Source organism: Aulonocara stuartgranti, assembly GCF_965226115.1.
Source record: "Aulonocara stuartgranti genome assembly, chromosome: 15".
Taxonomy (NCBI): Eukaryota; Metazoa; Chordata; class Actinopteri; order Cichliformes; family Cichlidae; genus Aulonocara; species Aulonocara stuartgranti.
The window spans coordinates 25,104,738-25,248,916 of record NC_138951.1 but is presented as its reverse complement, the minus strand read 5'-3'; the positions used below and the strand labels follow the sequence as shown (position 1 = coordinate 25,248,916).

The 144,179-nt window shown below is 41.6% G+C and overlaps 2 protein-coding genes and 1 long non-coding RNA gene across 7 annotated transcripts; all 3 read right to left on the bottom strand.

Moving 5' to 3' along the window:
• Nucleotides 1–27,781: 27,781 nt before the first annotated feature.
• LOC309689497 lies at nt 27,782–35,972 on the bottom strand. The gene is made up of 2 exons (XR_014271410.1): nt 35,243–35,972; nt 27,782–30,134 (listed from the first exon to the last, which is right to left on the bottom strand). It is a non-coding gene; the product is annotated as an uncharacterized lncRNA (long non-coding RNA).
• A 6,981-nt stretch (nt 35,973–42,953) lies between these two features.
• Nucleotides 42,954–131,617, bottom strand: mei4 (meiosis-specific, MEI4 homolog). Of its 5 annotated transcripts, XR_014271408.1 has the most exons (6): nt 131,073–131,553; nt 129,813–130,058; nt 128,070–128,587; nt 106,170–106,301; nt 45,772–50,139; nt 43,469–45,651 (listed from the first exon to the last, which is right to left on the bottom strand). XR_014271408.1 is itself a non-coding variant. In XM_082505966.1 (5 exons), exons 1-5 carry the CDS (start codon nt 131,098–131,100, stop codon nt 43,461–43,463), a joined length of 1,017 nt encoding a protein of 338 aa, XP_082362092.1. In that variant the 5' UTR covers nt 131,101–131,613; the 3' UTR covers nt 42,954–43,460. The 5 variants fall into 5 exon arrangements, 4 of the variants coding, with proteins under 4 accessions (XP_082362092.1, XP_082362093.1, XP_082362090.1 ...); XM_082505966.1 differs by lacking the exon at nt 45,772–50,139 and having other exon boundaries at nt 42,954–43,553; nt 131,073–131,613; XM_082505967.1 differs by having other exon boundaries at nt 43,469–50,139.
• On the bottom strand, nt 122,497–125,471 carry LOC309689489 (E3 SUMO-protein ligase ZBED1-like). Its single transcript, XM_082505956.1, has 3 exons — nt 124,348–125,471; nt 123,544–124,163; nt 122,497–123,456 (listed from the first exon to the last, which is right to left on the bottom strand). The coding sequence occupies exons 1-3, from the start codon at nt 125,183–125,185 to the stop codon at nt 123,061–123,063; spliced, it is 1,854 nt and encodes a 617-aa protein (XP_082362082.1). The 5' UTR covers nt 125,186–125,471; the 3' UTR covers nt 122,497–123,060.
• Nucleotides 131,618–144,179: the final 12,562 nt, after the last annotated feature.

Below are 144,179 nucleotides of genomic sequence, written 5' to 3'. Positions count from 1 at the left end.
ACGCCAGGGGCTGCGACACGTTTATACAGCCGTATATCGCACATGACTATGAAAGGCGTAAGAGGAAGTAGTTCCTTCCAAATTACACGATCCGAATGATATAGTTTCTTTCCACTGCGTTCATTTTAATGGAAAAACTACAAATTTACCCCAGAGTACTAAAATATCGATATTATAATATGAGAATCGATTCTAGAACATAAATTGCTGGTATCGGAAGAATCGATATTTCAGTATCGATCCGCACACCACTAATGACCACAACAAGAAGCATGGTCAACAGGGGAACAAACGCCGACTCTGCGGTGCAAGTCTCGGATGACAGTACACCTAAAGCTGGGCAGACACTGTGCGATTTTTTCAGTCACGTTATTCAGCTCCTGCTCAAACTGCACGATTGACTCACAGGGGTTAGACGTTCATAGGTCACGATGCAGGGTCTCACACTATACCTCCCGATGCTCTGATGCGACCTGAGTGCTCACACTGTGCCTCCATAAAATGAAGGTTATAACAGAAAATCTGTCGCTCGCTCTCTCTCACTCACACAGACACACCACTACCATCAACTTTGCTAAATTGCTAATGAAAAACATTGATCAGGCAGCTGTGATTGAGCAGCAGTGTAAATCCAACTATTTTCACGGTTGTTGTGGTCGTGATAATTTTGTGATGCCACATTGAAAAGGCTCGGATGAGCTTTCCAAAGTTCTACAAGTTGTGCCTCCATCGCTTGTGTCCAGATCACACGCTGCACAGCCGTGCTGCGCCGTCTTTTTCACCGACGTTTACGTGTTTGCGCATGAGCAGTGTGAACGGCTGTGGTGACACCCTCACGAGCGATTGATGATCGGGAGCTGGTCGTGAGGTGTTAATCACTTCTCGTTACCCCACGTATACTACACGACGCACAATGAAGGCCAAAATCGGTCCGATCACTCAAAAATCGGCTCAAAATGGGCCAAAAATCGCACAGTGTGAGCCCAGCATTAGAGCAGCAATGTTTGTTCCCCTCAGAGAAAGGGAAGAATGGGAAAAGGAAAACACCTGGCTGGAAAACGTTAATATGGGCATGTGCAGTGAATATCAGCGCTATGTGGCCAGAAGTGTGATAATATAATTTATTTTGTGTAATAAACAACTGCAAGGATAGATGATTACAACAAATTGATGACTAATACATAAAAGTAATACATAGATGAATAATGATGATGAGTTATGATGCGTAATCATGGGAACAAGCGGGTTTACAAACAGGAGCAGCTGATTAGCATTAGAAAAGCTGAAATAATACCTCAACTGAAGCCAATTGTACTAAATGCACTAAATGTGCACTGTTACAAGAATATTTTTCTTTCTATTGTTTTCTATTATTTTAAGTTAAGCAGGACAGAGTTCTTTTAAAGAAAGATTTACTTATATTCTCAAAAGTTAAGCATGACAGGCTTCTGTTTAAGAAAGAGACCTGTTTTACTGTGTTAATGTTGTCATTTTGAGCTAAAAATAAATGGCTAAATGATCATTTGTTTCACATGTGTTCATATCACAAAGAATAGAATATGCATCTACTTAAATCAACTTCAAGTCAAATGGTTAAAAAAATAATTTCACACACAAAAAAAGAGCTAGAAAATTCACCACACTGGGAAGGGTGAAGACAACTGGGTCGCCCGGCCCTGGCCACGAGGTGTCCCTTATTTATTTTTCAGGGAGTTGGCAACCCTAGCTGTGAGCATCCCTGACATGTGCAAAATGGCTTCACTGCAGGTGGAATAATAATACCTGCGACCTCTTTCAGTAACATCTTTGAACTCAAGGTTGAACTTAAGTGGCGTGCAATTTACACGAGTCATCCATAAACATTAAAAACTAAACACAGATATTATTTCCTTTCATTTATGGTTTGTAGTTTTAGATGCACAAAAATACCTTAAAATAAATGAACTGTAACCACTTTAATGTCAAGGCAAATCTTTGAAGTTGTTTCTGAGGAAGAAAAGTTGTGAAAGTCATGGCAAAAGCGAGAAGAGCGATATTATCAGCGCGCATAAAGACTCTAGACATTTTGCGTAGTTAGTGTGCAGTATAATCGAAACATGAGGCAACTCCTGAGGGTCGCAGGTGCTGGCGAAGAGCCACCAAAGCCACGAGGAGTGATACACCTGTGTGTCAGGCCTGTAATGTGCCCCTCTGTCTCGTTGTGGTCAGGAACTAGAATGGGACGAATAATCTGTGTTGCATCTTATTGTGACACCTGATGCTTCTGCAAATAGTTGTAGAAGAAACGCCAGAGGCACTGCCTGCATGTTAATGTAAATACTTATATATAACGTTGCTGTTTGCTGAATTTGGACATAAGTTTGCACCTCAAGTTATAAAAAATGATCTGGTCTGAAACCAGATCATGAGAAAGCCAAATGTTGATGAGGCAATGTGGCGTTACCCCTCCTGAACCTCTGCAGAGCCCCTCATGTGCTCAAACATAGATATCAGATATCCTAAAGCTGACTCCTCAGACTAAATATCTTGACTGTCGATTCAAAAGTACTGATGAAAATGTTTCTTCAGTATTCAAACTGAAAAAAACCTGATAAATACAGACTGAAGATACACTCGGGGCTAATTAGCTCCCTGGTAACCCCTCGCTAGCTCAGCAATGATTTCCAAGCATATTGTACGGTGTGCTGTAAGGCTCAGAGAGCCGTGCAGCCGGCTGACTGCTGGGTTCAAGGTGTAATTAGGATGCAAACAAACAGAAACACCCATGGAGCCGCTGACTGTCACATACAAACACAATCTGTGCAAGCAAATCTGGAATTCAATTAAAACTAAAGTTTACTTCACCGAATGTCCTAGGAAAATGTTTCCACTACTCTCTCCTGACAGCTCGAACATCTTTATTAAACTTATTTTACTGTTTTCAACGATGACTCACACACAAAGCTTTTCCAGAATCCAAAAGACTGAGAGGACATCATAAAGCAGGAAATATAAACGCACGTTCATGTAAGTCAGGAAAGAAATCTCCTCTCCTGTGTGTACTCAAGCTGTCCAAGCAATTAAAACCATCATAGAAAAGCAACAGCAATCAACAATGACTGTGTACAGGGAAGAGGTGCTCCACCAGAGAGTTCCCCCTCAACACCAGGAAGAAAATAGTGGATTTCAGGAAGGAAAGAGCCGACCTGAGCCTGGTGACTATAAACGGAGAGATGACTTTGTCAACTTTTCCTGCAGTTTAGTTCTGCCGCAATTACCCCAACACAGCACGAGTGGTGGAGCACCACAAACTGATGTACTGGAGCATTTACCTCGTTTTCACAGAGTGAACTTTTTAAATAACTGATGAGTTCAGATGTAGTCAAGCCTCCTCTCACCAGAGGAAGGACCGTGCCAGGCTAACACATCCACACCTACCTGAGCAAACACAAAAACAGAAAAACATACAAACTGCAGAAAGGTCCCAGCCAATCAGGTGGTCCAAACCAGGTGACGGTGCTAATCATTGCACAAGCGTGCCCCCATGATGGGGCCGTCGTGCTCACTGTTCTTGTACGACAAACATGACGTCACAGCTACTCACGTGTGGCGCGCTTTGGTGTCGTTTCAGCCGGCCGTGCACGTCCTGAGTTTTGTAACCACACTTTAATGGCGGGTAGACGTGTTTTTCGCTGTGTGATGACATCACTGTCATTATATGAATCAACCAATCCAGCGGGCATAATGAACCCTGAGTCACAAGTCTTTGCTAGCAATGATCAGCTTAAAGGTCTGGTGCAGAGGTCAGCCCTCATGAATCATGAAGATGAAAAGTGTTGAACTGAACTGTTCAACTGCTGCGTGTTTACAGGAAGTTGTCCTTCCTGTTTGATAGCAGCAGTTTAAGAGACAATAAATGTTGAGGAGAAAGTGTGAGCATGGATGCGGGACACGGTCCGGACTCCTCGGGCCATGAGACTTAACCAGCCGGCCCAAGTTTGCAGCTCTGATTACTGCTGTTCACATCCACTTTGCATTTACAGACTCATGGTTGCATAATGAACATGCTTCATACATATTAATGGAAACATTACGATGCAGTGCCACAAGCACACAGCCCCGCTCGTCTACTGCACACAGACCGCCGCAGTCAGCGATCAATAATTAACGCTGGCATTTTTGCTGTTTTCTAACATAACCTGTCAGTTATTTAGTCATATAAAGTGACCAAGGTGATCCAACTCACTGACCATGATCCATGATCCACTGCCACAGAAAGTATGCAGTGCAGTGTGGTAATGCTGGGGTGTCGCTCAGAGCCACAGTATGACAATGTTTAGCTATAAGCAGTCAACCCTGCTAAGGAGCCGGCTCTGGGACCAATCCCCATCATCAGCTGTGCACACGAGACCCACACAGCAGAAAGAAACTCAACACAACGTTCAACATCAGGGGCAGCTCCCAGAGCCAGCTGCTCACAGTCGGCTCATCAGCAACAGGCAGCCTAAGACTTAAGTTTGCCTACATTTCTTTATTTAATGTATTCCTTCGTGACTCTGCACTGCAGAAATGTCAACGTTACCTCCAGGTCTCACTCAGAGAGGTCTGGTTTTCTCTTGGTTTTGGTGGTATTGCTGGATCCAGACACACGAGCACAGATGAGAACCATACAAATGACAAACCTTTAATCACACTGTCAGAGTCGACCGGCTGGCGTTGGAGAGATGGACAGAACGGCCACTTCCTTCCATTTGCTTTTGAATCTGGTGGGAATTCAGAGGTATGTGAGTGTGTAACGTAGCATCTGATGTGTGGGTGGGGTTTATCATAAAAGTTCCATCCATCCATCCATTCGCTACCGCTTTTCCTTTTCAGGGTCGCGGGGGGCGCTGGAGCCAATCCCAGCTGTCGTAGGGCGAGAGGCGGGGTATACCCTGGACAGGTCGCCAGTCTGTCACAGGGCTAACACACAAGGACAGACAACCATTCATACTCACATTCACTCGCACATTCACACCTAGTGACAATTTGGATTTTCCAATTAACCTATCCCCACAAACTGCATGTCTTTGGACGGTGGGAGGAAGCCGGAGTACCCGGAGGGAACCCATAAAAGTTTATAAAACAAATTAGGAAGAGTTGATGCTTGAGGAAAAATCTGAGATGAGCTCTATCAGTAGCTCTGATTTTGTCTGACAAGAAGTCAGAGAGGTAAAGATGTTGTACGGAGATGAATCTGAGAAAAAGCTTTCATTCAGTAAGCTGTTCAGTATTTTAAGGTTTACATTCATGACAGTCCGGATGATTGAGCATGATTTCGGTTAAGTTAAAGCATAAGTCTGATTTTCATTGATGAGAACAATGCCTGCATCTCCTCTCAACCAACCAAGGAGCCAAAACGCAAAATGTTTTATTCACTGTTACCTCGATCAATGGGCGAATATGGACAAACATACAAAATAAATTCTTTCTCATAAATACTGCAATGTCTCTCGAGCTAACAACCTTGATTTGGGGTTTAAAGCAAACCCAGTGTAGCACAGATAAATGCAGCAGACAGTGAGCTGCACTTTTTCCCTGTGCAAACTGATTTTGAAGTTAAAACCAACTTTCCCCGGCGAATGGCTCCCAGGAAATCACAGGGCAAAGGTTGAGAAGAAGTTTAAGGTAGAAAGAGAGCCTCGGCTCCTTCAGTCACACTGTACCTCTCAGCCACAGAGAACCTTTACCCTAATGATTCTCTCCACTTTTCAAAAGCCTAACATGAACTCCAGGAGTCACTTTTTACTTTCGCAGCTGTGTTCCACTCTGCTGCGGGCCAGGGGATGACCTGCGGAGGAGGCCGGAGATTTAGCCCAGATTTCAGAGTTCAGCTCATCTGAAGAGCCGGCACTGCCCTGCTGACCGACTGCAGACGCTGCCTCCTCAGCCAGAATACTAACAGGCCTCATCTGTGAGTGAAGAGGCTGGAAGTGGAATCTGATGACAACACGTCGGCACAGCGGTGAATTAAACTGAAAAGACTCCCGAGTCTTCAGCGGTGCCGTTAGCCTGATCCAATATCAGTATGCAAAGCAGAATAATTAGATTTCTGTCTGCCGGCAGCATGACTAAAATTAAAATATAGATTCAGACCCAATCACCAGGAATTATTCTAATTATACTTCATAATAAAATTTACTGGAAACAGTCAGTTTTAAACACTGAAACAACCCCAATTTAATTAGATTAAATCGGAGAGCAACACAAATGTTTTTTTAATGAAGGTGAATTTTAAAGCTTTAAAATAATTATATTTTCAATTATGATCAAAGACAGGAATAAATTCTGCAACAAACTCGAATTAAGTCAGTACAACAAGCAGCAGATGATTAGATGGATGAATGATGGATGGTTGGATGGATGAATGATGGATGGATGATAGATGGTTGGATGGATGGATGAATGATGGATGGTTGGATGATGCATGGTTGGATGATGGATGGATGATGGATGGATGGATGGATGGATGGATGGATGGATGGATGGTTGGATGATGGATGGTTGGATGGATGGATGGATTTATCGATTAACCCTTGAACTCTGCGGCAGTAACAGAGGCCTGACTGTAAGGCCAGCAGGAACCAGCAGTAAGTAACATGTACTCTCACAGTGACTCAGTCCCCTTGTTAAAATGTCCAGATTTACAACAGAAAGCCAAACTCTCCTTCATAACACCTGGACAGGAGTTGCTTTTTCATATATCTCACTTATTGTGTTGAATTAACACTTAAAGTCTGCATTATCTGGTTGGTTTTACCCTTCTATTTATTGTATTTCTTTTAGCTGCTCCCTTCAGGGGTCCAATCGTCTGCCTGAATCTCACTCTGTTTTTAGCATTTTCTTTTGTCACTCCAACCCCCTGCATGTCCTCCTTCACTACATCTGAAGGAAACTGTTTCCAGGGCCTACTCCGTGGATCGGCTTCCTCCGAGGCGTGGACGTCTATCAGCAGAGAATGTACCTTCACCTATCAGCAGAGAATGTCCCTTAGTCTGTAACACAGTCAAATATATTCTCAAGTAATATTCAAGCATGCCATTCAGCGTGTTAGTACGAGCAGCTCGGGAGCAGCTTGGGAGAACAAGAAAACAGAGACTGCTTTAGATTGTCTTCCCAAAGTGACTCAACTTTATTCACAAGTACAACAGTTTATATAGAGGGTAAAATTCATGAGACAGCAGATTTATCAGTTTAAACCAGTACAGACCAAGATAAGGGAGCGTCTTCCTGCCCTTGGGTGAAAAAGCATCCTTTGTGTAGTGTATCAGTTCAGCTACAATTGTGATTATCTCAGCGACATATTTTCAAGGCACAAAACGAAGAGTTCTTTCATTAGTGAAATCTGAAACAAACCATTTGGCCTTCAACAGGCGTCTAAAAGATTAAGAAACTAATGTAGCTGAGGGAGTGATCTCTGTGGTATTTCAACCTTGTACCAGCCTGTGATTCTCACACATCAATTCTTGGGTCAAAGAGAAAAATAACTAAAACAAAGGGGCCTTATTGAATGACAGAGTTTTCCTGCATAATGTCACTATAAAACAATATCCAGTAAATGCTACCATGGTACTAAAATACCTAACAGTTCCACTCTTTTTTTATTATTATTTTTTTAAAAAAAATAATAACTCAAATAGAAAGGAAAAATCACAAATGTAATAACATAATATAAAAAGCAAATCATAAAATGTAATAGTTCACAACCTAATGTTCAATATACACATCAGGAACATCATTGGTAACATCTGGCACATCCTCAGGATCAATTTGTGCTAATTGCAAATACATTGAAGTAGCTGTACTAGTAGCTATATGGGTTATCATTGAAAATGTGGCTTGCAGAAATGTGAACAGGGTTGCACTTTACAATACGAAATAGTAAATAAAAATCCTAAGGTTAATGCAGTAGATATGATTAATAACCTAAATATATAAAAAAGACAGTTCTTTAGTCGTCTCCTGGCCTGGTCCCAGGTTCGAGAGACACCGTATAAGCGTCGTGTGATGACAATGGGCATTTCATTTTCTCCATTATCAGGATGAAACGAGTCTATCTTTATCAGGTTAGACATTGTGTGGTACTCTAGGCTTTCTGTTCCTGCTGGATGTTCGAGTACCTTGTTGTTGTTCAGGCGGGGGATCAAAGGGCTTTCTGAGTCTTGGCTCTTTCAGGTGTTGTGTGTTAATCAGTGATTGTGTGTGTGTGTAGGTGTATTGGATCCGGGCGTTGGCTCGCCTGAGTCGTCATCTATAGGTGTATTGAATCCGGGCGCTGGCTCGCCGGAGACGTCATCTACTTGATCCGACGCCTTAGGTGGTTTGGTGGGGCTGGTCTTAACCCTGCTGGCATGAATCCACTGAGGTTGTCCGTCTGTTAGGATGCTGGTTCTCGTCACTGCAAGTACAGTCTGGGGGCTGGAACACGCGGCCTCCCCGAGTGCCCTTGGTTTTAGCAACTTTACCAATACCGCATCTCCTGGTTTCCACGGATGGGTTGGATCTATGGAAGGGAGAGGCTGAGAGAGACAAACTTTCTGATAGTTATTATTCAGTGTTTCTACCAGGTTATGAACATAGTCAGACAATGCAGTGTCTATGTCCCCTTCCAATAGCGGTGCCCCTCTGGAGGCTGACCATGGTGTTGGAAACGGTCTTCCCATGATTATTTCAAATGGAGATAATTTGGTTGCTGCGGATGGAGTCATTCTAATCTCGCAGAGGATTTGAGGAAGTAGTTTGATCCAGGTCATTCCTGTTTCTATCATTGCTTTAGTCAGGCGATTTTTTATGGTCCTATTCATTCTTTCTACAACTCCTGAACTCTGAGGATGGTATGGCACATGATATTTCCAGTCTATTGCTAGAGTTTTAGCACACTTTTGAATTACTTCTGATGTGAATGAAGGTCCTCTATCACTGTTAATTTGGTGAGGTATTCCAAATCTGGGTATTATTTCATTGCACAACTTTTGACAGACTACTTCTGCAGTTTCTTTTGATGTTGGGTAAGCTTCTACCCATTTACTAAATTGGTCCACTATTACCAGTAAGTACTTGATGCTTCCTTGTGCTGGCATGTGTGTAAAATCAATTTGTAATGTATGAAATGGGAAATCTGGTTGTGGTAAATGCTGATGTTTTGCTTTTGGTTTTCCTACATTAGTTCGTGCACATGTTAGACAGGTTGCTAATATGCGTTTTACTGCGTGTGATGTTTTCTCGATTACAAATCTTGATTTTATTGCTCCTATTACCCCTCTTTGTCCGACATGACTCACACCGTGAAAATGGCGGACAAGGATTGGCAGTAGTGAAGATGGGAGGGCAATCAAACCCTCAAGGTTTTTGTATAAGCCGTCTCTGTTATCTAAGGTACAATCATTACTTTCCCAGTAAGTGTAATCTAAGGCAGAGGCCTGCTCTTGTATGAATTTTAGGTCAACATTTGTTTCTAAATAGTCTGGGAGCGTGACAAGTGGCAGCTGTAAAGGCAAAGATAATACTTCCCTTCTGGGTGGTTGCTGTGAGGCAGCAGCTGCTTTCGCGGTTACGTCTGCAAGAGCATTTCCCACTGCTTCGTCTGTGTCAGCCGTGCTGTGCCCCTTCGTTTTAACAACTGCAATTGCCGATGGCAGCTGTATAGCCTGCAAAAGTCTTTGAACAAGGTCAGAATTAGCGATCGATTTTCCATCAGCAGATCTAAATCCTCTTTGTCTCCACAATGTGCCAAAGTCATGCACCACACCGAATGCATAACGGCTATCAGTGTAAATTGTTACCCGCTTATCCACATGTAACTCACAGGCGCGTATTAAAGCCATGAGTTCTGCTTTTTGTGCTGAGTGAAATGGTAATGAGTGAGCCTCTAGTATGATGTCAGGCAATGTCACCACCGAATAGCCACAAAGAAATAAGTTGTCATTTGGTTTTGAACAGGACCCGTCCACATAAACAATGACTGAGTCTGGGATTGGTGTCTGCTCTAAGTCTGGGCGTGGTGCTGTGGATTCCTGTATACGTGTCATACAATCATGATCGTCAGGGTCGTCTGAACCATCCTGTCGGTCAGAGGAACACAGCATACGAATGAGTAAGTGTGCTGGCGAATTGGGTGTGCTGCTTGCTTTTATAGTGAGATTTGCTGTTGAAGTCAGTGTAGCTTCATAACCTGAGCGACGTTGTGCGGTCATGTGTTGTGTAGTTATGTTTGCTAGAATGGTCGTGACCTGGTGATTGGTGTGTAGAATAGTGTCATGTGAGAGTGTGAGCTTCTCGCAGTCCCCTATCATGATAGAGCAAGCTGCTACTGCTCTCAGGCAGGCCGGCATCCCCTGAACTACTGCTGGCAGCACCTTTGAGTAGAAGGCTACTGGACGGTAGCCACAGCCATGCTCTTGGGCCAATACACCTGCACAGGTTGTGCCGTTCTCTGTGACGTACAGGTGGAACGGTAAGTGGTAGTCAGGCAGACCCAAACAAGGGGCGGAGGTCAGCGCTCCCTGTAATGCATTGAAAGAGGCAGTCATTTCTGTGGACCACAGTATTCGAGGAGGCTTGTCTTTTTTGCAGCATTCACGCAGAATGTGGTCATGAAAAGAACAGTCTGGTATCCACTGTCTGCAATAGTTCACCATGCCTAGGAAGGACAGCATTTCCTTCTGTGTAGTGGGCTTAGGGACAGAGGTCACAGCTTTGACCCTGTCTGTAGTCATAGAACGTTGTCCGTGAGACAGTGTAAATCCCAAATATTGAACAGAAGTCTGACAGTACTGCATTTTCTTTGCTGATGCTTTGTGGCCAGTCTGTTGGAGGTGCTGGAGTAGCATGTGTGTGGCAGTTTGACATAGTTTTTCACTTTCAGCACAGAGGAGGAGATCATCTACATACTGGATCAGAGTACAGCCCTCTGGAGGAGTGAAGCCGTCCAGGGTAGCACGTACCACCATTGAGAAAGCCGCAGGGCTGTCTACCATGCCTTGGGGTAAGCGAGTCCATGTGTACTGCTTATCTCTATGTGTAAAAGCAAATATCGGCTGTGTGTCTTCATGCACAGGTACTGAGAAAAAGGCGGAACACAAATCCACCACAGTAAAATGTGCAGCTGTTGCTGGAATACCTGTCAGTATGCTGGGAACATCTGGGACAAGAGGAGGTAGAGGCATAATGACTGCATTAACTTGCCTTAAGTCTTGTGTGAAACGCCATACGCCAGGTTTGTTAGGCTTTGGCACAGGATTGACAGGAGTGTTATATGGAGATACTGTGGGCTTTATTACTCCAGCTGTCAATAAATCTCCTATGATGATGTCTAAGGCTGCGGCTTTTTCAGCGGAAATGGGATATTGCTTGACATATACCGGCTTGTTGTTTTTCAGCTGAGCATGATAAGGTGTACAGTCAATAAATCCTACATCATTCTCACCTCTTGACCATAATGTCATGTTTTGATATTCAGCTGGCAATGTGACAGCAGAGATAGTACAGTGTATGGGGTAGGTTAGATCTGTGTGTAGACATGGTGCAGTAATGTCATAGCCTATGTCTGAGTTATGTGACAAAACCACTGTTCGGCCTTCACTGGTGTGAGCAGTTATCATGTTGTTGAACAGTGTGAGAGAAACAAATATGTGGCTTCCAGGCAGGGGGCTACCTGGTAACGGTGTTTGCACATGTTTTTGACACAGAGTGTGACGTGGGATACCAGTCAGATGGATATTGAGTTCATTCTCCGCTGAGGCGTCCAGCTGACACAGAGGCTGTTCCTTCTCCATGGTGTCGGTGCATAGGGCAGAGAAAACATAGCTGTTATCAGTATCTGCAAACATTTCACCCTTTGTGTTAAATGAAATACACAAGTTCATTTTTGCCATTAAATCTCTGCCTAATAGATTCACAGGCGAGTTTGGAATAATTATGAATGGATGATATGTAATTTCATCTGGTTTTGGGCCCCAGCGTGTTTTTAGAGAATGAGTTTTGGGGCATTGCACTAGAGTTCCGTTTATTCCCATGGTGTTGATGCACACAGAGGAAACAGGCCCACTATAGAATTTTCCAGACAGTGAACTTTTAGTGGCTCCACTGTCAACTAAAAAGGAATAAGTCTTTTCACCTATCTCTATATCTAACATGGGCAAGCTTTCTGTGTTACGGGACAATTGCAAATGCAGCATCGTGTGTAGTGCTTCACACTGTCCCTCATCATCACCTGGGCCTCCCTATGGTTGGTTCAGTCTTTCGTTATCATATGGGTGGGGATTAAAATGTGGATTATAAGGTTGCTGCCTAAGTGCAAAGGGGCCATTATTTTGATGTGATTCCTGTCTGCGTTGCCAGTTACCTTGTCTGTAAGAGCTCTGCTGACGCCTAGTGGCAGGAGCTGGTCCTGTGTTTTGTGGTTGAGACCTACGTGCTGCTGATTTGCATTCCCTCCTCCAGTGTCCTATTTTTCCACAGTAAAAACATACGTCTCCACTCCTATCTCTCCTTCTGAAATCTCCCTGCTGCGCTTGTTGAGGGGACGGGGCCCCTGCATACATCATTTTTTCACTTTCCTCTGAGCCTTCAACATCAAAATTCAACATAATCTTAACACTTTTAGCCTTCGTGCTGTTGGGGAAAAGATCTGCACCAGCTTTTGTTTTGACAAGTGTGATAAAGTTCTTTATTTTCATGTCATAGAGATTATCAGTGGCAGTCAGCTTCAATAGTTGTGAACATTCTGGATGAATATTGTTTAAGAATGTTGTTATGAAAATCTGATCATTTCCTCCTTCAGGCATGCATGCCTCATTAGTCCAGCAGTGTGTGAAACGTTTCATAAAAACTAGAATGGATTCATCTGGCTTTTGCTTACACATGGTTACTGCATTTAAATCAATTTTATCTCTAGACATTGTGAGCAGAAATTTCTTTAGATTTTGAAAAAAGGCTGTGATTTTGTCATCGTTTATCCACAAAAACGAGGTGGTGTTGGCTGCTTGGTCATTTTTAGGGTCTAGTTCCTCTACTTCTTCAATAAGCTGAGATTCAGTCACACCTGGAATTCGTTGACATAATATATATCTATAATCAGGCCCACCCAAGTGGTGGTCCGCTATTTGTGATTTTATATTTTATTTTTTTCAGTTTTACAGTTAATTTTGATTTTTTATCGGACCCGTCTAAGGTCTTTGAATTATTCTGACCCATGGTCAGTGATTTCCAGAGGGGTTTAGACGCTTTGAAGGATTTAAGTTAGTTTTTATTTTTGCTGTGGCACACCTGAGGTTACTTGATTTTTTTGCTAGCAATTTTATCTTTTTAGTGAGCAACTTCTCACTTTTTAACGAGCAACTTCTCGTTTTATGACCCCAGGCAACTTCCTGTGTCCTTTCTGCTGGTGAGCAACTTCTTAGTGTATGACAGCAGGCAACTTCCTGTGTCCTTTCTGCTTTTATTTACAAAACAACAGGCAACTTCCTGTGTTTCTATGTGGGCCACTAAAGAAGGCTCCTCAGTGTATCCCACTTGTTACTATGTGGGCCACTGAAGAAGGCCTCGTCAGCGTATCCCGTTTCTATGTGGATCACTGAGAAAGGCATAACACAGTCTTATAAAATAAAAGACGAGTGCCTACCTTCGTCAGGATCCCACTTCTGACACCAAAATTGAAGGAAACTGTTTCCAGGGCCTACTCCGTGGATCGGCTTCCTCCGAGGCGTGGACGTCTATCAGCAGAGAATGTACCTTCACCTATCAGCAGAGAATGTCCCTTAGTCTGTAACACAGTCAAATATATTCTCAAGTAATATTCAAGCATGCCATTCAGCGTGTTAGTACGAGCAGCTCGGGAGCAGCTTGGGAGAACAAGAAAACAGAGACTGCTTTAGATTGTCTTCCCAAAGTGACTCAACTTTATTCACAAGTACAACAGTTTATATAGAGGGTAAAATTCATGAGACAGCAGATTTATCAGTTTAAACCAGTACAGACCAAGATAAGGCAGCGTCTTCCTGCCCTTGGGTGAAGAAGCATCCTTTGTGTAGTGTATCAGTTCAGCTACAATTGTGATTATCTCAGCGACATATTTTCAAGGCACAAAACGAAGAGTTCTTTCATTAGTGAAATCTGAAACAAACCATTTGGCCTTCAACAGGCGTCTAAAAGATTAAGAAACTAATGTAGCTGAGGGAGTGATCTCTGTGGTATTTCAACCTTGTACCAGCCTGTGATTCTCACACATCAATTCTTGGGTCAAAGAGAAAAATAACTAAAACAAAGGGGCCTTATTGAATGACAGAGTTTTCCTGCATAATGTCACTATAAAACAATATCCAGTAAATGCTACCATGGTACTAAAATACCTAACAACATCCATGAATCTTCTCTAAAATCTTCTTCTCTTCATCCTGCCTGGCAGCTCCATCTTCATTACACTTCATCCAGCACCCCCACTCTCCCTCCTCTGCACACATCCACACCATCTCAGCCTCACCTCTCTAACCTTTTCTCCAGACTCTTGGTCCTGAGCTGTCCGTCTGATGGACTCATGTCCAATCCTGCTCACAAAGATCTCACCATCTTGAGCTCGACCTCCCGTCTTTGTGTCAGTGCCACAATTTTCAAACAAAACATAAGACCAGGTCTCATTACCATCTTATAAACCTTCCCTTTCACTCTTGCTGCTATTCACCTGTCACACATCATCCCTGATACTCATCTCCACCCACTCCAGCCTGGATGATTCATCCAAGTGCACCTTGCTTGCTAGGCAGAACTAGCGTTAGCTCAAAACTCTGCAACGTCTAGCCTCTCATCCAAGTATGGTGGCTTCAAAGCAGCAGTCCAGAAACCAAAGGATGGTGAGGTAACTTAAACCCCTGATATCTCACTCTGCAGTCACATTTAATCCTCCTGAGCTAACTCATGGAAATGACAAGAAGACAACAGGGGACAGGAAGTGGACAAGCCCCAAACTCATAGTTTTGGACTACCAAATGGAAACATCCGGGGTATGTAGGAGACCCCAGAGAGCTGTCCACTGTAGAAGACCATAGAAGACGGCGTAAGACGCCCAGACGTTCTCCTAAATTACACCAAAACCATTTTTCGATTGATTAACAGGCTTTTTAATGAGCTGCAAACCTAAATAAAGCCACCAAACAAGCTTTGAAACTAATTAGAAATAAGGCGGAATAATTACAAGCAACCTTTAAGAAAACCCCTTGCCCCCGTTCCTTTGAGACTAACCTCCCGTCTGCTTTACTGGCTGCTGACAGCAGGGTGAGTCCTCCAGCAGAAGGTGGCAACTCTGTGCAGTCGTGACAATCCTGCGCTCATTAGGATCAGCTCTGAAGCGATGCTCTGACTGACTGCAATTTCCTGACTGCTGGCTGTATCACAGTCTCCTCTCGCAGGAGCTCACTGGGTATTTGTGTCAATCATTCCCAGCTGAAATCATTCCTGCCCGGCTGCTGACAGGCTGTCCAGACTGCTAGGCCGTAACGGACTCAATAAGGGTCTGCAGCACACGGCAGTCCAGATGGATGTGCCACAGGTAAACAAGATGCTGTCAGACACACCAATAAAACAAAAGCAGAATTACTGGCATTAGGGACATGCAGCCTGAACTTTAGAGAAAGTGCCCACCTGGCCTCCTCAAAATCAGCAATAATTTTAGTATATCTAATGAGGACATGCACTTTTCTACCTTCATATGATGAAAATTGAGTTACAGGCCTTCAAAATAAATTTAGGCAGGTTGGAATTTGCTGCCAACTACCATACAAGCCATTTCAATCATGGACATCAGAAATTTGAGTATACATCTATCCCAGCTTCATCTGACCTGCTGACCTGTTGCACAATGAACCTGCACACACCTGTAACTGCTGTCTTTACTCAAACTCTATTCTCCTCCTAAATGTGAGGCCATGCAGGCTGCCGTCTATCCTAAGTAATAAACCAGACAACCCAACTTCCTTTTACAGGAAATACATATTTACAGCAAGAAACAACCTTTCACCCCTCAGCCATCACAAGTGAAGTCCTAACCAACCATCCCAGCCGCATATCTTGGCAGAAAAAATGAACTGAAGACGTGTTGGCCTTACCCTTTTAAAGATTTTCCAGCCCCCTCAACTGGTGCTAATATTTTGTCTGTTCTAATCACTTCAGTGTTATTTCTTTGTTTTGGATGATAGTAGCCTTACAGTAGCTTTGCATGACTAACAGTTCAAAATAATCCTTCTTTATCCACTACAGCACCTTAGTCCATCATCTCATTCAATGAGCTAAGACATTTTAGCACCTCTCCCTTTAAATCCAACTTTCTTCTGATTTGCTACGTCTTGTAAGCAAAGTGTTTAAATGGAAGATGGGAGGGGCTTCTGCAGCTGAGATAACCGTATTAAGGGGTATCCTCTCTCTATGATATCATATAGATCCAGGAGTAAGAAAAAACAGCCTCAAAGTGAGTGTTTGGAGCAGTTCGAATAGTTTTTAGTTTGAAGGGATTAAACTGACCTCATTTTAAATTTTAATTACTATAAATATAAATAGCTAAAAGTCATTATAGGTCCACTTAAAGTCATCATGTCGGCCTGTGGAGTCATAGAAACTGAAAACCCACTTTTGTCCTCCTGTAGCTGCAGCAGGTAAAATTGAAAAACACAAATCTGTCTAATTCAGACCCAAATCTCCTGAGTTACAATTCCCCCCTCCCTGTTTCCAGACGGGGTAAATCTCATTTTGGATAATTTGTTCCAATTACCAGCGAGTCAATGAACATGATTAAAAAAAAACATGATGTAGCTTCGGGGAGCCTTTCATCCAAATCTCTAATTGAAAACTGAGATTTTCCAAAGGGAAATACTACAGTGGCCTTGTTGGCTCTGACACACACACACACACACACACACACACACACACACACACACACAGCACAGCCTGAACCAAAAACAAATTATTTTCGTTGTTTGTTTTCAGTGATTCAGTTCGATCATTTGAGAATCTGCGTGTTGAACTTGAATTTGGATCCAATCCAATCCAAGGATTTTATCCCACAGAAGCAGAAAACGGATCCTATCCTATAAGTTCTGCTGATAATATCCTGTATTATGAAACATGCATGAAATAAAGGCTGTTACTCAGAGGTGGGGGGGGGGGAGGGGGTCTGTGAAGCTGCATTCATTTTCTAATATATGCTGATGGAGACTTCTCATACCCAGGAGTATTTTTAAATGTAGGCCCACATTTGTGTTTCCGATGGCAATTGAAGCACCGCTGGGCTGATCTCCTTCCTCCCTTTCAGACCCTCACATGGCTCGCTAATGGCTACAGATGGTCCTTCACCACACTGAAACCTACTTCAGAGGATCCTGGAGGGGGAAAGGTCCTCCACCTCCAAAGAACCCTCAGCGGCATTCACGCTTTGTGACTGTGTTGCTTTCCATTTGTGTCTCTCTTTTCTGCCACAAACACACAAACACCCACACACACCTGTGGTGGAGATGCATGCAGGTCCATACAGAATCAAACTGATTCACAGAGCGGTCGGACTGTGTCTGAGGGCAGGGTTTACTCGAGTTCCCACAGCAGATGTTGATATTTCTCCGGCCAAAACCACAGATGGCTCATCCGTCACACTACATTGCCATAGACGAGGCATATTCAATATTAACAGGTTTGTTAGAGTTTATTCACCATTCTAGCAGTGAATAAACATTTTATGCTTTCATCAGTGGTTGTCAACTTACTTGAAAGTAGTAATTAGTTACTAATTACTGATTACTTCTCCAAGAAAGAACTCCAGTTAGTTTACTGATTACTTATTTTCAAAAGTAATTAGTTACTTTATGACTTAGTTACTTTAAAAAAAAGATACACAACCTGAATATGTAATAAAGCAATAAACCTTTCAGCCCAATTCTACTTTTTTCTCTTTTTAAAACTTGTTTTATTAGTTTTATTCTTTTAACTTTATGAACATTGCCTCAAGCAAAAATGCAATTATATGCAACAGTCTTTGGCTTTAAGAAATGTGTTTAACATTTAAACCAATTTTCTGCATATTCCAGCATATACAATAAAATAATGTTTTGTGTTTACACTCACTCTTTCAATTACATTCAAATAAAACACAGAAAAAATAAATAAAATCAAAGATTCAGCGGCACTAAGTCCTGTCGCTCTTACCGGTAAATCTATTATCACCTGTTTCACAGGAGTGGAGCAGGCAGAGGTTTGCCTGGTGCCACAGTGGTCATCTCAGTTTGGGGACCTGGGAGATTCTCTGTGAATTTCACATTCCCGTGGCAGCGTGCTCGGTGCTCGCTCAGATTTGAAGTTGAATTTTTTGCTGTAAAAAGAAGTTATCCTCCCACACAGATATGGAAAAACGGACGCTGCACGGACGCTGCATGGTCGTACGTCATTGTCATGAGACACTCTCACAAACAAAATCACGGTTTAGTAACGCAGCGTGCTTATGGGAAAGTATCGGTAATCTAATTATTTTTTTGTAATAGTAATCCCTTACTTGTTACTTTAAAAAGTAATCGGATTACAGTAACGCATTACTGCCCATCTCTTGCTTTCATGTTAAAATCAGTGAAGATTCAACTGATGTCAGGAGGCTGGATTTGACCTGTTTGTCTTTCATTTTATCACTTTTCGACACACTTTTCCTTCCATTTCACGCTCAGCAGCTTTCGTTCTGAAGTTTTTTATTAAACCTGCTGCTGTGGGTATTTATCATTTTAGTTATCAATAACATTATGAATCCCATGACTGATCTGACTCCTCACCTGCAGATGCCATGTTTGAGAAACTTGGTCAAACATCAAACTGAACTGTTCCCATCGTGGCCCAAGCAGTCATCTCATTTCTCCACATTTTTATTCACTTTCCACCGGGATTAAATCTCAGCATTCCTGTCAAAAAAGGAAAAAGCTTCTTTCCCATCCTGATAAAGGAACATCTGCACATTTGCACTTCTGCTCCGTGCACTCCACTCGCCGGCTTTCATCCCTCGCTGTCCGGAGGAGGCTCCGGCCTGGCAGCTTCTTTTCCCCCAGGAGGCACACACACAGATGACTTTTCCATCCCTCATTATTCCTGTTAGTCACATTAAACAGCCCTGCTGTAATGAGCTGAACTGCATGCATGGAGACCACCACCCAGCAGTCGAGACAGCAAACAGTGTAATTCTGACAGAGGTGTGGACTCGAGTCACATGACTTGGACTCGAGTCAGACTCGAGTCATTAATTTTATGACTTTAGACTTGACTTGAAAAAATGTTCTAAGACTTGTGACTTGACTTGGACTTTTACACCAATGACTTGGGACTTGAATTGGACTTGAACCGGTTTACTTGAAAAGACTTGATATTTTACCCCAAATATAAAATTTAACATGCATATTATATAGAGATTGAAAATGTGACGTCATTCACGGGTAGAACCGCAAAGGATTCTGGGAACTCGTGGCAAGTGGTACTAGCGCACGCAGGCTTTCAATTGAAATCAGTTATACAGCGATAAAAAGAAACACAAAAATGTCAAGAAGCCGTTGTATTATTAACTGCTATAGCCGGTCGCATGACAGCCACGGGAAGCCGACGGGTAAAGAGATCGGTTGTTATCGGATTACGTCGTTGAAGAGAAATTGTTCAAGCCATGTTTCCGAAGTAACAAAGACGCGACGGATGGCCTGGATCGCAGCCATTCAAAGACCAAATATAACGTCCCAGAACCCTCCAGCTCACAGGTTAGTCTGCTCCAAGCATTTACACAAAGGTCAGTGTTTTTTAGTAGTTAATACGTCATTTTCATAACATAATTAGTGATATAGGTTACAAGCAAGTCTGGCGCTGAACAGAAATTGTCGCGCTATGCTCCTTTATTTATTGTGCATAAATAGTGAATTGTCCTGACACAATATTGCGTTTCGCTTCTGTTATTATGGTACATTGACAAAAACATATACTTTTATTCACAGGATAAAACAGGTTTTATGTATCACTAATTGCCCAGTACGATTACAGCATACAGTATTATTGTCACTGCTACATTTCTGTGATGCTACCAGAAATTATTTCCACTACTAATTAATTACCGTTGAGCTCAAAGGTCCTATTAATAAACGGTTAAGGAATGTGTATTTATGACGACAATTTGTGAGACTGGTAAACTTATGATACGTACGATGGTCTTTCGTTCTACACGGTGCATTTCAAGGTCCTGCACCCATCCGTCGGTAAACTGTACCTGGGCTTGTTGCAGTGACCTGAAGTTACTAAACTTCATGAGTGTGTGCACTCACTCCAAGATCCGTATAATTATAAATATGCATATAAATATGCTAAGATGAGATAGCTGACTTCATCTAACTAGCAAATGTTGTCCAGGCTACGTTGGTGATACAGTTTTTTTAATGTGTATGATATTTTTGTCATGCGATTTTAAAGCTGGTCCTACAACCGCATCCAAGAATAACATGCAGCTTATCTCAGAACTGTGGGTGAAAATTATTCTTGGAGCTAGGTTTAATTGAGCTGCATTTTAAAGAGGTGCAATTTCACAATTTGTGTATATTTTCTAAGTTCACTATTTTGTCATGTGTTGAGAAAAACACAGATTTTAAAATTACATGGTCTAATATTTACATTTAGCATAACTGCAACATTATTTTTTCGTTTTTTTTTTTTAAAGACTCGAAAGGACTTGAAATTCAAAGTTTCAGACTTGTGACTTGACTCGGACTTTTACACCAGTGACTTGAGACTCGACTCTGACTTGCCTGACATTACTTGAGACTTGACTTGAGACTTGAGGATAAGGACTTGAGACTTAATTGAGACTTGCAAAACAATGACTTGGTCCCACCTCTGAATTCTGATGCCGCACAGAATCCCTCTGCAGATCCCAGGCTGTGCAGCTTCGATGTGGCATTGTTCATCTGTTCGTGCCCTCGAAGAAAAGCTGCCAATAATAATTCATTCAGTCCTCTTGGCTAAGGAGACACTTCATCATCACAACTGTGGGAAAGATTGATTTAAAAACTGTGATTTTATTCGATTAAAGCTTGTGTGTCAGTCTGCATTTTGTACAATATTCTTTAACTAAATAAAGAAAATAATGGTTTCAGTTTCTGAAAGGTGAGAATTTGATGCGTTTCCTTCTGTTATATGATCGTGTAAAGACCATTAATGATGAAGGTTAATAGATACTGGAGATGTGATCGGAAAACAGACTGCTGATCGTATATATGTTAGCAATTCTACAGAGGAAAAATAGGAATAGCAGCACGTAAAACCAGAGATTTGGTCTCAGTGGGAGAAAATGTGGATGAGGGATGTTTGCAAAACAAGTACTGCAGCATTTTATGGCAAAGCATCACCAGACGAAACCAAACCAGAGACAAACGAGCGCTAAATGTCAAAGCTATCTGAGCCTTTAAAGAGGTCTCAGCTTCTGCCCATCCAGTCTGTGGCTCTCAAACTAAAACTGGAAGTAAAACACATTACAGTACTACCGTTTACTACAGTATATGGCAATATATTGTGTTACTTGATTACATAAATATGAAATGAATGGACAGAAAAGCAAGAAAAATCAATGCAAATGAAGTAAACTGACATGTTAATGGAAGTGAAATAATGCAAACTAGTTTAAATTGTTTCATAATGCAGTTTTATTCAAATGTACTCACACATTCACTGACCGCATCATGTGAATAATGTAAGCAGAATAGTTCTTAATATTTATGCCCAGAGAATAATAAATGTTGAAGCTCAGACACTTAATTTTAAAAACAATCTGAATCTGCCTGCAAACTCAGATTTTCAATTACTGAAGAGAATAAAAAATACTTGATATTTGTCTAAGTAACTGAGGGTGCTCTCAAAAATTAAAAGAGGTAACAGGTGATGATGAGAGCCCCACAGAAAGCTACTCGCTATCTTTGGTTAGAGCAGACATGAGCTTGGGTCTGCATCGATGTTACAACCAAAACTGTCGGTAAAAGTTATTAACTTGCATTTCATGAGTGTGTGGTATGTGTGGCTTCAGCCCGACAATCTGCTGCTCCGAAAATCCCTCAGTGCTCCGTAATAACGCCCACGTTGCCATGGTTTTTGTAAGAGATGCTGGATTTATAGAGGGAAGGAAATCTATGAATTATTTTACCCTGTTTGAGGCAAAACTTTAACCCACCCACTGACAATCAGAGGGCTAAATCAAAGGCTGGTCGGAATAATGTGACGGGTATAAGTGGGGTTAAAGTGCAGACTGTTAAAGGCCCTTTTTTAGACCTTTATGGAAGCAATTTACGACCTAGTTAACAGTCATATAGGAAAAGGGTGTAAAAAAACATGAAGAAAAACAGTATAACATTGCACTAGGGTCACTTTGGGGTTCGTTTTTTTAAATTGAAGGTGGCTGGAAAAAGTTCACAAAAAAATACCAAAGCAGCAACATTACATTACAGTTCACTGTAACGGAGCACAGCTAATTGTGCATATGTACAGTGATATGCATGCATGCACAGTGTGCATTGGGTATTGTTAGTGTTGTACAGTCATGTCATAAGAAGTCAAAGATGGCTCGTTTTACTGAAAATGAGATTGTGATTTGTTGTCGGCTTTAATGGTGTGACTGGAAGAGTGCTTGCTGGCCTTCTATTAATGTTTCTAATGAGTTATTCAGTTCTTAACCTTGAAAAGTGAAGTGATGTAACTCAGAAAAACACTATTTTTACGAGTGTGAAATGTTTGGTGAGTCAGTGTAAGGCTGCTTGCTTATGGCAAAAACCATAATCTCCAGTACATTGGTCAGTAAATGTACTCTCTTATTTTAGTCACATTTGTTGATCTCTTTCCCCATAAACTTTAAATATATTTAAGTAAAAACAATAAGTAAATAATCATGCACCACCCTGGTGAAGCATTTCATGCTGAGGCCAAAAACATTCAATTCAGTTCTATTCAATTCTATTTATACAGCTCCAAATCAGAACAGCAGTCGCTTCAAGGTGCTTTATATTGTAAGGTAGACCATAGACCAGGGGTCGGCAACCTGCGGCTCTTTAGTCCTTATAGTGCGGCTCTGCGTGGTTTGGGAAAATAAATTAGAAGTATTTAGCTGAAGTGTATTTTATTTATGTTAGTTCTTTTTTAACTTGTAGTTCTAAATTGGAAGATTATTGTGATATTGAAATATAAAAATAAAATTATATTTATTTATTTATCGAAACTTTCAGCCCCAGGTAGGCCAATTATGGATCTTCGGATCCACATTATGTCAGCAGCTGTTCTCCACCGTGAACTATGTTAAAAACAAACACGGCTCATGCCTCACAGATGACAGCTTACAGTCCTGCGTAAAGATGAAAGTGACTTCGTACAGCCCCGATTTGCAGACGCTGTGCGCAGACGTTCAGGAGCAGAAGTCCCATTGTACCATAGCAAGCCTGACGATGTTTGCATGAACACGCTTTTCAGCATCTCTTTATTGACCACTTTTCACACACAGTTGCTGTACACATACAGCCGGCTGTAGTTTTGCAGCTCACAGCCCAACATATATACCAACAACAGCATAGATAGCACATACGTTAAGGTGGCGAGGCGTGATTGCGGGTGCCGCTCAGGTGCATCCGCGCTGCAGACCACGCCCCGCCACACACATTAACCAAGTAAAATACATATTTAGGCAGAATTTTGCCAATATCTATTTTTCATCTTTAGCAGCATAGTGCTTTTTTTCCAATAATTTTTTAAAAGTCAGGTCAAAGCTCCAAAAGCCCAAAGGCGATATAAGGGTGGCGGCTCACAACAGTTTTTGTTTGCTACATGGATCATTTTAGTTCAGCTGGGCGTCTTTCCTTTTGTTATATTTCTTTACGTTCAAAATGTGTTAATTACATAAATAAAATGTTATTTTATCTGTAGCACTTCATGGATTTCATAAGCAACACACCTTAGTTGTTCACACAAAGCATAAAGGTAAAAAACAATATATACAGTGTTATCTTCATTTTAGATGTCAAAAAGGATTTGCGTCTCCCAGTGTTTTCATTTGCGTGGAAACCGGGTCCAAATGGCTCGTTGGGTGTTAAAGGTTGCTGAGCCCTGCCATAGACTAAACATGAAAATTTTCCTACTACAGGAACCCCTGAGATTGTCTGTGACAGAAAACAGTCACATTATTAGTTAGAAACCTGCATTAAAAATGCTCCAAAAGACACAGACTCAACAAACACAGTCCAGAGGTCCAGCTCAGAGTCTCCAATTAGCTGAGGTGAAGCCTGGCAGAGAGGTGGAGGAGGATGGAGGTTGGCGCTTTGGGTAACCCTGTATTCAGTATTAATGTACACTGATGGGATCAAACAATAATAATGCTGATTAACTCCAGGAGTGGAACATGGGGAGGTCTGGGATATATTAGTGGTAGCTGGAGTCAGTACGGTGGATGTGCCGGGGGTAAACCGATAATAGCATGATGGAGGACGGGGTCGAAGCATCTCCATAATCAAAACGTGTTGGCACTTGTTCTCAGGCAGCTGCTGGCCGCTATCAGCAGGTTCTTAAGTGCCACTTTCTTAACAAACAAGAAAACCGGAGTCAAGGAACAACTCTGTGCTTTGAGGGGAAGTCTGGAGGCGGTGGGCGAGATCCTGACTTTGACTGATGGGTAAATCAATGGAGCCAGACATAGAGACCTGTCAAGACTTCAAAATATCAAAACTGCAATTAGTGCATTTTTTTTCTCCTCCTGATGAGACTCAATGTGATTTGTGATAAGGCTGGCTCAATGGTGGGGATATTTCACAATAAAAGTTTACCATCTTTGTTTGAATTCTCTGAGCCTGATAATTTAAAAAAAAAGGACATTTTGCACTCCAAATGTACTTTCCCTCATGTTACATCTAAGAAAAACAGTGGAAATTGTGTACGCTTCCAAAACACGAAAATTATACAGTTATTACCACATCAAATACGGTGTAAAGGGCTATCCACATGCTAAAAGAAAGAAAAACACAGTAAATCACTTAGTTGTAAATCTTCATGTCATTAGCATTTACTTCTACAGTAGCAGCTAGCTAGAGAAAACCTAACTGGCATGGTTGCTGTTGTTATACGAGCATCTCCAAACCTGCAGCTGTGTTCTCGGTCTACAGGCGTCAGTGTTGATCAAAGTGGTCCAAGCAAGGAATACTGCTGAACCAGCGACAGGACGGTCAAGGCTCACTGATGTACATGGGGAGGGAAGGCTGGTCCATGTGGTCTGATTCAACAGACGAGCTGCTGTCGCTCAAACTGCTGAAAAAGTTCATGCTAGTTGTCCAAACACACAAAGCACCACAGTTTGGGGCGATCGTGGTTCAAGAGTTGGGAGTTCGTCTTGTAATCGGAAGGTTGCCGGTTCGAGCCCCGGCTCGGACAGTCTCGGTCATTGTGTCCTTGGGCAAGACACTTCACCTGCCGCCTACTGGTGTTGGCCAGAGGGGCCGATGGTGCAATATGGCAGCCTCGCTTCTGTCAGTCTTCCCCCAGGGCAGCTGTGGCTACAACTGTAGCTTGCCTTCACCAGTGTATGAATGTGAGAGTGAATGAATAGTGGTATTGTAAAGCGCTTTGAGGGGTCCCGAAAAGCGCTATATAAAATGCAATCTATTATTATTAGTAGTAGTAGTAGTTTGTTGTATATGGGGCTGCAGACCTGGAGACCAGTCAGCGAGCTCATGCTGATGCCATCCACCACCGAAAGTGCCAACAATGGACACCTGAGCCTCCGAACTGGACCACAAAGCAATGGGAGAAGGTGTGCTGGTCTAATCAATCACATGAATCATTGGGTGATTACCTGGGGAATACCTGGCACCAAGATGCATGGAAGAGGTGGAGATGTTGGCGGAGACGATGCGATGCTCTGGGCAATGTTCTGCCAGGAAATCTCGGGTCCTGCCATCTATAGGGATGCAACTTTGACACTTATCACCTACCTAAACATTGTTGCAGGCCATGTACGCCCTTTAGCGGAAATGGTACTCCCTGATGGCTGTGGCCTCTTTCAGTAGGGTAATGCGCCTGCCACAAAGCAGAAATGGTTGAGGAATGGTTTGAGGAGTACAACAACCAGTTTTAAGTGTTGGCTTGACCTCTAAATTCCCCAAATCTGAATCCAGTGGAGCCTCTGTGGGATGTTCTGGACAAACCTTACAACTTGAATGACTTGTTGACGTGTCAGATACCACAGCACACCTTCAGGGGTCTAGTGCAGTCAATGCCTCAATGGGTTCAGGGCTGTTTTGACAGCAAAAGTGGGGCTGACATAATAATCATCACAATGTTATGCCTGATCTGCGTATATTTACTATGAAAATTGCCATAATATGTCAGCCAAAGCCAGCTGGGGTAGGCTCCAGCCACTAAACAGATCAGAAAATGGATGGACTACAATAATGATTAGTGGTTTGAAGGAAACCTTCCCCACTGACAGAGTCTGACAGATGATTCACTTATCATGTTTTTATTCACAGGGAATGAAAACAAAGCTGAGATGATTTGTATGGTTCAGACAAACATTGGCAGGCAGTGTTTGTGTGCTAATGGGCCTTCACTCCAGGAGGTGTTGACCAATTCTCAGAGAAGCGCTGTTACACAAACGTCTCAATTAGCTGGCAGCTTGTTCGCCAACAAATGTCAAAGAATGATGGATTCTGTGGTGAGCCTGAAAACGCCCAAAGACCTGCAGTGAGAGGACAGATTCATCATAATGGAAGACCTGATCTGAAACACGATCACAGTGGAAAAAGGAAGTGTATCTGTGGCTATGAGGTTTTGGTTGTCTGAGAGCTCAGATGCCACAGGTGTTCATACTGCCTCTTAAAGGTGGAAAGCACTACCGGCTGCCGAAGGGTCCAAACTAATAGAGCAGAACTTGCTCCAGCAGACGGCAAATCAGCTTCAGATATATCTCATGTTTATCATTGAACAGGTCTATAGAATAGCTCTAAAGGCAGGCATCCTCTGCACACGGCCATTAACAGCCAGAAGAGTCTGTTCAGTGACAGGTTGCTTCTCCCCAAGACAAGAACTAACAGACTTAAAAACTCCTTTGTCCCACACGCCATCAAACTGTTTAACTCCTCCCTGGAGGGGAGAGGGAGGGGAAACAGGAGGACAAAGGAGGGGGGAACAACTAAGCTGTAGTGCCTCTTCACCCCACTGTGCAATACCTTTTGTGCAATACTTTTGTAAATAGTCAACAGTGCAATAGACCTCAATACTCGAAATGTGCAATTCATTCACTTGTATTTTTATTTTTTATTCCTATTTATTCTATTTATCCCCTTCGTATATTTTATTTATATTGTCTCTGTATTTATATATGTGTGTGTGTGTGTGTGTGTGTGTGTGTGTGTGTGTGTGTGTGTATATATATATATATATATATATATAATATTCTGTAACTCTGGAACTTCTGTCGGTGCTGTGCTTTTTGGAAATCGAATTTCCCAGAGGAACCCACCCGAGGGATTAATAAAGTTCTATCTGAAGGAAACGGTTTCCAAGGCCTAATCCGTGGATCGACTTCCTTCGAGGCGTGGACGTCTATCAGCAGAGAATGTACCTTCACCTATCAGCAGAGAATGTCCCTTAGTCTGTAACACAGTCAAATATATTCTCAAGCAATATTCAAGCATGCCATTCAGCGTGTTAGTACGAGCTCGGGAGCAGCTTGGGAGAACAAGAAAACAGAGACTGCTTTAGATTGTCTTCCCAAATTGACTCAACTTTATTCACAAGTACAACAGTTTATATAGAGGGTAAAATTCATGAGACAGCAGATTATCAGTTTAAACCAGTACAGACCAAGATAAGGGAGCGTCTTCCTGCCCTTGGGTGAAGAAGCATCCTTTGTGTAGTTTATTAGTTCAGCTACAATTGTGATTATCTCAGCGACATATTTTCAAGGCACAAAACAAAGAGTTCTTTCATTAGTGAAATCTGAAACAAACCATTTGGCCTTCAACAGGCGTCTAAAAGATTAAGAAACTAATGTAGCTGAGGGAGTGATCTCTGTGGTATTTCAACCTTGTACCAGCCTGTGATTCTCACACATCAATTCTTGGGTCAAAGAGAAAAATAACTAAAACAAAGGGGCCTTATTGAATGACAGAGTTTTCCTGCATAATGTCACTATAAAACAATATCCAGTAAATGCTACCATGGTACTAAAATACCTAACAGTTCCCCTCTTTTATTATTTTTAAAAATAATAACTCAAATAGAAAGGAAAAATCACAAATGTAATAACATAATATAAAAAGCAAATCATAAAATGTAATAGTTCACAACCTAATGTTCAATATACACATCAGGAACATCATTGGTAACATCTGGCACATCCTCAGGATCAATTTGTGCTAATTGCAAATACATTGAAGTAGCTGTACTAGTAGCTATATGGGTTATCATTGAAAATGTGGCTTGCAGAAATGTGAACAGGGTTGCACTTTACAATACGAAATAGTAAATAAAAATCCTAAGGTTAATGCAGTAGATATGATTAATAACCTAAATATATAAAAAAGACAGTTCTTTAGTCGTCTTCTGGCCTGGTCCCAGGTTCGAGAGACACCGTATAAGCGTCGTGTGATGACAATGGGCATTTCATTTTCTCCATTATCAGGATGAAACGAGTCTATCTTTATCAGGTTAGACATTGTGTGGTACTCTAGGATTTCTGTTCCTGCTGGATGTTCGAGTACCTTGTTGTTGTTCTTTCAGGCGTTGTGTGTTAATCAGTGATTGTGTGTGTGTAGGTGGATTGGATCCGGGCGTTGGCTCGCCTGAGTCGTCATCTACTTGATCCGACGCCTTAGGTGGTTTGGTGGGGCTGGTCTTAACCCTGCTGGCATGAATCCACTGAGGTTGTCCATCTGTTAGGATGCTGGTTCTCGTCACTGCAAGTACAGTCTGGGGGCTGGAACACGCGGCCTCCCCGAGTGCCCTTGGTTTTAGCGACTTTACCAACACCGCATCTCCTGGTTTCCACGGATGGGTTGGATCTATGGAAGGGAGAGGCTGAGAGAGACAAACTTTCTGATAGTTATTATTCAGTGTTTCTACCAGGTTATGAACATAGTCAGACAATGCAGTGTCTATGTCCCCTTCCAATAGCGGTGCCCCTCTGGAGGCTGACCATGGTGTTGGAAACGGTCTTCCCATGATTATTTCAAATGGAGATAATTTGGTTGCTGCGGATGGAGTCATTCTAATCTCGCAGAGGATTTGAGGAAGTAGTTTGATCCAGGTCATTCCTGTTTCTATCATTGCTTTAGTCAGGCGATTTTTTATGGTCCTATTCATTTTTTCTACAACTCCTGAACTCTGAGGATGGTATGGCACATGATATTTCCAGTCTATTGCTAGAGTTTTAGCACACTTTTGAATTACTTCTGATGTGAATGAAGGTCCTCTATCACTGTTAATTTGGTGAGGTATTCCAAATCTGGGTATTATTTCATTGCACAACTTTTGACAGACTACTTCTGCAGTTTCTTTTGATGTTGGGTAAGCTTCTACCCATTTACTAAATTGGTCCACTATTACCAGTAAGTACTTGATGCTTCCTTGTGCTGGCATGTGTGTAAAATCAATTTGTAATGTATGAAATGGGAAATCTGGTTGTGGTAAATGCTGATGTTTTGCTTTTGAGCTACCTACATTAGTTCGTGCACATGTTAGACAGGTTGCTAATATGCGTTTTACTGCGTGTGATGTTTTCTCGATTACAAATCTTGATTTTATTGCTCCTATTACCCCTCTTTGTCCGACATGACTCACACCGTGAAAATGGCGGACAAGGATTGGCAGTAGTGAAGATGGGAGGGCAATCAAACCCTCAAGGTTTTTGTATAAGCCGTCTCTGTTATCTAAGGTACAATCATTACTTTCCCAGTAAGTGTAATCTAAGGCAGAGGCCTGCTCTTGTATGAATTTTAGGTCAACATTTGCTTCTAAATAGTCTGGGAGTGTGACAAGTGGCAGCTGTAAAGGCAAAGATAATACTTCCTTTCTGGGTGGTTGCTGTGAGGCAGCAGCTGCTTTCGCGGTTACGTCTGCAAGAGCATTTCCCACTGCTTCGTCTGTGTCAGCCGTGCTGTGCCCCTTCGTTTTAACAACTGCAATTGCCGATGGTAGCTGTATAGCCTGCAAAAGTCTTAGAACAAGGTCAGAATTAGCGATCGATTTTCCATCAGCAGATCTAAATCCTCTTTGTCTCCACAATGTGCCAAAGTCATGCACCACACCGAATGCATAACGGCTATCAGTGTAAATTGTTACCCGCTTATCCACATGGAGCTCACAGGCGCGTATTAAAGCCATGAGCTCTGCTTTTTGTGCTGAGTGAAATGGTAATGAGTGAGCCTCTAGTATGATGTCAGGCAATGTCACCACCGAATAGCCACAAAGAAATAAGTTGTCATTTGGTTTTGAACAGGACCCGTCCACATAAACAATGACTGAGTCTGGGATTGGTGTCTGCTCTAAGTCTGGGCGTGGTGCTGTGGATTCCTGTATACGTGTCATACAATCATGATCGTCAGGGTCGTCTGAACCATCCTGTCGGTCAGAGGAACACAGCATACGAATGAGTAAGTGTGCTGGCGAACTGGGTGTGCTGCTTGCTTTTATAGTGAGATTTGCTGTTGAAGTCAGTGTAGCTTCATAACCTGAGCGACGTTGTGCGGTCATGTGTTGTGTAGTTATGTTTGCTAGAATGGTCGTGACCTGGTGATTGGTGTGTAGAATAGTGTCATGTGAGAGTGTGAGCTTCTCGCAGTCCCTTATCATGATAGAGCAAGCTGCTACTGCTCTCAGGCAGGCCGGCATCCCCTGAACTACCCTTTGAGTAGAAGGCTACTGGACGGTAGCCACAGCTATGCTCTTGGGCCAATACACCTGCACAGGTTGTGCCGTTCTCTGTGACGTACAGGTGGAACGGTAAGTGGTAGTCAGGCAGACCCAAACAAGGGGCGGAGGTCAGCGCTCCCTGTAATGCATTGAAAGAGGCAGTCATTTCTGTGGACCACAGTATTCGAGGAGGCTTGTCTTTTTTGCAGCATTCACGCAGAATGTGGTCATGAAAAGAACAGTCTGGTATCCACTGTCTGCAATAGTTCACCATGCCTAGGAAAGACAGCATTTCCTTCTGTGTAGTGGGCTTAGGGACAGAGGTCACAGCTTTGACCCTGTCTGTAGTCATGGAACGTTGTCCGTGAGACAGTGTAAATCCCAAATATTGAACAGAAGTCTGACAGTACTGCATTTTCTTTGCTGATGCTTTGTGGCCAGTCTGTTGGAGGTGCTGGAGTAGCATGTGTGTGGCAGTTTGACATAGTTTTTCACTTTCAGCACAGAGGAGGAGATCATATACATACTGGATCAGAGTACAGCCCTCTGGAGGAATGAAGCCGTCCAGGGTAGCACGTACCACCATTGAGAAAGCCGCAGGGCTGTCTACCATGCCTTGGGGTAAGCGAGTCCATGTGTACTGCTTATCTCTATGTGTAAAAGCAAATATCGGCTGTGTGTCCTCATGCACAGGTACTGAGAAAAAGGCGGAGCACAAATCCACCACAGTAAAATGTGTAGCTGTTGCTGGAATACCTGTCAGTATGCTGGGAACATCTGGGACAAGAGGAGGTAGAGGCATAATGACTGCATTAATTTGCCTTAAGTCTTGTGTGAAACGCCATACGCCAGGTTTGTTAGGCTTTGGCACAGGATTGACAGGAGTGTTATATGGAGATACTGTGGGCTTTATTACTCCAACTGTCAATAAATCTCCTATGATGATGTCTAAGGCTGCGGCTTTTTCAGTGGAAATGGGATATTGCTTGACATATACCGGCTTGTTGTTTTTCAGCTGAGCATGATAAGGTGTACAGTCAATAAATCCTACATCATTCTCACCTCTTGACCATAATGTCATGTTTTGATATTCAGCTGGCAATGTGACAGCAGAGATAGTACAGTGTATGGGGTAGGTTAGATCTGTGTGTCGACATGGTGCAGTAATGTCATAGCCTATGTCTGAGTTATGTGACAAAACCACTGTTTGGCCTTCACTGGTGTGAGCAGTTATCATGTTGTTGAACAGTGTGAGAGAAACAAATATGTGGCTTCCAGGCATGGGGCTACCTGGTAACGGTGTTTGCACATGTTTTTGACACAGAGTGTGACGTGGGGTACCAGTCAGATGGATATTGAGTTCATTCTCCGCTGAGGCGTCCAGCTGACACAGAGGCTGTTCCTTCTCCATGGTGTCGGTGCATAGGGCAGAGAAAACATAGCTGTTATCAGTATCTGCAAACATTTCACCCTTTGTGTTAAATGAAATACACAAGTTCATTTTTGCCATTAAATCTCTGCCTAATAGATTCACAGGCGAGTTTGGAATAATTATGAATGGATGATATGTAATTTCGTCTGGTTTTGGGCCCCAGCGTGTTTTTAGAGAATGAGTTTTGGGGCATTGCACTAGAGTTCCGTTTATTCCCATGGTGTTGATGCACACAGAGGAAACAGGCCCACTATAGAATTTTCCAGACAGTGAACTTTTAGTGGCTCCACTGTCAACTAAAAAGGAATAAGTCTTTTCACCTATCTCTATATCTAACATGGGCAAGCTTTCTGTGTTACGGGACAATTGCAAATGCAGCATCGTGTGTAGTGCTTCACACTGTCCCTCATCATCACCTGGGCCTCCCTATGGTTGGTCCAGTCTTTCGTTATCATATGGATGGGGATTAAAATGTGGATTATAAGGTTGCTCCCTAAGTGCAAAGGGGCCGTTTCTTTGATGTGATTCCTGTCTGCGTTGCCAGTTACCTTGTCTGTAAGAGCTCTGCTGACGCCTAGTGGCAGGAGCTGGTCCTGTGTTTTGTGGTTGAGACCTATGTGCTGCTGATTTGCATTCCCTCCTCCAGTGTCCTATTTTTCCACAGTAAAAACATACTTTTCCACTCCTATCTCTCCTTCTGAAATCTCCCTGCTGCGCTTGTTGAGGGGGCGGGGCCCCTGCATACATCATTTTTTCACTTTCCTCTGAGCCTTCAACATCAAAATTCAACATCATCTTAACAGTTTTAGCCTTCGTGCTGTTGGGGAAAAGATCTGCACCAGCTTTTGTTTTGACAAGTGTGATAAAGTTCTTTATTTTCATGTCATAGAGATTATCAGTGGCAGTCAGCTTCAATAGTTGTGAACATTCTGGATGAATATTGTTTAAGAATGTTGTTATGAAAATCTGATCATTTCCTCCTTCAGGCATGCATGCCTCATTAGTCCAGCAGTGTGTGAAACGTTTCATAAAAACTAGAATGGATTCATCTGGCTTTTGCTTACACATGGTTACTGCATTTAAATCAATTTTATCTCTAGACATTGTGAGCAGAAATTTCTTTAGATTTTGAAAAAAGGCTGTGATTTTGTCATCGTTTATCCACAAAAACGAGGTGGTGTTGGCTGCTTGGTCATTTTTAGGGTCTAGTTCCTCTACTTCTTCAATAAGCTGAGATTCAGTCACACCTGGAATTCGTTGACATAATATATATCTATAGTCAGGCCCACCCAAGTGGTGGTATCTGGTACTTCTCTGTAATGCAGAAACAAAGGCTGTAGGATTTTGTAGAGGATCGGGAAGTTCTTTAATGGTTGCTGCTAACTCTGAAATTTTAGGGGGTTGAATGCAACACATGTCCCCTATTATCATGAACGGGAGGGAGGTGCTGACGTCATTAAATTGTGATCCCTGCTTTTCTTTATAACGGGTGTTTTTGTGGGGGCCCTCTTGAGTTTTTTCCTCTTTTCTCTGCTTTAAGTAGTTCCTTATTAAATTTCTGGTGTTAGTTATTGCTTTTGGCACAGTTAAACCATTCGCTACTCTAGTGTGGCGCTGAACATGATTATCTATGACGGAAACGGCTTCCTGCAGTTCAGCTTCCGTACGTTCAGTTAAAGGATCTTTCATGATTTCCTCACACTCTGCCATTAACTGTTTTGTTTGCTTTTTATGTTCCTGTAACTCTCTTTCTCGTTCAGTGTATTCTCGTTCCTGTCTTTGATCTAGGTTAAACCAGTCATCTTCTTCTGATTTAGGTGTCATTTCAGTGCCTTCCTCACTCTTTTGGGATTCTGCTGTTATATCAGGATATACGCGCTGATGACGTGCAGCCGCCGCAGCAGCTATTAATTCTGTCTTTTCATCATAAGGCGGCGGAGCCGTAGGTTGAACGGATGGGCATATAAGGCTAGTTTTTTCTGCAGTGGATTTACTAGAGCCTACACTGGCTTGATTTAAAGCATTTACGTCTGGCTCGGGTCCTTTTTTCCATAGTGGTAGCATGCGATTGGTCACATCACGACATTCTATCATATATTTTTTACAGGACTTTTTAATCAGCCTACTTTCCTTATCACAAATAGTATTTAACATTTCTACTGACCTGTTTTCTGGCGATAATCGTTCGGGATAGGGCTCCGGAAATACATTAGGATGCATTAAAGTTATAGTTCTTAAGTTCGAGACGAAATCAGTCACGTAAGCATTTCCGCATGTTCTGGATACGTAATCATGGAAGTCTTCATTGATTCGCGAGCGTGGGTTAAACGTAACCGGAAGTGGGAGTCGTACTGAGCCGCTATTTGTGATTTTATATTTTATTTTTTTCGGTTTTACAGTTAATTTTGATTTTTTATCGGACCCGTCTAAGGTCTTTGAATTATTCTGACCCATGGTCAGTGATTTCCAGAGGGGTTTAGACGCTTGAAGGATTTAAGTTAGTTTTTATTTTTGCTGTGGCACACCTGAGGTTACTTGATTTTTTTGCTAGCAATTTTATCTTTTTAGTGAGCAACTTCTCACTTTTTAACGAGCAACTTCTCGTTTTATGACCCCAGGCAACTTCCTGTGTCCTTTCTGCTGGTGAGCAACTTCTTAGTTTATGACAGCAGGCAACTTCCTGTGTCCTTTCTGCTTTTATTTACAAAACAACAGGCAACTTCCTGTGTTTCTATGTGGGCCACTAACGAAGGCTCCTCAGCGTATCCCACTTGTTACTATGTGGGCCACTGAAGAAGGCCTCGTCAGCGTATCCCGTTTCTATGTGGATCACTGAGAAAGGCATAACACAGTCTTATAAAATAAAAGACGAGTGCCTACCTTCGTCAGGATCCCACTTCTGACACCAAAATTGAAGGAAACGGTTTCCAAGGCCTAATCCGTGGATCGACTTCCTTCGAGGCGTGGACGTCTATCAGCAGAGAATGTACCTTCACCTATCAGCAGAGAATGTCCCTTAGTCTGTAACACAGTCAAATATATTCTCAAGTAATATTCAAGCATGCCATTCAGCGTGTTAGTACGAGCTCGGGAGCAGCTTGGGAGAACAAGAAAACAGAGACTGCTTTAGATTGTCTTCCCAAATTGACTCAACTTTATTCACAAGTACAACAGTTTATATAGAGGGTAAAATTCATGAGACAGCAGATTATCAGTTTAAACCAGTACAGACCAAGATAAGGGAGCGTCTTCCTGCCCTTGGGTGAAGAAGCATCCTTTGTGTAGTTTATTAGTTCAGCTACAATTGTGATTATCTCAGCGACATATTTTCAAGGCACAAAACAAAGAGTTCTTTCATTAGTGAAATCTGAAACAAACCATTTGGCCTTCAACAGGCGTCTAAAAGATTAAGAAACTAATGTAGCTGAGGGAGTGATCTCTGTGGTATTTCAACCTTGTACCAGCCTGTGATTCTCACACATCAATTCTTGGGTCAAAGAGAAAAATAACTAAAACAAAGGGGCCTTATTGAATGACAGAGTTTTCCTGCATAATGTCACTATAAAACAATATCCAGTAAATGCTACCATGGTACTAAAATACCTAACACTATCTAATCTAATCTAATCTAATCTAAAGGTGAACGATGTCTTATTTGACTATCGTTTGTCACCCTGGGGGACAAATTCACGCCACACAGCCCTGTAAATGTTGGAATAAAGATGAGCATCCTCCTGGTTTGAAGGAAAGATGCCTGATTTGCTGCCTTCAGGGTTGGAAACTGTAAACTTGGTCATCATTGCAAACCCAGCTGTTACCACCAGAATGGCTGGTAATACAAAATTATTTTGATATCTGTGGTGAAATCAGAAAGACAACTGTAATTTGTCAGAAAAGGACTGAACATGGCCGAGAAGGAAAGGTTTTTATTTTTATGGACAGATCCAAGAGCCTCTAGGTTAGAATTAAAGTGACTGTTACACTGTTCAAACAGCACTGCCAAATCAGCTAAAAGAAGACACTCTTCACAAAAAGCAGAATTTAAAATCTCAGGGAAATATGTCCAGTCTCTCTGTCTTTGGAACCACAGAGCTTTTTGGCACAACTTCTCTGACTTCTAATCTGGCCAGAGGAGAGGAACACAACCTGAAAAGGTCAGAAACCCATCATATCGATTATGAGCGGGCCTACCAATAAAGTTGTTCTACACTCTACCAAGCAATCCTTGCTGGAGCTTTGACCTCTCCTGTCTCTCTTTCTCCCAAAGTAATTAAGACTGGTGCTGTGGTTAGGCAGGTAAAGACTGTTAATATCCCACTACAGGACTGTAAGTATACGTTTTTATGTGCAAAATATACTTAAAACTAGTCCAGACAATGAGTGTATCTCCTCTGCATGTGTTCATCACCTAAACATGTCAGAGAAGTCATGAGAGAGTGAGTCTGCGTTACGACTACAGTGACCTTCACAGTACACGCCCAAGAAACGACTCAACGAACCTTCATCGTCTTGACCGCTCACATTATTTTTGCTGATGCTGCAATGCTATAGACTTCGTTAATTTAATAAGGTTCACACCTGCACCTCCAGAACAAAGGAGCTCAGTACAAACACAATCAGTTATTCACTGTTTACCGCCCGAGTTAATTGCCCTGCAGAACGGGAAGCGGCAGGATATTAGTCCAGTGACATAATAGCTTGAGGCTAACGATCTGGGACAAACTCAGATTGAACTCCCTGCTGTTTCTTCCTGGTTTATGTGCTGTGTTAGCTTGCTACAGTTGACACCCATCACTCACTGCTACTAAGGTTTTGGAAATGCCAGCAACTTTGAGGATGTAAACATCATAGATTTGTTCTCAATAAAAATGTGAAGAAAAACAGAGGATATGCCATGCCTTAGAAATGAAATGGGTGGTTTTTCTCAATAAAAAGTGTTTTTGACCCCGAAATTATGGGCATAAATTATGCTTTTAGACAAGTACAATCTTATTTTGATAAAATAAAAACATCCTGACATCAAACAAGACTGTCAATTCGTTCCAGTCTGATTCTCACCTCTGGAACCAAGAAAACAAAAACAGAATAGAAGAGTAAGTACCTGTATGTGTGTTGACTCGGTAGGAACAATAATGACAAAAGTTCAGAATAAATATCTGTGACCACTGCAGACAAATATTCTACAGAAAGTCACTGTAGTATATTCTAATAAAAGTTGAAATGTCCACAAAAGGTACAAATGTCAGTTAAATCTAATGATTTTCTACAGCTAATTAAGCAACACCAAGACCTCCCTTTATTCAACCCTTCTGTGCGGACAAGGTCTTCCCAAGCCATCCAAGAGACATAATCTGTCCAGTGTGTTCTGGGTTTCCTTCCAGCTGAACGTGAACTGCTTCAGCTTCACTAGGATGCTTCCGTTGTGTCCAGACAGGACAGATGCTTTAACTACATCCTCTGAATCCTTCTGAGCAAGAGAATCTGCTCTACTGTGAATCATTTACCCTACAAAGGAAACTCATTTCCACTACTTGTTTCCAAAATCTCATGTTTTTTGGTTACTGCCTGCAGCTCAAGGTCGACATGTTAATCCACAGCTTTGCTTTGACGCTCAGCTCTCTCTTCACCACAACAGGCTGGTACAGTATCTGCATCACTGCAGAACCAATCCATTGGTCAATCTCCTGCTCCACTCTTTTCCCACTTATTAACCAGACCCCAGGACACTGTATCTCCAATTGAGGCATTCCTGGTCCACCGGTTTTCCAGCAAAGAGCCATAGCTTAAGACCTGAAGGTGCTAATTCTCATTCCAGCCACTTCAAACTCTGCTGCAAACTATTCTAGTGCAAACTGGAGGTCTTTGCTTGATGAAGCCAACAGAACCACATCATCTGCATAGATTGGAATTTGACCCTAAGGCTGTTGAACCAGACACCCTCCTCCTGGCTGTGCCTACAAATCCTGTCAATAAAAGTTACAAACAGAATCAGGACAGCCATGAGTCCAACACACACCAGGAACAGGTCAAACTTATCTGCAGCAATGCAAACGTACAGGGAATTAAATAGCCAACAACAACAGACCCCATACCTCATCCATGCATTTCCCAAAGCGCACAAAACACATGTTAAGTTAAGCAAACTCTCACACAACTTCAAATATCTTTAAGAGTATAATGAGCTAGATTGGACAGCAGTTTTCCAAAACTGGTTGTCAAAGTACAAAAAATTCATCAAACTGAGGGAAATTAAAATATCTGAAGGTCAGAATTTCCTTGTGGGTCCACAGACATCCTGCTTATGTGATCTGATGTTTGACAGTTCACATTAAAATAACACCTACGTGTAATTAATACATACCTCTGGCTTCCATAGCAGGGCTACATTGAAAGGTTCCTTTGATTAAAAAGAAAGTATTTAAACAAACCAATCTGGACTGAGTGTAATTATAAAAGGATTCCCTGAAGATATTTTGTTAAAATGTGAAAAACTAAATGTAAAAAAATGAAATAAACATTCATAAACCAAATAAATGAGCTTTGGTGCAATTGCCAATCTCGTTGAGTGATTTCGTGATCCCTGAGGCCCCCCCCCAGCCCCCCAGCAGCAACACGCCCGCTCTGTGTCACAGGGCCCTCAAACACATTCTTGCGGCGCTCTCCCAAGCAGCTGTTTTAGCTCTGCAAGTCTAATTTATGTATCTGTGAACACTGTTGTTGCTCCATCAGCCTCCAGGGTCACTGCAGACAGTGTTGGGGAATACTAACGTAATGCAAATCCCTTTAATTATACATTGTTTACTCCTCTTTCCCTCAAAGTATAGCTTGACTGCAAAGTCCATGTCTTCCTTCAGTCTGAGGAGCAACAGGAAAGCAGTGAAGTGAAGCAGTGAAGCCTGGAAGTCAGAGAGGACCATTCATGCTGAATTTCTATGGTTTTGAGCTTCAGGTGATGGTTGTAAATGTTAGCAGAAGCATTTTTTCCATTAAAATCGATTAGTGATGAGAGTAAATGTAAAGGTCCATCATATTTCTGAAGTGTAAAGCTACTTCCTGAATCTTACGTCAGCATGATGTCACCGCTGACAGCATCCAGTTTAAAAATCTGCTAAATCAAACGTGCAGAGCTACCTTCTGTGGTGACCCCTTGCAAATATGGGAGGAAGTGAAAGTAGCTGTAGTGATTCTTTTCTAGGTCTTTTTTTGCATTACTGCATGTTTCATGTATTGGGTTAGTTTGGAAGGTCGGTAGCACAAAGGATGTGCTGAAAACACTACGAAACGAGGATCTCTGGTTATAGAGGCAAAAGAGATGGTTTGGACATGTGCAGAGGAGGGATAATGGATATACTGGACAAAGGATGCTGAAGATGGAGCTACCAGGCAGGGGGAAAGGCAAAGACTACAGACGAGGATACTGGATGTAGTGAATGCTGATAACCCCTGAAGAAGCAGTGCTAAGTGCTAAGCTATGAACTAACGCCGGTCACAAAAGCAGTGGTGGCCTAGTTTCTCAGCTGATGAACGCAGGAAGTCCCTGAATTGAAAAGGTAGTACAAGTCCAGGAAGTTTGTACTCCAGTTTTGATGAGTATGTTTCTGTTATTAAGCACAAATGAGCAGATATCAGTTTCCGTGTGTTAGAATCGATGGGTGCTATAAGAGCCACTTACTCCCTGTTTTTGCATTATTACATGTTTGAACACTAGGGGGCGCTTACTTGTAATATACTGCGTATCAGTAAGTTCCGTAGTGACTTACCAAAAAGCAGGTACGTCACTAGGGACACACAACCGTTTCCGACCGTGTTCACTGCAGCAGCAATGTCAGCACTAACAATATTAAGTTAGGCTTCATAATTCAAATTGTTCAAGTCATTAAAAAAAGATGTTTGGATGTACATAATGTTCCTAGCAGTGGCTACTAGAAATGATGCATCTTTTGAAGCAAACTAGCTAGAGTTAACTGAAAACTTCACACTCCATCTTATCCAAACATGGTCTTTTTCATGCTCGAAATTCGCAGTGGTGACACAGAGGCTTTAAAATGTGCAGTCTTGTATACAGTCTATGGCCCAGACAAACATCACAGCATCTTTAATCTAAAGCAGAATCGCTGGGCCTGCCTCAGTGTCCCACGGAGGACCGGGGCTGTATCTGCCGGAGAGCTGCTTCGAGGAAAATCGTGCCAGCTCAGCAACTTCTCCACTGTAAAAATAAAGGTCAAACGAGCAGCCAGAGACAAAGTTTCATCCTCTGCTGAGTCAGACTGCGCTGCTGCTGACCTTGGTCACTGCTATATGCCTCACCTGAAAATAAAGGATTAAGTTGTTGGTACTCTAAATCAATAGCTACCAGCAGCTTGTATCGACAGTGTGAGGTACTTCTGACAGATATTGTTCTTTACCTTTTCATAGTTTATTACTTATCGAGCTGCAGGTACAACATGTGACACTAAAATCTGTGAAATAAGAAAAGAAGTTGACCTCATGCTGTTAGTGTCCTCCTTTTCCTTATATGATGATATGAGGAATACTTGGAGGATCCTGGGATTTTTTACCAAAGCTTCATCTTTTAAAATGTGACTAAAGAAGGTTAAAAAAAACCCCTGAAACAAACATTTAAATCTAATAATGTGGATGCTGATCGTGTTGCTACTGACAGATGAATCATAGCGAGATGAGGCAGGTATGAGCAAGAAGTCTGATCATATTAAGCTCTGCATTGTTTGCAGCACGACAGAAATGAGCTTCATGCGTTTCATCTGAGTCATTTTCTGTCATTTCAGTCTGAAAGGTGGATTCAGCCTGGCAGGGAATTCCTAATTCATTAGTTATCCGTACAGAGTGATTAACTGAGCTTTACAGAAGGTCTCAGCCTCATATTTATTCTCTTCCACTTTGCAGAACAGAGTTGAAGTATCACGATGTGCAGAAGACTAGAAAATTAACTTCTACAGGATCATATTTAGCAGTTACTCCAAACAGACACCTATGTGAAGTATGAATAAAGTCAGCTCTGCATGTAGAGACTCGTTCATTTAATCAGTGCGAGTGTAATAAAAAAAAGAATATTTGGTATTGACATCATGAAGCAGCTTTCAGAGAAAACTCATGCTTCTCTAAAAAGTAGATTTTGTGAAAAGACATTATTTTTGCCACCAATAAAGACACCTTTGTATATATGAATACACATACACATGGATTTGTGAGAGTAGCAAAGTTTGCAATGATCTTTTTTAGCACGCCAGTCGAATCCTTTAATAAACCAGAGGTTAAGTGGTTGAATATATGCAGGGATGGTGGCCGTGATGTCACCCGTTTGTTGGTGCTTTAAAACCAGATTTCTTTTTTGCACCCAGACGAGTCACCCTGTATGTTTAGAAGCTAGCATCTTTTAAATGCAATCTATTGTGAGAGACCGTGTAAGACAGACTACACTGAAAAAAAGAGCATGTTGGATTTACTTAATTCAATAGTGGACATTGGTTGCACACAATTGTTTTGCTTTGGCAGAAACTTAAATGACGTAGTTAAATCAACACAACTTATTCATATTCAATAAGCCAGTGTATTTTGTGTTGATGAAACGTGACTGAAACATATTCAGATGAAGTAAGTTGAGCTCTTGGAATATTTTAATCCCCACAATTTTTTCATTTTATTCCAACACTATACAATAACTTTTACGCCAATACTACTTGTGTCACGGTTCGGCATGGCAAACCGTGGGGGGTGTGGGGAAGGAGGACCCAGGCGCGGTGCTCTATGTACAAGCAGTGCGTTTATTTACAGTGATGGAACTGATACACAACAATAATACATCCCCGTGTGCTCCCAACTTCCACTCCGTGTCTTCTCCCCGTGTTTGTGCCCATGTGTCTGCTCCCTCGTGCCAGTGCACTCTGTGTCTGCTGCCCTCTCATCCAGCAATCCTTCCTGGGAAAATAGAGGCAGTAGTTAGTACCCTCAGTTCACTTGGTAAGCTCACACTCACAAACAGACCAGCTGGAGAACTGATGGGAAGTCTCACGAAATGATCCCGTGTCGGTGGGAGCTCCAAGACTCTCTTAAGTAGCTCCCCCGACGAGGCCTGATCAGCAGCAGGTGTGTGGCTTCGGGTGTGGCCAGTCCACCAGCAGGGCCACACCCACCAGGCCTGAAGGCGCCCGCAGAAAAACACACACACACACACACACACACACACACACACACACACACAAGCAGGGATAACGAGGGACAGCAATACAAAATATACATTATAATATTAGTCCATAACTGCTCAGGGATCCTGGGTCGCTCAGACCCAGGACCCTGACAACTTGGATCTATTGAACCAACCACCATGCCACCAACCCAGGGTTAACAGAAGTAGAAAAGCTGTGGTTTGAAGGCTTGATGCTGAATTTCCTGTATGTTTTTGTCCTTGACAGGTTGTCTGCCTTTTATAACTCCAGTGATTTTCCTGCAGTTTGAAATCTCATGCGATCTTGTAAATTTCATCAGTCCAGAAACTAACCACTCTTACTACAGTGTATCATGTCATCTCAACTTACAGATCCTACATGATTTAATTACGTTCACCATAGAAACATTAAATTATTTTGTTCAAATTACAAGTTAGACTTTTGTAAATGTAACAACCACACCGAAAAAAGTAGAGGCGACTGCTCGACTTGACTGAGATGGATACCTTCCTCAAACCACGATCCGAAGCGCGCGAGATTAAATCATGTGAGATTTAACATTGCCATATTATTGACTTACTTTGCTCAAACATGATATGAACAATTTAATATACCCTCTCTGCATATCATGTACTTTCTGCACTATATAATTACACTTAACTTTAAAGCATGAGGCAATTGTTTTAAATATACGTAAGATGCTTACATAAATTCAAGAGATGGCAAATCCCTTTTTTCAGTGTAGACACTTCTCTCTCCTTGCTTCTGAGGGATCTTGATGTGTTCCTATGGTACATGAGATGGTTTCTGCAGACCTTTCTGGGTTTTCTCCACAAGACACCAAAGGCACTATCGAACAGTCTCCTTCAACTCTTAGCTGCCATCACCAATTGACAGCTGAATTGAGAAACATGTCAGCAAGTCGTGTTCTGCGGATGGCATAGTGGTGCGGTGGTTAGCGCCGTCGTCCAACAGCAAGAAGTCCTGTGTTTGAATCTGCTGGTCCACTAGGTCCAAAGGTGATCAGAGAAAAAAAAAGAGACTATGAGCTACGATGGCAGAACTAACATACCTGGTGACAGCTGAGATTTTCTCCGTAAGAAAAGGGATGGATGTTTTTTTAGCTGGTGCTTGTGAGGACAGGAGAGGTTCTCCACAGGTTTGAAGTTGTAATGTTGTGAAACTGTGCTTGGATAGGAAGGAATTTCCCCATTCAAATAGGCTCATTCAAACCAGGAGAACTTAAAGTGTGACAAAAACTTTATAGAGACTGAACAGCAGCTCAATACCACAACATGAGAAGGGCCTAATGAGTCAGTCAATAACTGAAATGAAAGTGCTTAAATGACATTTGACAGAAATAAAAGTCCCTGTAGTACTCCATTTAAAGCTCTCTGACAGTTTGACATATGATCTTTCAAAATGTCACATGAACTACTTGAGTTACATTTAAATTCAGCTCTCCTGCTGATGGCTGAGGCCAGATGACAACACTTTGCATGATTTACAGCCTTTTCACACCTGACAGCCCAAACCAAGACTTATTTTTTATTACAAATGCATAATATTTGGTGCAGTTAGTTTCTGTTCACATATCACGTACACCCAAGGACTAAATTATTCTACATGACTTACCTATATCTACTTCAAAATGACTGGTTTGTAAAGCAGTGTGTGTCTAGCATCAATGCAGTGCTTAGAGTATTATTTGAAGAAATCAATTAACAGATTAATTTTGTAATCACACTGTATTGTGTTTGCACACTGCTGCCGCAGCTTTATTGTCTTCTTTATTACCTCCAATACCTTGCCTCATCTTTCTCACCACCTCTTTTTTGCTTGACTTTCATCCTGCATTATTGTTTTTCTTTGTTTTGGTTCTAAAGTTAACCTGACATTCTCCACATTATTAGTCTGAACTATCCAAAATAATGAACAAAATGTCTCTAGACTGAGACCATCCCTGTTTCCTTCGACCTAGAAACTGCTGTTTGGTCAGTCCGGAGATAGATGACGAGATCTGTAAAATCACAATCACGAGAGAATTAATCGTACCAGGCTCAAACAATCAAAGAGCTGGTACAGACCAAATACTGGCCAACATGGTTGTAGCTATGAATGAAGGTTTATCCAAACCTGTCAACTTCATGTGCACATTTTCCTTACAATGACAACAAGAATCACTTAACAGTATGCTAACTACAGAGCAGAGAATTGCCGTCCTTACCAAAAGGTTTTCAAATGATTCTCTGTAGGCCTAGGTCATTTAGGTTTTATATCAAACTAATTCGTCTGATGTTCTAGGCCAAATAATTTATGCTTGCATATTTTCTCCTGCCATGTGAAAAAAAATTAGAACAAAATGTTTAATGTCGTTAGAGACAGAAATTCTGAAACGGTGCACGATGGCTTAACACAGCGGTCCCCAACCTTTTTTGCGCCATGGACCGGTTTATGCCCGACAATATTTTCATGGACCGGCCTTTAAGGTGTGGATAAATACAACAAAATAAAACTAGTACCGGTACTGAAAAAAATAAAATTTATTCATAACACATGTGAAAAGACCCAGGAAAACCGAGTAAACGATAAAAACGATAACAAAATAACGCTGAAAACCGATAAAAACCCTGAAAACTATACATTTCACACCTGAGCCTCAACTCTCGCGGCCCGGTACCAAACGACTCACGGACCGGTCCGAGGCCCGGGGGTTGGGGACCGCTGGCTTAACAAACAATTGTTGTGCTTGTATATATCCAAATATATCGAAAGGCTTAATAATATCCCATCGTTCTGTGGCTGCCCAAACATATTCAAGACAAACGCATAAGAGATATCAGATGCAATGAGAGAGCTAAAGTTTTTCAGTGATACCAACGTCACCTTCTTTTGTACCTCCTTTCGGTGTGCCAGCTAATTTTTATGAAGCTCCACAGAAATCTCATTATGACAACTTAAACTTCTTTCAAACAGAGCAGATCTCTTCTGTGTCCAACTAACTCGACTTCTATAGGAAGGAGCTTTACTGGTGATGAACTCCTGGGTTTCAGCTATTGACTCAGCTCTGACTTTGGATGCCCATGTAAAATCTTTGGTTCGCTCCTGTTTTTATCATTTGAGAAACATTGCTAAGCTGAGTCCCATTGTATCGCGCTCCGAATTAGAAATTGTCATTCATGCATTTGTTTCATCTCGTCTGGACTACTGTAATTCTTTGTTTACTTGTTTATGTAAAGCCTCTTTGGATCGTCTGCAAGTTGTTCAGAATGCTGCTGCAAAGCTTCTGACCAAGTCCTCCAAGTTTTCCCATGTCACACCCCTGCTGATTCAGCTGCACTGGCTCCCCGTTAAATTCAGGATCCAGTTTAAGGTTTTGACCTTGACTTTCAGTGCCCTGCATGGACAAGCACCAACATATATAAGTGAACTTTTGCATCCATACATTCCCAGCAGGTCCCTGAGATCATGTGACCAGGGCTTGCTTGCTGTCCAGCACACGAGGCTGAAAACAAAAGGCGACAAAGCTTTTGGAACTGTGGCCCCCAGATTGTGGAACTCTCTCCCTTTGAGCCTGAGATCTGTGGACTCAGTGGTCACTTTTAAAAAACAGCTAAAAACCCATCTTTTTAAACTTGGTTTTAGTTGATTTTTATTTTTAGGTTTTAGCTTCTGTGAAGCACTTTGTGATTTTTATCTTGAAAGGTGCTATATAAATAAAGTTTTACTTACTTACTTACTTACTTTCGGCTGTGACCTTTACAAGATTGACACTGTCAACGAGAACACCACAGTTTTAGCTCACCACACATCGACTTGACAGATACGCCTACCTGCAAGTTCACCGCCTTTCCCCGACGTTATAATTCAAAGTTTACCATTGTGACAAGGTAGCGGAGATCCACTGAGGAATGCAGAGGGACAGGTACGAAAGGGTAGAACTAAACGGAGCTGGTCCGAGGCTCGATAGATGAAGTTTCCAAGATTATCAGCCTTTACACAAACACACACAGAAATACAGAGGAGGATCTTCAGACAAACTTAATATCTCTCAAATACATAAAAACCAAGACCTTTTTATCGTGTCAATCATATTTCTGACAACCCTTTTCTATCTTTGGAAGTTCCAGAATGACCAGTGAGCACATCTTAGAAACACATCTCTATCAGTCTAGGCAACCCTGCAGGAATATCAATATTATATGCATGGATGGAAATAAAGCAAGAAACTTACTGCAATTAAAACTTTATTGCCAAATTGAAACTAGGCAAAGTCCCTGAATGCCTTGGTCTCTGGCATCATCAACATCATCTCAACGCTGAAAAATAATCCCCAACAAATGCTGTTACACCTGTCTGAGCAAAGTTTTGTAAAGGTTAACTAACTGTGTTGACAAATGACTGAAATTTGTGTTTTATATATAAAGCTGAGCCAGTTATCTTAAAGAATCATAAGCTATAAAGGAGGAAAAGTTTCAGTATCTTCTTAAAGCACACTTTGACAAAGTTGACTGCTTCCTGTCATGGCACCAGTTTTTCGAATCTTCTAACACCAGTGGACCCCGGCTCTCACCAGCTTTCACCAATCACTGCCCTCTGACTACTCTCACAAATCCATGTGTATCTGACGTGACAAAAGGTATAAAGAAGGTGATCAATAAAGGATGGCACAAGACAGAAAATAAGGGATTGTTTGGAAGGATGCACGCTCAACTGCACTCTGACAACCGGAGGCAATTCGAAGACACCCAAGCTCCCGCTGCTGCTGGAGTTCAGCTCGCTATTTGTTGAATATTTTAGAGGGCTGCATGGCAAGAGGGAAGCAATGAAAACTTCACTCTAGAGTGAATTAAGTAGACTCTGACAGAAGTCAGATCAAACCGGCCAGTAACACAAGAAAATGAGGGTCCTTCCCGTTGACTTAGCTCTCACGACTTATTAGGTTGTTCCCATGGGGGTCGAAACACACAGCAAAGGCCAAAATTTGCCTAGATAAATTGAAACTGAACTTTAGCAGTACCCGACATGCTAGGAGAAAAAAAATCTAATCATGGTCATTCTGTGTTGAAGTAACTTAGTGACTAATCAGCAGCTGCTAAAAAGTCATTCTGCTTCAAAGGGAAGGCTCTCTAAGAGGTTTGACAGTTCATTTAGGGTCACTTTTAACCTGTAAATGACATAATAAAAAAGAAAATTACTTAAGGTGGATTTTTTGTGTGTTCAAAATAAAAATAAGACAGCTATACTGTTTATTTTATACAGTTTGATTAAGGAAATATATTAGCTTTAAAACAATCTGGCTGCCGTGTAAGAAGGAATGAATTAAAATCAGATTCTGGCATTTATAGATATTTTACTCCACTGCATAACAATCCTCTGCTGCTGCTTCTGCTTACTCACATATGAGCCAACACTGTTTACAAGGAAAAGCAAACACTCTTCTTGTGCTGCAGGAAAGCTACAAGTAATTTCATTCTGCAAAACAGATTCAGTCTGGCAGGATTTTCAAATTCATTTCATCATCCTACCAATCCAGCTGCCCTGCACTGCAAATACACACTGTGTTTGGTGCTTTATTTCTAATTTTAATAGCCTGGAGCCTTTTGTAGGACATGTCAAAACAAGTACAGAAAAAAAGTATAGAAAATGTGAACACTAGTGTTGGTTCTGCATTTCACAGCCATACAGCTACAGTCGCCTACACCAGTAAATTATTTTGAGACAGAACTAGATGATCCTGGTATCAAATTTAGGTAAAAAGGACACCTGTCATACGTTCTCACTTGTTCTGAGTAGCCATCTATCCTTCGTGGTGATACAGCCAGAGGGTACCACATGTTACAGACAAGAAACTGGTACAGTTTTCTGACACTGGGGTATAGCCCATGACACCAATGTGCAAACTCTAGCCCACTCGTAAAGGTCAAAGATTTTTATAGTATCAAACTATAGCTCAAGGGTCATTAATATACAAAACAATTGCTGATTCTGAGGGGATCAGATGGGAGCTTTGAATGACTCTATATCGAATGACACATTTATTGTGTCATAATTTAAAAACAATGAGCTGATGATACAGTTAATATTAAAAAGACTGTTTAGGAGAAACGGTTATTTTATTCCTTACTGTACAGAAGTGCAAGAGATAATGACAAAGCATTCAGTTCAGTGTAGATGTATAAATAAAAGTATAAACAATATATTCATTATTGTTGCATTTAATTTCTTTTATAAAGTGTTAATTTTAAGTGAAAAAAAACCCAGCAGCTAATATTCAAGAATCTAAGTGTGTCCGCATTTTGTAGAAGGATCCGGGATCGAGCCCTGAGGAACACCAAATGTTTGCGCAGTTGCACTAAAAACACACAGTTTCACCTTACAGAAACTGATTTTAAGAACTTACCACGAAGTCTTATGATTTCCTCTCTGGTTTTCATCTGAAAGAAAAGTTGGACAGGTCCTCCTCTTTCTGACTGGTGGTATCAGGAAATCCTAGCTAATAGGTTTTCATGATGTAAGACAAAACAATCCTATTTTATTGTTTTAACCAATGTTAAAATATTTCAAGTCATGAAATGTGGATTTGCCTCCGTTTGCATTACCAGGCGCAAATTTCACATCAGCAAATGTGTACTTCCAGTCTGAGGTGCTAGAGTGGCTTATTCATACACAAGGTTTCCTCCGGAGGCGGAGCTTGACACACCTGATTATGGCATTATTGAGACATCTGTCACTCCTGACTTAGACTGAAGAGAAAATAAAAGAAAACCCAATTTAGGAAGTATAAAGTTCCCACCTGCACGTTATGCCTGGTCTTCTGGCTCCAATGGACTCACAATCAAACAGAACTTTAATCTGCAAAAACATGTACAATTGGACTAGCTACATTGTTGAACCAAGAATACAACAGCACAGGTGTTAATCTTGAGAGTTTTTAGCAGGTAAATCACACTGAAAAAAAAGAAGTATTTTTGTAGTGGTGAGAATAATATCCCCTATTCTCCTGAGTGAAATAGGGGACATCAGTATAGTTCTGAGGTATTCAGGTGGTTCATTTTCACCTGCAGGAGTTTCTGTAGGTTCTCGTAATATGCTTTTTTTTTCCATGGAGGAAATTAATTAGTGAAAACTGTAAACAGCTTTTTAAACTCCCCACATAAATGTCCCACAGAAAAGAAGCAGAAAGAAAGTCTGTCAACCATCCAAGAATTACAAATGCCGCAGATGACAAACTCAGAGAGAATGATTCAGAGCTTTGACAGCCTGAAAGAGGAGAGTCTGTGCCGCGCAAGAGGTTTTTATCTATGCATTAGCGGGTCGTTATCATTCCGTGGGTTTGAAATAATGTTGTTTTGTCAAAGCTGCTGGAGAGTCTCAGTTATGCACACCATGTACTTTGGAGGTGGTGCATGACACACAGGGTTATGGTATTACTGATATGAGGCTGTCACTCACAACTTCTCATTTTCCAATGCAAAGGTGGCGTGTTTTTCACCAGACCAGCGGGTTTTCCTAAAACCAGATTTGGCAAGGAAAGAACATTTTGACACACCTTTAGGTGGATGAAGTCCATCATATCCTGACTGATGACACCTGATGAAGAGAAATGTCTTGGATTAATGGTCCTCAGAAATTTCCCCCAATGTTTCCCCAATGTTCATTAATGTTTTTCCCCTCTTTTCTGGGAAATCTGAGGTATTTTTTCATCAGGGTGGCCCTTTATTCAGGTAATAATAAAGATGGGGTTCCAGCAGTCCTAAATAGACCACGAAAGTCCCCAGAAATATAAAGCTGAAATCCATTTATCGGGTCTAAATTAGATTCAGGTGCAGAGTGGAATTAAGATGAATGAAAACATTCAGCTGGCTTTTCGAATCAATCATCTACTTGCAGGTCTTACTTGAAAACTTCCGGACTGGAGATGCGGTCTCCGGGTGGGCGAAGCTTTTTAACAAACATGCACTCAGCCGCTGTGGCGGTGGGACTGGCATCACAAGCAACACTTCCTGCTGACTGTGTTATTGACAGTATGCATCCATTACTGGTTGTGCTCCTGATAAATGAGTGTCATTAATGAGGAGTGGACAGCACCTGGTACTGATGGTCACAATCAGCCTCTGGAAAGACTGAGAGCTAGCCAGCAGGAAGCCGTGGAGGACAGATGCTGGCTGTCAAATTAGCCTAAATTAAAGATAAAATCATCCATTTACCAGAGAGGATGGATTCAGACGTGTAAATCAGATTCAGAGGCACAAAGCCTCAGCTATTTTCCTTTTTTTTTATTCTAACACAGATTTAACACGGAAAACACGGAGGTCGTGTTGGTGCTTATGTTAGGCTCTACGATGGAGCTTATGATGAATCGGTGTTTGGAGTCTGACTCTGTGTTTATACTGTTGGTCATTTGATCACGAGTTCTAAGCTAACATAGTTAATATGGCTGCCTTTTAATCCAAGAGCAGAAGAGAGGCAGTGGGGCGTTCAGGAGAGAGCATTGATTTTGTCGCTCCACCGAAAGGTTTGAAGCAAGCAAGAGAGCTAGAGAAGATCTCATTTTTTAAATTAAGTTACAATAAACTCACACATTGGCAATAAAATGTTTAATACATGAAAAAAGGTAGCAAAAGGTGAGCCATTTCTAAAATGAGCCGCTGAGATGACAAAACTATGACAGTGAAAATGAGATTTCCTTTCCCAACATGACTCGGTCACATCATGATAAACAAAAGAAATGAGAAATGTGAGCACTTTCCCTGGCTGGTATTTGCTCGACAGTGTGTGCGTTACTAAGAAAAGCTTTATATACTGAGATTGATTGACATCATCTCTTCCCCTGTGTATTTCCACTGATAAGCTGAGACACAAACTGAACGTGACCGGGGTGGAAATTGTGCTGCAATATTCCAGTGATGCAAAAACCTGTAAAATTAAGATGAATGAGCAGAGTCATCCTGAATTTACAGCTTGCTAAAGCACATTACATTCATCAGCCTGACTGTGTTCCCACAGAGCAACCATGGGAATAAGCGGAGGCAGTCACTATGTTTGCACTGACTTGACAGCAGGTTATTAGGGGGAAACAGAAGGCTACAGGGACACTGGCGGATACGGATACAGCTGAACACGTCTGCTTGAGTTAAAGACACTTTCTGTTATTACATCAGGGTGCAGTGGTTTACACATAGTAAGAAGTTGCAGTGAGTAGCTGGTTCCCCAGTGGTTGAACGCTCTGAGCGACTATTTTCGACTCCAAGACACAAGGTGGGAGCCAACCAATCTCTAACCTTTTTTCCTATTGTGGCCTGCTTTGGACTGACTGCAGTCACTCTCTCAATGTTTTTAGATTACTGCTGTTTTTCTGCAATAAGGGATTCGACTCGCCTGGTCACCATTGGGCTGGAGTCTCCTTATATAAAAGCGAGGTTGCCAAGTTTGCTGTAACACAAAAATTTGTGGACGAATTTCTGAACATCTGTTTCACATTTAGGAAGCTCGGGCTGGATTTTGAACCAAAGTGGTTAATAGGAATTTCTGTGCATCTAGACAGCAACAAATTTGTGATTGTCACCAACTTCTCACATTTAATTCACTTTTTATCACAAATCGATTGCATGTGATTCTAACCTGACTCCATTCAATTGTAAATTTATTACTATTTTATCAAAATCTTAACACATCAAATTTCTCAATAACTTTATCTCTGACCTGTCTGGTGTCTAAATCCAATTGAGAATCTGTGGCAAGATCTGAAAACTGCTGTTCACAAATGCTGTCCATCTAATCTGACTGAGCTGGAGCTTTTTTGCAAAGAAGAATGGGCAAGGATTTCAGTCTGTAGATGTGCAAAGCTGGTAGAGACATACCCTAAAAGACTGGCAGCTGTAATTGCAGCAAAAGGTGGTTCTACAAAGTATTGACTCAGGGGGCTGAATAATTACGCACACCCCACTTTTCAGTTATTTATTTGTAAAAAAATGTTTGGAATCATGTATGATTTTTGTTCCACTTCTCACGTGTACACCACTTTGTGTTGGTCTTTCACGTGGAATTCCAATAAAATTGATTCATGTTTATAATAATAACATTGCATTTATATAGCGCTTTTCGGGGCCCTCAAAGCGCTGTACAATTCCGCTATTCATTCACTCTCACATTCACACACTGGTGGAGACAAGCTACAGCTGTAGCCACAGCTGCCCTGGGGCAGACTGACAGATGCGAGGCTGCCATATCGCGCCATCGGCCCCTCTGGCCAACACTAGTAGACGGTAGGTGAAGTGTCTTGCCCAAGGACACAACGACCGAGACTGTCTGAGCCGGGGCTCGAACCGGCAACCTTCCAGTTACAAGACGAACTGCCAACTCTTTGAGCCACGATCGCCTACATGTTTGTGGCTGTAATGTGACAAAATGTGGGAAAGTTCAAGGGGGGCCGAATACTTTTGCAAGCCACTGTATATATAAAATGTATTGAACTGTACTCTGTTAGTGAAACAATACACAGGGACCAAGATAAATAACACAAAAAGTATTTAATCAACGTATTCAGATTTCAGCTCAGTGTAAAAGTCTTTACTGCTCTTACTTCCATACACGTTAGTTTCATTTCTCAATGTCAGTGTGCATTCTCAAACAGAGCAGATAAGATTCAGGTGATTTAATGAAAACAAAATGCTATGTTGCAAGAAGGAAAGTAAAAGGTTAAAAAACAAGTGACAAACCTGACAGAACAACAGTGAAAGTTAGTGCATGTGAGAGGCAGGTGATGAGTTCTAGTCTTTGGAGCTTCCAAACCAGGGGTGTCAAACATAAGGGCTAGGGGCCATCATTGTTCTGACAATCTGGCCCTCTGGACAGTTTTGGAAAATATGAAGGAGGGCATAGATCTGAGACTTCATAGGTTTTCCTTACTGATAAAGACCCTTCCTATGGACATTCATACTACAAAGAAAGTAAATGAGTAATAGATAAACAAATGACAGAAACTTCCTGTTTTTCCACTATCCACAACAGAAATGTATGACTCTTGCAGTGGATTCACTGTAGGAAATTTAAATTAAAGTGTAAACATACACGGCAGACCCAGTGGCATTTTGATGCTTTTTATTAATGCTTTGACGGTTGCTGTCCACAATACTCACAGAGCTGCAGCTCTCCCGCTGCCGACTCAACATTATCACAACAACAACGCCAACCACAGGACCCAGTACAATATTTAATTCGGCGGGGCGTGATTGCGGATGCCGTGCAGGTGCGTCCGCCTCCTCTGCACGGCACCGCAGACCACGCCCCGCCACATAAAGTCTCTGAAATTGTGTCAGGTAACACAAATTTTCAGTTTTGCGCAGACTGTCATTGCCCAGAACAGTCTGCGCAATGAGGTCACAGACCTTTTCTTATAATTTTGATGAGGGTCATCGATGGGCAAAGACAAACGGCATCATACGATGGGAAGAAGAAGAACAGACCAAACCTCAGCCAGAAGAACACCTTACATGATCCATCCACAACATGAGGTCATTCATTAATATGCTGCTGCATGGTTTGGATACCTGGCTGTGAAAGTCCTGATCCTGAGCTTCATGTCCATACGGAAAGAGCGTTACTTTTCCAAGTCTTCAAATATCTGGTGTCCAGGCCACTGTGTGCCCAATTTTTAATGTTTATAAATCATAAATCAATGTAAGAAAGCAAGCACTTTGTTTTTTACCAGATAAATCACATTTATCTGTCTTCTCACGCAGAGAGAGACTAACATCAGTTCAACGAGCACCTTGCAGCCCAGTTATTAATATCCTTTCAAGGTCCCAATTTGGTGTGCCAATTACTCTCTGGTAATAAAATGATTCGCTGCAGTTACAGTTGATTTCTGAATCATCTGTCATATAAAGCCACAGACTGAGCATCTGGAAGTTCAATCAGCTCCCGGATCAGTCAAGGTCACAACAACTCAAGAAGTCATCTTTATCAGTCTAAATGGATCAACCCCCCAGCCCCAGCCCTCACGGATATAAAGAAAAAGTCTTTATACCTCCCATTTGACTCCCTTTAAACCTCCTTTGCATCCAAAATGTGCCAACACATAAAGGCTTAATCCTCTTCTCTTGCTCAGAGGATTCGGATGCATGTTTCTTTGAATCAGTTCTCTCACAAATTCAATTCTCTCTGTATTTATGGTGATCCTCATGTTAGCCTCCATGCTGTCTTTTCTCTCTTCACTTGTTCTGCTGCTTAACTCCATTTTTGTCATCCTTTCAAATACAGATTTGATGAAGCATGTGCTGAATTTAATAAACCTGTAGAAAGCTCAGAAACCTCCAACTTCACATTTCTGACCTTTACACCACTAGATGGTTTTAAGTATTTTCCTTACCTATAACAGCAGTGACAGAACATATGGAAAATTAGCTTCAGATCAATCAGGGTTGTGTAGTTTGAAGAAGTCAGAGCTCATAAATCATCCAATCCCAATGGGAGAGGGCTTTCCACACTAAGCCGTCTCACAGCCTCACTGATTTATGCTCTTGCACCCGAACTTCAAGCTCTCTGTGCTTTTCATCATCCCTTCAGTATTTCACGGTCAGCCCGTCCAGCAACTGCCACAAACTAGATTCATCTCCGTCACAACAACTCGCAAATAAATAAGCATAGACACACTTGAGGGTGCAGCTTTTTGACCCAACAAACGCCATGAAATTACCAAAAACTTGCCTCTAATGGTTTTCACTTCTCCACACCGATACCCCATACAACTTCAGCAGTACAAACTTAAATCAAGCCTTGTGAGGCTGCAATGCATCTCTTTGAGTCTTCAGTTTGGAGTCTTCATTATGGTTATAGGGTTGCACTGCCTCCCCCACCGCTCAGTGCAAATCACAGGGTTTAACGTCCCTTATTTTCCCTCAGTACATCACTGTAAATAATAATAATGATGATAATAATAATAATAATATTACAGGCAGTCAAAGTTGTTGAATTAATGATAAGTGAAAAACAATACATCACTTATATTCCTCAGAGAGGTTTGGTCTGCTGCCTAAAGTACCACTGCTCCTTCAGAGGAAGTATAAGAAAACATTTCTTCTGCCACGCACGAAAACTAAACATATTTACTGCTGTAACCAGACTATATTTCCCACTCACACACTGACTCGTGATCTTCATGACTCACACGATGGGAGGCGGGAGCATCATCTCTCAGGACGACATTTGAGGTGGTAAAAAATATTGGGAATCCCCATCAGGTGTCAGAACTGAAGAAGCCTTTTGTTATCCAGGCACCTGTTTATTTGGCATTTTATTCTGCCTCCACAGTCTTCTCCTGAGGTTTTGCAGATATGTGACCACCAACTACGTAACTTTGACCTGTTTGCCATTTTCAGTGTGTGAGAAGCAAGGTAGGCTAGTGTAGGCTCCAGTCACACAGGCCTAAAGTCTGATCTGCAACCACCTGGCAACCAGTGGTCATTGGGGGACAAATGTATATTTCCGACTGTTTTGGCTGTTAGCATACCGCTGCAGTCATAGATTGAATGGAAGCAATAGACTCGTCCACAAACACGGAAACTAAAAGTTTTGCCTTTGAAAAAGTTTGCCTTGCACTTTCTTGAGTTGTTAGCAACCATTTGCAGATAAAAATGAAAAACCAGGCAATCTTCTAACAACGCCAACATGCCTTCTTGGGAACTGATTTCACCCAGCAAGAGCCAGAAACCTCCAACAACTACTGCCAACCAGAATAAATGTCTCCTCAGCCAGCGTTTGAATCGCATCCAATATGGCACACAACCCTTAATTCATGTCGTGTGAGAAATCTCAATACACGCAGATGTCATTTTTCAAACACAGGTATTGCCCCCTGGTCGCCATTAAATAGAATGCAGATTTCAGGAACTTCAGCGGAGGCAGTGACACTAATATTTACAGACATTATCCAGTCGAAAGACCAAACAGAGCCTGAACCAAACAACTCCTTTATGATTCGAATGGCCAGCTAATATAGAGCTTAGATAACATCAAAGGAAAGAAGATGAAACTAATGTTTGTCCAATTACTAACTTTGAACCTTTGCTGGAAGCATGCAAGAGGAACCACATCACAACAGGGGCAAATTTTCATGTAAAGCTAAAAAGCTAATAAAGTTTGAAGATTTAGAAAGTGCAGACATGTAAAAAGAAGAACAAATGATTCAGGCTCTATATGCTAAACACAAATAAACCAGGACCAGCCTCTGAACTTCTCATGTTATGAAGTCATTTTCCCATCATCCATCATTGGGAGTGCCTCTCACTGGGGTACTCAGCTGATGACCCAATCCGCCATGCCTGCGCCCGTCAAACACCCCCAACAGGAAGAGACGTATCCACCTCTCCACAGAGGCACATTAACCAGCAGCGCACGTATGAGCGACCCAATTTTCTTTTTTCTAATGCGAGCCCTATGCCTGGTTTGCTGTTCTCAACAGGATATGAAAGATGAGGAGATCACAGACGGAGAGGGCCAGAAGCCTGCAGCAAACACAATAGGAGCGATGGTATCGATGACGTACCAGGAAGCTTATTTAGCCGCGCTCGTGCCCAAATTATTATTTCACACGCCGAATGAACAGCAGGGGAGAGAGCAGCACTGCTGATGGAGCCTCTCGGCTTCCCGAGGAGGGAGTTGGAAACCGAACGATGGCAGCCCACATCATTAGGATGCTGACAGAGATACAGCCTCCATTAGAAGAATCCGATACCAGAGACAGTCAGGGAGTCATTTACACTCCACATAATAGAGCACGTCTCCTCTGACTTTTTAAAACCTCGTTTTAGTCCCTCTACATTTTTCCCTTCCTAAAATTCAGAGAGAGAGATGAGTGGATGTAAAAGTCAAATAATTTCCATCAGCCGTAACATTTACAATAATTTCACTGTAATAACCACAGTGAGTTCTATTTTCATTTATTTTTGACTGCAAATTAAAATCGGAAAAACTATCGGAAAACTAAGCCATTACTTAAGTCCCAAAACATGCAGTTCCTCTGAGGGTCTCTAACAGTGCCTGAGTCCCCACAGGCACACATGTTAAGATGTCCAATCTTACCATAGAAATAAACTTGTTTACAGCCTGATAAAAAAAACAACCTGTTACTAGTTTCTATGTATAGTTTGCCTGTTAATCAGAGGCAGTGATTTTTTTAATAACGCAGCCTTAAACTTTGCATTATTAGGGCCGTGACTGTTACAATCATCAAAGATTGTGCTCCAATTTTAGTGAATAAGGAAACTTAGTTAGCACTAATTATCAGCCACAGCGTATGGACACAGTTTAGTTTTGATCACTTCTGGCATCAAAACAACTAACATGGTGGATTTAACGCCGAAGCTGATGTTTGTAAGCCGTCAAACACATCAATTCCCTTTGTGGATGACGGAGGAAAGGAAAACTTGAAGCTCATAAACGACTAACCATTATTTCATCATTATCCAATGCATTCTGGGAAATAGGATCCCTCTGTTTTATTATCCAGATGGACTATTAACCTGCAGGAAACAAAAACTGAAGCTTGATTGCAGTTTGAGCTTAACTGGCCAAAATGAAACCAGAAAACAAAACAGCTCCTATACACTGCCTACAAATGGTTTGTTTTAAGTGATCAGCCACGTAATGTCTTTGTTTCAGAAAGAAAAACTTTTCTCATTAGTTAAAATGTATTTATTAGATATTCTGTAAGTCTTAAAAACTCAAGTTGGTGCAAACTTCTTTTTAGGTTCATGAAGATGTTTTCAGCCTGCACAGAGATATGGTTATGCCCGGCTCGCTAAGGACATAAAGCAGATTCCTTTGTTAAGTATAAACTGAGGAAAAGAAGGACAAAAGAAAACTACGTGCTAACCTATAACCAACACGTGACTGAAATTAGAAATAACTACAAACCAAAGCAGAAAGATGACCTAAGTGGGGCGCCAGAAAGGCACCAGCTTTCTGGGAGGAGAGAGAGTGAGGAGCTGCCATCTTGGAACGATATCAGCTCATATAGGCTCCCAAACAAGTGAAGTTCTTTTTTCCTAAAGAATGGGAGGGGCAGTTAATGAGGACCCGGACAGAAAGAATCAAAACAAATGGATGGATGGATGCATGAATACTTCACCTTTTATCTGAAAGGCTTCTTTAGTTATCAAAGCTGATGAGGAGTTTGAGATAATGAACCTCTAGTGGGGTTGTCATCTTGAGGTGTTGCCAACCTATCAGGGTCACATGGGCCTAATCTAAGGCTGCCATGACCTGGAAGACAGCAAACCCACGGGGACCTGCTGTACATGGCATTTAATAATAAATGGTACCATTCATCATGAGTCATTCATAGTCTTTACCCAAACGTTAACAGCGTGGCCTAAACCTGTAGAGGAGTTTAAAGACCTCCAGAACGTTTCATCTATTCCATGTCAGATTTTTAATGGATTCATTTTATACCTGCGTTAAGAAATACATGAATAAAATGGATGGATCAAATTATCAGATCAAAGTTTAAACACTTGCCTTCCAACAGCTAATAAGTTTCACAGACCTGCTCTGACTCTGTTAAACACCAAAAGCTCTGATATCAAAGGTCAAGAGCTCCAGTCATTATTCACAGAAATAAAGCGGGTCTGTGTCGGCTTCACGGGGAAATCAATCCTATTAGCGCTCACCGTGAATCATTTCAATTATGTTTCAGTGTCATTCATCCAAAGACAAACACTTTAAAGTCCAGCAAATCCCCACAGAGCTCATAATGAAATACTGAGACAGTTAATGTTTTTGTACCACTTAGCAGAATAAAGACGCTTAAAAAAAACAGACTCCAGTAGAAACATTTCACACATTTTTGGTGGTTTTATCTAAAGTGATAGAAGGAAAATATATTATCTCCTGACACAGGAGCTAACGCAGATAAATTCATTACAAATAGATCAAATTAAGGCTGTAAATAGAGAAAAATACTTGCTATGTGTTTTTAATTTTTTAATATGTCTGTGAGACTTCTGTGTATGGGAGGGTTGGGGTCGTCTACCAATGCCAATTAAAGCCTTTCTTTTTTTACAATAATAGGGTGTGCTGGAGCTCTGTCTGCTGCACCATCTGACGCCTTTGGTATTTGTGGCAAATAAATGATGTGTTTTGGTTAAGAAACTACAGTGTGTGCCCGCTGTGGCACAAAGAAATGAGATATCTGAAAATAAAGCACTCAAAGCGATACATTTATTTAATGTTTGGGGGTTTTTTTTGTCAGATTTTTTGCATTAAGAGAAAGGAATAATGTTTCCAGACATATCCTATCTGCTCAGAGGGGTGAGGAGACCTCGTATCCCCCACATTCGGATGGAAAATAACGGAAACTCATCGGACAGGAGGAAGACTTGCTGCTCCACATGGCTCAGGAATTCCAACTGTTCCGGGCCCACCTCGACCCTGTGCACCACCTCGGGTTTCTGCAGGAGCTCCTCCAGGACGGTGAACAGGTAGCATGACTTCTGGTACCGGTCGACGGGAAACGTGTCAAGCACCGAGCCGTCACGCCCCTGTAAAGGAAAATTAGTTTAACCAAAACTCGAATCTATGAAAGGACCAGTTTCCTGTGTGAGGTTTAAGGTCAGAATTCAGCACAAAACAAGGAGTACTTGTTCCACTCACTTCACTCACTGTTACAGCGATACAAATCTCATCAACATGAGGGGAGAAACGCGGCAAAAAGATGAACAAGGACAAGAAGAGGGGCAAGAGGAAAGACAAGGATGAGAAGACAGAAGATGATGATGAAGAGGAAGGAGAAGGAGGACATGAAGAACAAGCAGAAGGAGATAATTTTGTATTGTTGATCTTTTTAAACGGGGGGTTTCCAAACTGGTCTCATGTGATGAAGGTCTGCGTAAGGTGCTGGCAGGTCTCAGACATGACAACAGCGAGACGAGCTGTCGCAACTCATCCTCGTTTTTAAGGAGACAACAACAACAAAAAAGTAATTTGAAATATTTTAGCGTCAATTAAGGGCTTATTTTCAAACTGAGATCATTGACTTTGAAGACTTGAAGGATCTGCAGGAGCCCAAATGATTATTAAAAGAACTGGAGCACTGGGGTAATCCCTGAGACGATGGGTTTTTAGATGATGAAACAACAAATACTCGTACCACGAGTTATTTAACTGCAGATGAAAGATGAGAAACACGAGATCCGACTGTTTTCAGAGCACAAACTGAGTGAAAGGAAATACAACACACAACAGCTCAAATCAAAACGTAATTATTCAAACCAGCAGAAGCTGCCGCATCTCATACCAACTACATCCCAGTGAGAGAGAGAGTGTGTGTGTGTTATTTGCATGTCAAAGTTGGTGTGTGAGGGATATCACAAAGAAAAACAAGCGCCAGATGGCTGTCAGGTATTCCTCCTGGCAAAAACCTTCAGAGAACCGACAGGATGTGACAACAACACCCTCTTAACCCCACACACATACACACGCACACACACACAAACACAAACACAAAGGCCCGGACCCCATCAGCATCAGGTCAGCAGCCATTTTTTAAAATCCCGATTCATGTTTTTCTGCCTGAAAGCTCTCCAGCTTCTCCTCTGCTGACACAAAGAGACAAAACATTGAGAGACACACAGATTCACCAAAAACACATAAACTGTCAAAAAATCATTGAAATATTTCAGGGAAATGTGAAATTGTGAACACTTCAAATATGTCATCTTCCACTGTAACAACTGTAAAAATCTAAATCTTTGGGATCTCTGGTCCTCCGGAAGCGCTGATTCTGTGGAGACTACGGATCAGGAACACTTCCAGAAATCACTGAACACAGATGCCATCAAATTTAAAGTGACTTCAACTGTTTCTCAGTGTAAGCATCTGATGCTTTGTGCGTTGTACTGTGAATAAATATTTATATTTTCCAAAGTGTCCCAACATTTTTGGGATCCTGGGTGTATTTTAACTTCCGCTCACGCAGAATACTAGAACTGTGTTTTTGTTGTTGTTCATTACTTGAACTCACTGAATTAAAAATGCCTCTGATAGTCTGACTGGAGAAAGGAAAAAGCCAATTTCACCATCACCAAATAAGATAATATTTAGTCGTTGTTGGGTCTGTCTAGCACAGGCCCACCGCTGGAACGAGACAGTTTAACTACACAGCCAAAAGCATTGAACAGCAAGTAGGCAAAGTTCTTCGTGTTACTCATGCATGAGGGAGACCTGCCTGGAGCCAAGTGTCGTTCCACCCACTTGACCTCCGCCAGACTCTCAGCCAGGTTCCCCATAGCACTCCTGTTATTGTGGTTTACATGAATATGCATTGGTTCATTAACATATAACATCTTACATAGGTATACTTGTCTGTGTGTGTGTGTGTGTGTGTGTGTGTGTGTGTGTGTGTGTGTGTGTGTGTGTGTGTGTGTGTGTGTGTGTGTGTGGTCAGAGTGTGACCCCATAAATGACTTCCCTAAATCTGGAAGTCCAGCAGTTCATCTAAACAAAAGGCACCTAGCCTAAAACAGATAAGTTTATCCTACCATAAAACAATAAGACAAGAATGTGGGTGTGAATGCCAGAGTGCTCTGGAATGCACACAAAGTCTTTGCAGACAACTAAGGATCACACATCCTATCACTACACAATCGATTATACACCTCCAAGCATATATGGTTAAATATTTCTAAGCATAAATGACAATAAACAATACAAATCTAACAGTCGTGATGAGTTGCTCAATCACTGCGTCACATTTCTGAGATCAGAGCTCCAGAAACACCTGCAGGTACATTTAATCGTTCCACCAACACATTTAAACCCAAGCAGCTACAGCACTTTAACTAACTAACCTTTAACTTGTATAGTTATAAAAATGTCAGTAATTCCTGAAGAGTTCATGAAAAACTTTTGTTGAACTCCTTGAATTAAAGCCAAAAAATTCTTGACTAATTTAAAATCTACTGTGGTGTTGTACAAAGGCAAAGCTACAAAAAATCAGTTAAAATCCTAAAACGTAAGAATTTAAATGTATTAACCCTTTCACGCATAGTGGTGACTACAGTGGACAGCTAGTCAAAGACTGTTCTCTTGTATTTGTGTCAGTGTTAATGGTATACTTGCACATAAACCACAACATTGGACAGCGATGTGTCACTCCACACCCTGCCACCCACTGGTCGTTTAATGTAACTATAGATGTATGACATGTTTCATGGTAATGAAAAGAGCTCCCAAAAAGCCAGCTGAAGCTGAATTACAACCGATAAGACACTGTTAATAAACAGATTCAGGGAACACTCGATCGGCTCAGTACAACACAAAGTCAGGGATATCAAACCACTGTTAATCCATTTCAGCTGCTTTCATCCAAACTGACGTGAAAACAGATGAACAGGAGAGGGAACAACAAACCAACCCTCACTTCTGCAGGTGGTGGTCACAGACCGCTGCATTTTCTTCACTGATTTTTCTTAGTGTCCTCTACGTCACCTTCAGCCTGTTCAGCTTTATGTTAGCACAGGAAGTCCAGCTTATCCATACGTGTCACCTGAAGAAGGTTTGCCAAGTGTCCTGGCACAATCACGGGGGTGTGAAGGACACCAGGAGGCACCAGTAGGGATGCGAGCTCCACCGAGGCTCAGGGTGAAATAAAGGATGTTTATTATGATCCGTAAATCATGCAAAGCTACTCTAATAGAATCCAAGAGTAACAATACAAAGCTGGAAATGTTTAATGTTTATAGCTCGTTGGAGGGCTCACACATAATGATTATTCAATATGTGCTGTGCTGTTTCCAGACTGCACCACACACATGCAAAGCTCATGCTTATGTAACTGTGCTGTTTATTTAGAGGCATGTCAGTCAGTGTGAGCGTGACAGCAGGTTACAGTCCTGTTAGCTCTGCGTCTGAACCGTGAATTTATGGTATGCACATACTCACAGCATGTGGTTATATTTGGTGGAACACGAAGAGGCCGCAGATATTCGCACAATCGGCCGTCAGCGGCTGTCAGCAAGATGGAGACGGTTTCATCTGATGTGGTGAACACAGGCGTGAAGGCAGAGACGAGGCTTCGCAGGTCTTTGCTAGAGAGGCGACTCAATCCGCTCTGAGTCCTTCCTCTTTCACGTCGTTGTGCCGCCGACAGGCTTTGGTCTACCATCCATTTAAAACCAACAAACCGACCAAGTGGTGAAGCTGAGACGAGGGAATGAAAGCGGTTCACACAGAGGGATAAGTGCAGAGAGAATATCATGATTAATTTTTAAAAGAACCTCTCGCTTTATACCAGAAAAACAACCAAAGCTCTGCACTGATCTCAGGAGGGCTGTCAACCAGTGTTTCATAATTTGATTATATAATCAGTTAAAAAAAAAATTAGACATTCAGCTGTGAAATTAATATTCAATCGTGGGGGGGAAAGCAGCTTGCACAACTGCTGTCTGTCTCCTGAGCAGCAAAGTGGAAAACCTGACAGAAATACATGGAGCTATTCAAACATAAAAAGTCCTGCTCATTACCTGCAGATGAGCCGGCCCTTTGTTGTGTTACACCCCTCGAATGAGAACGTTCTGTTATTGTTTAATCTAAATGCGGCGTTTGATTAGTGAGAGTGGACCAGCACTGGTAGCTAATCACTGAATGCAAACGTCTGTGTTTGGAGCATACTAACAACACCAGGAGAGTCAGAGCATTAAAGACTATTAGTGCATCAGCTCGGCCAGCAGATCCATCGCCTGAGTGAAATACAGCAGCTGTGGATGAGAGCAGAGCTCAGGCTTACATGCTGCTTGATTAACTGCTGTTTGATATCGGACACATTCAGCGTCTGATTTCAGATTTTCAGTTCAGTCTTAAGGCTACATACGTCGTTGCATTTACCCTCAGACTTACACTCAGGTCATTTTCTCCAGTTTGCATAAAAATGTTATGATAAAAAGTTTGGACACATATATAACGGTGCCTGTGAATTAATCAGTTAAAATTAGAGTAGTAGAAATCTGTTCTATTCTATTCGGGTTAGACCGTCAACTTTTTGTTTTTGTGGCACAGCTTGTGATATTTGCTAAGTCAAGCATAAAAGTGAAAATAGCATTTACTTCATTTTTGTGACAAAGAATTTACAAAAAGTATTCTGTTTTATTTGAGTATTAATGTGAAATATAACTATGTACGATTCAAAAATGATCACTACATAGTTTTTGTGCTATAAATTTTTTTGTTTTCTTTTTAACGCTCAACTAAAGGACTTTGAATGTTTGAATGTTTTAATATGCAAAATGTCAATCACACTTCGGGCTTCACATGAAGCCGCTGACTGTAGTTCTGTTATTACCTTCACTGAGTTTATGTAACAAAGATATGACCTATCTTTGTTCACCTCTGTCAGTGCGCCCCAGGGTGGCTGTGGCTACAAAGTGTGAATGTGTGTGTGAATGAGTGGATGAGTGGTTGTGTAAAGCGCTTTGGGGTCCTTAGGGACTAGACCTCCTCTGACCACTGGTGGTGGTCAGAGGGCCCGGTGGCGCCTGTGTCCGGCAGCCTCGCCTCTGTCAGTGCGCCCCAGGGCAGCTGTGGCTACAATGTAGCTTGCCATCACCAGTGTGTGAATGTGTGTGTGAATGGGTGAATGACTGAATGTAGTGTAAAGTGCTTTGGGGTCCTTAGGGACTAGAAAAGCGCTATACAAATACAGGCCATTTACCATTTACTCTCTTGTAATTAGCACAGGCCTAAAAACAACCAGACCTAATCACTGTTGATGAAGTCCAGTTATTTTCATTACTACCCATCACTGGTTCAGCTAACCGACTTGCGGTTTAATTGATAGAAATCTAACATGACAAACCGGCCAGAGGACACACAGAGGGGCTGCTAAACTGTTCGCGAGTTCAATCAGTCAACTTATTGAGGAACTGGGGAAACATTTCAGTTCTAACAAGGTCACCAAAAAAACAAAGTCAATAATTTAATGGCTCTTATATTATGACTCATCAATATCAGTGAAATCCATCAGCCTAAAAGAAATACTGCAGGTGATACAAAACCAATCAATTCGAACAAACCGACAAGGAATTCGTGGTGTCTGGGTCCTCCTTCAGGAAAGTCACAATCTCATTTGTGGGCTTTGGACTGTTGATAAGAGGAAAACAATAAAACCCAACTTTTACCTTTGAAATATGTGCAACCTGAATGGTTTATTGTCTGCAGACCTGTGCGTCCACCAGATTTAAACCTCTGTAAAGGAGAATATACCACGACTTTCATTTGACAACAACAAAGCAACGTCAAGGAGGTCGAGCAGCTTTATGCCCGTGAGGTTGGCGAGATATTCCATTTTAATCTCCAACCTGTCAAACACTCACATGCCCATGAAATTTATGAAGCCATGAAGCGAGATTCAATGAACGGCAGAAATCGATAACTGGAACGAGGATCCAGAGGGAGCGGTGATGGAGCATCTGCGAGGAGCATATAGAAACATAACGGGGGCTCGAGCTCCGCTGCAGGAGACAGAAATACTTTCAGAGGACCTGCTGGGCCTCCTCCTATCAAATCTGATTAAGAAAATCAACAACCTCCCAAAGTTTCGACATTTACTCCAATAAAACTCATTTTTCAGGGAGTTTAATGTTTCTTTAGTCACAGGCTGTATTTTACAAAACAACAAAATCAACTTCAGGCTTCATTCAGTGAGCCAAGAAACTCATCAGGAAAGCGCTTGCTGAGGTCACAGAGCAAAAGTGTCAAGATCTGCGGAGGCAGATCGTGCGGAAATGTGTGTAATGGACCCAGGTGCGTACACAAGTGAGTAGACGGGAGTGAACTTAACAGAAAGCGAGCCTTTATTATGGCTGGAGACAAGGTGTACAAACAAAGCAAGGATAGCGTGGCTAGGCTATAACTAAACTGGGAAAACTACTACTGTGACAAACTAAGGAAACTCAGAGACTATGATGTTCGCTGTAAAGACTGACCGGGAAAACATGGAGGTGAGAACACAGACGACGCGACACAGACTGTATGAAACACAGAGTCTAAATACACATGAGGGATGATCAGGGGAAGAGGCCACACATGGGAGCACAGCTGACACACATGAACCTAACGACAGGACAGGAGGAGTGAAACTGAATACACTGACAGTGAATACAGACTTTCAAAGTAAAACAGGAAACATGGAGATTAGACATGACACATGAACCGGGGAGACTTAGTACAGGGGAAGATGACATAAACAACTAAGGAACAAAACTAAACTGCAGTCTAGAAATTAACTAGGTGAACTAAGCTAGGTGCAAATGAATACAGAAGATACATGGAACTCAAATACTGGGTCGCTTGACCCAGGACCATGACAAAAAGCACCTAGGGCCTTTCTGCAACGACAAGAATCGCCCCCTGCTGGTCATTAAAAATAATACCAGTTTAAAGCACTGAAAAGCTTCATTTTTCAGAATCTGAAGCTGCATCCAGCTTTCTGCATCCACCCACTGGTTAAAGGAGCCTCAGCATTAGCTTTGCGGCTGCTGCCATGTTAGTTTCAGTTAGAGGTCACAGAGTTATTGTCATGGTCCTGGGCCATGTGGGCCCAGTATTCTTAGTTTTCATGTATTTTTGTATTTTGTTCTTTATTTAGGCCATGCTTCCTGGGTTGATCTGTTACGTTGTTCCTTATGTGTTTTCCCTTCGTGACTCTTACCCCCTGTGTGCCCCTCTGTGTATTTATGAGCCCTCGTCCCTCTTTGTGCTTTATTCTATGTTTTCCCCAGCCCGTTATGTCTGCGTTCTCCCCGTGCTCTCTCTCCTCCTGTTTGAACCTCTGTGTACTTCCTGCTTTACTTTGCCCATCTCCCATCAGTGTTACGTTCACTCCTGCCGTGTCTTGTTATGATTATCAGTGTCACCTGTGTTCCCCGTGTGCATCCACTTCCCCTGATCTTCCCTCATGTGTATTTAGTCTCTGTGTTTCGTACAGTCTGTGTCGCGTCGTCTGTGTTCTCACCCCCATGTTTTCACGATCAGTCTTTTGTGATCATCTTCGTCTCAGAGTTCTCTTAGTTTGTCACAGTATTAGTTTCCCCAGTTTAGTTATAGTTTAGCCACGCTATCCCTGCTGTGTTTGTATTCCTGGTCTTCAGTCATATTAAAGGCTCGCTTTCTGTTAAACTCACTCCCGTCTACTCACTTGTGTACGCTCCTGGGTCCATTACACACACCACCGCACGACCTGCCTCTGCAGACCGTGACAGTTATTGAACAACTGTCCACCATGTTTACATTAAAGTCTCTGCAAAGACACAAATTGGTGGCAGGAAAGGTGAACATATGTGAATCTGCTTCTGTGGGACTACAAATAAAAAACTTTGGGAATAAAATCAGCTTCACGCCGTGTTTGCTAAGATACTTCCACAGACTGGATTTTCACGATGCCACCAACAGTAAGAAATGGAGGGCAGGTTTTGTCGTTGCTGTTAAATTTTGTTTTACAATACAGAAAAACAGAGAGAGGAAGCTTGGAGGAAAGCGAGTAAAATCATGAAACTTCGTGTTAAGTCCTGAAAACATGTTTGTGATTGTAGCCATCACCTGATCGCCTCCTCCTCATCCCATTGGCTGTTGGGGTGAATATTTATGGGATTTCAGTGTGACTACAGAACTTTGCTTCTTATTTAAAATGAAAGCGAAATGAGGATCATTGAGTGAAATCTGAGCTTGTTTGGCTTTGTGTCATAATTAACTTGTAAGTCTTCAGTTAATTCAGCCTGTGATTTATGGCATTTGTGTGAATCTTGCAGGAGAAAGCTCACAAAGAAAACCTTCATTTTGTCCCATCTTTCACCCGAGCTGATGGGAGTATATTTTCAGGCTGTAAATGTGTTAATTTCTCCTATAAAGACATTTTAACCTAGGCGGTTATGAGGACTGACTGCCAGCCACTAGTGGACATTAGAGGAACTGCAGCTTTTGGTGCTTCCACGCTGGCTTCACTTCTTAGTGATCAGATATTAGAAGTGTGAGGTACTGTACTGTAAGCTTCTGTAACATTCAAATACATCTGTGACTTTTCAGCAGACTGCTTAAAGGCAGTCTGAACCAGTCCTCCTCCTCCAATCCAAAGTACAATGCACACCAAACCAATCAAACCAAACCATTTTCTCTCCCTCATCTAGGAGTATCTGCCCCAAAAACACGAGGTACAAACACCACAGACTTTAAATAATCACTCTTCCATTTCCCCCGCTCAACAGCACATCTAACTCCTCCTTTAATGTGCTGCAAAAAAAAGTCAGCGTGAACTCTGCTGTGACTACAGAACTACAGTCCGACCAGAGAGAAAACAAGCTTTCTGAAGAAAAAGTGGTTAAGAGCGTCCGCACGCAGAGACGAGCAGCATCTCATCTACTGCACTCTTCCTCAGGTCGTCTCCAAACAAAGGAAAGGAGATGTTAAAGAGACTTTCTAATGAGCTGAGACCCCTCCATCAGTGGGTGCTTCTGATCCTCTCTGTGGGTCTGAGAGATTAAAATCTCCCTCGGGTAATACTTCTCTTTTACAATCCACCAGATGATTTTAATGAGTAAACAAAACCAAATAAACCTCCAGTTAAAATTGTGCGACCAGCAAAAGAACAGACAGCAGCTGAAGGGAACGAGAAATCCAGTGGACCAAGCAGAAACAAACTTATTTGCAGAGTTTCTCTTTTTGTGTTCATTCAGCAACTTTGACAGAACTACAATAACAATAATAATAATAATAAAAAAAAGCTTCTGCTGCATGAAAAATAATAAAGTTTGTGTTTCTGGCCACACAAGCTTCAGGTCCCTCCCTGAAAAGCGGACCTCCTCTTCCTGCAGTTCTCTTTACAGTGATGAACTGATTGTGTTGATTGGTTAACGTTTTAATTTTCATTTAATGGTGCTACAGGTCTGAGGGCTGAATGCTGCATTCAGCTGAACTAAACTGCACATATGGCAGCAGATTTGCATTATTTACACCCAGGAGGGATATGAGAGGATCATTTATACTTAACAGGCTGTGTCTATTATAGGCTCAAAAGCAGCTTTAGAAGTTGCCAGATCCTGGTATAGGCAGGAAGGCAGCAGCAGCAATCATTATGGTAAATGGCCTGTATTTATATAGCGCTTTACTAGTCCCTAAGGACCCCAAAGCGCTTTACATATCCAGTCATCCACCCATTCACGCACACATTCACACACTGGTGATGGCAAGCTACATTGTAGCCACAGCCACCCTGGGGCGCACTGACAGAGGCGAGGCTGCCGGACACTGGCGCCACCGGGCCCTCTGACCACCACCAGTAGGCAACGGGTGAAGTGTCTTGCCCAAGGACACAACGACCGAGACTGTCCAAGCCGGGGCTCGAACCGGCAACCTTCCGATTACAAGGCGAACTCCCAACTCTTGAGCCACGATTATAAACTCACTGTAAACGTGGTTATTCACAGAACCACAGAGCTGGCATACAGGAGAAACCAGGAGACAGCAGAGGATAACTGCATGTTTCCTGCTGTAAACGCAAAGCTGGGGACAACATGATGGGCTGAGTGTCGGGTCGTTAGCGCTCCTCCTCCTCTGCAGGCTGACAGTGATGAGACAAGCTGATCCTGATAAACTGCCCTATCCCTCCACGCCAGGTACAGATTTTTAATCCAGGCCAAACCATGAGGTCACAATGAACCTAAACATTTTCACAGCGACCTGAGTCTGAGGCCGAGGTCCAGGCAAGTGCTAACTTTGAAAGCTGGCAAAATGGAGTTTGAGCCAATTTTCTGGAGGAGTGCAGGAAGTTGAGATGTTACAGAGACGTGTCCTCTTAAAAGACCACAATTAGAATCAGTTCATGTTTACTCTGTGCAGCAGGAGCTCAGCACCCAGATTTTAGTTTCATTTTAATGTTATTCAGTAACTCCACAGGAAATAATACATTTATAGCATGTGATCAGAGGTGTTGTGTGGTGTTGTGTCATTATTCGATTTGAATATGGACTTAACTGTACTACAGCTCCTGACATGTTTAAAAGCAGCAGGTAAGGAGACTTACCTGGAGAAAGGAGGGGAAAGGAGTTTGTGCTTCTGACTCTGCAGTTACCTCTTGATATATTTCAGGTGTTCATGACGGTGAAGTGCAATTGAGTTATAAAGGCATTAAAAACTTGTGGGCCTTTAAAGAAAACACTTAGAGTACCTGATTAAATTATCAAAACACAAACAAGTCTATGTTTTTACAGTTCCATAAAAAATATATTCTTTAACTGTGCTAGCAGTCCATCACATCGATCCAGACTAAAATATCTACGTTATGAGCCAGAGTCCATTAGACTGGGACATACATTACTGTGTCCCTCAGGAAAAGTTGTAACAGCTTTGGTGATTTCTAACCCTGTCATCAGCGGGTCGAAATCTCCATTCATTCACCCATTTCCTCCATCATTCATCCAAGCGGGGTCGCAGCGGGTCATTGGCTAACAGGCTGGGTGAACCTGTTAATTACCACTTCGGGGATTTGGAAATATGCGGGGCAATTTGCACTGAGGTGGATGGGTGGAGGTGGAGGACCTGCACTTGGCAACCCTTTTAGATCTGTATGCAGCGAGGCAGTCTGAAGCACCACGACCCAGATAGCATCAGCTGCCCTGAGATTAAAGCACAGCATTCTGAAAGGTATTTAATCGTCCATTTGATTAGACTCGGAGCTCGTAACACCACAACTGGACCGCAGCAACGCACACCGTTGATGGTGATGGAGGGATGGTCATGCCGAGGTGTTAATCAGAGTTTCTCCAGTAGAAGAAAACAAGAATGGAGGCAGAGAGAGCGAGATTAACAGTACAGTCATGACAATGATGTCAAATGTGTTTCCTGGTCTGAATATCAACTAAAAACTTTGAGCTGAACATCTCTGACCACAGAGACAAGACGCTACCACAGGCCTGATTTTTAAATCTTAAAGCAAAAATTAGACAATACAAACACAAATATGTTCACAGCTGCATCTTCAAGAGAAAAAATACACCAAGATTTGGCTTGGAAGAAGTATCACCCCCCCCCCCCCCACACACACACACACACACACACACATCCGAAAGAAAAATGCTTTTAAACCTTCTTTAACCTCCTAAGACACGAACTCTTCCACAGCATGCATTTTTAATTTCTCTTTGATATTTGGGGATATTGGGGCCCGATGAATGTAAAAACAAAGAATTACCATTATTTTTTTTTTACCTTATTTTTGTTTTTAAGAAAAATAAGAGCCACATATGAGGATATTCGTTTAAAATTTTGATAGAACAGTAGCAGTAAGTGGATATCAGGCCCTTGTAGAGCAAAATGGAGTATTTTGGTCTAAATAACCCAAAATGTGATGTCCACATATGTGGACGCCAGGTCCTAGGAGGTTAAAAGCATTTTTAAGCATTTTAAGCCAAATTCAAGCAGGCATATGTGAAACCATGTGATGTATTCAGCTTCTTTGCTGTGGATCTAAACTTAGGTCAGATTCATCAGTTTCCTTGAATTTTCCTTAAGACATGTGGAAAACGTGACTGAAGCCCACCGGCAGCAAACTGAATAGATTACACAGAGTTAACGACGACTCGCACCTTTGGTCCTGGCGTTTACACCAAACATCAGGACAACAAAACTCAACTCTCTCTGTATGATCAGACCCGAACCCAACCGAGACCGACAATAAAGCATCGAGGATCACACACACCAAAGTTCAGGCCCTTTTAAATGTGAACCGGCTGATTTCTGGACTTCAGTCCTTCAGAGGAGCTTCTTACCATTGCTTTCAAAAAATCTCACATCAAAGTGCTAATTGACGAAACTCCTTTAAAGCAGATAAATGGTGCTAATTAGATTTGAGCCTTCAGTGACTCATCGCTGCACGTCTGTTTGCAATTCTGATGTAGACTCCAGAGTTTACTCAGTTTTTTATATGCTCTTTTTTATAACTATGCAGGTGCAGACACACAGGAAACCACATGGAAAAGCAGAGGGAAGGTGGTTCACAGAAATTGGTCCAGAAAGCCAAACAGAGAAGTCTTTTTTTTTTTTTTTTTTTAAAGGAGGAGAAGTGGGAATCAGAGGCAGAGCGGCAGAGGGAGAGGCACATAATGAAGCTGTGCTCGGCCGCCAGCATGAAGGGCAGTAATTTACAGATCAAGGACGGGCTCATCTGTCACCCGAGTGCAGGGGAAAGCCCACAGTGAGAGTGAGAAGCTTCAGCTTCTCAGCCTACACTCACAACAACTCTGTCAGTCAGTCAGCCTGCACAGCAGCACCGTACACAGAGCTTCAACCCACCCGCCATCAGCAAGACCCACAACGACGGCCGGCCGAGCCCAGTAAAACCATCACATAAGAACTAATTTTCACAATTTCTTTTGGTGTAAACAAGTATATTCTGCTTCTAAAACGCACAAACGAAAGGCACCATTTACCTTACATGAGAAACTTTGAGTACTTTAATTAAGGTTAACCCACGTGTCTCGCGTCTGTCGTTTTCATCACTCATTATATTTATTTCATATGTTAGAAATCACAGAAGACATAAGAGCTTTAGATTTGGAACTAAACTGGGTATTTTACATCATTGTGACTCAGTTTGTCTCGATCTGAACGTGCTGTCGGCTTTTAATCACTTTTTTATTCCAGAACAGTAAAGCCTGGAAGAACACGAGCTTTCACTGAGAAACTAGAGTAACTGATGATAATCACTTCACACCCTCCAGTGGGATGAGTTCTCTCTCTGGGCTCCTGCTCCACTGGGAGTTACAGGTAGCTTGGCATGTCACGCATTAGCTCCAACGATTTTAATTGCTCGGAGTTGAGATCAGTTTAACTTCCTGTTGAGTTTAATGATAACCACATCGCTGTCAGTCTCTTCTTGTTACTGCATATAGTGTTGGTGGAGTGTTTATATCTATGTCAAATTTTAAAATCTACTATTGTATCTTAAAATCTGGTTTCTTTTTCCTTTTAAGGGAACTCTGATTTGAAATTTGGGATTGTAAGGTTATTCTAGATCACTAAAATAAAAAATAAAAGCTTGACACTGGAAAACAAAACTATGTGAAATGATTTTGTTGACTCTGAAAACTAAACTAAAACTACAACTAAGCCCTAGCTTCAGTATTCATTAACTTGGAGAGAACTGGTTATCACAGTTTGCAGATGAAGCTTAGATGGGCCTGTTTATTGAGCCTTTGGAGATTCTTTCAGAAGATTCTGTGTTTTTATGCTGATTTCCTTCTGGCATTAAACTAACACTAACACTAATAAAAACTTAAGCAAAACAATCCAAACTCACTCTGGAAACTAAATGAGACTAAACTGAATTAATAACAAAAAGTCAAAACAAACTAAAACTGCAATAATTAGAAAATACTCCAGACGTGTTTGGATGTGAAGAATTGCTTCCTTTCTTAAAGCATAATCAGTTTTACATTGTTGCGCTGCTCTTTCAGGCTGACTCACTGCATTTATTAGCTGTTTATACTGTAAAAATGACCAAAGTATTTAAACATGAAGTACTGTAAAGTTGGTAATGGGCATTTTGAGCAGTGACTATTCACTGAGAACTATTCGACAGAGTTCAGCAGTGGCAGACTTTTTGATCTCTGAATGTCTACATGTGTCAAAAAGCATCTGTTATGCTTTCAGAAATATTATTTCCACATAAATAAAACCACAATAATCTTAATTATTATTATCTTAATGTTTTGTTGACTCTGTTTACCTGGACCTAAGGTGAGGAACACAGACTATTCCTGTTGGTTCTGCACTGACGTGAACACGACCACTCTCTGCTTTCCGCACAAACAGAGGAGGAAACAAGTCCCCGAAACTGACGGCTTCCTTTTTCCTCTCTTTGTCCGTTCAGGAGCCTCTCCTACCCGTGTTTTATTTTCCTTCCCTGCTAACCATCTGGTTCAGGGTGGTCCACTGATTCAACTGACAGAAAGTCGATACAATCTCATCCTAGTCGGCGTTCTCTTGGCTCATATCTTGACATCTCGGCTGCCCGGGGAGGTGGAAGAACACAGGTTTCTCTGACACACACACACACACACACACACACACCTGTGAGTTTCTCATGATCAGAAACTTAGAAAGTTCCACTGGGTTGGGTGATTTGTCAAGTGGAGGTGGCAGATCTGACAGCAGCGTTCCCCCATAGACCAAACCACAGTATTTACAGTGTTTACCCAGTTGGAAAGACTTGATAGAGTAGAAATGCCAGAACTGACAAATAAGCTTTACTCTTTTTCCTCCTTCTGTTTGCCTCCCTGTCTCTGAAGCCTCTGAAGGTCAGAAATAATCCAGAATATTAATGTTCAGACACATGATGCATCAGCTCAGGTTAAAGGACTGTTGTAAAGTCTGTTTATTACACATTTAACTAAACTGCCTTTGCTGCAGTTACTTGTTCACAGCTCTCCTGTGCAGTGACTAGGGTTGCCACAAACGATTATTTTGATAGTCGACTAGTCACTGATTATTTTTGCGATTAGTCGACTAATCAGATCATCCATTGGATGTAAAACGTACAGCTTATTGCACCAGCATGCATCTGCTCTTATATAACTATCATTAGCTTATAGCTTTAAGTATTTAAGGTATTTGCTAACTAAAAATAAAGACAAGATGATAGTTTATTAAATTTTAATGAAATTTGCAGATTGTTTCGGTGAAGTTTAATAAACTCCTTGCTATCTAAAATATAACAGGACACCGGAGTATATTCTCCAGCATCTCACACTTCTGATAATCAGCTGTCTGCTTGATGTTTATTCAGCTGTGTAAAAACTATAACTTTAATCTCAGCCAAGCCGATTTACTCAGGAACAAATAAAATACTAAAAAAGCCATTCTACAAATAACATTTGTAAGTTATCTAAGTGACTTATATATATTTAACCTGAGTAGCGAAAGACGGCGGTGGGTTTGAAAATGATTTGCGGGGAGTCCGGTGTTCTCACCGCGCTAGTGAGCCTTGCCCCCGGCTAGCTATCGAGCTAGTGGGTAACGGACGTCTCCGAAAACGTCGGAGCGCTTTTGAAAATATGCGGTGTCTTGATAAACTGAGCAGATATTTGAGGTTTACACAGCTACATTCTCGCCTGAAAATATGTTAAACGTTTATTTTGTGACCCAGAAAGAATAATAAAAGTAATATTAAAACTAACTAGCTGCCACCATTGTTGAAAACTGAGCTGGGCCGCGCTATGAATTCTGGGACAGAGCTACTTCTTCACGGTTTAACGGCAGCTGGCATCCTTGTACATGCATTGCTGCCATCTTCTGTTTCAGTCCGTGGGAAACAAATTTCCCACGTGTGGGACTAATAAAGGTTATCTTATCTTATTTTATCTTATCTTATTACACTCTTAAATCCTACTACTTATTCCTGCGTCTTTTGGGATCTTACAAAGCTTCAAACGACGCGTGCGTGCAATGGCACACGCATAACCCCCATTTCAACTCCCCACGCTAATACGTCGGCGCCACAATACGATTGGGCTGAAAAAGGTGAAACACCCTCACAAATGAGTAACTGTTTTGCCCCAGTGTCACGCAGAATGTTAACAGCAACTTTCTTCTCTCCTCCCACCAAAGAAGCAAAACCTTTTTTTTTTTTTTTGCCTGTCCCGTTTGGCTCTTTTGCCATCAGAATTGTTGTCTAAAGGCAAAGAAAGATGCCCAACGGATTTACTTTACCAAATTGACCATCCCAGCCTTGCCGTAATGGTCCATTTGATTCACCTTTTATTGTTCATTTTATTTTCACTTACTGAATACGGGACAGACTTGACTGGGGGAAAGAAGGGGAGAAAGAAAGAGGGAAAGAGAAACAGCTGAGAAGAGGGACGGGGGAGAAGGGCAAAAAACAAAAACCAACAGAATGAGCAGAAAAAAAAATGCATATATCAATCACCTGGATCACCTGCTGAGAAAGAAAAAAGAAAACAACCAGAAGAGAACAAGAGTAATAGAATAAACAACATCACAATGATATATGGGAACATGACAGTAAATACTAAATATCAAACATTATTGTGCAGCACATAAGATCAACAGAACACAGTGTGCTTTGAGGTAGGAGCCAAAAAGGGTGTAGTTTGTGGGTGTGATCACCCGTGTGTACACCTGTGAACATGGACGCGCTTGGTTTTTTTTTTGGTTTTTTTTGTTTTTTAAAGGTTCCTTCATGTAATGATCTGCTAGAGGGTGTGGGGGGGGGGGGCCACAGCCCCGTCCTCCAGGGCATGAAGCAGGTATGGAGGAGATCAAAACTCCAGACATCCAGAGGCCCCCAGAACACAAGAGACCAAGAAAGACCAACAGAGGGGCAGCCGCGCCACTGTCCCAGAAAGAGCTGAAGAGAGTCCCAGATGAGGGCTCACTCAGCAGCCGAGGAGCAGAAGCCAGGGGGAGTTGCAGTGACGCGCCCGTGAGCTCCGCCGGCAGCCAGCTGCGCCTGAGTGACCGAGCCCCAGGCCGTGAGGCCGGGGGCACCCCACCTCCGAAGTGGCCCGAGCGAGCCCCAGGCTCCAGGCCCCGATAAGCGGCCGCCAAGGAGTGAGCCGGTGTGTACCTGGACGCCCATCCCCGGACACAAAGAACCACCAACGCACCGATGTCTGAGGGAGTCCGCCACTGGCAGGGGAAGTGGTGGTGGGGGGAGATAGGCCTCCAAACCTTGGAGGGCCTGAGATGTCCCCAGAGAGGTGGCGCCTGACACCCAACCTGACATATAGACACAGACATACAGGCACACACATATACAAACATCCATTCCCACCCTCATGCTCTCATATGCACTTACTCCACACTCAACCAACGTGGAGACAGACATAAAGAGACGCTGTACACACGATCACACTCCCCAAGCGTACTCTACAAACCGGGTCTAGGTACCCTTGCCCCTGGAGGGGGGAACTGCACCCAGACCCAGGTGGTGTTACCCTTTTCCCTGCGGTGGGGGGAGGCAGACCGCCCCGACTCCGCAGCAGCAGGGAGGCCCCACACTCCAGACCGCAGTCGGACGGCCAACTCCTCCTCCTAGCCCCCCCGCTCCAGCAGGTCGCAGAGAATGGGGGTGAGAGAAGACTCCGAACCTCCCTCCACCCGCTCATTGTAGTGTTGATGCATGTGTGTTCTAAGGTACATTTAAAACCCAGGAGGGCATGGAGCTACCTGCCAGAGAGCAGCAGGTAAGCGCATGGTCCCTCCTGCTAGCCCTCAATGTCTACGTGTATTTAACCTTGAGAGGTGGGCAACGACGCCAGGGGTGGGGTGTACACCCTGATGGTACTTTGGATTCCGTGTATCGTGCCCACCCCCAAGATCCTATATGTATGTGTAATGAGAGTGTGAGTAATGTGAATGTCTAAGTTGTGGGATAAAATTGAGGCAGAGGCAGCCAGAAGGGGACAGAGGGGGGGGGGGGGGTAGCCTCCTCTGCACCCTGGTGACATACCCCTACTCCAAGGTCCTGCATGTGTGGGTGGTTGTGGCGGAGCGGGAAGAGGGAGGCAGCTGGAGATGGGGAGGGAAGGAAGGGAGGGGCAAGTGAACCCTCCCTGGGGCCAGCTCCCCCGCTGACCCCAGTAGGCACCCCCATACTCCGCGACCCGCCAGGGAAAGGGGGCCCAGGCCCATCCAGACCGGGGCCCAGTGCAGCAGCGCCCCCCCGGCCCCACAGAGCCCGGGACAGTCCACCCAACCCCACCACAGAGAAAACTGCACCCACCCCACCATCCACTCATCTTCCAGACTACATAAGACAATAAACACCCAGGCTGAGATCTTCCTCCACCTCTCCTGTATCTCCCCCTCCTGCAGAGAAGCAAAACCTTTTTACACGAACGGTTTGAACTCGTCATCTATCCTGTCCTTCTCAGTTTTAAGTACGGCCACCCCTTCTAGAGCATACGGTTTGGTTTGCAGAAAGCTGATTGGGGAAGGAGATTTAGCCTTCCTGGACTGCTCCTTTCCTCTTAAGAACGGGACAGGCAGCAATGAGGTGTCCTTGCTCATGGCAATAGTAGCACTCTCTATTTTCAGTGGTTGCGGATGTGATACTGCGGGTGTTCTTTGGAGACCAGATTTTTGGACTGACTGAGTTTGGTGTGCTGTAAACAGGAGATGAAAACACACTTTTGTGTGTCAATGCAAACTCATCGGCCTGTACAGCAGCAGCGGCAAGAGTTGTAACTTTCTGTTCATTTAAGTAGGTTACTACTTTCTCTGGGAGTTGACTTTTGAACTCCTCCAACACCACAAGCTCACGCAAATCATCCAAGGTTTTTACCCTGGCAAACTCTACATAAGTCTGGGTAGCAGTTTTTCTAAGACCTCTAAAGTTTTGCCTGTAAGCTTCTGGGTCAAGCTCGTATGCACGTAGGACAGCAGCCTTTACCATTTCATAATCCAAACTGTCCTCCAATGAAAGAGCTGTGCACACCTCCTTAGCTTTCCCCACCAATTTGCACTGGAGTAGAAGAGACCATACAGTCTTTGGCCAGTGTAGTGCACCTGCAATGTGCTCAAACACTATGAAATACGAATCTATCTCAGTCTCTCTAAAAGCTGGGACTAATTTGATGTGCCTACTTACATCAAAGCCGTCCTCTTACTGCGGGGATGGTGACTGCGGGGCTGACCGAGGTGTAGGAGGACTGGCAGATACAGCGGCTCCCACCTCCAACTGCTGCTTCTGTAACTCAACCTCCTTTATGCGCAGTGTTAACCGCAGAAGGGCCAGTTTGAGGAGGGAGATCTTTCAGTGGGGCAGGAATGCCAGCAACAGCTCCCGCCTCAACTCCCTCTGCAGGAGCTGGCTCACCAAACAACCCCCTTTCATGCAGTTTAACACACAGGAGCTCTTTCAGCTCTTTCTTCTTCACGTTCAATGGCACAGGTACATCAAAAAAGTTTGCAATGAGCACCAAATCACCCTTTTTACACCTTTCCAACTTCCCCTTAGTTGGACTCATGGTGAACTCCTCTAATTTAAACTCCATACTAACACACCCACTACAAACACCCTGCCCCCCACACAAGAAAAAACTGCCAACCAGAAAAACAGAGTCAACAAATGACACCGGCAACGACGACTACAACAAATAAAGAACGAACGAGCCCACGCCCCAAGCCAACCCAAACAAGACGAAAAAAAAGGAAAGGACGAGCCCCCAATTACGTTACACCCCAGCCCAGGGAAAACCGGCGTGCAACATAAGGAAAATAAAAATAAGGAGAAATGCCCCCACACTCCCTGCTCTCAAGGAAGAAACCAACAAAAAACAGCTACCACGGATTTCACAACAGCCAGTCAGTTTATTAAGTTCCAAAAGGTAGCAGGCGTCAGGGTGAGCATGGCCAAAACACCAAACAAAAAACTCTAGAAATGAAATGCAGCTGGCTTACCTTCACAGAAAACCCCAAAAGAAAATTACAGGTGTCTTACCTGCCTCCCTAACCAAAAACAGGAGAAAAGGTTCCCAAAGAAAAATGGCTTCTCACCCCTACAGCCACCGAGTAAAAACAAGTATCGACAACTATTTACATCTATATACAACAAACTATTTACAACACGGCAAAAGCTCCCAGAATACAAATTCACACGCAGCCACATGCACAGTTCATTGGGAACAGGAAGTAGGCAAGGGCGTGTCAGTTGAAAAGGGTCCTCATTTATAGCCAGCCTCTCCCAGTCCTCCACCAATGGTCAGCCTCCACCTGTAACTCACATAGCAGCAATAACACAGGACACAAACTATGGCACCCTCTGGGGTCCGTTCTTCGTACCTCGCTTACTACATCCAAGATCAAATGACACATCCAAGATCAAATCATCGCGCCAACTTTGAGCTCGCTATTCCGGTTCTCCGAACACACCTGTTGTTGACGATTAGTATAGCTGGATGAAGTAATGTGAGATCACTGGGTGGCTTAACAGGGGCTACACATCGATAGTAGAAACATTGATCGGCAACCCTTTGATTGGTCGGCGAAAATGTCGAAGGAGCGCGCTCAGTATTTTTCGGCAGCAGAGCAAGAACTCTTGATTGAGGGATTTCAGGAGTTTCAGAGTTTAATTAAAACGCAAGGGAACACTGCAAAGGCTGCAAAAGCAAGGAGAGAGGGCTGGCAGAAAGTTGCTGACAAATTAAACTCGTAAGTAATTTAATAATAATAATAATAATGGATTGGATTTATATAGCGCTTTTCAAGGCACCCAAAGTGCTTTACAATGCCACTATTCATTCACTCTCACATTCACACACTAGTGGAGGCAAGCTACGGTTGTAGCCACAGCTGCCCTGGGGCAGACTGACAGAAGCCAGGCTGCCATATCGCGCCATCGGCCCCTCTGGCCAACACCAGTAGGCGGTAGGGTAAATCTATTATATTATATTACATTATATCATATTATATTATATTACATTAAATCCTCTTTCACATTAGAGCCACAACAGGACCCACTAGAACATGGGAACAAGTAAAGGTGAAATATAAGAATATTCTACAGAATGGTAAGATTTATCACTTATATTGCTTTTAGTCTCTTGGAAAGAGACCCTGAAATAATCTGTTTGTTTGTTTATAACAGCAACCAAGAAAAGGGCAGAGCAAAAAAAGACAGGTGGTGGTCCTGCACCCCCTCGTCAACAAGTTGGTTAAGTAAATAATACCCTCACGGGAAAATCGATATCTCTCAATGAGCACACTGTCGCGCTGAGCTAAAGGATCCTGTCTATCCCGCAATATACGCTGAATTCTGAGGACTCTCCTTATCAATCTTGCACCTTCCGCAATGGGTGGCTCGCGTATACGGACAGGACATGGCTGCGACAGACTTCCCAAATCCCCCTTCGTTTTTATAGCCGTGGTCTCTCATCTTGATTACACGAAGTAATTTACTATTACTACTCTAAAATATGAATTACATCTGAAATAATCAAATACATGGAATAGAATGATTAATAGTACATTTCCCTTTTTTTAGGAAATGGCCTGTATGTATCTGTATGAAATCAATAACAGAATCAAATACTGCATTAGCTTTAGTTACATTGATAATATTTATTTATGGAAAAACAGTGGAAAAATATCGCTGTTGCTTTCATATAGATGAAGCGGACATACCTGAGTGGCCGCGATCTAATCCTGTTTACATAAGATAAGATAAGATAAGATAAGATAAGATAAGATAAGATAGAACTTTATTAATCCCTCGGGTGGGTTCTTCTGGGAAATGCATAAAGTAAGCCTGCTCCCAAGCAGGTTTACGCTTACGGATCTGTTGCTATGACAGCAAGTCCCGGATGAGCTTCGGAGAACCGAACGATCCAAGATCATGCGAAATCGTCAACAATCAAATCCAGCTAACTTACTTAGCGAGGTACGAAGAACGGACCCCTGGTGTGGAAGACAAAAAACACAGTACAAAAAAAATATCCATGACACTGAATCATAACAACTTATTCCTGCGTCTTTTGTGATCTTACAAAGCTTCAAACGACGCATCGACTATTAAATCAGTCGTCGCCGACTTTGATAGTCAACATAATTGTGACTAGTCGACTAATCGTGGCAGCCCTAGCAGTGACACATTTTATTGGAGCTCACTTTCAGTTTAACATACAAATGAAGTGGTTCATAAACCACTGGTTTTAATGTTAACAGCCCAAACTTAACAAACATAGGCCAACAAGGTCAAGAAAGTTCTGTAACAGCACCACTGCCAAAGCTTCAGCACTTCAGTCTTTCCATCAGCAGGTAAACTTTACTTCACAGCCGGCTGGTCAGGTTAAATTTGTTTTTGACGAGATCAGGGGAGAGCGGGTGACATCACGCAGAACCTGCAGCAGGTACCGAGCCGCTTCGTGTGCCACGACACCACCAACACCAAAACTGAAGAACAGGACCAACACAATCGCTGGCTGCAGGTTAAAATGCTGGTGTTCGCAGAACAGGAGCACCATTAGAGAAACAGCTGAATGACACAGAGAACCACCATAACAACACCAGACCAGGGAAATTTCAGTCACTACTAACTCTCTACGAACCGGGCATGGAGCGCTAAATATTTACCTAGCAAGCTCAATTGGCAAACTACACCTTTAAACTGTACAGGTACAACACACTACATGGATACTGATACACTGATAAAACAGTTTTATTACCACCTTCTTGGGTGGTCTGCACCACACAGGAGGCCTTTTTGGAAAAAAAATTATTAAAATGCTCCAAATGTCAGCAGCAGCAAACACACAGCCAAAAGCTCCAGTTTAATGACTTGTTCATTAAACTGGAACTTGGCCACTATACCCCTACCTTTAAACCTTCACTGTAACCAAATGGATGAGTTATTAATAAATGAATCCCCCACACAGCTGTTATGTAGCAATAAATGCCAAACAGTTTTAGTATCAGGCTGTAAACATGTTTACAGCTGTTGTGAAGATTTAGCATGAGTTTATAAAAGCATCAGAGGAAATGCAGTTTTTGGTGTGCTCAGGACAAAAAACTGAAATGGTGAATGCTTTCTATGAGAAATAATCATCTTAGAAATTCTAAAATTAAGATTCAAGCAGTAATCTTTCCCCGTTTGTAAATGGATGGGCAGAATGTTAAAAGCCTGTTTTGTATGACCTCGTGTTTGTGACTTGGAGCTTGTGAGTAGTAAAGTGACCCCTCAGAGGCTTCCACGTTTACTTTTCTAAAGTGACTTTGATCAGCTGCTCTGAACATTCCTCTAATGAGGCCGGTGTGCTGTGAGGACAGAGGACAGCTTTGATCTGCAGCTAACTGTCTGTCAGTTTATTCGCCTCATCCTGTTTAATCTGACCATTCTTCAGATGTCACACATGCACCGGTGGACGGACAGAGCCCACCTCACCGCACAGAGAGAATGTCCATCATCAGGCTGTTTAGGCGGAAAACCAGCCACCAGTGGTCTCTAACTCTAAACAGATCTCTAAACCTATGCTGAAAGCAGATGAAATATCTGCAGTTTTAGGAGGCCTCTCAACCTCATTTATCTCCGTTATCGGATTAATGATTCAATCTGGTTCTGATTTAGGCCAGAGTTAAAAGGAGTAGAGTGAAAATAGCTGGGCTTAACTGCAAATATGCATAGTTCTGCACTGGTAGCACACTATGGACTACCAAGAAAACCCCTTAGATAGAAAAGGGGGGCTCTGCAGTAAGAGTTTGCTCTCCCTGAATATGAACTTGTGTGTTATTTATTGCCTCTTCAATAAAAAAAATTGTCCTGATTGCTCTTTTCGTTCCAACAGATCTGCTAAGGTTCCTTTATGAAACTTTAACACCACTTTCCAAGAATAAAAAAACGACTCTTGAGCGATCGTGGCTCAAGAGTTGGGAGTTCGCCTTGTAATCGGAAGGTTGCCGGTTCGAGCCCCGGCTTGGACAGTCTCGGTCGTTGTGTCCTTGGGCAAGACACTTCACCCGTTGCCTACTGGTGGTGGTCAGAGGGCCCGGTGGCGCCAGTGTCCGGCAGCCTCGCCTCTGTCAGTGCGCCCCAGGGTGGCTGTGGCTACAATGTAGCTTGCTATCGCCAGTGTGTGAATGTGTGTGTGAATGGGTGGATGACTGGATATGTAAAGCGCTTTGGGGTCCTTAGGGACTAGTAAGGCGCTATATAAATACAGGCCATTTACCATTTACCATTTTACTACCGCTACACCACTGCTAGCACCCTTAACACAACCTTGGTTAGTTTTGTTTCTCTTTTGCCTAAATTATGTGCTTCTGAGGTCGCTAAAGTTAGACACATCAGTGGATTTTGGAAATAAACTGGCAGACAGTCTCTCTCTATGTGAGCTCAGTCATAACTTGGATTATAGTCCAGAAAGTTTTGGCGAAAACTGGCTTTTGTCTGCCAAATTTCCGCTCTTTAAATGTACTTGGCAGCACCGGAGATCGGTCTAAATATTGGCTCAATTAATTTTATATTTTCTCCAGCAGTGACAGCCAAAGTTGAGCTGCTATGCAGACACACCACAGTGTCAGGATGTTGCTTCTCAGCAGATTTGTAGGCCAGTCAGACAGTAGCTCAACTGAAAATGCCAAAGACGTTACAACTGTGAGGAGCTGGTAGCTTTACATGAAAATGCTGCAGCTTGCATTTACGTGGGGAACAATTAACTGACAGTAAGACACTAAATAATGCTTTTGAGCACTAAAAAAAAGAGTCAACAAAGGGAAAGAGGAATATCTTCTCTGTCTTTTCTGCTTATATTAACTCATCATGTTACATGAAGGCCATAAAGGCGATGAAACCATATATTTCCCATCCTGTCTTTGCCAATTCATTAGAGTCACTGCAGCTCCTCGATGTGGTTATCCATCCCGAGTCGCCTGACGCATGTGATACTAAAGACTAAGCAGAAAAGTGGATCCAATTGATTATTTAAGTGACAGCTGAGACAGGCGGGCACTGTAGGAGGAAGACGACAAATAGAGATAAAGACAACAGACAGCCCGAGAGCCCAAGAATGCTAATTAATTAAGCCGTCACCACAGATGCCACCAGAGCTTCAAGACAAAGGATGCAAAGGAAAAAGAAAACTCCCCAGAAAAGGAAGAAAAGTATAAAAATGACATTAATTCTTCTGTGTGGCTTCCATCTGTGACTTTAAAGAAAATAACAGACCTGCTGCTTACCACACTAGTGTAACACACATCATAATCATCATCATCCTCCAGTGTGTGAATGTGTGTGTGAATGGGTGGATGACAGGTTGTGTAAAGCGCTTTGGGGTCCTTAGGGACTAGAAAAGCGCTATACAAATACAGGCCATTTACCATTTACCATCATCATTTTCCAGATCCCGCTGGTCTTCATTCTGCAATCCAACATCTTCTTCAGTCAGTTTCACACCTCTTGGTGCCTGGCTCCCTATTTCCTCTTAACAAAATGACATGCCAGCAGGAATGAGACAGCAATTTCATATGATGCTCGAGATCTTCAGTGGGCTTTTGCAGAGCTGCATGCTAGTGATGTAGCTCCTCCAGGAAACAGGATGGTACGAAGGATGCAACTGGCAGTGCTTCTGAGATGCATGGAGAAGATCAAACCTCTGACTAGGCTGAAGTTCGAGTAACATCTGGAAGAACAACTTTACTTCTGGACCAGCACATTTCAGCCTGTAGCCTTCATCAGGATCATCGAGACATCTTCCAGACATACTTTAAATAGCACTGATGTTTTAGTAGAAAATATTTCTAGTGGACAAAACAACCAACTGTAAATATCCAACATACACATCTACCAATGGAGCACCAGCAGGGATGGGCTGGCCATGTGGTCATTCAGTATAAGGCCAACTGAGGAGTGACCAATGTAAAACCTGAGTTTTAATCACAAGAGTGCAACTTTAAGATGGTCTTCATCAATAAATGTTGGTGAGAAGACTAAAAGTTCATGCCGGGGATCCTCGATGGCCTCGCTGGACAAACTCCATCATACAGCAGGAAGAAGGCACCATAAATGGAAAAAACTTCAGTCGAAGAACATCTGAGCACCGGGTTAAGTCATTAATATGTAGCTGCATGGTTTGGGCAACTCGATATAAGTATTCTGATCCTGAACTAAATGTCACCACTAAAATCTGAGTGATTCTTTTCTTGGTGTTTGGGATATTGTGTGGCCATTAGGCCAAATCTTAAAGGTGTGCTGCACGTAAACCGTGAAAATAAAAAGCTGGAGAGGCAGAGAAGACAATAAGAAGCAAAGCACTGCAGCACATGACATGACGAGAACCTGATCGGACAGATTCAGCCAAACTCATGCATGCTGCTAGATTAATGATGTTGCATCTTCAAGTGTATTACCGTAACAGCTATGGATGACTGTGGGTAATCCTTTAAGTCATTAAGTTTATTGAAAGGAGATGCTAAAAAACTGCAGCTCCTCTAACGTCCACCGGAGGTGGGCTCCAACAGAGTACATGCCTCAAATCATGAAGTTGGTAAATTCATGTGTTCTTTCATTCACAAAACCATAGATTTGGGTGAAGCTTATTGTCTGTGTCAGACAGGAAACTTAATTAAAACTAAAAGTTAATTTCTTATTTTTGGTACCAGAAATAAAACGTTTAATTTGGACCTGCTGATCTGCCTTTTTCAGCCTTGTCAGCACCTGACGGTTCACTGATTATTACCTGACAATGCCTCCCGTGTTCTCAACCGCTTTTCAACGTACTGCTGACTCAACTCAACATGGCCGCATTCACCAACTTTAGCACCGCCTCTAGGATTGATGTCATCATTTGTTTTTCCGTTAAGGTGTTTTATTGGTTTTCTGTCCCCGCGAGGAACAGAGCGGAGCTGGTGAGTGAGGGTAAATAAGAAAGCCAAGAAGTCCTGACAAAGCTTGCTGCAGGAACTCCAGCTGAGACTCGGGCTTTTTATAATTCAGTTTTTAATGTTCATCCACGTTTTCAGAGTATAACTGACAGAACTGCATGCTGCACACTTTGCTTGTGAGCATACGATTCATATTTTTCCCTTTTGTGTGGAGATGAGATTCAACATCACACACAGAAAGGTCCTTTTTGCTCAATTGTTTCTTATCAAACTGATTCTCTCATCACCATCTCAGTGTGATGTCCTTAAACCTCAGTGTGAATCTTCTGTATGAAGAGACATTTGTGGGAAAACTTACCCAATTCCTCAATACAGCAGCCCATCATTTTGTCTTCAAATGATGGGTTTTAACAGCTGATTTACCAACGATCACTTTTATCAGGACTTAACCGAGTCAAGGATTTCAGTTCTCACCGTCACACCTACAGAGGCTGAACGCTTTTTGGAGATTTCATCAGTTCACCTCTCATCTCTCCTTGAGACTTTCTCCTTCAGAACACCTCTGCCACTCAAACTGAAAGCACAATCCCATTAAAGCCACATTTTTCTGAGTCAGAGATCACCAACAAGCATCAGGCGGCTCTGGAGAAAAAAAGTCCTGATATTTGAAGATTAGATGCAACACACAGCTGAGGCCCAACAGTGCCGGTGTCACCGCCTAGGCTTTGGACCCACAGTTTGGGGTTTCTGTGAACAGTTGTGATTTTGTTTTAGTTTTGAGGATCATTTGTGTTTGAGTTTTGCTCCTTTTGCATCACAGGCTGTCCATTTATGTTTTACCTTTATCTTGTGGAGGTCTCTGTGATGCTTGGGTAAATAGTATTGAGTTTATTCCTTTTTTGTTCCTTTCTGTTCTGGTCTTAGTTTTTTTGTCCTTCAGGGTGTCCTGTGTGGAGTTAGTCTAATCTCCACAGTCATCTCCTTCTTAGGTTTCTCTGCCTTTGTCTCATAAAACCAATTAGTGTCAGCTATGTTTCATCATATCACCTGTTTCATTACCTGGTGTGTGTATACAGCGGGGCAAAAAAGTATTTAGTCAGCCACCGATTGTGAAAGTTCCCCCACTTAAAATGATGACAGAGGTCAGTAATTTGCACCAGAGGTACACTTCAACTGTGAGAGACAGAATGTGAAAAAAAAATCCATGAATCCACATGGTAGGATTTGTAAAGAATTTATTCGTAAATCAGGGTGGAAAATAAGTATTTGGTCAATAACAAAAATACAACTCAATACTTTGTAACATAACCTTTGTTGGCAATAAAAGAGGTCAAACGTTTACTATAGGTCTTTACCAGGTTTGCACACACAGTAGCTGGTATTTTGGCCCATTCCTCCATGCAGATCTTCTCGAGAGCAGTGATGTTTTGGGGCTGTCGCCGAGCAACACGGACTTTCAACTCCCGCCACAGATTTTCTATGGGGTTGAGGTCTGGAGACTGGCTAGGCCACTCCAGGACTTTCAAATGCTTCTTACGGAGCCACTCCTTTGTTGCCCGGGCGGTGTGTTTTGGATCATTGTCATGTTGGAAGACCCAGCCTCGTTTCATCTTCAAAGTTCTCACTGATGGAAGGAGGTTTCGGCTCAAAATCTCACGATACATGGCCCCATTCATTCTGTCCTTAACACGGATCAGTCGTCCTGTCCCCTTGGCAGAAAAACAGCCCCATAGCATGATGTTTCCACCCCCATGCTTCACAGTAGGTATGGTGTTCTTGGGATGCAACTCAGTATTCTTCTTCCCCCAAACACGATGAGTTGAGTTTATACCAAAAAGTTCTACTTTGGTTTCATCTGACCACATGACATTCTCCCAATCCTCTGCTGTATCATCCATGTGCTCTCTGGCAAACTTCAGACGGGCCTGGACATGCACCGGCTTCAGCAGCGGAACACGTCTGGCACTGCGGGATTTGATTCCCTGCCGTTGTAGTGTGTTACTGATGGTGACCTTTGTTACTTTGGTCCCAGCTCTCTGCAGGTCATTCACCAGGTCCCCCCGTGTGGTTCTGGGATCTTTGCTCACCGTTCTCATGATCATTTTGACCCCACGGGATGAGATCTTGCGTGGAGCCCCAGATCGAGGGAGATTATCAGTGGTCTTGTATGTCTTCCATTTTCTGATGATTGCTCCCACAGTTGATTTTTTCACACCAAGCTGCTTGCCTATTGTAGATTCACTCTTCCCAGTCTGGTGCAGGTCTACAATACTTTTCCTGGTGTCCTTCGAAAGCTCTTTGGTCTTGGCCATGGCGGAGTTTGGAGTCTGACTGTTTGAGGCTGTGGACAGCTGTCTTTTATACAGATGATGAGTTCAAACAGGTGCCATTCATACAGGTAACGAGTGGGGGACAGAAAAGCTTCTTACAGAAGACGTTACAGGTCTGTGAGAGCCAGAGATTTTCCTTGTTTGAGGTGACCAAATACTTATTTTCCACCCTAATTTACGAATAAATTCTTTACAAATCCTACCATGTGAATTCATGGATTTTTTTTTCACATTCTGTCGCTCACAGTTGAAGTGCACCTCTGGTGCAAATTACTGACCTCTGTCATCATTTTAAGTGGGGGAACTTGCACAATCGGTGGCTGACTAAATACTTTTTTGCCCCACTGTACATATTGTCTCCTTTTGTCCTTTGTCGCACCATCCCTCATTGTTGTGTTTCCTTGCCCTGGATTCCCTGAGAATTTGGCTTTCTCTGTATTTTGAATTACCACCATTAAATCTGTGTTTTGAGTAGACTCTTGGTTTCCTGAATCGTGAGCGTGTGGGTCCCCAACCTGCCAGCCACAAAGTCATCAGATGTCTAAAAACTTACCTGACCCCCAAATCCAAACTTAGAATCATTTAGAGATGCTGGAGTTAACCCGTTAACTCCAGCTTCCTGTCTTGGATGTTATTTATGTCACAAAGAGCTTGGTAAGAAATATCCACATTGGAAAAAGACTGGAAGACTTGATGTTATGGTTTGTGTGCTCAAAAGCATACAGAAAGCAGGTTTTCCAGCTGCTGCTGAACGTGCAAACGTCTGGAAATCAATGAATTTTCTCTCTGCTTTAAAATGATGACATTTAGTTGAAAGCACCGCTGTGTCAGAGCAGACTACCACAACTTTATATGAAGCAAAAGCAGTCATTTGCTTAGTCACAAACCACAGAGAACCTCATCAAACGTTGCATGCTGATCTCTTCCAGCTCACGGTTTGTGTTTGGTGGCAGCAGCGGGCAGCTGTTTTCATCAAACTAGCTGCAGTAAAGTCACCAAACACCACCTGCCCGGCACAAAGCAGCAGGCGGACGCAGGCAGGAAGTGAAGAAAGGCGGATGTTTAGCATCCAGAGCCAGATATTTGTCTCTGGAGCCTTTAGAAAAAAAGCCGGTTCTGCCTTCAGCTCCTAAGATGTGTCCGTTTGTGTTTCTTCTCTCTTCCTCGTCACTTTGTGCTCACTGGCAAACTGTCATGCTCTTTATTTTCCACCATTTACTGAGTCCAAACAACCATCTTCTCAGGTATGTCCACAGCTTTTTTTTTTATTTCTGACTTCACTGCAGACCCCAAAATTGTTTCAAACTGACCTGAATTTATATTTAAGGATCGTCCTTTAAGAGCTGGCACTGCAGCTGAAGAGTCCGCACGTTCCAAGCCCGGAGACAGCGCCTCAGGTAACTGGGAGGATTCACCGGATCATGCACCGTGAATTTGTCCCCAGGGTGAGACTGAGAACGTGAGACCTACCATGATGTCCTGAGGCTTGAGGGAGAAGATTCAGAGGCACCAACAGAACTGCAGCGGTGACGTCACATCACGCTGAAAACGCTTTTACCACACCAAAGATTTATTTCCTGCCATTTCCTCCACATCCTAGAGATTAAAATTGACCTGAAGGAATATTAAGTACCTTCAAACAAAGGGAGGCCATTTTTATGGTCTGTTTTTACCCTGTAATAATTTTTACTGGATTAATGTTGATTGTTCACTGGTTTTAACTTTTGATTCTTACATTTTTAAAATTCTACTCTTGATTGTAATCATTTTCTGTGTCTTCTGTAGTTTTAATAAGTTTTTAGCATCCTCTTGTTGCCTTTCTGTTTGTGTTTGCCGGTGACTGTTGTTTCTTTTTTTCTGTTGTTTCTCATTTTTATCTTATTAATTAACTTGCTCACGTCGGTCTGTTGACCGAGTTTTACATCTTCTTGTGTCGTGCGTGCAGTTTCAGTGCTAGTTTATAGAGTTTTGCATGATTTGGGCCCATTTCCACCGTAAAGACATTTATTTGTCGTCTGGTTTTCAGCTTGTTCAGCAGCTGAGATTTGGTGCTTTTGTCTGTTTTCACCCTCCTAAAAATCTTCTGCATTATCAGTTTAAAAAAAAGAAAAAGAAAAGGATGAAGTATCCACCGACACTTTGCATAAAAGGCAGACGCCGGGACAGCAACCACTGAGGGTGCATAGTAATGGCGTCAGAGTGGCATTTACACTGCCCAGAGGTTTGGCGGATCTCTGCGTGCTTTGTCCTAAGGGGCTGCCACCGAGTGTCACGGACCTCTGACAGAACAGCGAAACGTCCAGATGGTGAGGCTTATCTGTATGCTGCGTCGCTCCAAGGACAGCGGCACTGGGCTGGAGCATCTCTGAGGGCATATGTCAGACAGGAACGCCCGCCTACACAGTGCCGCAGCCCCTCATCCTCTCGCCCTCCTCACTACTCACTGAGAACTCGTGTCCTTGAAGCCGTGCATGTGAAAAAATAAAAAAAATTCCTTAGTCGTGACAGCTCTGAATTTCAGTGATGCGCAGTTTATCATCTTGCACCTCAGTGTCATCATATGGAAGTTTACATGCTAGTGTCTGCTTTGCTTTAGTACAATCATCAAGTCTACCTACACATTAACACAGAGCCTCATCACAGACTCACATTATCTGATTATCAACATTGTAATTCAGGTTTATGATGAATTCTTGACCTCCAGCGGGTCAGTGTGCATTTTAAAGCTCCTGGTAGGACGTAATGTGCTACAACCATCAGAGGGTGGTGCTAATGCAGCTATAAGCAGGTTGCAAACCTCCACTAAACAAAAGCAGAAGAAAAAAAGCATGACACTGCCAACAGTCTTCAAACAGGCATTTGAAGATTAGGATCTCTCCTTCAACTAGGATCAGAAGGGTAAAAGCGACATATATGAAAATCCAAAGACAACCACAGCTACCCATCTTTAGTTAAGTCAGTGGGGTTAGGACTCTACCGTGTTAGCACTTCTGCCACAGCCATGTTGGTTTTTTAATACAATCTTTGAACAAGAGGGAGGACTGCTAAGTTATCAGCTAAGTTATCAGAGCTAACTCTGGCCAGGTTAGTGAGTAAGCTGCAAGGCAGCAATACAGATCCCAATTAATCATTTCTGAGTAACGTCCAATTTTAAATCCTAGAATATTACTCACTAAAACTGGAACTCAGGTGTCATGGACAGCGTGACGATTAGCTGCACAGCAGACGATGGCAGATAAGCCTAGCACACAAATACCTCTCTCACCATACACCTGTCAGTCCAAGAGACCACACCCCTAAGGATTCAAACTTTAAAGCCTTAATAGAGTTTAATGCTCACCAGCTGCCTGGACTGCTGTTAGGAATACGGAAACTATTCCTAACAGACAGCAAAACAGTTTATTGCTGGACATTTTAGTAATGCACGCAATGAGAACCGACTCTCTGTTGGAAACCCTAGTGGACATTTGTGGAACTGCATGTTTTGGTGCTCCATTTTCCAACAAAAACATTATTACAAGCTTCGGCCTGAAGAAGACAAATCTGTTCATTATGATTAATCTAATCAAACTGTGGGACTAAATAGTTTGTTGGGTCTGTCAGTTAGGCTGCTCGTTCAGTTTATATATTTATAATAGGAAAATATCTCAAACTAATCTGGATCCAGGCATTCATAGTGTGGAAGACATTTCTACCTTTCAGAATGTTTTTAAAAAACATTTTTGAATTAATATATCACAAATAATACATATATATTAAATTATAATTTTGTATGTATTTTTGCACCCAGTATTGAATGCTGACTTGTTAAAACCAGTTTAACTGCTGACATACTGACATATAAACTGTAATAATACAGTTCACAATAGTGTCATCAGCACTTGCAGCCACTGAAAAACCAACAAATAACATCCCTGTGCTGGTATCCATTTTAATTCTCGCTTGAATGTGCTTCCAGACTGGCTCATAGCACAATGTTCAGGTCTCTGACTAGACAGCACGATTGACAACAAGGAAATAAGGTTGATGATGTGTGAACCTGACACCACGCCCTTCAGCCATCATCGCCTGTCCTTTCCACCACTGGAAAAAGAAGGCCTGAGTCAGCGGAGAGTCCCCGGACAGATGGGAACAATCTGCTCTCTGAACCACCAGCTGGAGAAAAAGAGGGCCGGCAGTGTGCCGATGACCTGACCACTTCAATTAATTACTGCTTTAACAGTATCCGTACACACAGCCAACCAAATGGAGCTTCCTCTTCATTTATTATTTAAAAAATGTTTCCATGTATCAACAGTTACTGGTACAGCGCACTTTAAATGGAAACTGAGCATAAAATTTAAGATATGGAACCAACATGTTATTCTGAACACTTGTTACGCGTTCGTAAACCTGAATGTCAGTGCTCTCTGGTTTCTTTCCAGAAGGACAAAATTATGATTAAAGTTAGTTAGTTGGGTAAATAGTAAATAGTGTTAGTTTCTGGGTTTTGTCCAGTTTTGCTCATTTCTATTAATATTTATGAAAACAAGAATAAAGATACTGTTTTAAAATCTACTTAATGACAAAAGTGGGGTCTGAACTTCGAAAAGGGAAAACCTGCCTCTTCAAAAGTAACAATAAAAATCTAATGACTTTATAGTGAGATTTAAAAAAATCTCGATGTTTCCTCAGTAAAGCTAAATGTCGGGAATCTGTGTTGAGGTTTGCTAAAGAAATGCTTAAAGTCAAGTTTTTGTTCGGGTAGATGAACTGCTTCCTGTCCGGGGGGAGGGTCCTACAGAGAGGACTGGAAAGCCATCTGCTTCTGTTATCAGCAGGAGTGAAGGGTTAACTGAATCTCAATGCCCACATAAATCACTCACTGACAGACACTAAAAATAGAGTGCACAGTACCTGGATGTCTGAGTAACCTGTGGGAACACAGCATGGGACTCAAATTCTGCCTTTAAGTCTTTTTCTGTAAAGTTACAAAGTTTCAGCTCTCGTCTCCCAGGGGAAACGTTCTTAATGCACCACCTGAGCGCCCAGTTCAAGCCTTTCTTCAATAGCCACCAACAAAAGTCAGCATGTGGGAGTTTATAGTTTGACTTGTTTATCATGGCTTACGTCTTCGACAGCAACATTTACATCCTTGCTTTTAGCTGAAGGCGGTACACTGGTCTATTACACAAAAATCAATCAGCAAACCTTTGCAATAAATGTTCTGGACGTGAGTGAAGCACTGCAGAAAAAGGCCAACAATAAAGCCACCATTATTAAAGAGAAAGAAAACTGCGACAAATGATTTGTTAAACTTAAAGAAACAACCAAAGGGGAAAAGAAAATCATCAAAACACAATGTGAAAGGTTTTGAAATAATCTAAAAAGTTTCAGTTTACTGAAGCCAAGGAGAGAGGCATTCATAACATTAAGTTTGTCCCTTCAATGGAAAGAAATTACTAATTAAACAATCAACTGTTCAATTAACCAGCCTATCAGCGTCGTTCTAAAACGATCTGGTAGGTCTGCAGAAATCCAACATCCTCTTACTCACCGCCTGAGAACCTCAGTTTAGCCCTCAATGATGTATTTCATATAGGGAAATACAGCAGAATGAATGCCAACAGAAAGCTGCATTTATTTTCTTCATTTTTCAAGGCAAAATCACAAACCCAGAGAGAGGCACGCTCAAACCAAACAAGGTTTCAAACCAAGGTTTCTCATCACTCCAGCTCCCAAAGGTTTCCTGTAAATTTCAATGTGCTGCTCGTATGACTAATGCTCAGCTCTGATTAATGTAATCAGTGTTTTTTATCAAGAGTAGACAGAAATGCATAGCAACTCACTATTTGATGGATAACTCATGACGCACACAGCTCTATGATCGTGTGCTACAGGGCAGCAGCGTGTTTGTCAATGCAATCCAGAGTTTAACGTTGTTTATATGCATATTTAGATTGTCCGGTGTCACAGATCTCCCACAGGAATAAATGATTACGAACATTATTAGATGCTGTTAGACAGAAAATCAACTGAATGACATGACAAATCACAGACACAATAAATAAACTGACCTGCTGATCGCATGAAAAACATGTTATTTTTGCGAGTTATTTACATCGTTCAGGTATTACATGAAGACAATAAATCTTCATGCAATTGCAAAACAGAGACTAAAACATACACCAAAATATGTCCAAACCACCAAACCACGTTTAAAGCCAGTCAAAAACTAAATGTACTCCAAACTCAGACGCCCTCTACAGGAAAGGGCAGAGCAGGCTGTACCTGCTGCGGAGACTCAGGTCGTTTGGGGTGGAGGGCCCACTCCTGAAGACCTTCTATGACTCTGTGGTGGCTTCTGCTATCTTTTATGGTGTGGTCTGCTGGGGCGGCAGCATCTCTGCTGGGGACAGGAAGAGACTGAACAGGGTGATCCGAAGGGCCAGCTCTGTTCTAGGATGCCCTCTGGACCCAGTGGAGGTGGTGAGTGACAGGAGAATGGCGGCTAAGCTGTCATCCCTGTTGGACAACGTCTCCCACCCCATGCAGCAGACTGTGACAGCACTGAGCAGCTCCTTCAGTGGGAGACTGCGGCACCCACGGTGTGGGACGGAGAGATTTCGCAGGTCTTTCCTCCCCACTGCTGTCAGACTCCACAACAAAGACTTTAACTGAACAAACACACACATCCACACATGTGCAATAACACTAAGTGCAATAATCTTTTCTGGCATCGTTGTATTTTTACTCAGTTGTATATAGCATTCGTATTCTATTTTTATCTTATTGTATATTTTTATTCTATTTTATTCTACTGTATATAGTATATTATTTTATTCTATTCTGTACAGCTGTGTACTATATTTATTCTTATTGTATTCTAATTTTTGCCTCATAACTTTTGCACTGTCCACTTCCTGCTGTGACAAAACAAATTTCCCACGTGTGGGACTAATAAAGGTTATCTTATCTTATCTTATCTTAACTCATCTGCCATAAAGTTCAGCCCGTTCTTATTCCCAAGGCGTTCCTGAGGAACGCGAAAGGTGACCTTCAGCGTTCTTATGCTATGCGCCAGGTTATGGGTTAAATCCAATAGAATTACGGTCCCGTGGTAATACACATTCCAGCCATGTATTCCAGCCCTAACCCTAACCTGATCCCTAACCTTATCCAGCACTATAATGACATTAAGGCTATGTCCACACGTACCTGGGTATTTTTGAAAACGCAGATTTTTCTATGCGTTTGCACCTTTCGTCCACACGTAAACGGCGTTTTTGGTCACTGAAAACGAAGATTTTTAAAAACTCCGGCCAGGGTGGATATTTTTGAAAACTCTGTTTTTGCATTTACGCGCGGACGAAAAAAACGGAGAAAATGCAGCGTCAAATGTGTGCGCATTTTTTGATGTCACACTGTGCGCCACGTTATTGTTTCTTTACTTTTTCCCACCGAGGCTTCTAGACTTCTGATTGGCCAACATTTCTGCACGGTTAGGAATATATCGCCACCTGCTGCTTTGGCATGTTCCTAGCAGCGTTTTCCTTCATTTCTGCCTTTACGTGTGGACGGGATTATTTTTTAAAACGAAAACGGAAAATCTCCGTTTTCAAAAATACCCGTGTACATGTGGACGTAGCCTAAATAGTGTTTTCCAAAGCGATTTAAGTAAAATGAACAAACATGTGTAGATTGATTCCAAATGGTTCTCATGTTTCCTAATTTTTCCGATTTCATAATTAAGGGACGTGTTGGGTGCCCAGAAGTGTAAGATATTGACGATTTGTCACCTAGCATAAAATATTACACTTTGGGAGTGAGAATGTGTTGCAAAGTTTTAGTCACTTTAAGCCCGCGTGGGACTGAATCTGATCTGAATCATTAGTTTAAAGATGAAGGTTAGCCAAAAAACTGTAGTATCTCCAGCTGAGAACTAGGGCTGCTATACAGCATTAAAATGACTAAAACTTTCTGGCACATTCCTTAACGGCACCACACATAGCAGCTAATTGCAGCCTGAATGTTTATGTCACTAATACTGACTGCGTGATTTGGAGTGACATTAAACTACATATTACTTTGCTGCCACAAACGATTATTTTGATAGTTGACTAGTCACCGATTATTTTTGCGATTAGTCGACTAATCAGATCATCACCCATTGGACGTACAGCTTATTGCACCAGCAGCATCTGCTCTTATATAACTATCATTAGCTTATAGCCTTAAGTGTTTCAGGTATGTGCTAACTAACAATAAAGACAAGATGATGGTTTATTAAATTTTAATGAAATTTGCAGATTTGAAGTTTAATAAACTCCTTGCTATTTAAAATATAACAGGACACCGGAGTATATTCTCCAGCATCTCACACTTCTGATAATCAGTTGTCTGCTTGATGTTTATTCAGCTGTGTAAAAACTATAACTTTAATCTCAGCCAAGCCGATTAATCGTGGCAGCCCTACTGAGAACTGGATGTACTTTTATACTTATGTGGCCGGATGGGTTGCGCGTGTCTCTCTCTCTTGGTTGTTTGCTTGCTTGCTTCACCTTTTCTCTCTTTCCGCTGCATTCGCTCCTTGTATCATGTGATTGGGCTAATTAGGAACCTACCTGCATATTGATTACAGGGTGGTGTCTGTCTGTATGAAGGGAAGCCGTTTTTTTTGTTGGTTCATTCCTCCCGAGCTTCTGGCGCAACACAGTAAATGCTGGCCTATCGTTACAGGTTAATTTACCGAGATGATCGGATCATGTGACTGCTACAGGTAAGTAGTGAAACTAGTAGTAATATTTCTGCGGCAGAGTATGTTTAGAATTAGATTATTAATTAACCTAAGCTAAAGGTTTAAAGGCACAGTGAGGTGAAATAAAGACACACCACTGGGTATTTTGTTTTGAAATGAATGTGTTGGTGATAAATTTCTGTCACCCAGTGATATGCTATTATGAAGGAGTGTTCACTTTCTCTGATGGTCCTGTTAATGTTGGCAAGAAAAATCAAAACATTTGAAAATGAAAGGAGACAAATAAAATCCACCCACTCACTTCTGCCACTGTCATGATGGTTCTCCTGTCAAAAGAAATCCTCCATGCTGAGAACTACTTTTCACTCAACACTGCTCATGGGGTCTGCTGCTACTGACAAAGAGCTGAGGCAGGGGTCTGTTCATGGCGTTGACTCAGCCTGCCGAGAGTGTGAAAGATCTCAGTTCTGTATGGGGCGAGCTTGTAACTGCAGAGCTCAGTGGTTTTCGAATGACGAACAAGAAGCTCTTAGAGGGTCTATGTAGCGTCCCAGCGGGTCGCCGGCAAAGTAATATGTAGTTTAATGTCACTCCAAATCACGCAGTCAGTATTAGTGACATAAACATTCAGGCTGAAATTAGCTGCTATGTGTGGTGCCGTTAAGGAATGTGCCAGAAAGTTTTAGTGATTTTAATGCTGTATAGTGTTGAATTGGTTCATTAGTTGAAAGACTAAAGTTAGTCATTAAAAGAGGATTTGAAGCACTTTGGACTTTTTCTTTGGGCTTTAGAAGCCTATTATATCACTTTAAAATGTAGTCAAACTATTTTTACCTAAAAACTGCAATAGAAATTAAGTAAATGTTAAAGCATTCATTCTAGACCCAAAATCTAAAATGTTAGATTTTTTCTGACACAGTATTTTATTCTATTGCATATAGTTTTGTATTTACCCTGGCCCTGAGGTCGTCAAGCTTGTTCTCCAGTGACTGGACGTTGGCGAGCAGGATGCTAGGCAGAGGTGTGCGGTGTGCACGAGCTCTCAGCCTGTTCCTGACGCCGGCTCGCTTCCCTCTAGGCTGCCACCGCTTCCCTTTGTTCTCCCTCAAGATCTCACTCGGCCAGCTCGGATCCGGAGTTAAAAACTTCGAATTGTGAGTAAATTGTATACCAATAGAGACAATAGTGTCACTGTCATACCTAATGTACCCAATGGTGATGATTTTGCCGATTTAGAAACGCTGAAAACTAACTTAAAAAACAAAGACAAAGAAAAAGTGGTCGGAGCAGTCGTGACGGCAGCCGACCTCACCGGCGCCATCTTCATCTTCATCTATGCTCGCTTCGAGGCTGCAGCTAAGGACTCCAACAATGATAGTGCTAGCGGCGCTAACGGCTGCAGACAGGAAGATACTGCCAGCACCGGAAATGTGCTCGTCATCTCCGAGCATGAAGTAAGGAGAGCCTTTATGAGAGTGAACACCAGGAAAGCAGCAGGACCAGACGGCATCCCAGGTCGTATCCTCAGAGACTGCGCATACCAGCTAGCTCCTGTGTTCACTGAGATATTCAACATCTCTTTATCTCAGTCGGTGATCCCCACATGCTTCAAAGAGTCCATCATTGTTCCTGTCCCGAAGAAACCCCACCCTGCTTCTCTCAATGACTACCGCCCTGTAGCCCTCACCTCAGTAGTGATGAAGTGCTTTGAACGCCTGGTCAGAGACTTCATCATTTCTTCACTACCAGACACACTGGACCTACTACAGTTCGCTTACCGTCCAAATCGTTCCACAGACGATGCCATCTCTCATCTCCTCCACACATCACTCACTCACTTGGACACTAGAAGGGGGAATTATGTTAAAATGCTCTTCATAGACTACAGCTCTGCATTTAATACCATAATTCCCTCCACACTCACCACCAAGCTGGAGCATCTGGGACTCAGCTCATCTATGTGTCAGTGGATCTCCAACTTCCTAACTGGCAGACCACAGGCAGTAAGGATGGGTGGACATGTCTCAGCCTCCACCACTCTCAGCACTGGAGCCCCCCAGGGGTGTGTTCTGAGCCCCCTGCTGTACTCTTTGTACACATATGACTGTGTGGCCACTACCAGCTCCACCACCATCATCAAGTTTGCTGACGACACCGTCGTGGTGGGCCTGATCTCTGATAACAACGAGACGGCCTACCTGAAGGAGATTAGGAATCTGGAGAACTGGTGCCAGAGGAACAACCTCCTTCTAAACGTCAGTAAGACAAAGGAGCTGATAGTGGACTTCAGCACTAAGCAGGAGAGGAACTACCAGACCCCCGTCATCAACGAGTGCCCAGTGGAGAGAGTGGACAGCTTCAAATACCTCGGAGTTCACATCACGCAGGACCTGTCATGGTCCTGTCACATCAACACCGTGGTGAAAAAGGCCCGTCAGCGTCTCTACCACCTCAGACGCTTGAGAGACTTCCAACTGCCCTCCAAGGTGCTCGGGAACTTTTACTCGTGCACCATAGAGAGCATCCTGACGGGAAACATCTTAACCTGGTTCGGGAACAGCACCATGCAGGACAGACGAGCTCTACAGAGGGTTGTGCGATCAGCTGAGCGCACCATCCGCTCCGAGCTCCCTGACCTGCACTCAATCTACAGCAGGCGGTGCCGGACCAAGGCCAGGAAGATCGTGAAGGACCTCAGCCATCCCAGACTGTTCTCTCTGTTGAGGTCAGGAAAGCGATTCTGCTCCCTGAAGACCAACACAGAGAGACTGAGGAGGAGCTTCTTCCCGCAGGCGATATGGTTTCTCAATCACACCACCACACAGTACTGACCCACACATATAGTTCTTACACACACACTGGACATTCTGGACATTGTTTTCACTTCATCACTTAAATCACTTTAAGCATATTTGCACTGCACAAGACATAATGTGGATTGCACAACACTGGTCACTACATTCTTCATTTCCAGTTAATACTTGTACAGCTGCTGTTATTGTGTATATATTTATTTATATTTCTTCATACATTCTTATATAGTTCTATATTGTGTATTTTGTTGTACAGTTATTTTATTTTCAACTTTAATTTATATATTTTATCTTATTCTTTCCCAGTTAAATTTACCCTTCATTCTAATTTGTCTTGTACAGTTATTTCATTTTTAACCTTAATTTATATTTTATTCCTTCCTAGTTAAATTTACCCTTTTTAATTTTTCATATTTATTTCCTATCTTATTCATAGCCTTTTCCTTTTTTGTTTTCTTTAGGTCACGAGCAGTTGTCCAAGCATTTCACTACATATCGTACTGTGTATGACTGTGTACGTGACAAATAAAATTTGAATTTGATATTTTGATTTGTATTCTATTGTTTAGAGTGAGTTATTCTTTTTATCTTATCCTATTCCATAATTTTTCTTAATTTTTGCTGTTAAACTAGATCTAAAACCAGCCCAAACCTAAAACAAAGTCTAAATCCAGTCCAAACTCAAAACTACATCTAAAACCAGCCCAAACTCAAAACTAGATCTAAAACCAGCTCAAACCCAAAACTACATCAAAACCAGCCCAAACCCAAAACTACATCTAAAACCAGCCCAAACTAGATCTAAAATGAGTCCAAACCCAAAACAAAGTCTAAAACCAGCCTAAACCCAAGATCAAAACCAAGTCTTAAACCAATCAAATCCCTAAACTACCCAAAACTAAGTTCAAAACTAGATTTAAAACCAATCCAAACCCATAATAGATCTAAACCAGCCCAAAACCAAAATAAATCTAAAACCAGTCCAAACCCAAAACAAACCTGTCTACAAAAAGGCCCAAACTCTAGAACAAAACCAAGTCTCAAACTTGTCTAAACACAAGTTCAAAACCAAGCCTAAAGTGAAGAGAAAAACTTACCGACAACCAAAACTAGATCTTAAACTACTCCAAACCCAAGCCAAAAAGCCAAAGCTAAGTGTAAAACCAGTGCAAACCCAAGAACGTTGACCTTTAGGCTTTGTTATACAAAAGTTTACATAGATCTCTACTTCTGTGTATCAGATTATTTATACACTGTATGTATTTTCAGGAAACTAAAGGTGTTGGAGCATTTTAAGAACCTCACAGTTGGGGAATGACCTACATGCACAAATCAGACTAGAGCCTGTGACTGCTTTTCAATCTTCTTATCTATGACATAGTACAGTTTTCACTGAACTTTCACTGGATGTTTCTGTTTCACTAGTTAACATCCCGCAAGTCTCTGGTGAAATGTTTAAGGGGTTATGTTTTACTCTACTTACATTTCAGCCCAATAGACCTGAAATCGCTGTTGTTGAGGAGTTTGCTTGGTACTTAAGTTAAAAGTGAAGTTAATTCCTCATGAATGCTGACAATGAGTGTCATTTACCTTTACTTTGAGTTTTTTTTTGTGCACTTCACCCTTGGGGTGATCAGTCAGTCTGAACTCATATAGTCACTAATCCCCTACTTGGACATAGCAGTCTTACATAAAGCACTTCTCACTTTGTCCTGAGGCTTTCCATTTGGTTTTACATTAAATAAGTGGACAACTCAGCAGTTTCCCCTTGTATATAAAACTGTACAGAGTGCAAATAATGGGTTTAAAACATTTTCCTGATATAAAAAACTGGCCCAGTGTTTTCTTTTTTCCTTAGGCAAATGTATGCATTTGCTTTTTGTGCAATGAAGCAAAAGTAGGACCACAAGGAAGGAAAAATCACCAGGAATTTGGTCAAAATTGGTTATTCTGAAGTAATGTTTAATCTGCTACAGCTTAAAATAAATGTTTGTTTATTAAAACAAAGGGAAAATGCACAGATGGTGTATGTAAGCAAGGTGATGCAGACTTTCTTTTCTTCATGTGGACCAATCTCACTGAAGGTCCATTTTGGGGCAGAAAAACTACTACAGAGTCAAAGACATCCTCTAATTTGAGTCCAGCCAGCTCTACCCCAAACCACGAATACATTCTATGTGTTTTTAATAGAGATGGGCCGATCCGATATTACGTATCGGTCTGATACTGACCTAAATTACTGGATCGGAAAAATAAAAAATGCAATCCGATCCATTAAATATCACGAAAGCACCTCACAAAACTTGCAACACACCGTAACTCACCTCAGAACGTTAGCACGTCGGAGCAGTATGCATCACGTGATAGAGCGGCTGTGGCATGCGGGACCTGTCGGTGGTCTGGATAGCATTTGGAGCTTTGCTAGCAACCCGGCATTTCATCTCCGACAAAGTTATCCCCGAGAGAAGTAAAGCAAGTGTGTAAGTCCATCTCTGAATGTTTGTAAAGCATTCCTGCATTAAGCTTAACAAGCGACTGCCTCTTCTTGCTGCTACTTCAATCATGAAACTGCTTAATGATCAGCTGATCGGCTTTTCTGTCGCGAGTCCGTCTCTCTTGTTTGTTTTTGGCCCACTTTGCACCAGAAAGAGGAAACCAGCGGCTGAACAACAGCAGCACGTTTAAGCTTGATCAGCTGTTGTTAGAATGTATTTAATATTACTTTGTACACCAGGATCTTTTTCTATGTAGCTGACGCTGGTAACTGTGCAGGGGCGGATCTAGCAAAGTTTAGCCAGGGGGGCCGATAGGGCATGAACAGGGAAAAGGGGGCACAAAGACATACTTTTCTTTCTTATTCTCATTTAAAATGTCTAGCTTTTAATAAATAATTATCTGACACCCAAAGTTTTAATTTGATGTAAAATGAATAGAAGTCAATTACTGTATATAGTGACTATTAAGTCTAATATATATACCCTAGTAAGCTATAGTACTTTTCCTTTGGGAAGGTACCATCTGTGCAGTCTGCAATTTTGTTGAAGAAAGATGTTGAATCTATTTAATATTTCTTGAAAAATAATTGATTTCTGTGCATTTTTTTTTCACACTGCATCAAATTAAAGTTGATTACGTTGATTAAGCATCATGAGGTGGAGCGTGAGGGGTGGTTCCCTATTTTTTATTTATTTATTTTTGTTGTTGCTGGGAGTTGGAACCCTATTAGTTAGGTTGCTTAATATTTACGCTAAGTACTCTTTAAAATACCAGAATAGGGAGGATTGTCATGATCCTGGGTCCTTTTGACCCAGCATTTTGTGTTTTCTCTTCGATTTTGGTTCTGTTCTTCCTTTCTTTAGTGTTTACTCTGTTCTGCCCGTGTGTTCCTGTTTTATTGTGAAGGTCTGCATCTTATGTGAGTGTTTTCAGTTTGCCTCCCTAGTCTCGTTATGTTAATCACTCCCAGCTGTGTTTCCCACCTGTGTGTAATCTCCCTGTGTTCTCTGAGTGTATTAAGTTGTATTTTCTGTCTTAGTAATTGCTGGTTCGTCTGTGTTGTTTCCCCTCGGTCTCCCTGCGTCTCTCCGTATGTATTTCCCCGGACCTCTGCATCTTCGTTTCTGGTTTGTTTTGTTAGTTTTACCCAGTTTAGGTTTTCCTGTTTCACCTTCACCCACGCCATTGCTGTTTGTATTTTCTTTTGTTAAATAAACACTCACCTGCTCCAGAGCTGCTGCCCTTTGGGTCCTTTTCTACATTCCACACGGCTTGCCCCGGCAATCCGTGACAAGGATGGTGTAGGTTTAAGTTTATTAGATTGATCAGTATTGCTGAACTATGAAACTTTTTTTTTTTTGCATACAGGTATAACAGAATAGCTTTAGTGTAGTTGTTGTTTTAAACTTGAGTATGAACTTATACAAAATGCAGCAAGATATTTAAAAAAACAGTTTTGTTGATTAAAAAACACTATATCGGATTCATATTGGTATCGGCAGATATCCAAATTTATGATATCGGTATCGGACATAAAAAAGTGGTATCGTGCCATCTCTAGTTTTTAATAGCATACTTTGTTAGGAGAAGGCATTTAAAACATATTGAGGACTGCGGGCTGAAATAGTTTTCTTCTGAAGGCTGTGATTGAAGAATTGAAGGTTCAACAGAGGCAGCCATCATCATTTACTGTGAAGCAGAGCATGATTGTGTGTTTCAAATGCTGCTCTCCAGTTTTTTACATAATGGGAGCCACACAGCTCTTCCCCCAAGAGGCTGAACCACAGAGAGCTGCAGGCAAATATGGGACCGCCGTCTGCAAATACCAATCTCAATCCCATCTCTCTAGCCTTGAAAGAAAAGAGGAACAAAAGGCTTGTGGGGTGGGGAGGGATGGTCTCTGAGACATTTCCATGGACACACTGATGGCTGCCCGTGTGCTTGGAAATGTCACACCGTCATAGCAACAGGTTTAACATCCTGCTTAATTCAAGTTCGCAATTACAGGCCTCGTGCATGCACACAGGATGATAACAGGGCCGCACTTTTACGAAGGACTACCTCTTCAGAGTCTTGCTTACAGATACCCATTACTGCTAGTTTGCTGGAGACAAAGGCTTCACTGCAGCTCAAGGCTGTTTTGCATTGTCAATATCTCCAGTGAACAGTGTGTTCAGCTGTTTGTCCTCTTTAACTTGGCTCTAAAAAAAATGCAGCATGGATAAATTTCAAGTGAGCGTGACCGACCCTGCTGAGTGGGAGGGAAGCTCAGCAGGAGCAGTGAAGGGGGAAAATTGTCTGTATCCTTTTTTTTTAAATTTTGATTTTTACACATTTCCATTTCGCAGGACCCCGGAGGCATGACACCTGCCTCTGTCTTTCACAGGAAGCAACGCCGGTCACACGCAGCTCTCACCTGGTCAGAGAAACCCACTGAGAAACTCTTGAATACGGTGGACAGGAAACCTGTAGGAAGCGGTATTGATTACGGTCTTTCAGACGCGACCGTGGCAATGAGTCGATAAGGGCAAACTGTTTGGGCCTGAAGCCTCGTACAAAGGGCGACTTTGAGGAGCAAAAAGGTCAAATAAAAAATAGATGTATGAGAGAGAGAGAGAATCTGTGGGGAAGAACAATAAAAACAAAACAAAAAAAACAGTGAGCACAAGTCACACATTTATGATCTGAACATGGTTTTTTTTAAAAAGAGCTGCAAAGCTGCAGAGACTGGGAAAATAAACCTGCAGTTTATCAGCGGGCAGCGGAGGATGAAAGAAACAAAAGGGATCAGCATTGTCACTGAGCCAAAAATAAAGACACAGGAGAAGAGGTGGAGGAGCAGGTGTGGGGAAGGCAGCGGGCGTTTACCTGGAAGGCTTGCCAGAGCTGATCGGCCAAGGCGCCGATCTCTGAGAGGATGTGACGAACGAGCAAAGATGCTGACATGCGGCTGCTACCCAGCGCGATCACGTACTCCATCAGCTTCTCCGCAGGCTCGAGCTGAGTTTGGAAAAACACCACGATGATGCTTCCTTAGAACTTTAGAACTTAATAACACAGAACATAAAATCTGTAAATACACTGATTCTGTTTCTCAAGATTCTAAACTAATCATAAACAGAGTTTCTGCAGGATTCACCTCCAGCATCAACAGTTCATCATGATATCTAACTTTGTAAAATAAACTAAAACGTGGACATCATTTAGTGATGCATTTAACATGGATCTCTCTACACTCACATTTTACAACAGACACAATAAATAGTTAGTTTATGAAATTAATAAAGCTTTTTCTATTGACACATGAGGAAAAGGTAGAACAATGTTTCCCAGTTCAAAATAAGCTTTCTTAATCTGATACTGGGCCTTTGTGCAGCACCTCATATCAGCCTGTGACCGGAATAAGCTGTTTTTTAACAGAGGGTTTGTCACACAGCAGCGGCACGACCAATGGCAACTCAATAACGACTTGAATTCACCAAACTTTTATGAAAAAAAACACTGATGTAACAAAACAAAGACAACCAGAATCAGGATCAATCCTGATCAGCAGGTCACGAAAAATGCAATAAGTGAGACCTTTTCTGAATAAACCCAGCAAATAAAGACATAAAAAAGATAAGAATAACATTGCTATGTTTAATGTAAAAAATGGCTCCAGTGAATGGTTCAACCTGAGCCAGAAGAAACCACTTTCACGATCTGTGATTTTTTTTTTAAATTTAACATAATTTTCATTTAACCTTTATTTATACAGGTAATGATATTGAGTCTCATTTAAAAGAGAAACCTCTTTCAGACAAACATACTAAAGTATTGAATATTAATGGCTGTAATTGTACTTAGAGCAGGGCGATATGACCAAAAAATATTTATCACGATATACATTTGAAAATTTGCAATAACGATATAACTGACAATATAATTACACTAGATAGAATACTTTACAACTCCACAACTTTATTAGTGCAAAAAAAGAAAACCATCAATGTATTTTCACTTAAACAGCAGCTGTTTTTTATGTGCATTAAAGTTATATAAAAATTTAACAGTGCAAATGCAAATTCCTCGCTGACAGTTTAACCAAAAGACATATCCTCAGCATAACCATGTATAATATCCACAAAACTTAAAAAGAGGTTATACACACACAATACGGTAATATTATGTTGAAGCACAGTACGTATCACTCCGCGAGGCTCCTGCCAACGATAGCCATAATCCTCCGACAATCCATCAAGCGGTGCGGGTTCGTATCCATCAAGGGGGCACTGTCGATTTTCAGAAAAATCAAAGGATTGATTTTAAGTGTGCCGTATTTTCCAAAAAACACGGTAATAACGACGGCCCGCTAGCATGCTCTACCAAAAATAGTGCTTTGTTGTGTATCTGACGGACGAAAGCTAAACCAGTTCCACACTGAAGTTGCAGCATTTTTACAAACCAATTCTGGTTCATCCGTTTCATTCAACGATCTGCTTTTGCCCTTCTTATTCTCCGTTGCCGCCATGCTTTTTCCGCCATGTGCTTATGAAAACAAAGGCACTGAGCATGCGCGTTTTACCCATATTCTATCACGATATTTCATTTTCTTATCGTTGCCCAACATTATACCGGTATTACCGCGAACGGTATGATATAGCCCAGCCCTAATTGTACTTTAGGTTTATTTTATGTCACATTTATTTACTTATTTAATATTAGTTATATTATATATTATATTAAAAGTATACTGATCCCAAAACACACTGTCAGCCATTTTACAGCCGACACATCCAAACTGTCCTCTGATGTAGTTCCGCCTGGCAGCTCCAAAAACAGCAACCAGGGGGTGAAATACCCAACTCTCAGACTTCATTAAAACTTCAATTTTGAGCAGGGACCACGTCCAGTTAACCTACGACTGACCTGGCAGTTTGAAGCCCAGCAGAGAGGTGTAAATCTTTATTTATTTATATGAAAGAGACAAAAAGCCAGCCTGCATCTCCTTTCTGCTGCTGGAAAAAATTTTGCCTTTCAACCAGTATGACACACTCTTTGTAAAGGTTTGTTATTCTCCTTCTGTTCAGCTGTGAGACAGACTGAGGATTACTCACAGTCTTTGGTTTGATCGTTGGAAGTTTTTTTTTCCCCCCTTAAATTTACTGCAACATCTTCTTATTTCATGTCTTTCATGCGTTACCTGCACATCCTTTAAAAATGCATTTATTTTGTATGCCTTTGGAAAAATGATGTTACAGAGTACAAACCTGTGCAAGAGGCCTATTTTTTTAAGCCTAGCTTCCTGATTTGTCTGCATATGTGAAGGCACTGTAAGAGTGAAAGGCAGCACCGTCAGAAAAATTAATGGTGTGATATGAAGGCGAGTTTAAACACTGGCTGAGTTCAGGGATCCAGGGAAGGTAATAAAAGTTCGTCCAGCAGACAAAAGGATGACATGGGTAAGATGAGGCAGCGGTGGAGTTATAAGAAGTCAGACAGACACCAAACTGTTCACCCTCTGAAAGGTTACTGCATGAAATATGTCTGCAGTTCAGCACAGAGGGAGAGTGACATTTGAACGAAGCCGCTCGGGGATCCGGAGCTGGCAATTTCACCCTGTGAGCTCTTCATCTTGTCCAATCTCATTTGTCTTGGCACACAACAGCTCGTCCAGGTGTGTCTGAGAAATGCAGGCAGAAATAAGAGCTCACCGTGAGGACCTGAGCAGCTCTGAAGGCAGGACCTACCACCGAATAAACTGCAGCTGTAAACTGAGGCTGTAAGCAGTTTGCTGAAACTTGCAGAGGACTCTTACTCAGCTGTTTTCACTGTTTGAATACACAGCCAGGGTTTCAGAAAAAGGCCAAACAATGATGGTATAAAACTGTCTAAAGCTGTCACATGGGTCTCCGTTTTCAAATTTAGTAACACCAAACAGTGAAATCTCTTGTTATTCCTTTCTGCACGACTACAAAATGACTGAGTGGCTCAACAAAATGCTGAAATGCATCTAATGAAGACTGTAGCTGATAGAAGTGATCAAGTTAATGAGCACAAAGGGGTTAAGTGCTAAAACACAGGCATGCACAACCTGTAGCAACTTATCCAAGAAGTCTGGAGCATGTGAATGAATACGAGGTAGGTTTGTCAGAAGATCCCAACTTTTAGAAGAATGTTAAAATTATAAACGCCCTGTCTCACAGTGATGTTGAAAACCCTTTCCAAAGTCGAAGTCTTGAATAATCAGGCCCCATCATACCTTGAAGACCTCATAGTAACCGAGCAGAGCTGTTTGCTCTCAGACTGCAGGCTTACTTGTTGTTCCTCAAGTATTTAAAAGTAGAATGGGAGGCAGAACATTTCAGGCCTCTCTTCTTTGGAGCCAGCTCCCCGTTGGGATATAGGAGACAGACATAAATAAAACTGGACCTTTCGAGTGTTATTGAAGGGTGAACTGGGGTATCTAATCTATTTAAAAACTAGTTGCATAAACAGCAGCAACAACAAAAATAATCTGTGTAAAAACATGAAGCAAATGACCTGAATATGAGCAGATCTGTAAGGTGACACTTCATAACTGCCAGTTTAGCACTTATTATCTGTAACTAAACTTTAGTTAATAGTTTTTATTAAAACTGACATTACTGACATTCAGCATTGAGCTGTAGCGACGATCTTTGCTGTGATTCTGACAACGCTGACTGTCACTACATAACAGATAATTTAGCTGCTTCCTTAGAAGAGTGCCATCTAAAATGTCCTCAGAAGTCAGTGTGCCATATGATTGCATTAGCAGTAAATTTAATAACGCTCTATATTAACAGTTACACACTATATAGAACCACTTTATAGAATTATATTTGTGCGCAGATGTTGGCAGCTATCAGCGAATAGTTATCAACTATTTTGAAACAAAAAAAAGACTTTTTATCCATAACAGCAAATGAACTGTACAACAGAAAATACAAATGCTATTTATGGCCTCCTCACAACAATGATAAGAAAAGTCAACTGGGCCAATATGGCATGTTTGTTAATACAGAGACACACATGTCAATGTGATCTCTGGTCTCCCACTCAGAGACACAGGTCTCCGAGTGTCCAGCGTTCAGACCTGAAGACACTCTTCATGTGAGAGAAAATCTGCTCACACAGATATGTAGAGCCAAATACTGTCAATAAGGCCTCTGCAATGTTCTGAAGACAGTTAAACTTGTCAGGTAGTGATGTCCAGCAGGTGAAAAGCTCCATGAACACGCACAGCTGTGGATTCCAGCGTTCATAGTTCTGCAAACTTTGACCCCCACAGAGTCAAGCTTTTCAGTTCAATCAGCTGCATTTCGATGTCCTCTGTGTCCAGCCAGTTAATGCAACACAAATCCAGCTGCTCATTAAAGCTTTCTGGTTTGATCAGAAAAGAAAACATTGGTCCATACACAAGAAAGTCCCAAAAACCCATTGTGAATTCTGACTCGAGTATCCGGATGTATCCGTGTATTTAGGTGGTGCTGATGCTCCTGAAGCTTTTGAAGTGTCTGAATATGGAACGTTCAACATTGCTTGAAAAAACTGCCAGCAAGCAACGTCCCTCTCACCGGTAGGCTAAGTTATTTTTAGCCAATTACAAGTTTAATCTGGTAGTTGGGGTTGTTAGCTAAGATACCGTCATTAAGAAGTGGCACAACTAATGTGTCTATGCGAGTTAATTTGCGATGTGCACCACTGGCCAGGTCATTTATTTTCTAATGCACCATCTCAGATTAATTCACTGTGTGTCATGCCCGGGGCTGGACTGGGAAAAAAAATTGGCCCGGCACTTTGACTAGAGACGGACCTACCAGGTATTATAGGAAAGGCCATAAAGCGTTTCAATGAAAACAAATGCTGTTGTGACAGTGATGTACACTGTCTTGTTGGTATATGTATACATTTTACATCAGATAAAAACTTGTTGTAAGATTCAGATAATTATTTATTAAAAGCTAGACATTTTAAACCTTTAAAACCGGTCGGAGCGGGCACGCTCCATTTTCTGTAACTATTTTTTAAATCCCTGTAGAACCGGAACCACGTAAGCTAGCACAATAATTTGTACTTACATCTTATTCCATCAACTTGTCCTAAGTCACGGTTTCCTTCTACATATAGCTTTGCAAAAACAGCATAAAAAGCGCTTGAAGCAACAAAACCATAATATTCCAGAAACACGCTTTGCCGATCCGATCACCTGTTTATAACACTTCCTATGTTGGAATAGACGTCAGCGCGAACTGTCGCGTGTCCACCATTACCTGGCCAAAACTGGAACTGACGTCATTTTCGTGGAAAATGTAGTTTTGTACCTTCGGGGCCTTATAAGCCTGTACTGGTGTTTTTAAAAGTCATGTTTGACTTCATACTTTTCTGAATAGTTTCTGGGATGCTTAGAACTCAAATTGCACTATTTATTTTCATTTTTCCAGCAGTATATAAAAATTTGTGTATCTCAAAACTAAAACTATGAAGACACTCAAAATAAATTTCCTGTTGTTAGAAACTATTTTGTGCAACCTTAATGTATTTACAGTTTTGAGGAACAAAACTTAAATTTCTCTAACTAGAAATATATGTAAAAAACAAAAAAACAACAACTATTTTTTGTAGTTTATTGCACTTTTTTGCAATTTATGTAGTTATTATAGAGTTAATGCATACATATTATCAAAATCTGGGCTATAACAGTTATATTGATGTATAGCAACTTGAAATACTCCCAAAAATGGCACTACAGCATGTACAAATATAAAGATAACTCTGGCAGACTTGGTTCTATGGTAGGTCTTAAAGGGTTAAATGAGAATAAGAAAGAAAAGTATTTCTTTGTGCCCCCCATTCCCTGTTAATGCTCTACCTGCCCCCCTGGCAAAACTTTGCTAGACCCACCCCTGCACAGTTACCAGTTTTCAGCTACGTAGAAAATGATCCTGGTGTTATTTGTCTCTCAGAAACAGTTCATAACTTCCCTTCAACTCATTCATTTCACCTAAAAGGTAAACCTGTTTGTCCTTTACCTGTTCAGCTCACCACATATCCAAACCGATATCATGACCAGCAGCTTTACAGCTGTGGCTCCAGCAAACATCGGCTGATACTAGAAATTAATATTAAATAAATTCTAACAACAGCTGATCAAGCTTAAAAGTGCTGCTGTTATTTAACGCGACATCTGCTGGTTTCCTCTTTCTGGCGCAAAGTGGGCGATAAATAAACAAGAGAGAAAAGGCGATCAGCTGATCATTGATCAGTTTCATGATTAAAAAACTCCTGCTTTGTGTCTTTTTTAATTCTAGCTGAAGTACGGGACAAACTGTGTTCCTTCTCAGCTCAGTACGAAACGCGTAATATTTTCTCTGAATACGGGACGATTCCGGTTTTTACAGGACGGTTGGCAACTCTATTAACTAACCTTATGAATAAAATAAAGTTCACTATCAGTAACATCATAGCAACCGAACAGCTGTATAGAAACTCCGTCATGCTAGCTAGTACACAGTAAGAGTTATTGTAACTGACTGTAAAAAGTCAGCACAACGAAAATAAACTAAACTTGGTTTAAATCTGACCCAGATAGACTGCAGGTCATAACTTCTTACCTGAAGTTCAGTTCTCTCCTCCTTCTGCCTCCCCTTTCCGTCATCCACCTGCTGGCCTCTGTGGAAGCTCCGCCATAGCCACCACCAAACAACTGAGTTATTTTTACACATCGACCAGCATCCGGCCAGTCCACCACCTTTCATTGTTTATACCGTTACAAAACAAACAAACAAAAAACAATCGGCCCATAAAAATGAAAAATCACCATCACAATGCCCGGTGGGCCGATGGCCAGTCCAGCTGTGGCACGCGTGCCCTGGGTTGCCGACCCCTGCACTACTCTATATTTCTAGGAATACAAAGTTTTAAAAAAGCAGTGATTAAAGTCACTTTATGGTGTTTTTAACTTTTTAAAACCTATTTCTTATGAGTCACTCGATTCAACATTTCAAGTCATAATAAGAAAAACAAAAGATTAAAGAATAAATCACTCCATCCTGGATGATCAGTTGTTTTATAGCTGTCCCCCAACAAAGAAAAACTGCGAGAGGACTCGTGTTAAACTGCACCTGAACCTCGCCTTCCATCTCCAAAACCTAATTTCCAGGACCTCTGATTCATGTATACAGACCACCTCTTGTTTTGTGGGGAAAAAAAGTCATCACATAAAGAAGAGTTAGAGCGTCGATTTTGATAAGACTTGTGCTGGATGGTGTGCGGTGGGCCTGTGCTAGACAGACCCAACAGATGGCATGAGTGAATATGTCCACACAGCAAGATGAGATAAACAAGTTAAATATTACAACATGCAACTGTCAGCCACAGCACCAAACACACTGACAGGTGAGGAGAATAACACTGATTATCTTGTTACAGTGGCACTGCCAACGGGTGGGATACATGAGGGCAACGGGGGAACAGTCAGTTCTTGGTGTTGATTCACTGATGGAAAGAAAATGGATCTGAGACTTTAGAAAGTCACAGATTGTGATGGTTGAATGACTGAGACAGAGCATCTCGACAACAGCAAGGACCAGTGATGAAATACCCACCAAAAGTGGTCCAAAGATAATCAGTGAGCCAGCAACACAGTCAGCCCGATGCTCACTGATGTGTGGAAGGAGTGAACTCTGGACCGAAGCATATTCAAGTGCACATTTGTTTTATTTGATGCCATTCACACACAAATTGGAGAAAGGGTTTAGGATATGGAACCTCGTCTTTCTCAGGGCCTTGAATGTATTGTAACAGCACATTTCAAACAAGTTTGGGCAATTCTTTTACATTTCTTCATCAAATAAACATGCAAAGAGTCAAGACTGTGGCTCTCTGTGCAAGTGAAACAGGCGTGAGAGCCAAATAACTTAATCTGAAATATAAAAAAAATTCTTGATGTCTCTACAGGAGAGAACAGTAGTGTTGGCTGATCACAGGATCCTCTCAACCTATCAAGATAGCAAAGTCTACCACAGAGAGAAGACTGAAAATATGGAGGTTTCAGGTAAGTTGGATGGGTTTCTCCCAGAAGGTCGTCATGTTAGCTTCGTGTCAATCAGTTCTGTTTGACGCTAGACTGCTAACAGCCAGACGGACAGACAAACATAGTTTGAGAGATATAATTTTAAAATTTTGTGTGATGGCAGATACCAATAACCATTTGAGCTGATTTAATTTTAGTGAAAATCAGGTCAAGGTCACAACAAATGTCAAAATCAGTAAAAACATCTTCAAGCTTCCCAACAACACACCTGATCTTTGGGGACATAAGTACCTAGGTTTGCTAAGCTAACCTTCACCTTCATTATTAGCGCCCAAAGTTCACCTCGGGAAAAAAAATGTCTAGAAACCACATAGAGTAATACATCATATGAACAGGCACGAAGACAGCTGTCCAACACGCTTTTTATTTTTTCAATTCAGCATGACAGTGACACAATAACAGGCTAACGTCATCATAAAAACAAAGTGCTAATACAAGTTAGTGTAAGTGTTAGTACAGCCCTTACCCTAAAGGGGAAGGGCTGTACTAATTCTCTGAATGCTTTTGTTCTTAAAGTGCTGGACTGTTTGATTGGATCCCTTTAAAAACGAAATTTCATGTATAAAATTTCACTTTAAAATTTTAGATAAGTCCCTACAGAGTAATGGTTCAATAATTCATTCATTACTTTTGTATGCTGATGTATATTAGAATAATAAAATACCAAGGCCCGCCTTAACTCACACCAAACCTTTCAGGAACAATGAATTAGACCAAAAATGACCCAAAATAATCAGCAAAGTCGATCCAGAAATCTTTGAAGGTTGAGGTACGACTATGTTGCTCATTAATCTGATTTTATCAGCATTTCGACCCACAAACAAACGAAGACTAAAAACAGCTACAATAAATCCTGACAAACCATCACAAATGACTGAAGGGTCAGACTGAGCCGCATGCAAAAGACTCTCCACAGCGTATTACAAATTAGCATTTTAACAATGATTATGACAATTTGCCCAGCTACATGTTAGTCCTCGATAAGAGGAAATTGGGTATAAAAATGTCTGTAAGCGCTTGAGTTTTTAAACCTAAAATTAAAGCTGAGACTGTGAATCACACCTAGGTTTTTTAATTTCAGATAAATTATGGTGGGGAAGCAGATCCAAAATTATTCGCTTTATATAACCTATAATTTCCGCACATTTGGTTTATGTATTTGCAAAACGAAGAAGAACTCCGGGCAAGACAAGGAATACTTTGAGTTTAAAATCCTGAAAGATATAACATTTAAGTCCTCTCTTTTTTAAAGCAATTGCATGAGGTAATCACAAGCAGATTAATCATTTATTTAAAAGTAAGTTTTATTATTTTGTGTTCAATTGTGTTTGCAATTAAACGAAAGTTCCTGACAGAAAAGAGCGACTGCTTGTGTATAAAACATCTCACGATAAACTGGATCAAGACTGATGTTGTTTATTAAATGATTTCAACAGTTTTAATAGGCAGGGAGGTCGTAATAATGCACGATAGTGTTCTCCCTCATCTCTGTCAGTTAAAGGGAGACACTGAAATCTACTCAAAGCTCCACGAACTTTGCCAGACAATCTCGTCTGCTCACAGATATGAAATTGTTCTTGAACGGCGTGTTTAATAGATTAGTCTGGTGTCAGAAAGCTTTACAGTCGTGTCCCAGCTGCCGTTTTTTCCTCCTCGATCATGTCAGGAGCCGTTTCCAGTATTATAATTACCCCTGCCCTTCATCTCTGACCTCCTCTGCCATATACGAACTGTCTGTGACAATCAGTTTGACTGGCAGAGCGATGGCGTGTTCGTCAGAAACAGAAAGAGTTCATTAAACGGCTATCCTCAAAGTCCTTTCCAACGTCCTGACCCAAGAAGTTACAGAGAATGCAAATTTTTAATGGAAGCTGAGAGAAGGCTATCAGCTGCACAATGAAAATGCTTAGTGTGCTGGAGACCCCAGAGCCCCGCGTTTAAAGATAGAGCAGTGAATGACCACATTTTGCTTCAGATATAAGCGCTCTTAATTATTTAATAAGACGGTTCATAAGGTGCTCCTCTGCAAACTACTTAATAACAAATACGTAGAATAAGTGGGACCCCTGAGTATTTAAAAACCTAAAAATAAGTGAATGTTTGGATGGCATAAAACATGTGACACAGCAGGGTTCAGTGTGTTTTTCATTTTAACAAGTGAAAACGCTTCACATGCTCAACAATGAAGGCCGTTACACCTGGTTTCTGTAGCCAGGTCCACACTCCTCCTACCAGGAAAATCAAGCTAAAGGGGTTTTTGTATGCTTGCATTTGATATGACAGAGCAGCTGTGTTTATCAGTGATGAGCTAATGATGAGCCGTATTCCAGTCCGGTCGTGTTACAGGTTAATCAGGAGTGACAGGAAACATGTAAACAGACAGCATCTGCCTCTCCAACTGCCAACCACGAGGTCGAAGAGCTCAGACTTCATGAAAACGTCGTGCTGAAAAGTTTCATTACCCTATTTTCTGTTAACACCGACAGACTGCGAACTCTTAACTTGGAGAATGCAACATTTCATTCATCAGACCAAAGCAAACACTGGAAACAAGAGGAGAGCAGAAAACTACAAAACCTGTGCCATCCCCAGTCAAAACAAAGGATGTGCATGATTTTTAAATATTCAAACAGTTATAATAACATATACCTTATATATCAGTCATGGATGGGCCTCCCAGAGCCTGGACCTCAGCATTTCTGAAGCAGCATGAGATCATCCTGACAGAGAACAGAACAAAACGTAGAAGCATCCAAAGAAGAGTTTTGATTGGAGAACGATTCCTGAAGATCCTCACAGAGCTGACAGAGAGCTGCTCAGAGCTTTACAAAATCTTTAAACCCATTTCCCATTTTCCCAGATAAATTTAAAGGGATGGCTCTAAACTTTTGCACAGCACTAGTTATTCCAGAAATCATCATCTGCTGCTGCTTTTTAATGCTTTAATGAGTTAAACACTCTGTAAAATGTTTTTACAGTATTACTGTTAGCAGTGCGCATTATCTGGGATGTTTCAGTGCCAACAGCTCTGAATTGACATGCAAAGGCTTCGTCCCAAAGCTGCTGTTTTGTTCTATAGTTCATCCACCACACCAGAGCGCATCGATAACAGAAGAGGTAGAAAAACCAGTTTCTCCAGGCTCGGCAGCATCAGTGCACCAGAGTGCACCACAGCCTGGAGCTGCTGCATTTTAAGAACGGGCCCAGCTGAGCTCAGTGAACTGCATCACCTACAGAAGAACGATCACATTTTAAAAGCTATTTCTCTGCCTGTGTACAACCATGTCTGACTCAGAGGAGAAACTTTACACCTCTGTGCTGAGCGCTGCTTCATTCTGCAAAAAAAAAAATCAAACCCCAGACTGAAAGAGGAGGGAGCACATCAGAAACAGTGATTGCACATGCATCACTGATTGGTCAAATCGAACCATCAAAGAGGATTTTTGCTCTGAGTTGGAGTCACACTGGGGAAAACTGTTGGAGGAGAAGTTACTGGAATCTCGCCCCCTGTGAAATGGGCGCTTCAAAGACAGGGACCACATCGTTTTCAAAGTGACTTTTGCTCCATGAAGATGGTGATAAAACATAAAAATAACAGGCCACTGCATGCAATCTGGTTCTGGTTCTGGTTCTGCTAGTACGGTCATTAAATGTGATAAATCAGTGAAAAATCACAAATCTACGGAAGCGTAGAGCAGCCACCCAGGCAAAAGAAAAATACAAGTGTATCACGTTATAACGTGAAAGGTTTATTGTTCTAACAAGATACTTTTCCTGTTTGTACAATATACTATCATGTTTGTACAATATACTTTTCACGTTTGAACAACATAATATCACGTTATTACAATATACATAATTATCACGTTCGTACAATATAAATATTATATTGTACGAACGAACCAATTTTACTCCAGCTTTCCGGTTTTCTCCAGACTGTTCTATTTTAAAGACTGAAAACACCCAAAAATATATAATCTCAGCATAAGAAAATAAGGAAATTTGTACTTTTTTTTGAAAAACTTGTTCAATCTTCCCCCTCAGTGCCAAACAGCTTTTTCTGCTGTTGACTTTTGTTTGGTTGGGCTTGTTGGATTGGATGACTGAAAGGTCAAGAAGCGACACATAATGGCAATTTAGCAATTTATTGATTTAGCAAACAGGGGGATCAGTAGTATGTGGAAGAACCGCACACAGCCACAAACGCCTGGCACTAGGGCTGCTCAATTAATCAAATTTTAATCACGATTACGAGCTGGGCTTTCAACGATCATTAAAAATGACTGAGCCGATTATGAGCCCCTCCCTCATGCTTTACTCTCGCGCTGCTCCGTGTGGCAAATCGAGCGCACCTCTCTGCATTTCGAACACCCGTCACAACAATTAGGAGGACCCGAGGGAAGCTCGGAAAGCTAAGCAGAAGTTATTTGGAGAGGAGAGTGACTGCCGTTGGTTGAAAAGAGGTAAAAAAAAAACAAAAAACTTCAGTGGTGTGGAAACATTATGGGTTCGCGGAGTCAGATGTGGATCAAGTAGACATAGTGTGTAAACTTTGCTATGGTGTGGTAGCTGCACCACAGAGCAACACTGCAAAGTTCACTAAACATAGATGTTTACATTTTTCATTTATTTTTTATATTGCAAACATTTGCACTGTTATCAGTATTTGCACACTGTTTTATATTATTTTTTTAAAGTCATTATTCAATACATTGTTATTTTTAACCCTTTAAAGCCGGTCAGAGCAGCACGCTCTGTTTTGTGTAACTATTTTTAAATCCCTGTAGAACCTGAACCATGTAAGCTAGCGCAATAAATTTTTTTGCATATGAAACCAGAGGAGTTGTACTTACATCTTATGCCATCAGCTTGTCCTCGGTCACGATTTCCTTCCACATAAAGCTTTGCAAATATTGCATAAAAAGCGCTTGCAGCAACAAAAACATAATACTCCAGAAACACGCTTTACCGATCCGATCAGCTGTTCCTAACACTTCCCACATTGAAACAGACGTCACCGCTAACTCACGCATGTCCGCCATTTCCTGCCCAAAACTGGAAGTGACGTCATTTTCGCGGAAAATGTAGTTTTTTACTTGTAGGCCTTAAAAGCCTATACTGGTGTTCTTAATAAGTCAGGTTTGACTTTTCTGAATAGTTTCTCTGATGCTTAGAACTCGAATTGCACTGCTGGAAATAGTTTATTTTGATGCACATGCTGTTTTCTTTGCAAATTTGCATCATAGGATTGTTTTTCGTTTGTCCTGCAGCATATAAAAATTGCTGTATCTCCAAAATAAAACTATGAAGACGCTCAAAATAAATTTCCTGTTGTTGTAAACTATTTTTTTGCAACTTTTTTGTATTTAAAGTTTTGAGGGATAAACCTCTTAAATTTCTCCAAGTAGAAATATATGTAAAAAAAAACAAAAAAATGATTTTCAATTTTTTTGTAGTTTATTGCAATTTTTTGGAATTAATGTAGTTACTATGGACTTAATACATACATATTATTAAAATATGGGCTATAACAGTTGTATTGATGTATAGCAACTTGAAATGCTCCCACAAATGGCACTACAGCATGTAAAAAAAATAATATAAGCTCTGGCGGACTTGGTTCTATGGTAGGTCTTAAAGGGTTAAATAAATATCGTCAAATAATCGAGATCTCAATTTCAGTGAAAATAATCGTGATTATCATTTTTGCCATAATCGAGCAGCCCTACCTGGCACCTCCTCCTCATGGTGGTCACCAGCTTGGCCATGCTGTGAGTGACGGCCTCCTAGCTGCAAATCAACAGGAGCTCAGCAGCCTTGCTTTTATACAGAAATATGGCCAGTTCAGTCCCCCAATGCAAAGAGATAAGCTGTACTCGTCAGTGCAGGCTGACCCTGAGTAGTTGCAGTTTCTTGGCAAACTCTCTACATTTCTACATCAGACGGCAGTTATTTGCAAACCTTTACCAATGTCTCAGAGTGACTGCAGTCAGTCCGATTCAGACAGTGATTGTTTGGAGACAGTTTGCCAGGCAAAGGTGTTAAATGCTCAACCTCCAGATGGCCTGTTGGTCGCTGTAACTACTTTCAGTGCAACTACTGATTTTTGATGTTTATGTTTTTTTGTGTAGTGGCTATACAGGTTTACATTCATAGATTGTAAAGAATCACTAACAGCAATGATAAATACGAATTACAATTTTGAGGCTCTCCAGGCTAAATTTCTTTTAATGCGAGTGTAGCTTAAACAGATCAAATGTGCCCATTACATATATCCAGTGTTGGGACTAACGCGTTATTAAGTAACGCGTTACAGTAACTACGTTATTATTGTGGTAACGAGCACGGTAACTAGTTATTATGCCAAAACCGGGAACGCGTTACTCGTTACTGGGATTTAGATAGGCTCGTTACTCGTTACTTCGTGTGGTGGCTATCGCGGAGCTTCCACAGATTCAATAACATTAGCAAGTGGTGGAGGCCAGCAGGTGGATGAGGGAAAAGGGAGGCAAGAGGAGAGACCCGAAGTGGCCGCTGGTCCGAGAGTGTCAGGTGAACTGAACTTCAGGTAAGAAGTTATAACCTGCAGTCCATCTGGGTCAGATATGAACCAAGTTTAGGTGGAGTTTATTTTCGTTATGCTGACTTTTTCGTACTGCGTGCTAGCTAGCATGACGGAGTTTCTATACAGCTGGGTGGGTGCTATGTTACTGATGTTGAACTTTATTTTGTTCATAAAGTTAATTATTAGAGTTGCCAACCGTCCCGTAAAAAAACGGAATCGTCTGGTATTCAGAATTACGCGTTTCGTATTGAGGTGAAAAGGAACACAGTTTGTCCCGGACTTCAGCTAGAATGAAAAAGGCACAAAGCTGTATTTATTCTGTGTCTTTGCTGCACAGCTGCCTCTTCTTCTCTCATTCTCTGCCCCTCCCTCTCCTGTTTCTACTTCAGTCATGAAACTGATCAATGATCAGCTGATCGGCTCTCTTGTTTATTTATCGCCCACTTTGCGCCAGAAAGAGGAAACCAGCCGATGTCGCGCTAAACAACAGCAGCACTTTTAAGCTTGATCAGCTGTTGTTAGAATTTATTTAATATTAATTTCTAGTATCAGCTGATGTTTGCTGGAGCCACAGCTGTAAACCTGCTGGTCATGATGTCTGTTTGGTTATCTGGTGAGAGGGAAACATGAAGATGAAACCAGGAGATGTCCTTACTGAATCATCAGAGCTGTGATGGAGAAACAGGTTTACCTTTTAGTTAACATGAATGAGTTGAAGGGAAGTTATGAACTGTTTCTGAGAGACAAATAACACCAGGATCCTTTTCTAAGTAGCTGACAGCTGGTAACTGTGCAGGTGCGGGTCTAGCAAAGTGTTGCCAGGGGTCCATGTAGGGCATTAAAAGGGAACATTAAAAGGGAAAGGGGGGCACAAGGAAATACTTTTTTATTCTCATTTAAAATGTCTCACTTTTAAAAAATAATTATCTGAATCTTACAACAAACAATTGATAGATTGATGCATATATACCATCAGAACAGTGTACATCACTGTCACAACAGTGTTTATTTTCATTCAAAGGCTTCATGATTTTTCCTATAATGGTGGGCCAGTCTCTAGTCAAAATGCCCGGGACGATTTTCTTGTCCCAGTCCAGCCCTGTATGCAGCTCATCTGCAGTCTGGTGTTACCTACATCTTCCTATTCAGAAGGCAGAATTTCCGAGTTCTGAGTACAATCGAAAGCACCACGACTGCAGTTTTTGTGTTGGATGTAAAAAGCAGGCTAGGATAGAATCAGGCGTGGGATTTCTCTCGTGGGAATGTGCACATTATCTTTTCCTTTCTATTGGTTGGTGGCACAGTGCACTTGTGGCAAGTAAGCAAGCTAGAAGACTGGCAATCTTGCTGGGTTACGGAAGCAACACATTAACAAGAGAATTCTGAGTAAAACCAAAGTTACTTTCCCTAGTAACTAGTTACTCTGAAAGTAACGAGTAACTTGAAGTAACTGAGTTACTTTTGATAGAAGTAACTAGTAATGTAACTAAGTTACTAATTTAAAGTAACTTACCCAACACTGTAGGGCTGCACGATATTAGGAAAACCTGCGATGTGCGATAACTGTGATCAATACTGCGATAACGATATGACTTGCGATAAAATAAATAGCAAAAAAAAAACAAAAAACAAATACATAATTTCCGTTTTACTGCACAGTTTTATTTAATGAAAGCTGCTGTATTAGCAGTGTAACAACAAAGTGCAGTCAAACATTGAAACATTGCCCCCATAAAAAAATTTCTGAGGCTTGAATTCTGAAAGACATCCTTCCCGGTCTCTATAATTAGTTTTAAATAAACATAACTTAAATTATACTGCAAATTATCTCTATGCAGTTGTTCATCATTTTACCACTCACCAAGTAGTTATGATGCAAGTCAAAACTGGAGTGGAAACTTTACTAGATTAAACTATAGGTAAGAACTTGTCTGCTGTGGGAACACACCAAAGAACAATTGTCTACCTTTGTGGTCGTACTGGCCAAGACTAATATTATCAACAATTAAGAACAATGTAGGTAGTGTATTTTTGTAATTTTTTGAAAAAAAAAAAAAGGTTTCTCTATCTTGCATTCATCCTTCCTGAGTGAATGTTTTTTATGGCAAGTTCTTGTTAAGGAAAACCAACATGTTTACTCTCCAAGGTTTTAAACATGTGCGCTGACATGTTACTATGTTTCCTGATGTACTAAAAAGTCTCTCTGAAGGTGAGCTACTTGCAGGTATGCAGAGATACTTCCTTGCAAGCTTGCTTAGCTGTGGGAATGTCATTTTGTGGAGTTTCCACCATGCCAAGGGGTCTTCCTCACTGTCTATGGCCGTGGATAGCAAGTAGCTGTTAAGCTCAGCTTCAACAGCTTGTGAGAGATGCATAAAAGAGGAGGTAGGGATTGGAGCTGCCTTGAAGAAACTGCCCAGGGACTTTTTTGCCTTCTTCAGGGGACGACTGGGTGGATCATCTGTCTGGGCCTCTGGTTCAGCGGAGCTTCTCTCCTGGAACAGAAAGCAGATTATAAGAAAAGTAAACATTTTGGACTAAATATGAATTGAAAGGTTTTATATATAAGCATGCATGAATACCTTCTGTGCCACTGCTTCCATTTCTGACATCACTCTGGTCTTGATGTCTGAGACTCGATCAGTGCTGGTGTAGCTGACTTTAAATCTGGGATCCATGAAGCACGCCATGTCCATAAGTTCCTGGGTAGCTGGATTTTCATATTTAGTAATCAGGTACTCGAGGATTTTCTTCTTAATTGATTTTGTCAAATCACTGTCTTCTTCCTTCTCTGCAAGCACCGACGTCTTCATCAGATGAAGGACTGGTTTTACATATGAAACACTAACGTAGCTCTCACCAGACAGGGCATCTGTAAAGTCTTGCAGGGGGTGTAATGCCTGGTTGACAGACTCCAGTACCTCAAGATCCTGCCAAGTAGGAATCAAGTGTCTTGATTTCTTGTCTGCTGAGATGACATCAGAAATGGCCTGCTGCTGCTCCAGGACTCTCTCAATCATCTTCTGCCTGGAACCCCACCTGGTTGGGCATTCTGTGATCAGTGTGTGCTCTGGGAGGTTGAGCTTCTGCTGTGCTTTTTTCAGAGCCATCTTTGCTTTCCAGCTGTGGCAAAAATGTCCAACTAACTTTTTGCAAAGTCCAATGGCTCGGGCAATGCGGGCATCATCTTTGATAGAATTTTCTGGAGAAATAAGAGGAAACAAAAAAACTGTCATGTTTAAAACCTTTTTTTAAAAAAAAAAAACTAATTGAAATTTATAACTAAAGTTGTCTAAAAAGGTAACATTATCCTTATCAATATCAATTTGATAATAATGTATAGCACATTTTCATTGCTAAAAAGATCTGCCTTGAATAAAACTTACCGATTGCAAGGTGCAGCCTGTGTCCAAAACACTGAAGTCTGACCCAGTTGTTTAGCTCCGTGGCTCTCACAACATTGGCACCGTTGTCTGTGGTGATGCACACTTGTCGATCTTCTTTAAGATCCCAGCTGGCTAACACCTCACGTAATACATGGGCTATATTTTCACTAGTGTGGGAGTCTGGAAAATACACAGTCTCTAGACACCGTGTTTTCAGTTCAAAGTCTTCGGTGAGGAAGTGCACTGTGAAACTCATATATGGTTCCGTTGTACGACTTGACCATAGGTCTGTAGTGCTTGCGTAGTTTTCAGCTTGGCTCAGTTCAAACATGACGGTCTTGCGGCATGTTTCATACATTTGTGGAATGGCGACATGTGAAAAGTAGTTTCGTGAGGGGATGCGGTATCTCTGGTCCACTTTATGTATCAGACTGGTGAAGCCCTCTCTGCTAACTGTATTTATAGGCATCATGTCTTTAGCCAAAAAATGTGTAATGGCCTCTGTTATTTCTTTGTACCGCTTCGACGTTTTCTCATAAGGAATTCCACTTGAAAAACTCTGATACAGAGACGGCTGTTGGACTGCTGCGCTCTTTGTCTTAACATTAGCAACCTTTGTTTGGCTAGCCCTATCTTTCTGGAACTCTTCAAACAGTTCTCTGTGGTTGTATTGAAGATGATGGTGGAGATTAGTCGTGTTTCCTCTGGTGGTTGCCACGAGTGTTCGGCAAGTTTTGCAGAGTACCTGTGTTTGGAGAACGTCGTCTTTATCAAATCCAAAGTACCTCCAAATAAGTGAGGTACTATTTTTTTTTTTTAGCCACGAGTTCAGTAGCATTCTCGTCACGCGTCTCGCTCTCAGCCATTACAACTCTGACTCGTTGCTGCAGCGTTGTTCGCGCCCGACCTGCGTAGGAGGCGGGCCTCTAATCCATTTGATTGGTTAATGCCGTGAAGGGCTCTATTCGACTGGTCAAATGTGTAAATGGATTTCTTTGATTGGTAAATTCTTTACAGCACGTGTGTAAACATTTTAAGGTACCCAATTATCGCAGTTTACGCCGTCTTTTGCGATGGGCCCATCGCGCAGGCTGATATCGCGATGACAATAAATTTTCGATTTATCGTGCAGCCCTACAACACTGCATATATCACATACTTTTAAAATGATCAAGCGCTGCTGCTGGTGTCGTAGTTAAACCCTGTTCTTCCGGCTGATGTTGCTCAGTTTGAATTCACTCTGCATTATTGTGATTATTAGTAAAATATATAAATATATAAAATAAAGCGCAGAATAAAATTGTAAATGTAAATCATTTACAATCACATGACTTCTCTGGATCTTCAGACATGCTGGTTAGATATGCTGTAATGCTCTCTCTTTCTCTACATCTGTTTGATGTATTAACAGTTTTTATTATTTTCATATTATTGTCCCTTCATTTGCATTTCTTTTAAATGGCTCCAGGAAGCTTAGAGCAAAGATATGGCTGCCATTCCAACCAGGCCGTACTTGTTCAGTCTTTTTCGTGAACTTTAACCTCCCACAGGCTGACTGAGGCCGGTAGAGTCTCAGATGGAGCTCTTGGGTCTTTTGCTGTTTTGCACAGTTTGACCTCAGGGTGAATCTGAGATGGGATGTCTAATCCAATGTGGCAACTGAATGCTGCAGATCAGCAAACTGCTGTAAGCACATACAGCAGCTGTTTTACAGTATGTGTTCACAGTTACTGATTATAAATCAATCAAGTGGATTTGACTGGCAGCACTTCAGTGTTACTCACACTTTAATTCATAGTTCCTCATCCAAACCAAGCCGAGGATTTTCAGTAATGAAAATACACCTGACCTGTGACCCCCACTACACATCCTATCAGTCTTCTATTATTAATCTATAAACATCTGCAAATAACTGACCAACTGCAGCTTTCAGTCACCCCTGTTGGCTACAGGCACTTCTATTAGAAAGAAGGAGGACAGCTGCTGTTGGCCTGCAGCAAAGTTTACAAGAAATATGAGGAATTGAGAGACTGGAGAAATAAAACTTCATCTGCATACAGAGAGCTTTAGCTTTTCATTTATTTTGCTGTATAACACAAAGCAGTGGTGGCTGGATGTTTCTCTTCATCTTGGTTGGAGGAAATATAATTTTTTTACATGTGAAGGTTTTGATGTCGACTGTAGTGCATCCAGGTTTAGTGTCCCGTAAACTGGACATCGGGCCACCGGTTATGTCGAACTGTGTACACTTACGGCAGAGCAACATCGAACAAACACTGTTCAGAATTCATGTGGAAAAAAGAAAAATCTCCAGTTTCATGAGGATGAAAACAAAGACAGCAACATGTTAACTCTCTGCACAACAAATATCTGCGTTGCTACAGCCACTCGCAGCCTCTCTGAGAGCCTCAGAGTTGCTCCTCTGTTTTATATCTTTGTAACTGAGTCTTTTCTTTCTTTTTTCTGTTTTTTATAGAGTAATTGATCAAAAGAAAAACTGGAGAGACTGAAAACAGTTGTGCTGTTTGCAGAGCCGGCTTTTAAATCCACCCCAGCGACGCGTCTCTTTCACCCCTAATCACACTCTGTGGTTGTTGGTGGTTCACTGGGCTAATGATCATTTTTTACATTTGCCTCTGAGCTCTCCGTTGCTGCTACATTCAGCTGAATCGACACATATTTTCACACAAACCCCCCAAAAATTAAATAAAGACAGACACAAAGACAAAGGAGATGATCCCTGTGTGAATGAAACCGTTAGCATGAGCCTTTGAGCACGTTTCACACAAAATACCCAAACAGAAAAGATCACAAAAGAAAAACTGCAGTGCAAAAACACATCGATGAGACATGATTACAGTAAGCACATTTTGGGGGCTGTAGTCTTTTCTCCATGTTGGTGTCCAAACTCTGAAAATCTTCACATACTTTGTCTATGTTGTCATAAAAGAAGTGTGAGGCTGACTTTAGTTTAGGACATCAGTGGTGCCCTTGAACGTCTCCAAACAAAGACACTCTGTTTTTTTCTGTGACTTTCACCATCATTCATTCTTCTGTGCTTCTCTGTCTGCCAGTTACTCTGCAGATCTCTGCTGCATGAAACAAAGAAACTCCCCACGATACACACTCACAGCACTGGGCTGAAGCCAAACTACCCACGATTACCACCGCTGAAAAGAGGATACGACTGGCTCCAGTCATAACTGACTGGCATACTGAAAGCCAGCAATGGCTCAACACACAACAGTCCAACTGGTCTACAAACTGGGACCGTTTGTTGTAAATGGCCTGCAAATGGTAAATGGCCTGTATTTGTATAGTGCTTTACATAGTCCCTAAGGACCCCAAAGCGCTTTACACTACATTCACCCATTCACACACACATTCACACAGGCTGTCTTGAGGCGGAAACTAAACAGAAAACGATGAGGACATGTCCATCAGGCAACAAGTTAATGAAAACAAACACACCCAAAAACTAAATCCAGGAAGTTGGGAAAGGTTTGGTGAGACAGCAAAAGAATGTAAAGAAAAAATCTCTTTGAATCTGCAGATCATTGCAGACTAAACAAAAACTGTAAAATAGCTCAAAGCTTCTGTAAACAAAGCGACTGTGTAAATTATGGAGACTCAAACAGAGCAAACCCTCTGCAGCCCGCACTGAGAAGCTTAAACCTGTAACTGTACAGCTCTAACCTCGGGGAAGGTTTTCCTGTACTCACCCCGTTGGGCCAATCACTGTGCAGCAGCATCCTGCTCAGCTCCCTCAGTGGCTCTTCCACACGTTTTACAAGCTCAGCCGACGGCAGCTGCTGGGAGCAGTAGAGGTCCATCGCTTGGGCAGCGATCTGGCAGGCCTTCAGGAGGAGGTTGTGTGATTCCAGCGTGGAAGAATCCCTGCAGGCGGCCGCCACAGAGTCAAGGAGCTGGCACACGGTGTCAGCGAGTACTGACCCCACGTCTCCATCACACCCGAACCACAGAGCTTCCACTCCTCTGCTGTTCCCATCCACTCGGTGCAGGGCACACAGCGACTGCATGAACTGCACATGAGGATGCAGCGTGGCTTCATCACGGTGACTGCAGGGAAACAGCGGTGGAGGGGAAGCGGCGGCAGGCTTGGCTTTATGCAGGAAGAGCTCGGGAGTCTCTGAGTCAAAGTCTTGCTGATGTTCTTCGCTGAACTCCACTCTTCCTGGACCAAACAAATCCTGGGAAGGGTCATCCATCCTGCTGCTGTCTGCAAAAAGAATTACACAGAAGAATGAATCGAGCGCACAGCATGTTCGTTTCCTGCTGCCTCAATGGGTTTGTGTGTGTGTTTGCGTTAATTTGGTATTTTAACATCTGAATTCTGAATGCTTTAAGTTAAAAGGCGAATGAAGGTCAGGAGACTCTCATCAATAAAGCGGTTTTGGGGCAAGAGGCCATCGCGGCCTGTGGGCGGGGCAATACTGGCAGCATATGTATGGCTTGGTTTAATATAAATAGTATAATAATCATGTAATTATGCCATAAAGAAGATAATCACAGTCACTTATTTCCAATATGATCCCCGTCGTCAGGACAAGCTGTCACTGAGCTGCCTTCAGCCGAATTTTACTGTCGACCTTGGAAGTTACAAGGTGCCGACATCTCATAAACTGGAGTTTATGTTTCAGCCTGCGCTCTTCTTCACACTCAAAAACATCGAGAGCTCACACCTCTAAACACCTCATTTTTTTTAAAGAGGGAAACTGTTTTAAATACTTTTAGAACATTATCGTTAATGGTGTGGCATTTATAGTATCTAATGAAGAAGCATTAGGGGCCAGACTGATAGTCTAATTTCGTATAAATATGTATTTACTTAAAGTGTACGTTTAAGAGTTTCTCAGAGGTAAAACTTCATTTTTGACCTTGAGATGAACCCTAATGCTTTGTTGTTTTAAAGGTCTCTAAAAACAGATCAGTGGGCTTCTGATCTCAGAATTACAGCCGTCTTACCTCGTAACCCTGACAGCAGATGCACCTCGGTAGCCCTAAATGTCTCCCTACGGCCCTTGAGGTTTAGATTTAGGAGGACAAACGTTTTCCTTGAAACAAAAGGTTTCATAAAGGTGGCTCTATTTATAGCTCTGTTTGTTTTTATATGCAACAGTCTGTTAAATGACAAAAAGATGGAGCCTCTGCTGGGAACCAGGATTCATTCAGGTATGGGAAATGAATGATATCATCATTTAAGCCTGTCATGGCGCCTGGCGAGAACCAGCAGGCAGCTACAGGTCTCCCACATAAAAGAGGAATGATGGGCAGTAAGTGTGGAAAGAAGGAGAGCGCATATAAATGTGCCATATAGAGTTTTAGAAGTAGACTCTGTAAATAAGCAGCATTTCTACAGGATTTAATTCAAATTAAAAACTCTTTATTAATTATACTAATAAGCCACTCTGACTTCAGTGAGCTGACTCTGGAGGAAGGCCTACCTGCCACCTGCGTGCTGCTCTTTGAGGCACATGTCGCTGTGGCGATCAGTGCTTCCTGCCGCAGCCTCAGCACCTCCCGCTGCAGCTCCTCTGCTTTCTTCTTCCAGCCTTCATCCTGACTCCTCAGCCTGCAGCCCAGAGCCTCGGCGTACTGCCTGCCGCTCATACCCGGGGGGCGGTTTCTTATTAAAGCCACCGCCACCGCCACTTTAGCCTGCGTGGAAAACCACTCGGCTCGACTCAGTCCTAAAAGATAGGGGCAAATATTTCAGGAAGTCCACATTCCAAAAACTGATGGGCTGACTAACTGCATGAATGTAGAATGTAGAAATGTTATTAGAAACATAGTTTTATTAGGTTAAGCATATTTAATGTGTGTTTTTTTTTAAAGTAATATCTATTTTTTAAATAGGTTTAATTATATTTTCTTTCAGTCTTAACTTAAAATAAAAAAGTGAAACTTTAACTTTTGTTCTCCTTCCCTTTAATTAATTTTACTTCTCAGGTTTAATTTTATTGGATATTATTTACATTTTTTGCTCATTGGAGTTTTTTTCCTTTTACCTTTAATGCATTTTGGGGGGGGGTATTTTTACTTCTTATATTTTATTTAAATTCTTTACTGACTGAACTTAAATATTAAAGCCAAATTAACAAAAATTACACATTTTTCCTTTTTTCTGTTTATTGTTTATCGCTAATTTTACTGTTCTTTATAGTCTAGTTTTTACATTTGAAGGTGTTAATTTATTTAATTGTTATAGTTTAAGTTAACTAAACTAAGTTTAGTGAGTGTCTTCTGTCACATTTTAACTGAGTGCTTATCCAATGAGCCACAGTATAATAGACAGTACACAGGACAATACAAAATATATAACGCATTTATTCACTGATACAATGAAATTATGTCCTTCATGCTGCATGTGGTAGTGGTGATCATTTTGTCCCAATTTTATCCAAATATATTATGCATCTATTTTTGGACAGGCAGCTAATAGAGCGCTAGAGAGAAATAAACCCATGACTTTATTTTACAGCTCACACAGTCCATCCGTTTTTATTTTCTATATTTTCATATACCCTTAGCTGAGAGGAGAACTAAAACTGAGTGAAACTTTGCTTCAGGTGAAGTTAAAACTACAAACTACAAAATCTAATGGGACCTAGCTAGCTGCACAGCTAACAGTCCAGCTAATGTTCACCATTTTTCTCTGCACTCTTCAACAAACTGATATACAAACTACACAAATAACTATTTACCTGTTAAGCCGTCATCCTCTTTCTCCATTAGCCGCTGCCTGTCCTCCTCACCTTCCGAATAAACTTAACTGAAAGTCCTTCACTTTCAGAGCTAGCCTATCTTCAGCAGCTAGAAAGATGGTAGTGATGTGTCGGTGCGAACGAAATGGCTCTTAGAGCCGACTCTTTGACGTGAACTACGTGAGCTGGCTCCTTTTGTTTGTTTTTTTTCTTTCACCCTCTCTCTCGCACTTTTTTTCCGCTTCACTCTGCATGCCAGCCTTGTGCTTTGCGCTGAGCAGAGGGGGGAGGGGCAGTAGTTACACTTGCAGTAGCACAGGTATGGGCTCAAAATGTGGTCATAAATATTTTGTACTTGTAAATCAGGATTTGTATGTGTAAAAAAAAAATGTGTGTGCCTAAAAAAGATTTGCATGTGTAAAAAAATTTGTGTGTGCATAAAAAAGATTTGTATGTGCGTAAAAAAGATTTGTATGTGTAAAAAAGATTTGTGCGTGCATAAAAAAGATTTGTATGTGTAAAAAAGATTTGTGCGTGCATAAAAAAGATTTGTGTGTGGACTTAGCCAAAAAAAACCCTGCAAGTTACAAGTACGAATTTTGACCCTATTTTTCTTCCTTTCATCTGATTGGTCAATGTCGTGTCAATCACAAATGTAACAATCCAATCAGAGAACAGAGGGGCGCTTTTTTGAACTGCAGGTCTTTGAAGGGAATAAATGCCCTTTTACATGCCAACCCAGCGTTTTCTTTAATCACCACGAAGGAAAACAGTCTGTGGTCGTCCGAGTTTGGTGATTTTTGTGTCACAGGTCTACGTGTTTAATATAGGGACTTCCACAGCCTTTTCAACAAGCTGTGGATGATAAAGGATTCAGAAAGTTTATTCATGCAGGCCCATATGACAGAGAATGTGCATCTTCTTTTTGTTTTCATATTGTAATTTATATTTAATTGTGTTGTGGTTTGCAGGTTTTGTGTTGTTTCATTTAAAATTTGTTTAAAAGGAAAAAGCTGAAAATTTAAATAGTTAAAAAGTTGAAATGTAAATAGTTGGTTTTTGTATTTAGGGCTGTGCGATATGACCAAAATCTCATATCCCGATATTAAGACATCTATCGTCTAGGGGTGGGGGAAAAAATCGATACTGTATAGTATCGTGATATTTTGTTTGCTAATAATGTATCGATACAGGGACAGAACAAATCGATATTTTGTTACAAAAAAAGTTTTTGTGGACTGGAACTCTGACTTCAGAGCATGTTGATCCTTTTTCTGAGCAAGAATCCTGACATTCCTTCACTGTCCAAATGTGTTTAACTTGTTTTTTGGCAGCAATAAACATGACAGTTTACTTCTTTTAATTTAAGACATGATTTATTTTAATTAAGTTTAAAACTTTTTTATTTAATGTAAAATTATATTTTGTTTTAATTTACTTTCAAATTCTTCAGTTGCTGAATGGGCTGCATAGTTATCATAAATTGCATAGTTCAGAATAGCTATAATTATACCAGATGGTTGCATTCAGTTAAGTTGGACTAGACTGTAATACAAACCGTTCAGTTTGTCACCAATAAAACTGACTGAAATGAGACAAAGACTGAGTGTGAGACTTTGACATTAGATAAAATGAATATTGATAAAGTTTACCTTTATGTACAGAATCTGAATACCGCAAAATATTTTTAAAAATTGCAATAATATCGTATTGTGCGTTAAGTATCGTGATAATATATATGGTGATTCCCACCTCTACTATCGTCCGATAACGATATAAATCACAAAAATGTAGCTTTTTTATGTAAATTCTGTGAATCTCGGGCAGCTCAACTTGCGTGAAGTGTTTCCAGCTGGGCGTCATGTACCTGGAGTCGAGTGTTTTAACTGATGCATGAAACTATACATTTTTAGACACAAGTTGTAACGGCCACCGTTTTCTTTGTGAGTATTTATTACACAGCGTGCTGCAGGGAAAAGCCTGTTCTAATGTTTGAGTCTAAGGTTTATTTTTTAGCACCTGACGGCTCTTTTTTTGCTTCTCATCCGCAAACACTCTGCATACCCTTTCACGTGATTCAGTTTATTTTGAAGTCTGAAGTCTTAACAGGATCTTGAGCTTTATTGTGAAAGGTTTATGTAGAACAAGCGGACACGCGGTGGTTTTACCGTCGTTGTTGATAACGACAACGCATAAAAACAAACGCCTGTCTGTCTGTAGTGTGGTTATATTAAATATAAGAGAAAGAGAGAACTGTAGGAAATTAATAAAGCCACTACAATAACCATCAAAATAATGAAAAAATATTGCCGTAAACAGTTTATTTTGCGACACCACAAAACAAACGATAGCGTAAAATGAAACGATAGATGTTTTTATATCGTCATCCGATATATATCGTTATATCGAACAGCCCTATTTGTATTATATGATTTATTTATTACATTTTATGTGGAGTGAATAAATAAAAGTATATTTACGGTGGCCCCTAGAGACAAAGCACGTACAAACTTCAAAACACGCACAAACCCTGAAGCACGTAAAAACTCCAAAACACGTACAAAACACAACAGAAGTGCTCCAGGATGCTAGGCCTGGCGTTGAGCTTTTGTTACCTAGAGGCTACACAAGCCAGCAAGTACCAATGACCGGGTTTGGTGTGTGGTAGTAGCAGGTAAATGAACATTTTTTTAAAATTTTTGAATATATATAAGTGCTTGTGTAGAAATACACAAACAATACACATATGCTTTCAATTGTGTAATTTAAGTGATTTAGGTAGCTCTGTTTTGAAGTTCAGTTAACGCTAGAAATGTGTTTCGGAGTTTGTACGTGCTTTTTGGAGTTTGTATGTGTTTTGTCTCTATGGGCCACTGTATATATTTATGTATAAACATATATAAATAAAACCACTTTTTTTTTACATTAGTAATTCCTTTTGTGCATAATTTCATATTATTGTTAATAATAAATTAATTAAAGCAACAAAACAACCTGAAGAGCGGTTCAGAGCCGAAAGAGCCGGCTCTTTTCAGTGAGCCGAACCGAAAGAGCCGGTTCTCTAAAAAGAGCCAGAAATCCCATCACTAGAAGATGGTACACTAAAAATCTGTTACTGGGAAGATTCTGCTTCTCAGAGGTAGCCATTAGAAAAAAGGATATAAGATAAGTTATGAGATTTAAATTACTGCATTAAAAATGTTATTTTTAATTTTAATTTTATGTTTTTTTAATCTGGTTATTTAATGACCAGTACTTTAAGAAAAATAATCATCACACTTTAAACATCTGGTCTTGAAAGGAAAGAATAACACCTGATATGCAACATCCAAACAAGCTAATTATCCTCTGCAGTAGGTTATGCTTTTATTTTAAAATGTTTGCTTCTACTTTCCACTTTAAAACAGCTATAGATATTTTAAAGCAAAACGTAATCAACAAGATATTTTAATGCAACACTGCTCCATAAAACTTTTCTCTTTGCGCTAAAATGTGCCATGGTAGTTAAAAGAATAAAACAAATAAATAACTATACTAATTTAATGTGATTTTTTAAAATATATATTAATATTTATTGTTTGGTCTGCTGAAGATCACGCCCATATATAAGATGGAAAAAGTCAAAATATCGTAAAGGAACATTCAAATGCATTAGACACATACATTAATTTGCTTTGATTATTTATTATTTAGGTAGCACACAGATAAAACGGGTTGAACTGAAGAGTTCTGTTTTACTTTTTTCCTCATGTCTTCCTCTGGCTTCACCTGTCTTGACATTTTTAAGGACTTTTATTCACCTTCTTTTTATACCTTCACATGCAGTGGCAGTTACACACAGTAAAGCTTACACTGTAAATGCAGGAGTGTTGGACATATATTTTTTAAATAAAAAAATAAAGATAAAAAATATAAAAGACTAAAGGATAACCAGAGACACAGACACAGTTTAAAATGTTCCCATTTTAAAAGATTTTTATTGGGCCTTTGAGTTCACAGTGTCATGTATACACAAATATATTTATATGTATTTCACTTGCAAAGCTACCACAGTGGTAAACATAGCTGGAGTGGCCATCGGGCATACCGGGCATTCGTCCGCTGGCGATTTTTTGTTTTTATGGGCCGATCAATTTTTTTTTTTTTTTTTTTTGGAAGGGTATAAATGATGAAAGGTGTTGGATTGGCCAATTGGTCATGATCGACTCTGGGCTGGACCAATTACAGCCGAGGAGGTCGGATGCACCCTCCCCCTTGTTTAGCAATCTTATAGACGAACTAAAGAAAATGGAGAACAAAAAAAGGAAAGGAGGTGCAGAAAAAATTAGGGCCTCTGGATGTCTGGAGTTTTGATCTCCTCCATACCTGCTTCATGCCCTGGAGGACGGGGCTGTGGCCCCCCCACACCCTCTAGCAGATCATTACATGAAGGAACCTTTAAAAAAAAAAAAAACAAGTGCGTCCATGCTCACAGGTGTACACACGGGTGATCACACCCACAAACTACACCCTTTTTGGCTCCTACCTCAAAGCACACTGTGTTCTGTTGATCTTATGTGCTGCACAATAATGTTTAATATTTAGTATTTACTGTGGGGCGATCGTGGCTCAAGAGTTGGGAGTTCGTCTTGTAATCGGAAGGTTGCCGGTTCGAGCCCCGGCTTGGACAGTCTCGGTCGTTGTGTCCTTGGGCAAGACACTTCACCCGTTGCCTACTGGTGGTGGTCAGAGGGCCCGGTGGCGCCAGTGTCCGGCAGCCTCGCCTCTGTCAGTGCACCCCAGGGTGGCTGTGGCTACAATGTAGCTTGCCATCACCAGTGTGTGAATGTGTGTGTGAATGGGTGGATGACTGGATATGTAAAGCGCTTTGGGGTCCTTAGGGACTAGTAAGGCGCTATATAAATACAGGCCATTTACCATATATCATTGTGATGTTGTTTATTCTATTACTCTTGTTCTCTTCTGCATGTTTTCTTTTTTCTTTCTCAGCAGGTGATCCAGGTGATTGATATATGCATTTTCTTTTCTTTTTTTTCCTGCTCATTCTGTTGGTTTTTGTTTTTTGCCCTTCTCCCCCGTCCCTCTTCTCAGCTGTTTCTCTTTCCCTCTTTCTTTCTCCCCTTCTTTCCCCCAGTCAAGTCTGTCCCGTATTCAGTAAGTGAAAATAAAATAAACAATAAAAGGTGAATCAAATGGACCATTACGGCAAGGCTGGGATGGTCAATTTGGTAAAGTAAATCCGTTGGGCATCTTTCTTTTCCTTTAGACAACAATTCTGATGGCAAAAGAGCCAAACGGGACAGGCAAAAAAAAAAAGAAAAAAAAGAAAAAATTAGGGCCAAAAAGAAACAAGCCCTTCAGGCAGATGCTGCCAAATGTGTAAAAATAACTGAATTGTTTGTCGGTAGCTATGGCATAGCTTCCACAGATTTAGCAACATCAGCAAGTGGTGGAGGCCAGCAGGTGGATAAGGGAAAGGGGAGGCAAGAGGAGGAGTTATGACCTGCTGTCTATCTGTGTCAGATATAAACCAAGTTTAGTTGTAGTTTGTTTTCGTTGTGTTGACTTTTTACAGTCGCTTAAAATAACTGGTACTGCGTACTAGCTAGCATGACGGAGTTTATATACTGCTGGGCGGGTGCTATGAAGTTACTGATAGTAAATTTTATTTTATGCTTGAGGTTAGTTTCTCAAACTCCTCAAAATCTTAACAAATTGTGCCAATCCTTACATGTTGCACCAGGCTGATTTATCATCAAAAGTGGAGAAGTCCGTGACAGAGGAGACAGAAGAGCAGGAGAGAAAGATGGAGATGGAGAGATGACTTTATGTCATCCATGAGAGATGCATTTGACATATGTTTCACATATTATAGCCCAACAAGTTACTTATAGCAATTTAAATACGAGCAATCAGTTTTTGGCAAATACCGGAAATCAGTTTTTGGCAGACAATCACTTTTTGGCACAACACCGGCTATTGCAGTTAATAATACAACAGCTTCTTGCCATTTTTTGTGTTTCTTTTTATCGCTGTGTAACTGAGTTCAATTGAAAGCCTGCATGCGCTAGTAACTCTTGCCACAAGTTCCCAGAATCCTTTGCGGTTTTACCCCTGAATGACGTCACATTTTTGGTGGGCCAGTCTCTAGTCAAAATGCCCGGGCCGATTTTTTGTCCCAGTCCAGCCCTGGTGGTAAAAACTCAAATATACATGTTGGATCTGCATGATATTAAGGATCAATTACAACCTGGCTTCCTGCGTTCAACATCAAATCTACAAACGGTGTTTTCAGCAGGAAAAAAAGCAGCTTGTAATTTTTTCTCCTGGTTCAGCTAAGAATTCACTGGAAATTACCAACGTTTCCATGCAGTGATGGCTCACCTTTTGAAAGTTTGCTGAATGAAATGCTGAAGTGTACGCATGTCAGTCAGTTTGAAGAAGCATGGCAAAAACACTGCCTTCACATCTGCAGAAACACAGCTGCACCGGTCTCAGATGCAGTCGCAGCATTTTTATTAGTGTGGAAATCATTTCAGACTCCAAGCAGAATTATTTTGACCTTAATGCTAAATGTAAAAAAAAAAAATTATTCACCTACATTCTCCATTTTCTGTCGCTTATCCTGGTTCAAGCTGTCTAAACATACATGTCCTCCCAAGCCATCACCTCCAGCTCTTCAAGAAGAAGCCCGAGGAGCCAGCTGAGCCACATGTTCATCGTGTGCTCCCAATGGGACACACCCAAATGCCAGACCCAGCAGGCATCCTAATCAGATGCCCAAACCAACTCGACTGGAGGCAAAATGACCACAAACAGATTCAAAATAATCACAAAGTGAACCCAGCAGATTCCATCCATCCATCCATCTTCATCCGCTTTATCCGGGGCCGGGTCGCGGGGGCAGCAGCCTAAGCAAGCAGATTCACAGTCATGATAACTGACAAATGACCACAAAGAAGAAAAAATATGCATGCAAAACAGCTACAAAATCAAGTACAACACCCACAAAGAGACACACAACAACAACAAGCCCTGTATCTGCCCTCTCTCCTGGACCCAACTGAAGAAAGTGAAATTAGTTTCTTGTCCTTAGAAACATTTTATTGTCTTAGCAGTTTTAGCCGTGTTTGTTTTTCTCCAGCTCTACATCCCACAATCGCCTCCACTCTGGATGGAGATGAATGTTTGCTGCTGCTGAAATGAGCCAGCCAGCTTTTCTTCATTGTGAAGAAGCAGCAGCTAGTTACAGAGGCCCTTTTGGTTCACTGAACGCCTCATTCCCCCGCTGAGACCGAGGCCTTTCCAGAAGAATTCATTTCTGAGTGTCTGCAACGTGCAGGTGTACGGGTGAAGGTCGGCAGGAGTTTGGGTGGAGGAAAGGGAGCATTGCATTGACTCAGCTGGCTGAGCTGCACAGCATGGACGCGACGTGGACAGAAAGAGAGATGAAGTGTGCTGAATGATTTATGCTGAAAATCTTGCTCTGATTGATATTGCTGGAAGCTCAGAGCTTAAAAATTGAACATCGTTTGCTGAAGGGAAAGAAGTGTCCACAGGATTCTTCAGCTAAACTAAGGCAAACTTTTACTGATGTCTCTCTAAGGTGGTTTAACATTATTTATAACACTGGCTGCTTGACATGTCGACCCTGTTTCCTCTCCAAGCGTTTGCTGAAGCTCCTTTGTTCCTTGTTTGCCCCCCAAAAACTCATCGTTCTCGACCTTTACAGCTTTTTATTAGAAGTATTCACATGCAACACGTCTTTAACATCAGTTTTTAAAAACTTGTCACATACACTGCAGCCTAAATCCACATTTAAACCCGAAAACCTTGATTGAATATGAACATTTATTAAACTATGAAATAGCCTGTAATTTAAGCTAGAAGACAGTTACTTGGCTCCCAGGAAGACACAGGGAGAACATGCAACATCTACACAGAAAGACCAGGGCCAGATGGTCGATTCGAACCCAGGCAACAGTGCTAATAATGACCTACCGAAAAGATATGTAAAATAATGATAGAGACACTCAAAATGACCACATATTGACATAAATTATCCACAAAGACAATTAGAATAAATACACACAGATGTAAAAACAACAACAAGAAAATAAAACACAAAAAAATAAAATAAGCAATACACTCAAGATTATGACAAAACTACATAAAGTCGCCATAGATACTCTGAGCCACTTCACGCCACTCTGAGACAGGATATTTCTAATTTTAGAGATGTTGCACAAATGAAAGAAAGCAGTCTTACATATTTGTTTAATATGTGCATTGAAGGACATATCCTGGTCAAAAATGACTCCAAGGTTCCTCACAGTGTTACTGGAGGCCAAGGTAATGCCATCCAGAGTAAGAATCTGGTTAGATACCATATTTCTAACATTTTCAGGGCCAAGTAAAATAACCTCAGTTTTATCTAAATTTAGAAGCAGAAAATTACAGGTAATCCAGGTCTTTGGGACTTTAAGACATTCCTGCAGTGCAACTAATTGGTGTGTGAATCTGGTTTCATAGATAGATAAAGTTGGGTGTCATCTGCATAGCAGTGAAAATGTATCCTTTACCTTCTGATGATACTGCCTAAGGGAAGCATGTATAATGCAAACAGAAATGGTCCTAGAACTGAACCCTGTGGAACTCCATAATTAACCTGAAGAGGACCCTTCATTTACATGAACAAATTGGAGTCTATTAGATAGATATGATTCCAACCACTGCAGCTCAGGAGTTAAAAATAAGTTAATTATATTTAAGACTGAAGCATTAATTAATGGTGGGACTTCTTTGAGCAATCTTGTGGGAATGGAGTCTTAAAGACATGTCGGTGATTTGAAGGAAGTAATTCCTGAACTCAGAAAGATCAACCGAAGGAAAAGAGTCAACATAAATAACAATGCTATTGAAAGTAGTTGTACATAATGCTATGTCTGTGTGATGGTTACAAGTATTTTTTTTCTGTAATGGTAAAAATTTTATTTGTAAAGAATTTCATGAAGTCATTACAAGTTAATGTTAAAAGAATGATTGCCTCAAAAGAGCTCTGGCTTTTTGTCAGTCTGGCTACAGTTTTGAAGAGAATCCTAGGCTTGTTCTTATTTCCTTCGATCGGTGATGAATAATAAGATGTTCTAGCTTTACAGAGGGCTTTTTTAAAATAGAGCAATAAACTGACTTTCCATGCTAAATGATGATCTGCTGGCTAAATGAGGAACAGGAAATGATACTCTACCGCAGAGTGAACCAACACCAAGTGAGTGTAAAACACCAAACAAAAACACCACAAATTGGCCTGAAATAGCCAGAAAGACACCCACAATAATCACAAACAGATGTAAAATAACAATATATTGACTCAAAATGTTCACAAATTAAGAGAAAATGACCACATATTTACATTAAATAGTCAGAAAGGCATTCAGAATAGCTGCACACAGATTTAAAGCCACCATAAACATAATTAAAGCAAAAACTGTTGTAAAACATCCACAGAGACACTCAAACTATTCATGCAATAAATAAAATGACCACACATTGACATAAAATAGAAACACGCCTTAAAGATCATAAAAATACTCAAATTTACCAAAAACTGATGTTAAATATTCATAGAGATACTCCAAATTCCCAAAACACATGTAAACTGGTTATAAAAACACTCAGAATTACCACAAATTAACATATGATGACCATGAAGATGAAAATGACTTGTGAAAATGGTTGGTTTGTTTGTTTTTTTAAACCACTGAGTTATGTTGAATTAGCTGCACTCATGCATGGGGTTTATTTAGTTGATTCTTAGTGAGTATCAGTGCAGCCTGGAAACAGTGTGTTACTCAGACACAGTTGTTATCTGAACTAAACTGTCTCTCCATTTTCATCTTGATAGGACCTGAAGGCTGCAGAGGATCGAAACCATGTGACCTCAGTGACCACAATCCATCACGGCAATGATGCCGAGCACCTGCTGCTGCCGCCTCCAGCCGTCATGTGTTCAAATGGACATGAAAGGAGAACAGACGAGGAGAGTAACAGCAGACGTCTGCGCTGGCAGCATTTACAGTATGTTCCTTAACAAGGTCACACCGGGATATGAAACAAACAAACATTTGTGTGGAGACATCCAAGAAGACGTCAGATAAAACTAGCAGCAAGAAACACATAAGATAAGATACCTTTACTAGTCCCACAAGGGGAAATTTCATGTTAAGGCTGGCGACCTATTGCACGCAGTGGCGGCGCCATCTTACCCTCCGACCATACATACATTACACAAAAACATCACATGGGGAAGACAGGTCAGAGAGGTATAACAATGGAAAATGCACCACATGAGGAAAAATAAGGAGAAAAAAATAACTCCCCCCAGACTGAGCTCCAACAGGGAGATCAGTTTGAGAACAGAACAAAAAAAACACCTCTGCACATAGCACATGAAAAAACTCTTAATACACCAACACATGACAAGCAACAGGGATGGGTAAAGGGTGAGAGACAGCCAGTGTAGACAGTGCATCCGGGCCTGCAGCATAAGCGCTGGTCTCCTTGATCCACCATCAGCATCGGAGCGTCGAAGGCGTTTGGAGGGGGAGGGGGGATGAGTGTACATCTGCATGTGTATATATGTCTGTGTGTGTGTGTGTGTATGTATGTGTCCAGAGTTCAGCTGAGACAGTGTCCTTCGCCCTGCCAGGCTAAGGTGGCCTTGCATAGGATGGGAAGAACAGTCTAAACACAGTCGTTATCAGGATGTTGTTGTTCAGCTCCAGCCTTGAGACCGCAGCTGGCGCCGAAAGGGTAGGGTGAAGTGATGGTGGTTTTTACTTTAGTGCGACAACTCATATGAATTTCAAAGCTGTTCTAACAGTGCAACACTGGTCTCTCAGTCTCCCGTTGGAGAGCCGCGAGCTTCTCCATGATTTTATCAACCTTACGCTCCGTGATGTTGTCATTCTTGTGCTCAAAGAGCCGATTCTGAAAACTCATGACCGCAGTGAGCTTCTCCAAGATGTAATCCAGTTTGCACTCAGAGGTCTTATTCTGAGTGTTCACGGCAGCCGTAAGCTTCTCCAAGATCTTATCCGTGCTGCACTCAATGAACCATTTTGAGAAACTCACGCCTCGTCCCATCGTTCCAATCCCAGCGGGCAGCCTTGTGGGGGTTTGAACAGCCGATTCCGCTTTCTTAATTTTTCGATAAGTCAGGGCTGTCTCTTGCTCTCCCTCTTTGTATCTTTCACTCACTCACTCACACAGACACACCACCATCAACTTTGCTAAATTACTAATGAAAAACATTGACTAGGCAGCTGCAATTGAGGTTGTTGTAGTCATGGTAATTTTGTGAGGCCACATTGAAAAGCCTCGGATACGTAAGAGTAGAGCTGCCACCCAGGCAAAAGAAAAATAGAGCTATATCATGTTAGAACGTGAACAGTTTATACTTTTCATGTTCGTGCAATATACCTTTCACGTTTGAACAATATAATTATCACGTTCCTACAATATAATATTTATATTGTATGAACGTGACATTATATATTAATGCGCCAGTGCCCGGCAGCCTCGCCTCTGTCAGTGCGCCCCAGGGTGGCTGTGGCTACAATGTAGCTTGCCATCACCAGTGTGTGAATGTGTGTGTGAATGGGTGGATGACTGGATATGTAAAGCGCTTTGGGGTCCTTAGGGACTAGTAAAGCGCTATATAAATACAGGCCATTTACCATTTACCATTACTCTATTTTTCTTTTGCCTGGGTGGCAGCTCTACGCTTACGTACTCAGATGAGCTTGAGAGCAAACTGCTGCTGAAGCGTAACTATCACCTCACTGAGTGAAGAAATGGCACATTTTTGCTAAATATGCAGAAATAAATGCACACCCATACAATTTATGGTAAATTGAGCTGCCTTGTATGTAAGATAAGATAAGATAAGATAGAACTTTATTAATCCCTCGGGTGGGTTCCTCTGGGAAATTTGATTTCCAAAAAGCACAGCACCGACAGAAGTTACAGAATATTATATATATATATATATACACACACACACATATATAAATACAGAGACAAATATAAATAAAATATACGAAGGGGATAAATAGGAATTTAAAAAAATGTACATATGTTGAAGATGCCTCGTTCTAATGTTTTCTCTGAGGCTGCTGTGCCATTTGGAGCAAAAATGAATATAAAGTTTACAGCATATCTTGTCACTGGAAATTGTTTGCACTGTTTATATATTTATATTATTTACTGTAGGTATTGGTGAAAAAAGCTTTATGTTGTGAAAAACTGAAATCTGGAAATTAGAATTGTGCCTTATTTTGTTGATGTTTTTACATATATTCCTTTTGAAAATACTAAAAATTTGTATATTTGTTAATTTTTGTTTGTCTGATAGCATTTATTTATAAAATAAATTGGACATTTCAAACAGTTACTCACTACTTGAGTAGTCTTTTCGCCAAGTACTTTTTAACTCTTACTTGAGTAACTTTTTTGACGACTACTTGTCACTTTTATTTGAGTAATAATATTTTAAAGTAATGCTACTACAATTTTTGGATACTTGACCCACCTCTGCAGCTAACTGAGACTAACTGCAATCTACTGACATTTAGAGATGAGATTTGACACACAATATAACTTTAAAGCTTTATATTATTTCAGCCTACACTCATTTAGATTAAGATCACCTGAGTTTCCTGGCTGTGGATCCAAAATGTGATCTCTGGATCTCAGCTTTGAACTGAAGAATTATTATGATAATGATGATACAGGAACAACAACAGCAGAGGATATCAAATACACCAAATCCTAAACTAAAGAAAACCCATCTATGAATACAACATGAAAAGAAGTCTCTAATCAGACAGCTTCTTCAGAGATATATTTTGGGTTCAACTACTCTGCATTTCTTTATGTCTTGATGCATGCTCAATCATCCAGGTAAGTAAAGCCCAAAAAGTTGATTCTGTTCATTTGGACAGTGTCCAGATGAACAGAATCAACTCTTTGGGATCTGCATTTCTTTAGTTTGCTTCCAAGGAACCAGATTTTCTTGTCATTTTTTTAAAAAGTAGTCATAAGTAG

What these genes read in the sequence shown, in the direction of transcription:
- LOC309689489 (XM_082505956.1), bottom strand. Translation starts at nt 125,185, where the DNA reads ATGCTACTGAACTCGTGGCTAAAAAAAAAAAATAGTACCTCACTTATT. An exon ending in CAGGCTGCACCTTGCAATCG is followed by an intron (nt 124,164 to 124,347) that starts GTAAGTTTTATT and finishes TTATTTCTCCAG; the next exon opens with AAAATTCTATCAAAGATGAT. An exon ending in TGGAAGCAGTGGCACAGAAG is followed by an intron (nt 123,457 to 123,543) that starts GTATTCATGCAT and finishes TTTCTGTTCCAG; the next exon opens with GAGAGAAGCTCCGCTGAACC.
- mei4 (XM_082505964.1), bottom strand. Translation starts at nt 131,100, where the DNA reads ATGGAGAAAGAGGATGACGGCTTAACAG. An exon ending in ACAGTGATTGGCCCAACGGG is followed by an intron (nt 106,302 to 128,069) that starts GTGAGTACAGGA and finishes TTCCAAACTCAG; the next exon opens with CTCGAGCCTGCGGAGAAGCT. An exon ending in AGCTCTGGCAAGCCTTCCAG is followed by an intron (nt 60,090 to 106,169) that starts GTAAACGCCCGC and finishes TTTCCTTTACAG; the next exon opens with GGGCGTGACGGCTCGGTGCT.